The 144179-nt window shown below is 36.6% G+C and overlaps 1 protein-coding gene and 1 long non-coding RNA gene across 2 annotated transcripts; both read left to right on the plus strand.

Annotated features, from left to right (window-relative positions):
• The first annotated feature begins 18494 nt into the window (after positions 1-18494).
• LOC121358935 lies at positions 18495-29444 on the plus strand. Its single transcript, XR_005955974.1, has 5 exons — positions 18495-18630; positions 21632-21730; positions 27040-27142; positions 28660-28709; positions 29325-29444. It is a non-coding gene; the product is annotated as an uncharacterized LOC121358935 (long non-coding RNA).
• Positions 29445-51380: 21936 nt separating this feature from the next.
• Positions 51381-119590, plus strand: MEI4 (meiotic double-stranded break formation protein 4). The gene is made up of 5 exons (XM_041477335.1): positions 51381-51639; positions 60556-60804; positions 71917-72476; positions 83283-83414; positions 119339-119590. The coding sequence occupies exons 1-5, from the start codon at positions 51381-51383 to the stop codon at positions 119588-119590; spliced, it is 1452 nt and encodes a 483-aa protein (XP_041333269.1).
• Positions 119591-144179: the final 24589 nt, after the last annotated feature.

Raw genomic sequence — 144179 nt, forward strand, 5'->3', positions numbered from 1 at the left:
GAGGATATGGCTTTCCATTTATGGATGGTGCTTTATGGACAGAAATTCCCCTATTTCTGGAAAGCAGACAGATATGTTTAGTGTTGGCTCCCCAGAGAGACTGAGAGTATTATCGGCAGAACCAAATTCCCTACTAGAAAAACCAGTGGGATTGCTCCAGGAAAAAATGCAACCTAGTGTCTGTGTGGTATTTCAAAAGTTCACATTTTTGCATTCTCAGCATTTGTCCTTTCAGAAGAATACAGGGCATCTAACAAAAAACAGTCTATCAGTCTGTTGGGGCTAGTTAATGACTAGTGATGAAAGTACAAAACTTGTGATGAATCTGAGGAGTTTTATTCTTTTGTCTCTTATGGGAGCTTTTGCCTAATTGAACTGTATTGTCCTTTAACTAAAGGCAGTTATCTTAGTGGATGCCCACACCAAAACCCCACCTAACACAAAGGAGAACATTGAGTAAAGAGATAGGCTCAGTCTCCAAATCTATGTAGACTTGTTAGTGATGGCCACTCATTGTCTTGACAGTTTTGTGTGGCTTTTGTTTCTGAGCCAGCATAGCATCTCCTCAGTATCTGCCCTGTGTTTGCAGGGTAACGGGGCATATCTAAACTGTGCCTTGGGTTTAACAAGCTCCAAGCTGTGTATTTCACTAGAAATCTTCATTTTAAAAAATCTGGATTTACAGTGACAAAAAGAAGCAAAACCAAAAAATTCTTATACAGAGTTATAAATACCAGGACATTTTATTTGGAAGACAAGAAAAGATGTGCTTACCTATGTGTTCTAGATACAGAGGCATAAATGCTGAAACTTTTGCATTTGAGCATGTATCACAGCAACAAAGTGGAAATTCTGTGTGAGGAATATCAGTAGGTTTACTGTATAATAGTTTTTATTTAAAATATATCTGCAGTCCTCCACAGCACTCACAGTGATTTACAGGATTCCATTTATGTGCTTTTTACAATTTACAATATTGGTTGTAAGCACTGAAAGTTGACTGGAAACTATTAACACCTATTTATCAGAGTATTTTTTGCAGGAGTCAGATGGTAGCTAATGCTAATGCTTTTGGAAGAAATTTGTATCTATATACATAGCCATTCCTCAAGCAATATTCAGAGTTGATTCAAAAAAACAAGAGAGAGAAGTGATTTCTTCTCTTTGTCATTTACCATGAACAAAAAAGTCAATTGCATAATATGCAGCTACCAGGGCTTATTTGACCAGCAGTGGTGATAATAAATGAGCAGGGGAACAAAAAACTCAGGTTGCCATCCATCTGCAAAGGCATTTTTAAAATGGTTAAATATAAAGCAATTTAAACAATTTTGGCTTTAGAAAAAAAAGTCCTAGGGAGACAAAAAAAAAAAAAAAAAAAAAAAAAGCATGATAAAACCAGATTTTTCCTTCCCTTCAATATCTGAAAGTAACATTCCAGCCATAGATCTACACTGTCAGAGAGGAGTAAAACTTAAAAAAAAAAAAAACTCATGCAGATTCTCAAGTACATTTATTTTTTAATGCTTTTGACAAAGTGGTATTAGATTTCAGTAAGCCACATATTACAGTTTTGTCATGTCATATATACAATATAGTATTTGAGTTTTTTCTAAATAATACAATCAATTTACAATTAGAGAAACGTCTACAATTAGATGGTGAATTGACTTAGCCTATGAATGTACACTCTTGCAACAATGCTGATGGTCTTCAACTCAATAATTAGACAGATATTAGATCAGCAAATAGGGATCCATGTCCATGGAACAATGCTTTGTGTAGGTAGGTGTGTGTGCCATGCATGCATATCTTATATAATTTAGTTTATTCAAACTGTAAATTAGTTGCTGTTCTCAGAGGCACTGTATCAGACTGCCTGATTAAGGATACAAGAGGTTTTCCATTACAGAAATGATCTGTTCTCCTGCTTTCTCAGGGGGAAATCCAAACTGGTACACAATGGTACAAGCAACTACATTTTGTGCTGGCTTCTAGAACAGTCAGGGTCATACCTTTATTAAGCAGGCACTGCTTGTTCTAGAGTATAGCTGGAATATAGTCTGGTATTTAGCTGTGTGGGACCAACATCAAATTGTGCGTCCTAGGCTTACTGAAAACATACACGTAAGAAAGTTCAGTTCAACCTGATGTGATACTGTCCTCATTGCCCAGCTCTTCTCTCAGCCGTACTACTCATATCACAGTATAACAACTGTTAGTGTGGTCTGACAGAATCTGTGCCACTACTGTAAATGCTTTGTTTTTCTGGGTATTGCAAACTTGTGTATTGAGAAATTTAATGGATAATTGCATATTAGATTTTATGCCTGTCGATCATATAATTTTTTATCTCAGCTCAGTTACCAATACATTTAAAATTTTCTGCACTTTAACCACAGATTAAAATGTCACTGAACAATTCTACCATAGTCTCAATTAGATGAAAATATTTCTGTTAGTCAAATAACTCTCTTATTGTATAAATAACAATTGGCATACATTAATTCAAATTTTTAGGGAGGCATTACCATGAATAAAACACATTGGGAACACATCTCACTGCTGTTGTGTTCACAATTCTTTAATTTCAATGACTTCTTATCTCAAAATTCAGGACAAAAGAGCTTGACTGAAGACAATTTAAGCTTCTAGAAAATCTAACCAATTTCAAAATGCTTAGAACTGGCCTTGCTAGTCACTTCTAATATTGTCACAGATTCATAGAAAATCAGAGCAGGAAAGTCCTTCATAGGATCGTTTAGTCATTTAAAGAGAAGCAGGATCTGTCACTGAGCTTAGTGACAGCACATCACACATTAGGAAATGTAGTTCTTGGTGCTGAAAAATTACTCGTTATAAACAAGTTTTTAGAGGGGTTGCATTTTTTGTTCCACAGAAAGAGATATTTCTCATTTTTTATTTTTTACACTTCCTATACTACATAGTGGATACAGTGTTTTTCCAGATGCCAGGTGCTTCCAATCAAAACTATTTTTCCCTTCTAGCCAGCTGTAATCTTTCAGGGTACCCCAGGGTCACAGCAGAGCTCTGCTTCTCAGAGCATTCTGTTAACCTACCCCAAGCATAATCCAGTCTGTAAACATCCAATTTTGCTCATGTTTATGCCTGAGTGAGGAGCCCATCTACTTAACAGATGTGCTAATGAGGGAAAAAAAGTGAAACAATATTGACCAGTTGTCATGGTTTGACACTGGCCAACACCAGGCACCCACAAAAACCATTCACTCACCCTCCCCTGTTACAGCGGGGCAGAAAATTTAATGACGGGTTCACGAATTGAGATAAGGACTGGAGAAAACACTCCAAGGGGAAAACAGGCTCATCTTAGAGGTACAAAGTGAGTTTATTACTAACAGAGTCAGAGGAGAAGAATGAGAATTAAAATAAGCCCTTAAAACACCTTTTTTCCCTCAACCCCTCCCTCCTTACTGCAATAGCACAGGGAGACAGGGCGTGGGGGTTTGGTCAATTCATCACTGAGATCTTCTTCTGCTGCTCTGGGAGAGCAGTCCTTCTTCCTCTGTGAGACTGTGGGGTCCCTCCCACAGGAGCAGCTCTCTGGGATCTTCTCTGGCATGGGTCCAACCTCACAAGCAGCAATCCTCCAAAATGGGCTGCAGGTGGATCTTTGCATCCCCTGTGGATCCCCATGGGCTGCAGGGGCACCATGGTCTGTACCATGGCCTGCAGAGGAATCTTGGCTCTGGAGCCTGGAGCACCTCCTCCTCCCCTCCTTCTCCACTGACCTTGGTGTCTCCATGCTGTTTCCCTCACATGTTTTCACCTCCTCCTCTTCTCTGACTGGAATTAGAACTGCGCTACTACTTTTCTTTTGATTTCTTCTTAGCTATGTCATCACAGAGGTGTTAGCAGCCTCTCTCATTGGCCCAGCCTTGGCTGTGGGGTCCCTCCCACAGGAGCAGCTCTCTGGGATCTTCTCTGGCATGGGTCCAACCTCACAAGCAGCAATCCTCCAAAATGGGCTGCAGGTGGATCTTTGCATCCCCTGTGGATCCCCATGGGCTGCAGGGGCACCATGGTCTGTACCATGGCCTGCAGAGGAATCTTGGCTCTGGAGCCTGGAGCACCTCCTCCTCCCCTCCTTCTCCACTGACCTTGGTGTCTCCATGCTGTTTCCCTCACATGTTTTCACCTCCTCCTCTTCTCTGACTGGAATTAGAACTGCGCTACTACTTTTCTTTTGATTTCTTCTTAGCTATGTCATCACAGAGGTGTTAGCAGCCTCTCTCATTGGCCCAGCCTTGGCCAGCAGCATGTCCATCTTCAGAGCCATCAGGGATTGGCTCCACTGGACATGGTGGAAGCTCCTAGCAGCTTCTCACAGAAGCCCCCTCTGTGCCCCCCCTGCCCCCCCACCACCGAAAATCAGGCTGTGCAAAACCAACACACCAATGAAAAAAATAATGGCAGCTTTGAGTGCTTAGTGATTCCTCTTGGGCTTTTTTTCTGTGTAATTTCTTCAGAGAACAAAAATTTTGTTCTGTGCTGAATAATCTACCTTGGAGTTTAAACTTACCATAAAGCAGATTTGCTTTCAAGTGTATACTGTCACCCATTAAGGTCCCTCTTGCCATTCCACTAATATGTTTAACTGCCTCTGAAGTAACCTTGCAAACTCTCTTGAAGATTTTTGTTAAGCCTATACTCTGCTTATTGTATTGTTATTCCTTGCTCCAGGGTGCACCTGGAGCTTGTTGCTTTGAACTTCTTTGGCTTTGTAAAATTCTACCTATCCTTTCAGGGTGGGATAGAATCAAGCATTGAGACCACTCTATAGTGTGCTAGGACACCTTGTTCAGGATTGCAGAAGTCTGTGAAAATCCATATTAATACATAATTTAGAAACTTCTGGTTGCTAATCCTAAATCAAGGTGGTAAAGTGTTCCTTAATGGAACATAAACCAGAAACTCCTCCATGGAAAAAGCTCAACTCAGAGTACAAAAGACATGATATATGGCAGTGCTGCTCTCTTATGAATTTTTTTGCCCAGCATAAGTGGCAGTTCCTCTGCTTGTTCTGGATTTATTGCTAGCTGTGCTGGTAGCTGCTAATTGTACACTGGCTTCATGTTGTCGGGGTTTGATGGACATTGTACACCAAAGCCTCTTACACCTCATTTTCCAATCTGACTGAAGTCTCACAGCCAAGCCCAGATGGAATGGATTTTGTGTCCTCTGCATTAAATTTTAGAGTTTATCTGTAGAAACGTTGGATGATGTGTGATTAACTGCAGGGCTTTGATTTTGCTGCAAAGTTCGCCTTGTATGTATGACTCCCTGCATTGCCATGAGAGATGTTAACTACCATTTAGTTGCTATTTCTTCTAGCATCATTAGTTACATTTTCTGCTTACTCTTGTAATCAATCCCAGCTAATTCAGGAGTTTATCAGTACATGACATCTGCCTTAAGGAAATGTACAGTAAACACTAGTCTGCTTTTTTTTATTATTGTCTAAATGCTAAGTATGCATTGTTTGGTGATACCTCAGAAAAGACACATACAAATTTTGGCTACAGTAGTGGTCAGAGGGCTGGAGCACCTCTCCTATGCCTGGAGGAGGTAGGGCTCTAGGGAGACCTCACTGCAGCCCTCCAGTACCTAAAGGGGAACCACAAAAAAGCTGGAAAGGGACTTTTCACAAGGGCATGGAATGATAGAATAAGGAGGAATGGCTTTAAACGGAAAAGGGGCAAATTTAGATTAGCTATTAGAAAGAAATTTTACTGTGAGGGTGGTGAGGCAGCAGCACAGGTTGCCCAGAGAAATTGTGGGTGCCTCCTCCCTGGATCTGTTCAAGGTAAGGTTGGATGGGGCTTTGAGCAACATGGTCTAGTGGAAGGCATCCCCTGCATGTGGCAGGAGTTTGGAAACGAGATGATTTTTAAGGTTCCTTCCATCCCAAACCATTTTATGATTCTGTGATTCTAATTTACTGTTTCAGAGTTGTATAGCACTGAGGACAAAAATGTATATTTGGCTTGTGATAAATCTTTTGGCATAGTCATCCAGAGCTCATAGATTTTTGATTCATGCTACATTTGTTGACATTGTTCCCGGCTTCTAAATAATTTACTTTAGTTCCGAAATAAAGCCTCATTTGAAGTATATAGTTGAATGAAAATATAACTGTGTGCAGTTAGAGCCTGTTAACTGGTCACATTCCTTCAGGAAAGGATAACTAGCATTTTATTACTGAAATTTTTAAGGAAATACCTGAGTAAGCATTTAGCAGTGGAAAAATGCCACTTTCATTAGTGCATGGAGTGAAAGGATTTGGGAGGTTTGGGTTATTTATAGAGAGGGGCAAGCCAGGTGCTGCTGCATATAATGGTTGCCTGGTAACACATCTAGGATTACAAGATAGCAGGGTCATTGATGTAGGCTTATTTCATCAGTAAAAGAGGAAAGAAAGGAAAAAACCCCAAACCCACACCAGCAAACTGTTCCTTGGCAAGTAGTGTTTTTCAGCACTTTGTAAGCAATTCAGTAACGCCAGGCTTTCAGAAATATATGCTCTAGAAATGAAAGACCAGAATAGAGGCTTGTTAGTCGTTGCTTTTGTTGTATCAATAAGAAACCCAGTTTTGCCTTTAGGCTTGGATTAGGTTTATTTTCATTTGCCTTGCATGTCAGCTTACAAATACTAGAGAAGCTGTATATGATTCTGTCTATGCCGTTCTACTTTAATAAATATTTGTTGATATTTTGATTGTAATATCTTTGGAGCTGATCCTAAGAGGATAACTGAAAGCAAAAATGATTTAATAAGATCACTCATGTATTCAGCTATTACCTCTCATCATTAAGAGTGGCAGATTAGATTCTACACAGCTGTAGACAGATGAGCTTTTGTACACATGTGTTTTTAAAGCTATATTTAGGTATTCAGTCACTGAAAAAATACCATAGCTTGCATAGTCATTGAGCACTTACAATGAACATTGTCATGGGCATTTTTGATCCTCATAATGCCTTGGTTTGGGCAGCATTCAACAATTTTGGCATCAAAATATGCTTGAAATTGTTGGTTAGCAAATATAGATGTCACTGCCATACTTATTTTACCATTTTTTTTCTCTGAATATGTCCTACCTTTCTGCCAAAAACACTTTTCCAGCTCAGCTGGGAATAGCTACAGAAGTTACTTTGCAAGTGGCTTCTCAGAGGCACAAACTCTTCCTTTGAAGTCTTGCAGCTTTCCCAAAATCTTTTATTCCAGTCAGGGCTGGAAACATCCTACATCATAATTTGTTTGTTGTTTCTTTAAAGCTCTGGTATAAACAGAAATCAATAATGACTGATGATAAAACCCACTGGCTCTTGAGTTTCTTGTGCAGTAATATTAATATTCCTGGGTTTTGGATGTATGGATTCAGCCTGTGACCTCGCAGCTGTGACCTGTGCTAAAGCACAGCACATGAATCATAAAAGGACCTTGTCATAGATTTGGCGGGGGGAGGGAGGGATTCTCTTGTGCTGCCTTCTGGATTCTTTTCATAAGGAATCAAGTCAAACTGGGCAGTATTATCCTCTAGAGAAACTTACTCAAATAGCCAGAAGGCTCAGCCTGAAAAAGAAGGATATTTGGTGCCAGGCACAAGCCCTACAATTCTTCTCATTCAGGAGGGTGTAGGAGTGTGTGTGAAGAATCATATTTTTGTTTTCTGATCTATTCCCTTGTTCCGTAAATGCTTGTGTATTCATAGAAACATTTAGGTTGGTAAAGATCTCCAAGATCATCGAACACCATCATGTGAACTAAACCATAGCACCAAGTGCCATGTCCAGTTACTTCCTGAACACCTTCAGGAATGGTGACTCCACCACTTCCCTGGGCAGTCCATTCCCATGCTTGGCCACAGTTTCAGGAAAGAAATTCTTCCTAATGTTCAATCTGAACCTCCCCTAGCACAGCTTGAGGCCATTTCCTCTTGTCCTGTCACTGGTTGCCTAGAGAAGAGACCAATCCCTACGTGGCTGCAACCACCTTTCAAGGTAGCTGGAGAGAGTGATAAGGTCTCTCCTGAGCCTCCTTTCTTCCACCTTTCTTCAACCTCAGTTCCTTCAGCAGCTCCTAAAAGGATTTCTGTTCCAGACCTTTCACCAGCTCCATTGCCCTTCTCTGGACACATCCAGCATGTCAATGTCTTTCTTGAAGTCAAAGGCCCACATACAATCACTGCCCTGGTTCTGCCGGCCATCCTACTTTTTATACAATCCAGGATGCCACTGGCCTTCTTGGCCACCTGGGCACACACTGGCCCATGTTCAGTCTCTGCCAACTCCCAGGTCCTTTTCTGTCACAGGTGAGACAGCCACAATACAGAGTAACACCACGTGATTTCAGAAGGCTTCAAGCATCTACCGTACAGAGCAACACCATACCACATCAGAAGGCTTCAAGCATCTGCACTTTATTGCTCTTCAGTGCACCCTTTTACACCTTTCGTGTTCATGCATTGCACCTGTGTGCCCTCTGTGCCCTTTCATGGTCAGTGCACCTCAGCGCTGCATGTCTCATTACCTTCAACCTGTCCTGCACAGCTGTAGCCCATTAGGGGTGAGGCTCCCTCGCAGCCCCATCCCAATTACCACAAACTCCGTGGCTACACTTTTCCACCAGGCAGCTTTCCAGGCACCGCCCTCAGCCGGTAGTGCTGCTGGGGATTGTTGTGACCCAAATGCAGGAACCAAAGGGCTTCATTTTATACTACATCTCGTACTGCTGGCCTCAGGCCCATTGATCCAGCCTGTGCAGATCCCTCTGCAGGGCCTTCCTGCCCTCCAACAGATCAACACTCCCACCCAACTTGGTGTCATCTGAAAACTGACTGAGGGTGCACTCGATCCCATCATCCAGATGATTGATAATGACATTAAACAGGAATGCCCCCAGGACTGAGCCTTTGGGAATCCCAGTAGTGGCCAACCACCAACTGGATGAAACTCCTTTCATCACCATTCTCTGGGCCCAGCCATCCAGGTAGTTTTTAACCCATCAAAGAGTGCACCTGACCAAGCTGTAGGTTGCTAGCTGCTCTGGGAGAATACTGTGGGCCCCAGTGTCAAAAGCTTTACTGAAGTCCAGGTAAACAACATCCAGAGTCTTTCCCTCATCCACTAGGCTGGTCACCAGATGATAAAAGGATATCAGGTAGGTCAAATAGCACCTTCCTTTCCAGGGTTCCTTGAGTCCACTGGAAGATTTTTATATCAGTACTTTGCCATGTATGCTAGGAGCAATTTCAACATCATATATGGAATGTGTAAATACAGATTCTTGTGAAAAGTAAAAGGAATAAAATAGGAGAATCACTGATTTTGAATTGAGCTCTTTTCTAACATGCCATTCTTACTTTTCTCTTTAAGTAGTGACCTGCATTCTCCCTGAGAAGCAGAACTGACTCTTACCCACCCTTTCTTCGCAAGAAAAAACTTCATCCCTTCACACCTCTCATGTTTGTGCCATGTTTTGATCAGTATGAAATGTCAGGTTTTGATTGACAATATCTTTCCAGTATGAATACGTAAATATGAAAAATCTACCTTTGTTATAAAAATGAAGCAATTAAACCATTGCTTCATCCCAGTATTGTCATTCCATCAGTCCAGGTTTTCTCTATTGGGAGCTTTGTAGTTTGTAGTTTTGATTTCTGCTAACAAAAGTCTTTACTTTTTAAATTTGCTTTGTTGCTTTTGTTCTAACCAGCATTCTTTAAGGTCTTGTTGAAATACATTTTCATAATTAAAATTAATAGGAAAACCTCTTCCCTGCTTTCCATTTCCACAGAAAATAAAAATAAAAAGAAAGTTTTTCTCTTGAGTATTCAAATTCTTTTAATTACTGTCTCAAATTTGATTTAGGGGTTTTGTTGTTGTTGTTGTTTTCGTTGCTCAAAGTAATTTTGCTTGCCGGCAATTAGAGATAGGTGTTGTGCAATAAACACTGGGACAAACCTCAGCAAAATTGTTTCCATGGTGTTTAGTCAGATCTGCATAACTGTTGCTTAGTGAGGAAAATAAGACAAGAGTACTCAAAAGCAGAAAAAACAGGGGTTACTTGAAGTTCTGGGTTTCAAACTGGCCACACATTCAATCCAGCCTGCTGGGGTGGTGGGCCACAGTATGGATGGGGTATTTTACCAAAGTGAATTTGTTCAAAATTCTCAGTCTGAATGACAGATTATTATATTATTCTGTTTCCTTTTTACTTTGTTATTTATGAAGAATAAAATATGCTGAAAGCATGATTTATGAAGAAGTAGATCTAAAGAACTCCCTCCTTCAAAGCACACCTTTCTTCTCTCAGCTCACTGTGTCATGCAGGAGGATTTCATGCCTGAAAAAGCATCCCTGAGCCTCTTTGGTACTGATCCAAAGCTGCAGAGTCACCCAGAAGCTGGAAGCTGGGTACTGCTTGTCCTGGAGCTGCAGCTCAGGGAGTCACAGTTGAAACTAGTGAAATGTGTTGCAATTCCTTAAAGCTAGAAATACTATTTCTTGCTTCTCCTACTCAAAGGAAGAAGGTAAGAGGGAAGTCTCTCTGCAGAGTAATCTGTATGTGGGGCAGGTTAACTTATAAAACTATAAAAGAATTAAAATTTTGGGGTTTTTTGGATGAACCTGCAACCTGGATATCAAGCAGTACTTATGAAGGGTAACCTTGTATTTAGGAGTTCCCACAAAACTAAGTAGAACCTCCCTCAGAAATTAAGCCAGGACTTTCCCTCTCAAAAAAAAAACAAACAAAGAAACAACCTCACAAAGAGAAGAGAAAGCAAAATATGACAGATCAGAGGCTTTCCCCACATTTGTGTGGGGTCATATGATGCCTGATCACTGATTCCATCTGGGAGCTTTCGAAGTCTGTGGCTCACCCTTGTCCCCATGTCCCTTGCAGCTCTTGCTCACAGAGAGACAAATGCCTGCACCACACCTATGGGGCAGTTGAGTCAAAGGGCAGGGGATGGATAGCTCAATTCTGTTCTGTCCCATGCTCCAGTGGGAATAAAACATCTGTCTTTGTGGCTTTCAGCAAAGGGCTGCTTATGGGCACACTTGCCTGTTTATTCACTGTGGCTAAGCAGAGCACCTCCAGCAGCACTGCCCAAAGTGCTACACAGTCCTGGACCTCCCCAGGCTCTTCCCCATGTAGCTGTGGTTTTATCTATTTACACTTCACATTATCAGTCTCTGTTAACTCCATCTTCTGTATATACAGTCTTTCATTTCGCTGTCAAGCTAGTAAAATCCATCTTTTATGTGTTAAGCCAACTTTTGTCCACAAGCCCTCCATTAAATCCATCAAATCTATTTTGGTCTTATTTCTGCCATCAGTTCTGCCACATTTTGTGCCAGCTCAGACCAATAACTAAATTATTAAAGCTTGGAGCCCTACTCAGATAATATGGGCACATTCTGAGCGGCATAGGACAAAGGTTAACAGCAGAATGAGCAGTGGAAAATGAAGCACAGAAGGGATGTAGTATAAAGATGTTTTGTAGCCAGTCCTAGCATTAATGTATTTACTATATTTTCCATGTCATTTATACCATCTTCTTCCCAGTTAATTCTGTAATTTAAATCTGAGGATTCAGGCTGGGGAGGAGAATTGCTCTTCTGGAAAAGAGGAGGCTATTTTAAATATTTGAGAATTGATGTAGAAAGAGGTAACATGCAGAGAGGGAAGGCTTGAAAATTTGGTCTGGGGAAAGGAATGTTTTTAATTTTTATTTTCTTGCACTATAAAATGAGTGCAAAATGAACAACATTAAGCAGTATTAGTTTAGAATTATCCCAAAGTTCTACTCAAATGCAGCTGAGTTTGTTTTCAGGAGAAGTTTCATTTTCCATTGAAGAATTATATGATGCCAGAAAATAGGAACTAAAGCTTGGATTTGCTCCTCCTAAATTACGGAGTTAAGTGTCAAGATACCATACTAGAGCAAGAAAAGCACCTTTCAGCAAGTGGTGTGCCTTTCCAGCTCATGGCAGATCCAGAGCAGGGATCCTAACCCCCCATGCCTTCCCCAAGATCTCTTGTATATGATTTATTCCCCCGATGTGAGGAGTGTGACCATCTGTGCAGAAAGAATTCAGAAAGAATTCACCTTGTCCTGACCTTTGTGCTAACTGGGGAAAGAACAAACAAGAATGAGTTGAGTGAAATAAACATTGAAGGGTTTCTTTTAATGGGCAAGTGTGAGAGCAAAATGAAGTGGCTTGGAAGACATAAGCAGGTTTTAGGGAGAGAGGATAAAAAGGAAATCAGACCTGTGAGTTTCTTGGAGAGTTTGTCACCTAGTCACTCTGTATGGAATGCTGGCAGAGACACGACCCAGGGGCAGGAAATACTGTGTATGCCAGTGTTGGAAAGCTCATGGGGGTTGCAAGATCTAGCTCAAATATAAAAGATCAGCTCTGTGTAAAAAAAGTGGCAGAGTGCAACCTTTCATGATTATCTGTCAATTCCCTGCCATCATTGGTCTGAGTGGTCCAAGTTTGGTTCCTTCACCCTCTTCACCTTTAGGGAATCTCCCTATTTAATAAGGAAATCCTAATGGGGACTTGTTGTATTTCATACTTAATGCTTCTCTGCATGGTGCTTACTACTTTAGGGACAATGATTAAGTGTATACCAGAAGGCAAAATGCACCTTCTTTATAAAAAAATTCTGGTTTCCTCACGAGAATGTATTAAATATTTATAGATTGTCACATTGTTTTATTTGTTTACAAAACATATTTCTCCTCCACAATCTGTGTGAGAAGCATGAAAAAGAGAAGCACACTTATTTGTAAGATGAAATTCCTTTTATCTTCCTTGTCACCAGTCTTCATTTGGATAAGATAATGTAGGTTAGGAAGTCTCTGTAAAGCATAGAGTTCCAGTTCTCAACTTTCTTAGTGCAGAATTCTGAGTCTTTCTAATCTTTCTTATTACACCCATCTGTACCCTTAGAATAGCTATATTTTGAGATAGGCTAACCTGGGGACAGTATTCCTAGCACAGCAGACATAGACTGATTTATAATGGGCTTGCAATCTGTTTTTTCTTCATACCAGCCTTTTGTAGCCTAATACTTACTTTTTGATTCTCATCTCTGTTATGCAATGATCCTTAGAGAGCTGTGATTAGTAATTTTTGACTGCATACCGAGTTATTGTTGCATTGAATTTCTTATTGCCAGCTCACTACACTGCCTATTTCCCCATATTAGTCCTAGTTTGGCCTGGGTTTTCTTGACCTATATAATTTTGCTATCTTGCTGTTTATCACCCTCCCCAGAACTGCTACACATAGGCAACCATACAAACCTTATGAATATATTTGTTGTATCTCAGCAGTCACCTTTTTTAGACAATTTTCAGTCCATATCAACAAATTGCCTCTCACCTTGATCCTTCTGAATTTCATTATGAATGTGAGGAATATTATGAAAGGCAGTTTCAAAATCTAAATAAATAACATCAATAATTTTCCTTCTCTTATAAATATTTTCCTGGCTTTTTGAAAGACTGTTAAATATGTAAGAGGACATGATCTCCCTTCTAGCATATCTGCCCTTACTGAGCCATGTGGTCATGAAGCTTCAAAGGACATATGTTATCTCCATAACCAATTCACAAAGTACAAATTCATAGAATCATAGAAAGACTTCAGTTGGAAGGAACCTTAAAAATCATGTAGTTCGAACCCCCCACCATGGGCAGAGATGTCACCCACTAGATCAGGTGGAATTATTCTAATAGAAATATGTATTTATGAGGCACTAACATTGTATTTGAGTAAGAATAAATGCTTTTGAAAATTTAATGCTTTTTATTTATTTCTCATTAGAAAGCAGCATAAAATATAGGCATTGTGGAAACTTACTGCATTCAGAGGATAAGTTTCCCCTCTGCGAGTCATTTGTGCAGTCATTAAAAGGGATGCCACATGGTGTTTTGATGCTCTTTTAGAACAAGACAGCCATAAGGGAGAACTCAGTACTACTAATTCTTTCAGTTACAGCAACCTTGTAAGAAAAACACTTTTAACATTTAGCAAAGATTTTCTTTGGGACCCCTCAGTTGTTACATTGGCCTTTTATTTTTCTTCACTTACTGAAAAAGATGTTAAATCATAATGGCAAGTATAAAATGCCTGACTCTGCTTTAGTGTTGATTTAGAAAAAGTTTCATTAATGACTATAAACCATCGGTTTGAACAGTCTTAAAGACTGGCAGAATGGATTGTCAGACTAAACAAAAATCAAATTGCCAAGTAGGAAATTAAAACATTAGATCACACTTTGCCTAGAGTTTGCCTCTATAATACTAGGCCATTTTTATAAGGGGAAACAAATGCCCATATTCTTTGTTTTAACTGGTCAAAATGTGTCACCCCAGTATGCTGATCTCTACAGACCCCTGCTGTGTTCTTGTCCAATTAAAATTTTTCCACGTTTTGAATTGCCAGAACATCTTATTACAAAGAGCTCTACTCCATCTCATTCTAAGCAATGAATAATTTTTCTGCACATCGTTTCCTTTTCTTTCAAATGGGACAAGCTTTCCTAAGCTTTGGAAAAGTCCTAGAGGACCCAGAGCGAAGCACAGTCTTTGAGAGGATGATTCAACCCATCTTGAGATAAGCATGAACACAGATAATGTGCATTGCCTTTGGGAAGAACCTCTCTCCTCACTAACTGTGGAAAGTAAAAACATCGACATTGTGCAGTGCTGCACAGATTCCTGAGCTTGGTCTTAAAACCAGAAGCATAATGGCCATTCATTCCACCCTCATGGGACAGTCATTCTGAAAATGCACCAATGTGTCTGACTACAGGATCTCAGTTTGCACCTCTGCTTGACATTGCTATTCAGAACAGCCTGCAGAATTTTCTGTGGGTACACTGCAAAGGCTCAGGCGCATGTCAGGTGCAGATGGCAAATCCAGGCTCAGAAGCAGCCAGGAATGTGACTGTATTTTGTCTTTGACACTACCACAGAAACATGAGGGTGTCACATAAACTCTGAGATGATAAGGTAATGCTAGAAAGCCTAAAGAGAACCTTCTGACTTTATTAAAATGGAATCAAAGAGAGAATAAAATTTCTCTAGCAATGTAAGGATTTTGAGGTTTTAACTGATTATAAAGACATTTTTTAAATGTGTGGCTTCATTTCCCTCTTTTATTATTGAAATCCTTTCCATTACAATGTGTAGATTTTCTTTGTGTATATAGAAAGACAATTTAAATCAACTTTAATTTTTCATTCTAACAGAGAAAACCAGATTTGCACAGAGGAACGACACTAGAAGAAAAATCTAGTAAAGAATATGACTTTTACTAAGCTAGATTTGATACTTAATTATTAATTCTATTGTCATAATGAAATTCTTGACAGATTTAGGTGCAACAAAAGTGGAAGCTTCTCTAATCTATCTCCATGTGCCATTTTACTCAATCACAACATGCTTGCCTGGAGCACAGGTTAGCTGTTTGCTCAAGCTGATCATAGATACTGGATTTATTCTAAACATGACTAATTCTTTTAACCAGATGGCTGTACAGATAGCTCTTTTTCTTTCTTTTTCTTTTTTTTTTTTTTTTTTTTAATTTGTTTCCTGGGTCTCTTGTTTATATTTATTATGGGATTTTATCACCATATGTCCATTTTTTATATATTTTAATTACTTAGACTAGGCACACAACATTTTCTTTTATAATGACTCCACAAAACAGTGAAATAACCAAATTGTTACAACTCATTGTCATTTTCATACTCTAATGTCTTATTTCATAATCTATTTAAAGGTAATTCTGGTACCTTGTTCTACTAATGCTGCATCCTCTGAGAAATTCCAGAGATATTCTCAGAAAACACAAAAGGTTTGTCCATTCACTGAGCAAAATATTAATGAAACTGAGTTCTCCATCTATCTCATTCCTGATCTTAGATATGCAGATCTCATCATCAGATGGCAAAAGTAAGTGATCTTGTTCCCATACAGAAATACCATAATTTTCCTTTATAATGAAAAGCTGTGTGAATGAACACTAGATTTTGCAAATAATTTTGGTGACTGTACAAATATGTTCCCAGTTTGGGACTCTATTTTCGACTCAGATATTTAAATTTATTTATGTGAATAATGTCAAAGCAACTGTATTTTTTTTTTAATTTAAACATACTGCATGTAGAATGCTTCACTAAGGATGTCTATACACAGTAATACTGGCTCTAGTCTGTGCTCTGAGTAAGAGTTACAAATAATTGCTCAGTTAATCTACAATAGAAAGAAAATATTTTTAACATATGTAACCACTTTCTTCAGAAAAAAATTCAGCTTTTATTGCAATTGACTATTTGTAGTTAAATAGCCTGAACTGAACCTAGATGTTATTAATCCAAGATATCTTCCTGGATGTTGCAAGTCTTTACTGCAGGGAGACCTCTCTGTCTCTGAGTCTTTGTTTGAGTGCCTCCTTCCATGAACAGAATATTGCCACTCATCAATGCTCTCATCACCTTCAAGCTGCCAGTATGAACATCAGCTACATCTACATTATTTTTCTTGGTTCACGCAATTTTCTTTGTGCTGTTTTGGATAAAATTGAAACTGCTTCCCCTTTGGAGTGGAAAGCTCTTAAACCTTTCCCTTAATTTTTTGCTGTAGAAGTAGTACCCACCAAAAAGTCAAAATGCATTGCACTCATGTAAAAGCTGTTAAATATTAAACACAGCTTAAATAAAGTCTTCAGATTTCTAAAAGACTTTATCTGAAGAGCTTCTTAGAGGAAAAAACACTTGTATGCACCAAAAGCTAATTAATATTGGCAATGGAGTCACAAAGAGGAAACAAAATTTCTCTCTAATAGTAAAAAAAATGGTACTTTTCTACTCATTAAATCAGAAAGCTGTCATCTTGCCATGCAGTATAGTACTGTGGTCCAAATACCAGATTCTAAAGCTAAATACAAACAGACTGTGGGACATGTTCTGGACAGCTTGTTCTCAGATAGCCTGTAATGTGATGTGCCTTTCAGCTGAGTGCTGGACTCAGGTTGTCCCTCCAGAGGCTTGGGAGATGGTCACCAACCTCAGGGCAAGAAAAAAAGTGTCTCTGGGTGACAGAGACATGGCAGAAAGGGAGGAACTGTAGCCCACAGAGGTAGTACTGGGATGAGTAGAGAGACCTGGGTCACCCATAGCCCAAGCCCTGCTGTGGCAGACAGAAACACTTTAGGGATGGGAATGGGTTGGCTGTAACTCAAACCACACTGGGATCACAGCAGCCAAGCAGAGAAGCAAGAATTTGCCTGTGAGTATATGATAGATGGAACAGATTTGCTTATACACAATTTTATTTCTGTTCTGTCTGATTTAGTTATTCTTAGTATTCTCTCTTTTAAGCCTTTTAAGGCTGCTTATTTTAGTTTATATTTTAATAAATTCTGGCTTTGAGTTGAAAGAGTTTTTTGGTTTTCTGGTCTCCACCATAAGGCAAGGATCTCCGAGAAATGCATCTCACTCCACTGCACACACATCCTTTGCTTAACAGTGTGCAGCCTTTGAATTTATCATAAGTGACTGCAAATTAGTACTTACATCCTATGAAAATGCCAGTGTTTCAAAATTTGTGCTGTTAGGCAGAAGAAACATTGACACTTTTTTTTACACAGCTTCCCATTCTTTTTGTATTGTCATTCTAAGCTAAACAACATCTTGACATTTATGTACTGGGTTCACTGTGAGTTTAAGTGAAGCCTTTAGTTTCATCTTCCTCTAATTTACTCTTGATTTTGAGCTGCTGCACTGACTCCTGAAGAGCTGGTCTTTGTGCCTCCACTCCACTTTAACTCAACTGTAATAGTAAGTTTTTAAAGTGAAACGTAACTGTCTTGGTGTTGTGTAATGCAACCCCATAGTAATTATTTAATCACCCAGTAGTAAGCTGAAATATTTCAACATCTGCTTTTGGGTTTGAGTTTGTAATTTCATTGGGGTTTAGTTTTGAAAAATTCCCAATAATGTATATATGTCATTATTGAATTTGTAAAGTATTTTGTTGCAAACATGGGAATGTTATTAGGTAACTTACGAAGTCCATGCATTTCAAAATCTACACTATTAGTTTCAGTAGCCTTCTCAAACCAGAGATCTACTTGAATTTCTGGAAAAACTGTGCTGGTTTTGGACTCTGACCCCCTGCTTCTCTGTTGGAGTTTCCTACCTTATCTCCTCCTTCACAGCATTTCCTCTCTTCCGCACTAGGTTTGTGTGGCTGTTTCCACTTACTCCACAAGTACCACAAATATGAATTCTTGGGAACTGGGCAGGGTCATCCAGAAAGGCTCCTTGGTACTGTGGGAAAGGCACAGATAATTGTGGGTCATCACATTTTGTTACTTGTTTATTTATTTGTAGGTTGAGATCCTGATTATGTAGTCTGAATTGATTCAAAGTGAGCTAAAGGCCAAACTTATTTTGGCCAGGCAGTTGAGATGATTTGTAATTCATGTTTCTCCAGTTTTAGGCAGGGTCAAATACTTAAGGGAGAGATGGCTGGGATGTTAACAAGTTCCTAACCTAAGGTACATGGGAATATTTTTACTATCCCTTCCCTTCCCTTCCCTTCCCTTCCCTTCCCTTCCCTTCCCTTCCCTTCCCTTCCCTTCCCTTTTTTCCCTTTTATTTTTTAAAATGAAGAACATACAGGAAAGGTAAATGAGAACATCCTATTTCCTCATGCACACACAGAGAATCATAACTGTGTTATAACTTTGTGTGTGTACACAGGCAGATATATATATATCCATCCTAAACCTATTATGAATTATTAGCAGAGGATTTAATAACTGTTCCATGAGTACCATTCTGAATATTCTGAAAACAATTAAATAATGCATTTTTACACTGATATTATGTCAAGTAGTGATAGTATTTTTAGCATTTTCTGTTCTAAGTGTCTATAACCTATAATCACTATATAATGAAATTATCATTAGTGTATGAAATTTTGTGCATACTATGTTGCCTGCAATAACTGTGCTTAAATCTGAGGAAAGGCAAACAAATAATTTTTTAAAATTAGTTTATAATACTTTGTTTCAATGCATTGACAATTTGACTTTAGATTTTTGATGTTATCTTTTGCTTTCACAACACCAAGTCATGATAGACCCCAATTTATTGAATATAAAACTATCTTCTTGGAACCTCTGTTACCAAGGTCTCAGACTGAAAAATTTTCAATATTTTTATATTGAAGTATTTTTCAGAATGTTCATGTGGAAACCATTCTAATGCATAAAGTGCCTTTAAGTGGACAGGCATTTCAATTTAAATAATATCTATCTGCAATGTGACAGGCTTGAAGTAACTGGATTACTTGTCTGGTAGTCTAATTTGAAACCCCAGAGGTAACCACTGAAATCCACATGAAACAAAGCTTAATTTGACTATGTGTGACCTTGCGCATTGATCTAGATTAGTTGTTTGATTGTTTCCAAAACCCTTATCAGTTTAACAGCCACCCTGTAATAAGCTCCCAGTAAACAATTCTTCCTCCTCCATCTACCTATTTTTTATTTTGAAGAAGGCAAAAATTGGTGACATACAGAATGAAAACTAAAAAAGAGTGAAGCAAATATATAACTAGATAGAAAATAGCAAACTGTCACACTACACAAATCCCTTATTCTGTTTTGATTGCAACCCCTAACTGCTGGATACATCTAATTTAAATGCAGAATAAAATTGCAGAGCCTAGTATTTCTAGTTTAGAACTGTTTTCAGTTTTACATGAAAATTTTCTTCATGTTTCTTATTTTAGAATAAGAATATAGAAGAATATTCTAATATAAGAATAATAGAAATCTATTATAATAATTATTAATATATAATTATATATAATTATAATTATATTATTATATTATTATAATAATATATAATTATATTATTATTAATATATAATAGAATATAAGAATAATTCTAATATAGAAGAATATAAGAATATAATAGAAAGATCTATTAAAGAAATAGATCTTTCCTCTTGCAAACAAGTTTGGTTTGGTTGTTTTTATGTTCTTTGCCTGATCTAATGGTAAGAATTTTAAAGTACTTAATCTCCACTTGATTTATTCATCTGCTTGATTGGTTAAACAGTGATCACACATGCAGATCTTCCTAGGATGTGCTTTCTCTTCTTTTTTTTATGGACCTGGAGTCCTGTGTGCTGAATACTTATCAGTAGTCATCTTGGTTAGGTCTGTATTCAATTACAGGACTTTGTGCTTCACTTCCCTGTTTGAGTTAGGCGATTACATCCAGAAAGTTATTTAACTTGTCCATTATCATGAAAATAGTGTTTCCAAATAACTTTTTTCATTTCTTATCTATAATTTGCTTTCTCATGGCCCTTTCTGACTGCTTCAAAATTTTCTTATTCAAATTCCCATAGTCTGACTCTTCTTTCAGCATAAGAACAAGACAACCTGGACAATATAACTAAGTATTTTGAAGTTCCTGAAATTGTAGATCCTGGTTTTCTTTCCCCCAAGCTTGACTTTCCTATACCTCCTCCTGTGTCATTAATTCAGCAAACTTTTCTTTGGACATTTTTCAGAGCCAGCATCCTGTGGGTAATATGGGGTTTTGTGGTTCTTTAATGCCATTTCTCTTATCCTTTTCTTATCCTATTTCTCCACGCTGGAAGACTTCCAGTACAGCTCTGCCTCTAGCAATGCAGTTGTCAAGATGTTTAAAGAGTAGGGAAGTTACTTTTTTAGCTCTTTACACTTTTAAATGAGGTTATCTTTCTTGTACTTTTTTGTAGAATTTTTGAAATACAAGGAAACTTTTTCAGCATCTGGAAATCATTACAAAAGGAGTAAATGCTACAGAAGCCTCTGCACCATGAGTAGGTTGTCTGTATGCCAGTGAAAGGTCTGGGGACACAAAAATGCTAACTGCTGGACAGAAATCTCTGTGCTTCAGGAGCTATAATATTAGTTCTTGAACTCCCAGACCTTCTGATAGCAGCAAATAAAGATTTTGGCACTACTTCTAATATCCAGCTGTGAGAAGGGGCAATTCTCAGGAGTCCAAAGGAAAATATATATATATGGGTGGGACTGGTATGTTTCACGGTATAGAACCATCTTGTCTACTGAGCACCTGGGTATGCCTTACAGAACTGCAAAAAAAATTTTGTCCCCTCCCTGGGACAAAATCCCCAGGGAGGACAGGGCAGTGGGGTCTGACCATCTCATCTGACAACCTCAGCAACTGCAACTTAACCCCTTCACAGCAGAAGTTACCCTGAAATGGGCATGAGAAGGGAGAGCCTGAAATGCAGCCTTTTTTGCAATATGCAGGGAGCAACTAGGATTTGCATGGAAGGGCAAGGAGGAGACTTTATAGAGAGATGTATCTGGGAACTGAGCTTTAGGAACCTCTGGCACAAACCACCACAGATGGTCCAGAGAACATCTGCTGTTCTACCCAGAGAGGGAGCTCTTGGGGTTACTGCTGGCTGGTAATAGGCCTGGCACTGTAAAATTTCTGCTCCATAACATTTTTTCATTCTTTCAGAGGAAAAAGGCATCTTTATGGACCGCTGTAAACATACATCTGATTTAACTAGATTTACCTGTGAACAGAGAAGAGGAGACAGCAGAGACAGCTAATAAGGTATGTCATATTGACTAACTATACAAACCAAAAGGGAAAGCAGTATTTTTTAGATGTTAGACCTTCTACATAGTTATTTCACATCTGCAACCCTTGGGACCTGTGCAGAACAGGATTCACTTTCAGACCTCATGGTCATGGTTGCTCACTGTCTTTCATTTCTTGTATCCTCCTGCATTCTTGGAAACATGCCTAAAATACTGCTGGTCAGCCTGGATCTTTTTAAATGAACTGATTCCTTCCTGTACAACAATCAGAAGTATAATGAAAATGCAGTCATTAATGGGTAATAGGTTTGTACTCTCCAGGAAAGACAAGATTAAAGCATGGGACTGAGAATCACTGTGGTGTTAACCAACAGTGAAATAAAGATTATATGGATGAAAACAGAAAGGATTTTGGTCAGTTGTATTGCATTGCAAAAGAGATTTCACTGAGGCAATCTCTGAAATACTGCACAGGCAGGTGAATAGACATCTCTATATTTCCAGTAAATTCTTATCACTGTGATTACAATTTTTTTCTTATTACTGTGATTACATATGCTGGAGAATATGTGTAAATAATAATGATAAATAATAATGATAAATCTCATTTATTACAACATAGCCTTATGTAGAGGAACAAAAGACGATGGAATGCCAACCATAGATGGGATAGAGGTTTTTGCACTCTGATGAGCTGAGTTGATGATTTGAATTAACAGAAATGGGACAACATTCTGGCTTAAAACACAGGGCCAAGAATTAAGGAGTAGTATCTGCCATTTCTGCATCAAATCAAGTTGCCTTTTGGAACAATTAAAAAAAAGAAAAAAAAAGATATCTAGTAGAGATCCTGATGTGATGCAGCCATATGAAAATGTCTTCTCATGAATAGAAATGTAATAAACAGTATTCTAGCAAGAGTTTACCTGGAGTATAGTGTACCTTTACAGCTTCTCACACAAGAGAATTAAGCATGTTGAAAAGCAGAGTAAGGCATCTAAGATGCTTAGAGGGAAGAAACTTTTCACATGATCAGAGGCTTGGAGTACCTCTCTTATGAAGATAGGCTGAAAGAGCTGGGGTTGTTCAGCCTGGAAAAAAGAAAGCTCTAGGAAAAGCTTATTCCAGCCTTTCAGTATACAGATGGGTGGGTTATAAGAAAGGAGATACTTTTTATCAGAGTCAGTAGCAATAGGACAAGAGGGAATGGGATTAAACTAGAAGAGGAGAGATTTAGGTTAGATGTTAGGGAAGGTGTTCTTTACTGTGAGGGTCGGGAGGCACTGGCACAAGTTGCCCAGAAAAATTGTGAATGTGCCATCCATGGAAGTGTTCAAGGCCAAGTTGGATGTGGTTTAAATCAACCTGATGTTGTGAAAGACGTCTCTGCCCATGGCAAGGGGGGTTGGACTAGATGACCTTTAAAGCTCCTTTCCAACACAAAGCATTCCATCAAGCACAAATGTGATTCCATCTTCCAAAAGGAGCTTGGCTTTCACAGCCTAACAAAATGTTGCATGCCCATAATATTGCATGTTAATACACCAGAGATAAGCCATTTGAACTAACAGCCACTGCTGGCACAAGAACAAATGGATATAAACTGGCTATTTATAAATTTACCCTGAAAAGAAGGTTTCTAAGCATCAGAGGAACAACATTTTGGAACAGCTTTTCTAGTTGCAGCACAAAATTTATTGTGGTTAAACAGCATAATCACAACCTGGATTAAATTATATGATTGACCAACTAAGCAGAACTCCTCTGCTTTCCTATGGCCTTTATTCTTAGAAGGAAACATAATACAAGGTTTTGGGCAATAGAGGTATAGCTCCTATGTCCTAGATAAGGTTCTGAGTTCAGTATGCAGGAAAAATGCATTTGCTGCTGCTGATTTGTTGTGCTTCACCTAATGCTTAGTTTCTGTGTCTGTTGTTCATTAACACTTGTGAACTGGATTATGCTTTGGTTTTACTACTGTTTAGGTACTTAATTATATTTCCGTCATCAAATATGCACTAATTCTTTTAGTTGAATTTTTTTAAAATATTTTTTCAGTAGATTATATCTTTCCAATATATTGTGAATCTTGTCGTTGTAGTATTACATTTCAGCTTGTCATGCTGATGTGTAATATCCATTCCCCTCTCCTGTTAGGGTTTTATTGGTTGCTATAGTTACCGACCATTGCTCCGTTCATGTCATTTATGTAGGCTAAATTCTTAGTGACCCTAAATCTGTTATCATACACACCTTGTTGTTGCTATATTGTGAGATGTCAAGGCACCCAACATGTTATGAGGAGGACTTCCAAAGAAATTAGTAGAGTTTGTCTGCATGACAGTCTGGATTTGCAGGGCTGAATCCCTCCATAAATTGCCATACTTTTACATTCACCTTAAGAGTAAATCAGCCAGGTCTTGTACATGCTATAACACAGTCTATCTTGATATTTATTATTTAATCTATTAAAACATTTGGCTGTCTCCACACACAGTTGGGAGACCAATTAAAAGTCCAGAAAATCTATACAAAGTTTCTCATGTAATTAGACGTTTCAGGGCATGCTATTAAGGGCCATCTGTTCTCCTGGATGACTGAGTATGACTGAGAAATGAGATGTTTCCTTCTGCGCTTGAGGTTCCGTCTGTCTTGATTCTATATTTGATTAACTCTGTATGGGGGTGGGGACTGAATTTATTTATAATGGTCTTAATCTGTATAGCAGGTTAAGTATGATTAGGGTAGGATATTGAACTGTTTAGCATTTGAGATACTCTTTATTGTTTCAGGGCAAGTAACAGTCTTGAACATTTTTCTAGGAGAATTCCTACTGCTTTTCTTTTGCTTACTTTTCCCCACCGCCTGTTTTTTTCCTTTGTTATCAGTGATCCAATTTTGCCATAGAATAAATGGTTACAACTAGAGAAAAATCACTGCCATTTTATGCATTTTGAATTTGGCTAGTAAAACCAAGCAGATCTGAGCAGTGCAGCAAAACATATGCTGTAAACTTATGAGAACTGGCTTGCTTTCCCCTTGGTAACATCTGTGCAAGCTCACCAAAGGTAACGTAGAACATGCCAGACTGCCGCAAAACGTGGAGATACCCAAATTAACTTTTAATTTAGGTATTTCTGATGTTCTACCAGCTGTGATGTGCCAATACCCTTAAGAGCAGATTTCAGTTGCAGCTGGCTGCCTACACTTTTCTCTCTAAGTGACTCTAAATCCTAACAGAGCAATGACATGCAGCAATACTTTTGTTTAACATTTCTAACAACAACTGATGGCTTTAGCTAGAGTTTTGCATTATCACACACACATTTAAAACTTCAATCTGGCTCTAAATAATACTTCAGCTTCTTTGTATAAATTTTTGCAAATAAGATCAAAGATCTCTTATGTTCTGCATATAGCAAAGTGTTTACAAATCTGTGCCAAGCCAAGACATCTGGTTATTGTGTTTTAGCAACGTGGGTTTTTCTATCTACTGTGCTTTTGTTGACATTTCACCCACTTTATGTACAGCAGCAAGTACATTTATATTGATATTAAAACAACATGTTCACTTATTCACTTAAATGAAATATTGTTTGGAAAATTAAACAAGAAATAAGAGTTTATGACACCCTGTTGCATGCTTAGCACTGCTAATGTCACTGCCCTAGCATCACCCTTAGGCATGTAAACCCTGGCTTCTGGTTGATTTTAGGAATGGTTATCATAAATAGTTTAAATCTAGTATTTGATGATAATTGTAGGCACTTAGAATAGAAACATATCACCAAAATTTAGATACAGTTAGCTATCAAGGAGTGAGTTAGTTATCTTTCACTCTCTTTAGTGTCAGCAAATAATACCAAGGAATTTCCAATTTGAAGTAATTTTTCCTGACTTATAGAAGATGTGTAATTGGGTGCCTCCCTTGGAGTGAGGTATATCACCTAGGAGCCCACATTCCTCATCCCTATGAAGAGTTCAATCTTAATTTCTCTTTTAATTCCTTGAAGTTAACTTCACCACTCCCATATGTTTCCTTGGCCTGCGATGTGGTGTACTCAGTATTTTTCAGCAATTAGTATCTGACTCTAGAGACGACTTTTTCTCTCTTGAGGAGAAAGTGCATGGATCATTCTACAAACAAAATAAAAGTGCAGCTATCATGACCATGTAGCTACAGCTGCTAATGATGCACACCACAGTGAATGTGATTCATACAGTCATCTGGAATTTATTATCTACTGTGAAGGAGATGTGGACTTTTTTGTGTAATCAGAAAGAGAATATAAATTCCGTTTTAAAGAATTTTCCTGAAATGAAAAGCCTAATTTCTCTTATTATTCAAAGTGAGTAAAGTTGTTTAAAGAACACCACAAAAGCTATTAAAACTTTGACAGATGTTCTGGTGAAATGTGAAACTGTATTTTTTTACCTTCAAGAATAGCATTATTTCATTATTGTGATAATTCTACAATCAGAAAACTGGAAAAATTAACTTTGATGAATTTTCTTTTTTCCTGAAATGTTTCTTTCATAAGAAAACTGCACAAGAGATCTGGAAGCATCAAGATTTTGCAAGTAATTAAATAATTCAGAAAGTGGAATTAAAATCCTTATATGAGCTCTACTTAAAGTGTCATCTCACAAATGTGTTTTCATCTTGGGAATGGTCATGTTGGCTGTCTGCTCCCTTGACAATAATAATGTACATCTGTTCTCACAGTTTTCATAAAATGGAGGATAGTATAAATCACTGCAGATTATATAATTACTGCATAGTAAAAATATTTGGTTTATAGATGTTTTACATAATTCTCTATGTATTTTAATATGTGTATTGCTCATGTGCTACAGTAGTGGCTTTGCTGTCTCAAAATTCAATAATAATCAGAAATCCTTAACACATTCCTTATTGTTTTTCTCCATTTTCATCATAAGAATACACATTATGTTACAGAGAACTAAAAAAAAAAGATATGCACATGAAAGTCAAGGTATGAAATATATATATATATGTAATTTTCCTGCTACACTATGAAAAGGATGGAGAAAGGTGAGTTTTCTGGCCCTTTTGGCTTTTCTGGGCCCTGGTAAATGTATAGGTTTTTTAGGCTCCTCCCCTGTCTCAGCAAGAAACATGGGACATGTTTGCTTATAATTGAGACAGTAAAGTCTCTGCTATTCAGTGGTGTAATTTTCCTTTACAACACTTCACCTATAGACAGAGCAGATCCTTTTTCTCTCAGGATCTAAATTAATTACAGGTTTTTATACTGTGTAAAAAATTCCTTTGTGATAATCTGTTGTTTTGCATGCTAGAGAAGAGGTCACAGGAGATCACTACAGCCCGATCTGGCTGCAAGAACCTGTGAAAAGTTCAGAGCTGTTACCAGTGACAATCCTGTTCATGGGGGAATTGCAGGTGAAGTAATTTGTCCCCCAATGACCCTTGAAGCTTGTCTCCCATCTGCCTCAGCCTGTGGAGCCCCAAAGAGCCTGGGTGACTTGTGCCTGGTGCATTTCTCCATGAGGATGAAGCCCCAGTGGCACAAAAAGGTGTGCTCCAGCTTTGAGGAGCAGTTGTCTGAAAGATACTTGGGGAGCTTTTGGAGGGTTTAAAGCTTGTTTTTGTTGAGGCACAAATGAGAATGGATGTGTGAAAGCTCTCTGTTAGGCAGAATAATATAGACTCAGTGTTCAAGCTGTATTTTAATTAAGGGTATCAAAAATAGAGTGTCATACAGACTGAATGCTAGGGATGAGTTAACAGGCAGAAAGAATGACGAGTGAGAGCTTAGCAAACTAATATAGCCTTGGAAAACAAGATTTGATGACCTTTTAATCACTGACTATCTCAGTATGTAGAGGAAGATCATTTATTTTCCCAATGCTTCGGTTTTTTTCTGTACTGTGGGGATAATAAAACTGCTTGAAATAAGCCTTTTAGAGAGAAATGTTAAATATTGGCAATTGCTTACAGCTTTGATCGAAGAATCACACTGGCTATTTACTTTGGGCAAGTAAATGCTATGTGTAGATACAAAATTTCAAAGTATAATAGGTCATGAAATAATGATATGATAAAGCATTCCTCTCAGAGTTGTGAACTAAAAAAGCCAACTGGACATGAAAGGGCCTTTGACAATCTTCAGAGGAAAAACAAGTTAGCACCTTTAAATCTGAAATTACAGATAAATGCATTTTCCTTCCTTAAGCCCCCTGTAGTTCCAATTAGGGATTCTACTTCTCACTTCCCTCCCAAAGTGTGGCACAATGCTGCTATGCATTATTGAACATGCTGCTGTGCCTTACTTGACCCCAGAGGTGAGTGCCTCTTAGCACTGGATGAAATGAGTCAGATTCCTTGAGTACTTCACTGAGAGATTGTGACTAGTTTAATTAAAGAATGCTCAAGAATGTATTGTGAGATACTTGGATTACATGCATTATGTAAGGCCAAATTAGTTATGAGCATTAATACAATCTTGATCTAAAGAGTAATTTGATAAGGGATGAAATAATAACAACATCCCTTTGAATCCCATACAGCACACTGTTTTTCCATATAAAATATCTCCCACATAATTTAAAATGTTTTTGTGGAACAGAGCAAGGCAGTGCCACTCAGAAGGGCCAGGAAAATGCACTGCCAGATGTGAGTCATTGCTGAACTCCAGCACTCATTTCTTTATTCACCTTTCAAGCACAAGACAACCTGCTCCCTACTGCAGAGTTGCCTGCAGGTGCCCTGATAGAACATGCAGTGAGGAGCTTGCCAGACAAGGGGGGGTTGTTTGATTTTCTTCTGAAGTTTGAGGATTTATCTTCATTTCCTGTGAACACCTGGGGTGATGTGGCACAACCATCCTTGTCCTTGGGTGAAATCTTGGCATTTCTGAAGTCAAAGAAATCAAAGAAATCTTCCCTTTTATCTTTCAGTGGAACCAGGATTTCCACCGCATACATGTTTCAGTGCCATGTTCTTTCAGGTAAGGAAACAGTGAAGTGCTGGAAATGACATGAATTTCTGTAGCCATGTGGTCAATTTCCCTACAAAAGTAGAAGAATCAGACTGAATGTAACCGATCAATCACCAAATCAGTCTTGGAAGTTCGATGGCCAGAATGGGCTTCCACTGTAGTTTTTGCATGGTAAGCTTCATACATTTTGTGGATACCTAGGAAGTTTGGTAGCAGGTTTAAGTTAATGAAATCTGAACACAAGGAAATAAGATTTCTAAAGTCTAAACTTTGTATATTTCTAGGCTAGATTATTTTGATTAAATACACATATCCACAGTATATTTAAGACATCTATTCTAGGATGAATTGAGTTACTCCCTAGATAGGCATTGACTCTTAGGAGTAACTGAGTACAATCAGTCACATGAATTTCATACTTTTATACTTATTCTTTGTAAGTACTCTAGGGTTTTAATGAAACGGGGCTGGAATACTAAATTATTTAGTGTTACCGAGCTAGTTACCACAGAAACGTGAGCAGAGAATTGTATTTTAACTTTACAAGCAGGGTATCGCTGCAAAATTTTCCCTTTGATTACTACCAAATAAAATATTTCAGTTGAATAACCATTTTACTTTCAGGTATTGAACAAATATCTCTAACAAATACTCTTCACACAAGCTCCACTCACAAGACCAGAATTCTACATGCAAATTTCCTACATGCATGAAGGTAAAACCTGGGGTGACTGTCTAAAGCCAAGCCTATAAATGGCATTCTGAACATTTAGTTCTAGTCCATTTATTTTTGTTTACTTCTGTGCTTCATTATAATGAGAGACACGTTTTTGTGTATCGAGGACTATAATTACTTGTGTCCATAGAGCAGCTCAGCAGAGAGTATAATTATTGCTCACATGTCAGCTCAAGGCAAGAATTAGACTCAAAAGTCTGACACGGTCATTACTCCTACATTTTAATTTGTTCATCTCCTGGTAGCACCTAACAGATCACCTATGCCTGTCCTAATTTTTCAGTACAAAGAGATCAAACTCCTGCCTCTGTATCCTTTTTTGTGAGGGAGATGGTCATACCTGAGAATGAAGCTGGTTCTTCATTCATGTCAGAAAGACACAGAGCTGCGTCTGGGACAGGACCACAGGGCAGCACAGGGACAGCTGGCCACGTGTGCAGCATTGCCAACATCACAGACACGTCTGAGGCTGCAGAGATGTGACAGATGGTCCTGGGTGCACAGAGGTGGAGGGTATTATCTTTCTTTGGAAAAATCAAGAAAGGTCTTGGGGCAAGCTAGGCATTTGCCACAGCTGGAGAGATTTTTTTCAGTCTGCAAGTGACATAGTTATTGCTCATGAGCTACATGTAGATCAAAAACCGGTTTGATGTGGCTGCCAAAGGCCCCTTCAAGATAGGGGCAACAGCAGGGATGACCAGAGAGCCTGCACTGTATGCTCTCTGTAGATGCCCCTCATGCCCATCTACCTCCAAGTGCAACTTGCTCCAGAATCCAAAAGCATTTTTAGCACAGGAAGACACTGTACTGTTTTTTACTCAGCAAAGGAATGGGACTAGAGAAAGGCTGCTGCCCAGCACAGGTACCCATCCACTGCTGTTATACTGGCCTGTGCACTGCTGACACTTCTGGTTTCTTCTGTTTTCTGTCTGGGGTACCATTAAATTTCCTAGAACTCTCACAGTTCAGTACAACAAAAACCTTCAGGCTTTAACACAGTGTATTGGATTTGTGGTTTTTGCTATTATGTTGGGCAAAACCAAACAAGTTATAAAGCCACAAAGAACTTCAAACATCCCTCCTTCGCCTATTACCAGTGAATCCTGGGTCTCTAAATAATTTAAAAATATCTTAGACTTTTTTGGCTGGCTTTCTCTGAGTTTGTGTGAAGGCTTTCCTCCACAGCAGGAAGCCCTAATCATCTCAGTGCTATACTGCAGGCCATGTCTGCATACTTCCCATTATTTTGGGAACTACAGACATACCTACAATGCTACAGTTGGCCAAGATTTCTCTATAAGGCCCTGGTAAGGTACAGGAACCTACATAGAGATGACTACCCTGCTCTCCACCCTATGACTGAGTGCATAAAGGAACCACTTTTTCCCCTATATTCATACAACTAATTGCAAAACAATAACATTTTTTCAGAAAATTGTCTCCATTGCAGCAACGTTGGAAGTGGTAGGGTGTGAGTGAGTCAGTTGCAAAAATGAAAAATTCTGTTTTAATATCATTTAGTAATAAATGTTCACAAACAAGAACAAATTAAGTTTGTTCTCTATATTTTAAATTAATTTTTACTCTTCAGTTTATAAGACTCATGTCTCACTATATGATTTTAAGTGGTTTCACAAAATTGCTTCAAAAGAAATTATTCTGTAGAGTTTGCATATATTTGATATATATCTTTGAAATTATTTGTTCTTGTGCATGTTTTTAGTTACAGAATAAAGACTGCTTAAAGTTTTATTGAGAAAATTCAATTCCCTTATAACTAAATGAAAAGCACATAATTAAAACAAGATTTGAAGGCAAGAAAAAAAATCCTTTTATGAGAGCACAACTCTTGAATAATTACTTCAGCTCTGGCAGTGAATACTTCGTTATTTAATGAAATCTTAGTATGCAGTACTTTATCCCAAATGTGTCACGAATTTTCAGTGAGAGAAAATGAACTTTGGTCCTAATGTGTACTCTGGGAGTGAGAGGCATACGGCAAATATTATAGCAGTTCACTTTGAATGTTATTTGCTCAGGGATCTTTGCTCAGGTAGTATCTGGGGTGTCAATAAACAGCAATTTCAGGTTCTCTGTCAGACCGTGCAGGAAAAAGTGCATCACTGTCCTTTGCTTCCTCACCCACCAGCTGTGGATCTCTCATGCCGGCACACAATCCGTGCCCCCAGCACCCCTCACTGTGACTCAGCTGCAGCTCTTCACCCACCTGCAGTGTTCACCCGAGCCCTCCTGTGCCCGTTCCGTGCGATGCTCGGAGGCACCCCCACACTGCTGGCCGTGCCTGAGCCCAGAGAGCAGCACAGTGTCTGCACTGGGGCTGCAATTCCTCTCACCCAACTTCTGCTTTCCAAAGGTTAGAAATACAGATATTACTCTCGTCCCTTTCCAGCTAATGGAAGGAGACAGGAACAGCTGGCCAAGACTTCTCTGGGTGGACCTCACCGCTCTCCAAAGGTGTCTGTCCTGCACCTACAGGGACATCAGCTGGCTAACGCTAACTGCATGTGGCATTGCCAGGTCTCAAGAGTTTGCAGAGACAGAGCTTGACCTTAATGTGCACCAAAATGATTTTAACATTAACAGAACCATTTTTGGCAAGCATGTTGCTCTACCTAAGGAAAGGTCTGCACATGGTCCTCCCAGTGCTTGGGTCTGATATTTCAAATGCTGCGGATTATAAGATGCAAGAGCAATACAAACAAACAGTTTTCTCAGTGATGAAGAAACATCACTAGTGAAATACTTTTCTAAACCATTTAAAACTATTTTGCCAATAGGTCAGGTGCAAGCTAAGTTAACTCAAAAGGACTACAAATACAGATTTTTGAAAATTAATAAACTAAATAAAACAATACTAATATTACCTGAGCCAAATTCAAGTTGGAACCCAGAAAAGTACAAGCAAATTATGTATATTTCTCAAAGATAATTGCTGGAAGTATATTTATGTCTCTAAATACAAAGGGGAAATTGAAAATCACATTATTTATATCTCAGCACTTTTAATGTAATATTACATATATAATTCCAATGAGTATAAGTTCAATTAAAAGCCATATAGCATAGAACTGCTCTCATTATGTGAAGTGATTCCTAATAAGCAAGAGAACCACTGAGCAAATTCTTCTTATTCATAACCTGCACAGAGGAAGACAGGGGTAATCAGTGGGACAAAAAAATCTATCAGTGTCCAATATGAAGTTCTTGTTTAGTGCCAAATTAAACTTTTTCAGCTTTTGTCTGTCACTATTCTTTGATTTTTTATTGTTAAAGATATATTTGAATAGAAAGCCGTTTGTAAATACGAAAAAATCTAAAATTTGATTAAATCAGGATGTGATTTTAAAGACCTTGCAGTTTATTGAATAGATGTTAAGTTCTTTCTGGAGGAAAAAAAAAGTTACTTGCTTTCTTTCTAGCACTACCAGTTACTTTTTTACAAATACACTTTCTGTACTTTATTTTTTCATGATGGAGTTGTTTTGACTGATGTCACAGTTTTAAAAGTCAATGAAAAATATGTTTCACTGAAGTGGAAGCCCTGATCAGGCATTGCTTTTTCTTCTTAAACCTGAAACAAGTATAAAAGCATGTCTCTTAGAACATTTAAATCAACCTTTTTTTCCTGTTCATAAGCAAAGAACTCAGGAGTGAAGGAAAAAGACAAAGGCTTTCTCTGTGACAGAAGGCAAAGCAGGAAAAAAACCCCAAAAAACAAGACAAAACAATAAAAAAAAAGCCCCATCATTTCTCCTCAAAATCCTTAGGAGATCAACTCTCCCTCTCACTTTGTGCTTTGTGGATGGAGAGGTTTGAGCTGATTGATGACAGAGTTGGGTTAGCATAGGGACCATTTACTGAAGTGAGGAAAAGTAGCTCTTCAGTCAAATACTTCCATACCTTTTGCTTTTTCCAGTGGCTCCTTTGTACTCTTTTCTGAAACAACATGACGATGTTGATTACCACTGCAAGAAGATTATTACTGTAAAAATGTTCAACTGACAAAGATTTCAGAGTGTGTATTATCAATTTGTATGAGTCAGACCTTTGTTGGCAAAATCTCAATGGCATTGCAAAATACAGTTTTCCATCTCGGCAGACTTGTACCAGACATGTACAACTCTATGCAGAATGCCAGCTCCGTGCATCAGAGTAAAGGTTTTCAAATGTTGTAAAACAAACAAACAAACAAACACAAAAACACAAACATAAATTGTGTTAATCTCAGAAGATGCAAAACAACTGTCTGAATGTGAATAAACACACACACACACACACGTGCTCTAACTCATACATGCAATGTCAGTCAGGCTTCTAACATCTACACCCAAAATTGCAAAGAGGAACTGTTCTACACAAGATCATACAAATGCCCATACTGAACTGAAAAGCTGGAGATATATTTTTGAAACTGTTCCTCTTACACTCACCACCAATATAACTGACAGAGCTATCCTATCTCTCATCAATTAATTTTTTAATTGCTGTGGGTGAAAGCTAGATTTCAACAAAAGCCTTGGAGGCATGAAGTTTCATATAATACTTCAGTAAACAGCCAGTTTTATCAGTTTAGATTTCATTCATTTGTGAGGAAACTGTAAAAGAATCTGGACATTTTATTTGAGCTGTTTACAAGAATTTATAGATCAATGGTAAAAATCAAGTTACAATCAGATATTGCTGATTGATACAAAAAAATTAGAATTAGTGAAGAAATTTAAATTAAAATGTCCAAAACTTCAAAATTTTTAGAAGACTGGATTTCTTCTAAAAGCCTTTTTTTTTCTCAATTTAGCAGTGCTCAATAAAACTGAAAATCTATTAAGCTAAGTGAATAAACTATCAGAAGCTATTCACTTTTTGATGAATCAGCATATCCAGTTGTACCAACAGCCCTGGTGTCAGATTAGGAAAACTTGTTGATCTAGATAGGATCTTAGAGGAGAAATTTCAATGTCAAAATAACAAATGGTTTCCATGTAGCTTTAAATTTTTATTTTGCTTCTTTAAACTACATAAGGAAATGAAATTTTATTCTCTCATTTACCAAGAAGGAGTTAGGCAAGTTTAGCAAAAATATTCTGGATAGATGGTCACACATAATATACTGAGTATTGCAACAGTATGTGACATGCTGCACATTGCAAATGACATAAATCATTAAATGTTTTAATGTTGAAGGCCTTAAAGTAATTTATGCAATTTACTGGTTGGTCCACAAGTCAGTGTTTCAAGATCAATTCTATACTGCTATGGATTGTTGAACAATGTCAGTGGTCAGTTACCTTCTTCTCCCTCTGCCTTATTTTGTGGTTGTCATTAGCAATATTGCTTAATGCTTTATTGAACATCCATTTGCCTGTTTTCTCACTATGTAGATATATTTCTGTTCCCTGTAGCCAAGTACCCACAGAATAATATGAATACTGTTATCTTTAAAATGTAGAGTCATTACGAATACTTGCTTAAGCGCACAAAAATTATTTGGGTTCAGAGGCCAGTAAATAAGGAGTCAAGCCAATCTCTGGTGCTATTGTCAAAGTCTTCTTATTTTTCTACTTAGGTTTGTACATATACAGAATCATGCGATTGCATTGTTCAAAAGAATACTGGAATCACATTCACAATTTCTGTTGGTTTTGTAATAGTATACAATCCAATTTATCATATTAGAAAATTAAGAAAAGAGATTTGTGGGTTTTGTTAATCACTGTTCAGCATACAAAATGTTACTCCAATATATTTGAAATCCTATCTGAAAATTTTAGCAGTGAGTGATTATTGAAATACACACAGAACAGAAAGGAGAATCCTGTAAACTCAATTAAAATGAAAATACAAATGTCAAGCACAAAAAAATCCCACGAATTGTCAATTATTCCTTTAACATAATCCTGTTCTATAAGGGAGCTGTGAAAGTAAATTACCTCCTTGCTGGAGGAAATACCAAGCCAAATGCTATTACTCTACCCTCTGATTTTAAAAGAAGATGCACAAAGTCAAAATGTTTTATTCCCAAAATGTACCTGGCATTTTATTTTTCATCATGCCTGTTTGTATGTGTTACAAGATTTACTTTCATGAAATGAATGGAAAAAAGGACAGTAGAAATAAAAATTTAAATCAAGACAATAATAAACTATTCATATTTTATTAGTTATTATAGTATATGAGCATCTCTCTGTAAAAACATCAAATATCCCTGGCGCTGCGATAATTAGCTGCTTTTTGTGATAAAGGATATCTAGGAGGCACTACTTCACCACAAACTGTCTCATGAGGGTCCATGCAGTCTTCTCAATGTCCACCTGGAGAGAAGCTCCAGTCCCAGCTGCAGATCCACATCTCTGTGTCCCCTGACCTGGTCACTCTTGTCACATGAAATCTTCAAGGTCAGCATGAAGTAACTTGTGCTTTTCTAGAGAGGTAGGACAGGAACAGTAAGTTCTGCCTGGGGCTGGTGCAAGCAGTGTTTGTCTCATTTTTATATCATTATTTCCTTTCGTCACCCATTGATGCAAAGAATGTAATTAGACTAATACTAAATACAAAACCACTTCATATTACATCCATGAGCAGTGTTATTGTAGTGTAAATTCCTGCCAGTGAATGGAAGATGGATAAACAGAGATATTTTTCTCCTGTGCCTTTGTCTTATTAATATCAATGAGCAACATCAGTTGTCTTCTTAGGCAGGTTGAGGAACACAAGCAACTGTGGCTGTTCATTATCTCATTTATCCAAGTACATATTCTTGTATCCTCACTGCACAGAAAAGGCAAGACTGATGGAGATGAAAAAAAAAAAAAAAAGATAAACCCAGAGGGACCGCAGGTATTTATTTAATGACAGGACCATTTACCTGATTTTCATAAGGTATTTGCTCACTTGAATTGAAACCATTCATAATAAGGAATAAGCAATTCACTGAAATTTGAGAATTAGACATCAAAACAAATCTGTTTTATCTGCTGAAGTAAACTGAAAAGAAAATTTCATAGGGTCTGGCACAGTCAAAGGTAGAAATCCTTCCTCTTCATTACCCTCCCCCAGATGCTCACACCTTGTCTCCAGGAATACATCACGTGAGAAATTTGTCAACTATCAAAACTTTTAACTCTAAAACTGTGATTAGACAGAAAATATAAATATTTCAAAATTAATGCAGTAAAGAACTATAGCAGTAATAAAAGAAGCCTTATGCTTCATTTCAGTATTTCCTCATTTTAGTTATTGGTTTGCAATATCAGCATCCCATTAGAGTCTAAGCTACAAAGACTTCAGGATAATAGATCTTCCTTTAGGCACCAGCGTTTGAAGGGAAAAGGACAATTTAATATTCTGAAATCAGTGGAACTGTGTGGGCAGTAAGGAAGAGGGGCTTATCTGTAGATTTACTGTGAAACAATTACGCTCCTGCAAGCTTTAAATCCCTCTCCTACTCACAATTAAAGGCATAGATAACTTCCTAATGTACAGCAGCTGACAGATCAGATGATGGAAAGCCAATATCTATCACTCTCTGTTTACTTCTTACTTTGTATGGGGAAAATCAGCCATATGCAGAATTCATTTGGGATAAAAAGAGCTTGGGCAGCAGTGCATAGTAGGAAACGATTTCATCCATCAACTCTCCCCAGAAAGTCAGGACTGGATGTTTCATTTGCAGGGCAGAGGAGGAGATACCAAAGGAGGAAGCAATCAGTTCAATAACAAAGGGAAAACTCTCAAGCAGAATTTCAAGCTCCTAAATGACTTCCCTTGCACAGCTCCTTATTGGTTCTTTTGTTTGTCCTCAGAAAGGCAATTGCCAGAAACTTGATTTCAATTTGAAAGCTTTCACTTATAAAGAATGCAGTACCAAAGGAACCGGTGTGGCATATTTACTGGTACAGTGATTCAAATCTTGAAGACTTTTTTCAGAGTTTGTGTTTTACAGCCTATAAAAACCTCTAAACCAGACCTGGTAGAATCTTCAGCACTTCAGGAACCCCAAAATTTGGCCTGCTGGGTTTACCTGTGAAGCTCTTACCTCCAACTTTTAAACAGTTTGTATATCTAAATTCAGTTTACATCACTAGTAAAATTAATCCAATCCACCAACAAAGCTTACATTCAATGTACACTACTGTTCTCTTATGTCAGAGAAAGCTGTGAAAGTGATCCTGCTGAATCCAAAACATCCTATGACTCTTCTAAAGCTCTTTGGAGGCAGAGAGACTTGCCCACTGCAGGAGGAGAGATTTACTGCCTGCGAACTCAACATCTGTGATACTTAGATTGTCAGCTTAAGTACTTTAAAACTTTCTTCTGTGTCCTTATTTTTCCCATTAATCTCTTATCTTATGCAATATAAAAAGAAGACTGACAAAATAAATTGTGCAAGTAGGAATCCAAATGAGTAGTTTGGCTTGCCTCCAAAATATCAGTAAAAACATCCCCATTTTCACATTACTTTTCAAATTTCTGTATTCTTTCTTCTCCTCTTCTCTTAATTTCACAGGAGATTCCTGGATGATCCTTACTTGTCACAAAGATTTTGCAAATAATTTTTGAAGGGGGATTTAATTAAGATGGCCAGTAATAGCTTACTTTTGTTAACTCAAGCACAGCATCACCAGCCAGGCAAGGGAGGGGATTGTCCCACTCTGCTCTGGAGCAGCCTCACCTCAAGGGCTGGGGGCAGTTCTGAGCACCACAATGTAAGGAAAACATTAAACTATTAGAGAGTGTCCAAGGAGGGCAACAAAGATGGTGAAGGGCCTTGAGGGGAAGCTGTGAGGAGCAGCTGAGGGCACTGGGTCTGTTCAGCCTGGAGGAGACTGAGGGGAGACCTCACTGCAGTTACAGCTTCCTCATGAGGGGAAGAAGAGGGGCAGGCACTGATCTCTGCTCTGTGGTGACCAGAGACAGAACCAAGGGAATGGCCTGAGCTGTGTCAGAGGAGGTTTGGGTTGGATATCAGGAAAAGTTTATTCACCCAGAGGGTGGCTGGGCACTGCAACAGGCTCCCCAGGGAAGTGATCACAGCACCAAGTCTGAGAGAGTTCAAGAAGCATTTGGGCAGTGCTCTCAGGCACAGGGTGTGATTCTTGGGGATGGTGCTGTGCAGAACATTGATGGACTCAATAATCCTTGTGGGTCCTTTCCAACTGAGTATATTCTGTGTCTCTGTGACTGAGGAGACCTACACTGCATGAAACAACTTGCACACAGAGTCTGCTTGCTTGGCCCAGCAACTACACAGAAGCATGACAGATTCCAGCTAAGAGCTGGAAAGCAGCAGGTCCTCTGTTGACCTCAGAAGGAAACATACCAGTTTCCTGGGTGCTAATCCAAAGGCCCACTGCTCTGAGGGATATGTGAATGGAGCTGAATCAAACCAATGAGAAATCTTTCTTGAAAAAAAGTGTATTCTGCTCATCTCCTGATAACACAATCAACACCTTAACGTCCGAAACATTTACCTAAGGGGACACATTATCTCAGTCTTCAGAAAATCTGGGTACCTTTCACAGTGTCATATCTCAATGACTGAAATGAAGTCAAAACCACTTTGAAGGAGCGCCAATTGTGCTCCTTCAGATTACATTTCAATTGCAGTGAGACTGGTGGAAACAAGTAATGACCATGTCAGATACCGGTCAACTTCCAGTTGTTACTTCCTTTTATTCACTCACCCATAGCTGAAGTGACTGGAAATCACCCTCTCAGAAAATGGTATCAAAAAAGCAGGTTCAGCTGTTTTTCATCCAACTGGCTGTTTATGTTTAAGTCTTTGCAGAAGAGTTCTTATTTTTTGAAAGAAAGGATGCTTGCTTTGATCCTACAAATGTGTATCATTATTTTTTAATCAGTTCAATTGTACGTGAGTAGCATGTTTCTGTGCTTAAACATACTGTGCAGAGACTTGCATAAAGGAAAACAATAAAAGGAATTGTAACAATTCTTGTTCCAGTTTCTATAGAAGAAGCTTCTACAGTTACTTCTATCCAGTTTCAGAGTCTTGGTGTTAATTTCAGTTGTTATTATTAGTGACTATTTAAACAAGAAAACACTTTTTAATGAGGCTTTGGGGGTTTATTTAAATGTTAGACATCAGAAGACAACGACCTGTTTCAACAGATTAAAAAACATACTTTAAAATGAGATGCTACTGTATTGGATGTGTCTGAGACAGGGCTAGTTTTCCCACTGCAGCCCTCGAAGTGCTGTACATTGTAGGGGATCTAGGAAGGTGTTGATAACACAGCATCAGTGCTGTCCCTCCAAGACTCCCCTACTGCACCCAGTAGGCTTGGGGGCACAAGGTCTTGGGAAGGGACATATCCAGGACAGCTGACCCAAAGTAACCAAATGGATATCCGTACCATAGGACATCAGCTCAGCAGATGTCCTAAGCAGATTACTACAGCATTTGTCTTCCAAAAAAACAGCTATTCATACTAATGCCCTTCCTGTGAAGTGGCTGCATACCATCAGCTGATGGGAAGTACAGAAGAAATCTTTTGATCTTCCTTTGCTTCTATGTATAACCTTTGCTTTGCTTTATTAAAGTGCCTTTACCTTGAATCATGAGTTTTCCTGCTTCTTATTTTCTCCATCTGCATCCTGCTAAGGAGGGAAGAAAATAGGGTGTCTTGGAAGGCACCTGGCACCCAGCCCAGGTTAACCTTCACAACTATCAAATATTTTTAGCATCTTTCAGAATCAAAGGTGCATTTACCTTTATAATTTTTGTCACTTTTTTTTTTTGCAGTATTTATAACTAGGGCATTAAAGAACTCACTACCAAGCATGACTGTTTACTGTTTTTTCTCTCTTTGAAATATTCAGCAGATTGTTCTATGTGCTAATTGTCATGCAAGAAATTTTAGCTTCTAGGTGATCCCAGAAATCAAGACTCAAACTAGGGGAAAATAATGAAAAGGATGTGAAAATTTCCAATGCTCAAATTTACCCTGTAGGTTTTGTGGAGGCTCAAAATTATTTTATAATCTTATTATTTCTTTGTTTTAAATTGAAAATACAAATCCATGCCTTATCATTTTTTTCATTTTAGTTTAAATTGCTTTAGTCACCTAGCAATCAATCCAATGTTCATGATTTTCTGATATTAATAACACAATATTTCCTTTAAATTATTTCCTTTGAAATCTCACTGTCTAAGCCCTTATAAAAGTCCAATTTGAGTGGCATTTATGATTTTATAGTGAAGGACCTGTCAGTTTTTTAATTGTTAATTTTATTTTCAAGGAAATTTACATAATCTTTTAATTTGTTCAGAGAAAATGGAATGATTTTTTTAGAGTTTCCCATATTTGACAGGATTTTGTAAGGTTTCTGTGAGCTACTTAGATATTTCACAGGGGCTTTCTTAGCCTTGTGGTGCAAACTAACTGCATTAAAGTCAAGCAACTTTTTTTTTTTCCTCAAGTAATTTAAGCACAGAAAATCTGTATGGGATGACATTTGACGCAGTACTCAATAGCAACTCTTTCAGTTACGAATGCTAAAGTATCTTGTGAGTTCTGTTAGAAAAATATAAATCTCCTGGAAATGTGCAAAGAATTTAGGTTGGAGGAGTAATGGTTTGGACACATGTAAAAATCTATTCTATTTATTTATAACCAATTTATTTAAGCACCCAGTTTTTCAAAACTCAATTAACATCTCTGATGCATAAATATATATATTTTTGGAAAATATAAAGTGATGTTGTACATGGCTGCAGCCTGACTTACAGCTGTCATTTCACCAAAGAAGGAGGAAAAAAAAAACATTGCATAATTTCAACCCATCAAATTAATTCCTCTAGCAAAGAAGTGAAGTAAGGCTCTGTAAAATTCAGTTGATGAGCTTTGAGGGTAATATAAATGGAAAGCAGCCACTTTTGAGAAAGGCAAATTAACAGAAACCAACTGCTCTTTGATGTCTCCAAATTCTGTGTTGCTTCAAGTTCTCTGTTAGCCTTATTAACTCCTCCCTTTTGCTTTATAGAAGACAGTTTTATCGTACTATCTTTCTTACTCTTACAATCTAAATGTAAAAGAGTTTGGTATTTTCTGCTAATGGAGTGTCCAATGGCTATCAGGTGACTTATCTCCTGTAGATAATTAGCTGAAATCATCTTGACTATGATCAATAACACTTGGAAGGAGATAAGATTAAAAAACATTACTTATATTAGTAAAGGCTATGTGTATAAATTACACTTTTTCTTTGAACATAACAGACAAGAAAACCTAGTGGATGATCTTGGAAACAAATATTATCACACTGAAGAAGGCTAAATAAATGAACATCTATGAAAGCAATTAGGTTAAAAAAAAGTTGGCAAAACTTAAGTTCAAGTTAGTTGCTAATCAGTATTTTTCTTAATCACATGGGTCAAATAGGGTAACTGACCTCATTAGATAGGGTGCTAGTAGAGAAGTTGGAGACAAAAGTTTAGTTCCCTCACTCCATGCTTGATCTCCTGTCTCACCCTGTTCAATAAAATTGAAGTAATGGCACATTCTTACCAAAAAGATACAAGAAAAACAGGAGGATCATAGAATAATAAGATTATAGAATAGCTAGTGTTGGAAGGGGCCTTAAAGATCATCCAGTTCCAACCCCTCTGCCATGTGCCAAGACATAGGTTGCTCAGAGCCCCATCCAACTTGACTTTGGTGGGGCATCTTCAACTCCCCTGGACGACCTGCACCAGTGCCTCACCACCCTCACAGTAAAGAACTTCCTCCTGATATCTAATCTAAACCCACTTTCTTTTAGTTTGAATCCATTCCCCCTTGTTCAATTAACACAAGCCCTTATAAAAAGTCCCTCTCTGTATTTTGTGCAGGCTCCCTTCAGGTACTGAAAGGCTGCAATTAGGTCACCTCAAAGTGTTCTCTTTTCCAGGCTGAATAAACCCAATTCTTTCAGCCTTTCCTCATTGGAGAGGTGCTACATTCCTCTAATCATCTTTAGAGGTGTCCTCCTCTGGGCTTGCTTCAATAGGTCCACGTATTTTTAACACTGGAACCCAGAGAACCTCAGAGCTGGATGCAGTACAAGAAAAAATACTGACCAGGAATGAAGGACGATCATTTACAGCAGTAATGAAGAGCTCAACAGTATCTACAAGCTGAAACAGCACACAATGGAGAAAATACATGCCAGCAAATAAACTCTAAAAACATTCTAACAGCCTTTCCCACTGCACTATATGAGAGACAAAACTGGGCTAGACAGACCCTTGGTCTCACTTACTGAGGTGTGCATTATGTTTCCAATGTGTGCTTCCCTCTTGGTGTTACTTGCTACTTGACTTACTAGTTAGAGAGACCCAGGTGAAACGTATTGATTGACAGTCTAAGGAATGATCTGTGGGACATTGGGAGCATCTCTTTGGCTCAGTATTGACTCTAAACTGAATGAACTCCCAGAGCATTCTGGCAGTCTATCTGATCCGTTTTCCACAAATAAAATGTAAGTAGCAAGGACAAGCTCATCTTCATGAATATTGGCAGAACAACTTTTAGCCCTGAAAACAAGTGTAGAAATAATTCCTTATGAGGAAAGAGAGTTTCTTAGCATATGAAGAAATGCCAGTGGCAGCACAGGTTTCTTTAAATTTTGGCAGTACTTTAAAAAACTCTGGACAGTCTGAAGCATTTAAAAGCTGAAGCATTTTAAATGCCTGAAGACATTTAAGAGCAAGGAATAGTGTTCTGAGGGTTACATAGATGAAAATTTCAAATGAGGAAACAAAGAGGAAAACTTTTTTTGTAACAGAACCTCACTTGCAATGGCCACAATTCTGATTGAGAAGGTATTTAATTTCTATTATGACATACAGAGGTTTAAGAACATGATCTGTTGTGCTAATATTGCTCATGTTTGTTCATTACCCAACTATAAATTATTATCAAAGTGCAGTAAAAATACAGTCTGGGTAGTTCTGAGGTATGGAATACAAACAAACAGATTTCTGAATACTTTGAAAAATGTTTAGGTTGCCCTTTTATACTCCAACTCATGTAGCTTTTATCTTGACATATATCTGCCTTTGGCACGTTTGAAGAAATCTGATTTTGAAATAATCAAATAATGCATCTTAGAACTGCTTGCCCTGGTCACAAATGTGCCACATAGCATATTTATTGACAGACACATTTTCTCTTGAGAGAATGATATTCATATGTGCATGGCTCTCAATGTATTCCTGCACATTATCTGTGTGTCAGATATGGGAATAAAGCATAAATAAAATATTAGAGTTCAAGAAGAAATAAAAATTATGAAAGCTATTGGAAAACAACTCCTCTCCAAATGCAAGGTGCATGGGAATACAAGAGGATCATCTCCATAAATACATTGCTTCATTTAATTTCACCTTAGGTTCTCACAGATCAGAGAAGAGCAAAACTTCTGATTAAAATTCAATTTAATTTTCTTACAGACCTTAAGGAAATTATATATAAAGCACATATATCAAGTATCACATGCACTCCACAGAACCCATATTTCTTTATTTCAGATATGAATTATCCAAGTAACATACATAAGAATTTCACTCTGCTGAGTTGCTGCTTTCATTGTTTCCTAAATCCTTGAGACAAGAAGTTATTGAGTCAATCAGGCTTAGAGAGTAAATGAATGTCACAGCTGAAATGAAGAACTGTGCATTTATTTTACATAACTGAAAGATCAAACTGAATTACTTCAACAAAAGTCTAGAATATAGTTAGAATGAAACTCAGTAGAACTTAGCTAGAAGTGAATTTAGTTCATTTTATAAACTACACTTATACAGTAGTTTCCACCGATTTAAATGAAGTGTCCTCCCTTTAACAGGGGTTTTATGTTGTTGTAAGTCATGACAGCTATTTCTAGTCCCAAAATTACACATGTAATAAAATTTAGGTTCACTTTTATTACAGCCAATTCATTTTAATCGCTTGTTTTATTCATAATTACAGAGCTTAGCAATCCTGGTTTTGGTTTGGTTTTGTGGGTTTTTTTTTGTTTTTTTTTGGGGGGGGTGTTGTTTTGGGGTTTTTTTAATGTATTTTTTAAATGTTTTCTACTCATTCAGCAGAAACATGATTAAAGACAACACAGATATTTTAGCAGATGGGTGATTACCTCTTAAAACCTCCTATGGAATGGCTATTTGTAGCAACTTATGGGCACATGCAATTTTCTCCCCTTAAAATATGCACAGCCTAGTTCTAATGTGCAGCCTGAGTCCCACATATTGGACTTTCAGATTTCTGGACAGCTGCATGAGGACACAACTTGTACAGACTGATTTGAATTTTAAATTGTATCACTTGAGTGACATCATGCAACTTTTAAATGGCATCTTCATTTGTACCTACTGGTGCTCTCCTTTGTATATCACCACCATTTTATATTGGGCATGGGAACCATGGCAATGTGACCCTCTCATGCTGCAAGCAGATGCTCTCCTTCTCTGAAGCAACAGCCCAGCTGCTGGGAGAAAGGATTTATGTCAGTCCATGGCCCTTCCCTGATGAGTGCCTAGAGCCACAGGAAACACAGGTTAAGAATTTTGAAGCAGATACAATATTGATTACAGCTACCTCGATCTGTTAGAATTATCTACAGCCCTTCAGCTGTAAAGCTGAACAACCACTGACCCAGGATATGTGATGGGATATTTCTGAGGGAAGGAAAGTTTCATGTAAAGGAAATCCTAGGAAGCCTGTTGTTATAGTTGAAACATATTCATCAGATAAATAAAAATACTTTCTTTACCTCTTTACCACAACATGGTTACCTTGTCACCTCTGTACCTATCTATCCATCCGTCTAAAAGCAAATATATTTTTATATATATTTGTATATGGATACCTCTATAAATGACCTATTATATTTACACAGCATTTGCATTAGAAATTCCTTTTACTACTCTAAAATATTTAAGTTTTTCTGAGGAGTGTTTTTTTCTTCTCCAATCTTCTTTACACAGTTTCCAGATACAAGGAATTCTGGGCTTCAAGAATCTACATTTTTAATATTAACCTGAAGCCTACATTTTGCACTAGGAAAAATGAATGAATTAATGGTTTAAGCTTGTTAAATTCACTTGGACATATTTACAATTAAAGCAAACTGACAAAACTCATTTTAAGTGAATGAAATGGTGACAATTTGCATGGCTGAGCAGATGGCACTCCCTCTCCTCGCCTACAAGAGCAGTACAGCATGGTCGTTTCAAGGAAGGACATTAGCATAACTCTGAATACTAAACTGGACTGCACAGTCTATATGAGTAGATTTATTACACACTACTTATGTGTACACCTAGCATAACATGCTTGCACATGCCCGTGACAGTGCCACAATATAGCACAGGTTCTTAAAACAGCTTCCATGTTGCTATGTGGTGCAAAGATTGTGGATTTTTTTAGTAGGGGACTTCTCAGCACTACTGCCAAGGATCCTGGGAGGGATGAAACTGGCAAATGCAGGTGCCATGGGGGAGATTCTTGCATTGATCAAAAGTCTTACCTGTGTGCCAGACCACATACTATTTCCTCCAGTGCAGATCAGACATATGTCCATATATAGCTAACAATCTACAAAAACTCTCCTGTGATTTTACATCTGCATACTAAAATTATTACAAAATACAGACAATAGCTACGCTAACCAGTTTCTGTCCAATAACTCAGTAGTCAGAGTGCTGGCACATACAAACTCCTTTCACTTCTGTGTCAGTGTTAAAGCCCACCTCTTTCACCTTGCAACCCAGTTGACCAAGTTACAGTCAATCTTCAGGTGGGTGAGATAGAATGTCAGAGCAGAATAATGAGTTTGGTTGGGTTTAGTTTGGTTTGGCTCAGTTTGGTTTGAAAGAACTTCTAGAAGTTCTTACTTCTAGAACTTCTTAGTAGCCAAGTAAGACTATCACTAAGACAACACTGCTATCATAGCTCTTCCATCAAAGGAATGACCCTCTGGATGAGACAGCACAGGATCATAGAATCATTTGGAATAATTGGAAAGATCACTGAGTCCAACCATTCACCCAACACTGTCAAGCCCAAGACTAAATCATGTCCTGAAGTATCATATTTGCATGTCATGCGGCATCATACATAACCCCTCACATTTTACAAATTACCTCAAGGTAATTTGATTTGTTATCTGAAAATAGGGCAAATTTCAGAATATCACTGTGATTACTGGGAGCAATGCTCCTTTGGGAAACAAGGTGCAAACTACCAAAAGAAAAAAATTTGCTCTATATCCTTTAAGCTCTAAACTGGTTAGACAGGCGAGGTGCTAGAAGCAATAGCACAACCATTGTGCCTCAAGTGGGCACCTGGCCTTTCTAGTGTGTGAAGTGTGATTAAGCCAGTATGTTCCAGGAAATAAAACTCACTTCATCGAAACTTATGCCTGACCCAGCTGAGTCAACAGAAAAAAATGGACATTGTAACCCGTGATTCAGCTGACACCTCATGCTTGCACAGAGGAACACCAATCAAAATGTTCCAGGATTCAATCACAATCATGTGGATACTTCAATGCATTAAATTTTCTTATTATGAGGCAGTTAGCAAGGACTGCTCATGTGTTGTTTGGTTAAAGTTCTGCATATAGAAGTGTAACCTGTATTTTTTATATCCTAGGACAGATATATTGTAGCAATTACCTGTTTATCTCTTTGCCTTTTTGAGAACTTCATGAAGAAAATCTTGTGGAACTACAATAAAAAGTACTAAATTAAATAAAACTCTTTATACGTTCTTTAATTCTTCTTTCTTCTCAGATGTCTGTTGCTGTATAGAAGGAAAGTCTCGCAACACTGTTTTGTTACCCTTAGACAAATGATGAAATTTAAATGCAGAAAATTACCTGCTATATTGTCACATTAATTTTTAAGTATCATTCTGACTACTCGCTAGCATGCTTTTATCGTTTTTCTTACCTAGTGGAGTGAGAATCTTCCAGTACTGATTTCCAGACAGTGAAATTCTTTGAGGGAAAGGTTTTATCTTTCCTTAAGATATACTGTATAGAAAGGAATGGAATCTGTTGTCATTAATTTTATGTAAGTGATGACAAAGCAATATGAAGTATCTATTCATAATTGATGGCATGATGCCTATAAACGGTAGCAAGTTTTTTAGCTTCCCTGTTCTCCTCACATCATGTCTAACTTTTTATATTGTTTTTATAGAACAACGTTTTCATTGCATCAGACGCTGAAATGTGATCCTTTTTCCCCTGATGATAATGCTTTGTTTCTCAACAGAAAAAAAGATGTCATTGCATAACTCACTGAACATCCTGGATCAGCTGATTTGTTTAGAATTGCAGATTATGCTCAAAGGGACTGCTTGAGCCATACTGGTTCCATCAGAATTACACAGAAAATAGAGCCATCAAAAACATTATGATCTGTTTTGAAAACAGCTTGATGCTGAGTAATGAAGAATCATGATGCCAATTTTTTTTTTTTTACTTTTAATTAAATATAGCACTGAAACACATGTAAAAAAAGGGTCAAATGAGAAGATTTTGATGCTCCTGCTTCTGATTTTCACATGCTTTTAAACACACCCCCCTCAGCTAAACAAAATTGCAGCTATGATAGTTGAGACATCATGTTTCATATGTGTTTTCAGACACTTCCAGTTCTCAGGCAGAGACATGCATTAAAATATAAAGATGTCTTATAAATTCTAACAGCCTGTAGTTCTCCAAATCAAAATATATTCTTCCATGCTCAAATTGTTACTGATACTGTAACCATCCACTAAGAGTGGGGCAGGCCTGTTTGACAGTTATTTAATCCACTTACTTTTAAAACTGATTGAAGCCTGTGGTTTGTGGGTTTTTTCTTAGTTCACCACTCAGTTGTTTGAAATCATTCAGCATGTGGATTGGTTAAATACTGAGAACTCATGACCTCTACTGTGATTAAACACCTCACTGTTTTTATGTTTGATTAATAACAAAAGCAGCTAATTATTTTGTCTGACCTTTTGGCACAAAGATATTCTTTGACTTTTCTTGAGATCAAAAGACATTCACAAAAAGATCAAAATAATTTATGTGAAACTACTAGAATCAGCTTCCTTCACAAACTACAAACTGCTTATTTCAAACTGAAGCTTCATTTCACTGTTGTCTCACCTGACATTACATACCGTGCTAATCACCCCATGTTTGGATAGATTATTTTTTATTTATCGGATATAACATGAATTTGCACCATACACCAATACATGTGCACACAGACATTGTTTACTTATGAAAAAGTAAAAGTATGTTAGATTATGTTGCTTGGACGTCACAAAGAAACTCTTCACTGAAAAGTTGGTCAGGCATTGGAATGGGCTGCCTAGGGAGGTGGTGGAGTCACTGTCCCTGGAGGTGTTCAAGAAATAACTGGACGTGGCACTCAGTGCCATGATCTAATTAACAGGGTGCTGTCCAATCAGTCAAAGATTGGACTTGATGATCTTGAAGGTTTTTCCAACGTTAATGATTCTATGATTCTATGTAATCACTGGGAATACTCACTGAATAAAGTTAATGCAAGTTCTGCACATTATTTTTGAAAAGTGTTCTTCAACAGAACAGGAACACACATCTCAGTGATTCTGCAGCTGATTGTGCCCAGCTTTTGCTGCTTTCAGATGAATAAAAAAGTTGTTAGAGATGCTCTGTTAATGGTGGGCATGCACCAGCTTTTTTCCACCTTGAAAATATTGGGATGCTTCAACTTATTTTAAAAGCAAACCTAAAAACTGTAGTAAGTTGTACTTTGGTTGGTATTCTGAAAGTGGTACACAATAACTTTGCAAGTTAATTAAACTTGCAAGTTTAAGAAACATTCCTTCTAACTGCTACTAGCTTCAAATTAAAAAAATATATAAATGGGAACTGTGCATCTAAAACTGAATTTATACAGCTTTTTTTTTTTTTTTTTTTTTTTGGTTTATTTTGTTTAAGTACAAAACAATAAAGTGATAAACATCTCTCCAGGCAGCTGCCTAATGGCAGAAGGTCTCAGGATTTTTTCAGGATTTTTAGGTGGCTCTCAATAAGCCTATAATTGCAAGCAGAACTGGTACTCTCAGAAAATGCAGAGCCACTTTCTTTTTTAGGACAGTAATAATGCTGCCTCTGCCTAATTCTACTTTTTAGATTCAGCTCTGCATACAGGTGACAGGTTTGGAGGTAAAAGCACTGATGTCTCTGAATCTTTTCTTTCAGTCTCAGCTGAAAAGATTAAATGAAAACATGGATGTTCCAATCCACATAATGAGTGTCCAGTTTGCAAAGCATCTGCATCTTACATGCACAAAAGATGCACAGAAAATTACAGAGTAGCTGCTGATATGCCAGCTACAGGAGACTGGAGAATGTTTTTTTGGTTTGGTTTTTTTTTTTTTTTGCCTTGAGTTTCACTGAGAAATAAGTAGTGCTGTCAGAATGAAAATGCTCTCTAACTTATTCCATCTAATTCATTTCTATCACTTGAAGTCTAAAGTGAAAGTTCCAGCATGTTAACAGTTTTCTGTAGTTCAAAAAGTAAATCTTTCAAAATTAAAAATAAAAAAATTTTTAAAAAAAGAAAGAAAATGTGTATTAGCTCAGAAATTTTCCACTATTTATATTGGTAAAAAACAAGTTTTTTTGAAGAAAAGAGCATTATAAAAATAATGCTGCTTAGATTATCCAAGAAACGGGGATGAGGGTTATAAAAGTGTTTATTGTTTGTCACATCTAAATACTTCTATGTTCAGAAAGATTGATCACCCTCTACTTAAAAACTTGATGTACTGTGATAAGCCTAACTGCACCTAATGTGTCTGTCTTCACTACTAATTTTTTATCTCTCCTGTCCTCTGCTCAGCCTCCTCAACCAAGTATTAGTAAAAACTTCTTTGGGCTGTCAAGCATTAGAACAGGCTGCCCAGGGAAGTGGCGGAGTCACCATCCCAGAAAGTATTTAAAAGGCATGCAGATGTGGCACTGAGGGACACGACTGAGTGGTGGACTGGGAAGTACTGAGTTAATGGTAGGAATCAATGATCTTAAAGGTCTTTTCCAGCCAAAATTATTCTGATTCTATGCCTCTATAGATTCCATTTCTCGCCAAGAAGGCTTATCACAGCCTTTTCAGCAGTTTGTGTAGAGAACATAATTTTTCATACAAAGATTATTTCTTAACTGGTGAGCTTGGCTCACAGTTTCCACTAAAAGGCAGCTTCTATTTCCAATGCACTGTGAAAGAAGTTTCATGATCCCATTTCCTCTTACAATATTGTAGTGGTTTTGGCTGGGATAGAGTTAATTTTCTGCACAGTGGCTAGTATGGGGCTGTGTTTTAGGTAAGAAAAGCTTAAAGAGGCATAAGTTAATCAGCAAAACACTTTGAGAGACCTTAATGGAATGTATAGCAAGAGGAAATGTAAAAGCGTGGGGGGTGGTTTCGGGTGACCCAGGCGATGGTGAGTTCTGCCAGCCGGACCCTGAGCAGGCCCAGCGTGCGGCTGGCCTCCAGGGCCGGGACAGGCAGGCCACGCTCCCGAAAAACCTGCCCACAGCTCCGCTCCCTTCCTTCTCTGGCGGAAGCACCAGGAGCCTTCAGATGTCTCCTGCGGGGTTCCACGGCTTCCCCCTCCCTGCACATTCCCGACTGAGACGGCCTTTGCAGCCAGCTGGCCTTCGCGCTTCCTTCCCATCCTAGGCCCGGCAGCGGGAAGCGAGGCCCGCGCGTCCGCGGGCTCTGCCGGCTCCCGCAGGGAACAGCCGCGTTCGGCCCAGATAAACGCGAGTGGGAGCCACGGGCGCGCAGCGAGGAGCTGCCAGCCCTGCGCGGCGGGGCCGGGGCTGTGCCTGACCGCAGCGGGGGCGGACAGGCCGCGTTGCGGCCCCGGGCCATGGCGCTGGGGCGCGGCCCGCGCGGCGCTGCTGCAGGTGGGTCGGAGCGCGAGGCCGTCGGGGCTTCCGGGGAGGCTCTGAGGGAGCTCCGAGAGGGGAGCACCGGCCCCGGAGATGCCCCCAGCCCGCGGTGTCGGTGGCCTTTGGGGACATCCCTCATGTGCAAAGGCTGCCTCGGACAGCCCCCTGGTTCCCCTGGAACTACCACCTGGTTCCCCTGGGACACCTGCCTTGTCTGCTTGCCGGAGGCCTTATGTGGTGATTTCCTGAGTAAAGGTTGAGTTTATTTGGGAGGAAATGGGAGCCTTCTCGTGAAAGCAGAACTGCTTTGGTTATTAATAATAAAGAATCAGTTGTTAATTGCTTGTCGCTGTTAGTTACAAATTTGAAGTTTTCTCCTGTCCATTTCATCTGAGTCACAAGGAAAAACACTATTGTGAAGTTTTGTTGGATGGATACTGGGATTCAATTAATGTTGTTAGTGCTCCTGTTAAAAAAGATTGGTGTGAATATGCAGCTATAGTAGAGTATCAAAGAACTATCAAATATTTTTACCTGATTATTTCTAATGTCAGTGAATTGAAATGATAGCTTCTGATCACTCTGACTTTAGGAATTCAGAAATCATAGGGCTTAGTCACTTGCATTTTTCTCATTGATTGATGGAAGATGGTAATGATTAATTTTATATTATCACAGAATGGCCTGGAGTTAGAGGTCCTTAAAGATCATCTAGTTCTAGCCCTCCTGCCATGGGCAGGGACACCTTCCACTAGACCAGGTGTTCCAAATCCCATCCATCCTGGTCTTGAACAGTTCCAGGGATGGAGTTTAACCCCAGCTGGCAACTAAGTACCACACAGCTCCCCCCCACTGCAGCGGGGATAATCATAAAGAAAAGGTAAATCTAATGGGTTGAGATAAGAATAATCTATTAATTGAAATAAAATATTATAATTGTGATACTAAGTATGCTAATAACATGATTGATAAGAAGAATTGTCAAAAGGAAAGGAAGAGAGAGTAAACCCAAGAGAAACAAGTGATGAACATGGTTGCTCAGCTCCTGATAACCAATGCCCAGCCCATTTCTGAACAGATATCCCAATTCCAAATATTCCTTTGGCCAGTTTGGGTCACCTGTCCTGGCCTTGCTCACCTCCCAGCTTTCAGTGCAGCTCCTCAGTAGCGGAGTGTGAAACATTATAAAGTCCTTAACTTAGGGTAAACACTACATAGCATCAGCCAAAACATCAGGATGTTATCAACATCATTCTCATACTAAATCCAAAACCCACAGCATTCTACCAGCTACTAAGAAGAAAATGTCACAGCAAAAAGCAAGCTGCATTGACAGCTTCTCCAGGCAATCTGTTCCAACATCTCACCACCCCCACAGTAGAGAATTTCTTCCTAATATCTAATCTAAATCTGCCCTCTTTCAGTTTAAACTCATTCCCTCTTGTCTTGCCCTTGTAAAAGTCCCTCTCAAGCTTTCTTGTAATAGCCTTTAGGTGCTGAAAGGCACCCTGGAGCATTCTCTTTTCCAGGCTTAGTAACCTCAACTCTCTCAGCTTGCATTCAGAGGAGAGGTGCTCCAGCCTTCTGATCATCTTCAGGGTTTAGATGTTGCCTTAATTTGAATAAACTAGTAATTGAGCCAAATTAATGTGTAAAAAAGTACTTGTCTATGGACTCGGCTGTGAATCCTTGGCAAGTCTCTTCAGTGGTTTGCTGTCTTTTACAACTTCCAGTGCTTCATAAATTAATATTTAGACGCTACATATTTAAATGTTGTTATAGTTACGTTAGTATCCTTAGTATATGTAAGGATTCATTATTTATTGTATGCTGTTTAGAGTACTGGATTCCTAGCAGTATTTCCTCTTATCCTTGTCCTCTATTACAAATATTTCCTTTCTTCTGAACAATCTTGTATTTCTTTCTGCTTATATTAAATTTCTCTAAGAAGCCCAAACCCAAGGTTATTAAAGTACAGTGGGTGCATTATGGAAGGTTACCCGAATGAATCAGTATCACTGGAAGATAGTGATCTTGCAGATTCTTGTGGAAACTGAAGCGTTCAGGCTGAAAGTGTGAAACTGAAAAGGAAATTATGGTAATATTTTAGTCACTATATTTTAACATGGGAAGAGGAGGTATGCAAAATAGTTTTCATATAAAACTCCAAACTCTTGATGATTGCCTTTTTTTGAACTCTGCTTTGAAATTCTGCATTCAAAAGCTAATACAGTCATTGCAATAGGTAAAACTGGGGAGATAAGGGCTGCTTTCTTGTTGGAACTTGGCAGTACATAAAGGCTGGGATTGTTTTCCACAGTCCCTAATGCCAACTGTAAATTTACTTTATGTAATTATTATTAGCATATATGAAACTTGTAAAAGAATAAGGGTCTGAATTTCATGGTTTCATAAATTTCATCTCATAAAGCTATAATGAAAAGTACATCCTCAGTTCCCAAACCAAACGGATTTACACCCAGCTGATTAAGTGAGCACAGTTCTGGTTTGGTAGCGGAAGAAATCTGTGCTGATATAAGAATAGATAAATTTACACCAGTGAGTTATACTTTAATTTCTGAACAGCAGGTTTTATAAAATAAATTCCCTATTCTGGAAACATATTTGTGTCTTTAGTAGTCAGAATAGTAAAGAGAAAGATGGTAATGGTACTGTGTGCCAGATTCACTATATGCTGTTATGAGTGACACATAAAAAAATTTTCTTCTCCTGTTGTAGGAGAAAAAGGAGTGCAAAGGGAAGAACTTTCAGCTTGTAGAGAGAATATCTACACAATTTTAAACTACCTTAAAACTGAGGCTTAAATTACTATTTTCAGATGATCTTGTTGAAGAGTGAGGCCTAGAAACTTTGAGGATCCAATCCGATTCTTTGTGCTCATATAATTCCAGGCATACTTGATGTTTCTCATGTCTTTAATTTGCACCTGTCTGCTATTTTGTGCATTGTAATATGTTCACAAGGTTATTCTCACAACTTTTTTCTGTAACTTCTGGGGTTTTTTCTAGAAAGCTATTTTTTGGGGTTTTTTTTTTTTTTTTTTTTTTTTTTTTTTTCTGTAACTTCTGGGTTTTTTTCTAGAAAGCTATTTTTTGGTTTTTTTTTTTTTTTTTTTCCCCCAGAGGTATCAAAAAGATCTAGAATTACAAACTTCTTTAAAGGGGTGATGCTCTCAGCTTTGCAAAATTTCTCTTGTTGGTTAGGTACCTTAAAAAGGTCTTTGAAGGTCTGAACTTCAGCCGCCTGTGGTGCACCAGCTCATCTCAGTGCAGCTGGTTGTCCACAGTGCATGTGTGTGCATCTGATGTAGTCGTCTTAACACTCTTTGTAGTCTGTGGGGGAAGCAAATGTTTCTGGGTCATGACTTTACCACAAAATGTACAAATTACTTGACTTATTTTTAACATTGGAAAATTCTGTTTCTGTCCATTGATAATAAAAGAAGTCCAGACAGCTAGCACAGTTGTAGCCACCTAAACTGTAGGATTCTGTAGTTAAGAGGAGATAAATCCTATGTCAGAAATGTTACTGAAATCCTGAGGGATTATGCTTGCTTATGTTCTTAAATTCTCTGAAATGGTTATAATTAGGGAACATTAGTAAGTTCTAAATTGTTTTTTTCAACTCATTCATGTTACTTGGATTTGGAGAATTTATAAGATTTGATTTTAGAAGCTAAAATTATTTAAAAGTTAGAGTTTGAAAAAATAAATCATGCTACATCTAAGTTTCCTTGTGCTTTTGACATAAAGTATTTTAAATATTTATTATTTTCGGTATTGTTTTACCATTTTGAGTTCATTTGAAAAAAATATGCTGGAGTTATTGTTAGGCTTTTTGTAGGAAAAGCAATTTCTTCCCTCACTGAGTATGTCCACATTACATATAATTAAATACATTACATGTATTTGAGCATAGGTTGTTTAAAGATGACACCATGCAGTAGCCTTGGTTTAATACACATTTTTACAATGGAAAATGCATAATTGGAGGCATACTTCAGTTAATCTTCATTGTGTAGCTCTGTCCCATTATCCTTGTTTATAATATACACAGATGACGTTGTGTTAGGCAAACCAATTTAATCAAGTTTATTTTATTGTTGCTTCATGTTGTGGCTGTATGTCTCTGAGCTCAGCCCAGATCTGCTACAGGAATTGCAGCATTTTTTGCTCCATCATAATGGGTCAGTATCTTGGTTTCTGTGGTATAAAGCAGTTGAGGTTACAAAGATGTGGGTAATTTTTTCACCTTTATTTGCACTGTGTAATTGACAGACTAGTTAAAATAAAAACCATGTCAACAAAACAGTTTTTCTTCAAATGTTGGAACCTTTAAGGACAGACTATACTCTTAAATTTAGAAGGAAAAGCACTTTTTTTTTTTTTTTTTTTTTTAAATGTTTAGGGCTATCTGAAGATTCTTAGCTGTGTAGTAGTGGTGAATGGAAATTTGTTTCTGTCCTGACAAATTGACTTATTTTTAAATAAAAATTTCATATGTGGAGAAAACTGAGCTCTGGAATGGCCTGGAAGTTATATGAATTACCTTATATTTTGTATCTTATGTATTAATTTTTGAAATTATTTTTAAAATTCATACGATAGTGGTATGAATAACAAATGAGTGTCCTGACGTAATCAATAAGGTTTTGTCTATGACATTTGCAGCAGTTTCCTCCATTATTAGCCATGAATTTCATGGTCAAATTTGGAAATCACACCTAAGGTCTGTAATTCTTTGATATTATTGAGTATTACTCCAGTGTTAAATTATTCCAAGTGAATTTAGGTTTTGGGTTTGGTTTGAGTTACCCTATAATTTTAAATCATAGCATAACTCAGCTACCTTCCCCCCATTTCTCTGTGACTTACCTGTTTCCAAGGTCAGTGAGAACTGACCTATATGCTACTCAGAAAAGTAAATTATATTAAGTTCACCTCCTTTACCCATAAACATCTCTGAAAGACTTATTAAAACCTCTACAGCTGAGGATTCACCTTCTTATGCAAATGGCCAATTCTTTGAGTCATTAACCCTTAACATTTCAATCTCTCCTTAGGAGCTGCTGCATCAAATGCGCCTGCAAAACTGCACTGGCAGATTGGTGGATTAGGGTAGTGCTTATGAATCAGATTTATCCTGGTTCTTCCTGTTATCCTGTTTCCTGCTTATATCAAAGGGCTTCAATGGATCTTGCACCACATCTCAGTTCCCCTTGGTTATGTTACACAGACCTGTACGGGACAGTTCATCGCTTCTTTTGCAATTATTTCAGCAGGTGAATAATTGCTCAGCAGCCTTCCATGGCTAGAATCTCAGTAGATCTGTGGGTTCTCAGTACCCTCTCTCTGCATGAGAGCTGGAAGCATGGAATGTCATTCTTGTGTTGGAAATCTGTAGATTCAGCCCTGTTCAACAGTGTTGTTAATCCGTCGTGTCCTCTGAGTGGTCCTCCAGTATCAGTTTGTGGATTAAGGGGTTTGCATAGGGAACCTGTCACCAGGTGATATCTGTTGTTGGGGTGCTGAGGCCTGCTTCCAGCAGAGGGATTACTGATTCTCTCCTTAACACTGAGTAATTACAGGAATGGAGCTTTGGATAATTCTTGAACCTTTCTCTTTCTCATCTTTTTTATGTCAGACATATTTTGGCATTAGTACCTAGAATTAGATGGGGGACTCCTTTCTGCTCTTGGTCAAGTACTATTCTCAGTCAAGGAAAGTCTTTGGTCTGGTTCTAAAACTTTTTTCTGCCTAACCAGTGGTGTAATTTCTGTGCTGATAGGAGCAAAAACATTATTGATAAAACTCTGTAGCTGCCAATATGCTTTCAGTGGAATATATTTGGTGGTTCAGCACTTCCTGAGAGCAACAGATTGCTGTGCAATTTTTGCTAATGCACAGTTGGCCAGCATCCCCATATTTCTAATAGTGTTATCCGGTGTGTTTTTTTCTAGAAGACTTACATAGTAGTTTCTGAGAGAGCAGTTGTCCCTTTAGGGGAATGGTGAAAAGCCTCAATCAACTCTTAACATTTCTTCTTTTTGTTACACAAACTTATCTTTTCCTAATCAGAAAAGAAATAGAGATGGTGATAGTGTGAGTAACAGAAAGCAAGTGAAAGAGCTGTTTATTCTCCATAAAATCTTTAGGAAATCCATTCTTTCTCGAAATGCATCCAGGAATATTGCTATTTGTCATCTGTTTTTAAACAAGAGATTTTGTGATCCAGTAGAATGACTTCTCCAAAAACTGCGCTGTGACTTGTTCCTAAGAACCAGCTGTGTTCTGCTGGTGGGGTTTTTTTCTAACAGCATCTTTGCAAGTAATTTTTCCAGAAAAGTAGTGATTTTTTTTTCCTCCAAAGTAAGAATATCTCCCTAAATTTATTCAGTGTAAGGCACTCCTACTGTAGAAGTGAATCTGTGTAAGATGTTAAAGAGGAAAAGGCTTCCCTCAAACTCCAAATGGCATTAATTAAATGTATGTCTTAAGGGTTAAGGTGGAATGCTATTTAAGATTCTCAAAGCAAAATTAGGTAATGGTTTGTGTGGTTTATCTGACTTATTAGGGATACATGTACTTTAGAAAATAGCATTTTGGAATGTTGCAGTTGAAAGATCCTTTTACTTGTCTCCATTGTACTGTGACCTTGTGCACTAAGGTTTTTGTTATGCTTAAAACACGGTAGTCGCTTTCCAGATAAATGAAAAAGTGACTGTCTTTATTTTCGTAGTGGGTGGTCAAAAAATGCTACCACAGTAGCATTTCATACTGGTAGCATAGTGGTAATATGTCAGTGGTCAGACAGCAAACTTTTTATTTTCTTTGTAATAGTATGTCCTGTAAGGAGAAATAGAATGCAATAAATAATGTATTGGTGGTGACTCTCATGATAAAAGGTACCTGAGCATTCATGAAATGCTGGCATAAATAGCACTGCCCGGCCCATACTGGAATGTCGGTCATTTTGCAACTTCTGTGAATGTAATTTAAAGGGAAATACTAATACTGGCAAAGCATGTTATGAAGCAAAAAGTAAATAAGTGTTTGTCCTTGAAAGGAAGATGAATCAGAAAGCTTTGACAGAGTGGTGTCTGGAGGTACCAAAAAGTTAAACGGGCAGTGTAAGACATTTTTCTGCCTGCCCTAATTTACCGTTCTGCTCTGCACAGGGACTTTGTAAGAATGGAGTTTGACAGACCCTGTTTGAGTAACATGTGGGTAAAATTTCAATTGATGAGATAATCTGGGAAGCACCTTTCAGATTCAAAGCCAAATATTTTGGATACCTTACTGTTACTCTTTAATCTTCTTTCAGTGTGGTTCCACATATTTCATTTTATTCGCAGCTTTGAATGCAGTTCAATTACTTGCATGCTTTTGTATTTATAAACATTTCCTTTGATGCATAACGCAAGAAGAGTCTTACAGCAGTTAGCTGTCCCACAGAGATGCTAATCCTTTGAGAATGAGAGAATCAACTTCTGTTTTCACTGAAATTCTAGGTATGAATTGAAAAGTTGTTGCGAAATAGATTTTCTTTATCAGAAATCTTGCAAAAGTACCATTTAATGTATAACTGCTTCAAGTAAGGGATATATGTAGTATAGTTCAGTTTCTAAAGGCTTTCAATTTAATTAGTTTAAGAATGCACTGGTGGCTTAGATTAGGTGATTTTGCCCTGATACATGACAGAAATGGAGTGTTTCAAGTGGAGAAGAGTAGTTTGAAATATAGCTGTAGGTAAATAGATCCCCAGGAATTTTTGCACTCTTGTCCTTTGTGCTCTGTACTGCGTAAAGTGTTAACTGGCTGCTGTGTCTGAATGGACAGAGTGCAAGGAGTGCACAGGGATTGTTTGTGCATTTCAGAAGTATTTGAAAGGTGAAAGAAATGCATACAAAACAGTGCCTTCTGTAAGCGTCTCTGATGGATAAATGACTATGTGATGATTTATGACTTACGATCTAAAGTTGAGTACAACTAGAGGAAGAAATCTGCTTAGTGATAGCAGATGATCTTGTGAAAGGATGACCTGAAATACCTTTTTCAAACCTGTGCTGTGACTATTTCAGAGCTGTTGTTCAACACAACTTATTAGTGCTTAACCTGCAGCTTTGATGGATAACGAGAAAAAAACCAACATGGTGAAAAAAATTGTAGGTGTCAAGGTTAGGGCAAACGTGTAGGAAGTTTTTTTTTTTTTTTTTCTTAAATTGTTATTTTGGGAGTGATGTTTTTTGAGGAAAAGAATACATCAAACAACTGAATGAAAATGGTGTGGAATTAGGAAAAAAAAAAGTAACTTTGCTAATTAGATAGGCTGGTTAATATTAGTTGGTTTTAATTTAATTTTTTCCTTCTCTGCTCCTAGGCCCTGTGCTGTTGCATATGATGTAATCATCTATTTAAATATTTTATTTCTCTGACTCTTTTAATGCCTTTTGCCTCATTCTCACTGTTCGTAACCAAGCTTATAAAACTGTCTTCTTCACTTACCTCACTAGCCACTTGCATCCCTTTGATGCTGTCTGCTTAGCTTTCTGCAGGCTTGAGGCTTAATATAGACTTAAAACTACAAGGGCATCAATACCAGGTATCCAAAACCAGACACAACCTCAAAGTTTTATCTTTTGAGCACTGAGACCTTCTGGTACACTTTGAAAAAATAATATATATTGTATTTAAGTATAAATAACCCCAAATGAATTCTACTGTCATGGGTTCTTCTGTCATGTCAGAATTCTTTTGAGGGGGAGGGAGTCTCAGGGTGGGGTTTTTGAGGTTAGTATTTTTACTTTCTTCATCCTTGCTTTAGTGGAAATAACATTTGCATTAAAAATTTTGCTAGGATAAGCCTGTTTGAAGTGCTTACTATTTCCACAGTTATTCTCAGACACTGGATGAATTTTATTTTTATAGCTGAGTGCAGCTCATGTATGTTCTGTTCTCACATTGTGCACAGATGCTTGTATTTCTGTTCTTGATGATTTAGGAATGAGCTAGAAATTAAAGAGTTGGTCTCACTGTTGAACAGTCTTCAAAGCCAAGAAAATATTTTGTGTCATTTCTTTAATGGAGTCATAGTGAAGTAACCTTTTTGTTTTCTGTTTTTCTAATGCAATAGAAATCAAAGGCGGAAGAGAAAATCAAATTGCGTATTTGAAAATATCAAAACTAGCATTGGCTTTTGCAATTATCCACTCAAAACCACCAGGGAAGAGTTCCAAAGAATACACAGAGTACCTTGCCAGAACTGTATCCGAACAAGATTTTGGATGGAAAGGGAAAGTGGAAGTGCTGGAAGCTGAAGTTCTTCGATTACGACAGGAACTTCTTCTGAACAGGATCTCTCCAAGATTCTGCTTGGAAAATAGTAAGTTTCTCAAATAATTTCTGGCTATGTTGCAATAGCAAGGAACCAGCTTTCATCTTGCCTGTACCATTTCTTTTACCTATATGTGAGAGTCTTCAGTGTACAGCTTTTTGTTTTTTCCAAAATTCTGAGGTAGTGGAACACTTAATTCATTTGTAATGCGACTGTGCTTGAGAATTTGATGCCTATGCAGAATTTATATATTTAACCTTCAGAATCAATGTGTATTATACAAAATAATTGCAGACAAAAATTGTCAATACACAATGTTACTCTATAACCTTGGAAATACTAGTTTGTAAGAGCTAGTTTGCTTTTACAGTTGGAACATGTCTTAAAGACATATTGCATATTTTTTAACCACCCTACAGATTTTAAAATCAGAATTTAAGCCTAAAGTGTTGGAAGCTCTAATCCCTTATATATGTAACAGGAAGGTAGGGCAGGCCAAGGGACTGCATGTCTGTTGTTTCTGAGAGTGTATTGAGACTGTGGATACTGCAAATGTTTTTTATGGCATATGATAAAATATTGTGAGTCTGGTATTACTGGATTCAGGAAATCTTTTAGTCAAAGAAGAATAAAAAAAAAAGATAGTCTCAAACAGCACTGTTTCTCTGACTTGTGCATGTGTAGTAAGTCATGCTCAGTTCGAGATATCAGTGGCACTGTGTGAGCTTGGAAATCAGGCAGTGGAGGATTTCTGCAGGCTCTGGGAAGATACTTTCCTGAGAGATGAGGTCAAAATGCTGTGGGCTGAAGAAAGAAAGTTCACTGCTGAGGGCATCTCTAAAACCAAGATGTATAGCTAATTGCTTTATGACCTGAGACTTTTAAAAGCTTCCCTGGTGGAAAACTTGATGAGGCTTTACCATACTGCTTTTTTACTGAAACAGTAGCATCTTTATTGCCATGCCTAAAGATTTCTAATTTGTAATGTTGACTGATGGGGAGATCATTAGACTTCAGCTAGAAGCTCTAATGGGTTATGTATTTAATTGGTATAATAGACCTTTCTCTACAGAGAAGTGATTTAATGACTATTCTTACTTTTTTATTGTCTGTATGTCTATTTTCTTCAGCCTATTGCAAACATGACATTTAAGACTAAAAGTAACTTTTAAGATTCAGTTTTCAACAGGTGTCTCATGTTTTGAAGAACTGGCTGCATATTATCAGGAGAAATTTATAAACATCTAATGTCTGGAGAGGATATTGTAATTTTAGATTAAGCAGAACACAGAAAACACTACCAATTAGCAAAACATAGCAAACAAGATCAATTCACTTGCAACTTCTGTGTTCTAATTTTTGAAAGATTCTCTAAACTCTAAATTTTAATTGTGAGATAAGCAGAGAACACTATCCCTGGCAGATAACCCCTCTTGCAAAGGATGTTAATTTTCATTACCCTGGTCACACTGAAGTTTGCTCACAGACTTAAAATGTGATAATCTTTTCTAATTTTAGCTGTCTTACACCTGTACTGTTTCTGCTGTGTTCATTCATGATTACAGTTCCACTGAAGACAAATGCTCGGTCTTGCTTTTGAGTAAAGATATTTACTGGTAGCTGATGGAATATCTATGGAGATCTATGCACTCCTTGGGATAGCAAGTTGGTGATGTATGTTAGTAGTAGAGCATCTGACATGTATGGGAAGATGGTTGTAGAAGCAAGGCCTTTCTGAAACAGAGGCCACTACACCACTGATATCTTCTGCCCCAAGATTAAAAAAAAACACTTTTCTTGTGTGTTGTCTGCCAGTTTTGAATTTTTTCAAGCGTGCGGAGAATAGAAGCTAAAGGATGGCTACTGCTGAGATACAAAGGGACAAGGATCTTGAATCTAAGTAAGGAGAAAAAGTGGTAATAAGTGGTGTTTCATCCTTTCAAGTGAAACTACTATGGATCCATCAAGCCGTTGTTATGGTTTCCCAGGTTTACCACCTGGTAACACACCAGAGGTATGCTCTTTAGGGCTGAGGATGATTACTAGGATTGCTCTTAGCACCAAGTAATCTGCAGATCTGGATCCTTTTCTTCCTCCACTCATTTCTCCAGCCTCATTTCTGGAGTTGGCATTCTGCTTAAAATAATGCAGCCTCATAAAAATATTTCAAACCCCCAGCCTTTCTGTGGCTTTCTTCTGTTTTGATTAATAACTTTAGATGCAGGAATATTTGGGTTTCACAAAATCCACCACCAGAAAATCTCATGCAGTGAGGATAAGATTGCATTTGTTCCTGCTGGTGCCTCCTGAGAACTGAAGAGTTTGAGTTCTTCAGCCAAGGTTCGCTTTGCAGCTCTATATTCTCTTCTTTGCATCCCAAATGTGGGAGCTTTTTTTCTCCCGCCTGCTATTTGTAATGACAGTTGTAGGTCTTTCAGAGACTTCAGGAATGATTAGAAACTGCCCATGGAGTTTTATTTCCCTGATTTGAGAAATCTGAGAGCTGTTTTCCCCCTCCACATACAGTTGAACACAATACAGATGTGCTAATACATGAAGGATAAAGAACGGAGAATCCATTTTTAAAAGAAATGATGCCTAAATTTCTTTGTTTCACCTGAAGAGTTCTTTGTCCTCAGATACACTAAAAAAGTTGTGGGTTCCTGACTTAAGGGGAGAAGCATGTTTTGCTGCAGGTAAACTACTTGGTGGTATAAGTTCTTACAGATTAATGTGTTTTTTATGAAAGTGCAGTGTTGAGTATTCACTGACTGTGCTGTGTCTGGAAGGTTCCTATTTGACTTACTGTTCAGTTGTCTTTCTGGATACAAGGATTCTCTTTCTTGGTGGTGCTTTTGGCTGTACATCAATCATATGTGGAGAAGGAGAAGCAAATCTTTTTGCAATTATCTGTTATTTTTCACCTTGACAGTATTGTCCTGACAGCTAAGTCCATGGGTAGAAAATAAAGTCAAATCTCATGTTAAATCAAAGTTTCATGCCTTTCTTTGATTCAGATTAAAATTTCACGGAAAGGAGGATAGAAACTTTTTTGTGTAATTTCAAGAATAAGCATTTAAGGTATTTAAGCATTCTGTTGTCCCTTTGCTTTGGAGCAACAAGAAAAGATGAAGGTTCTTACAAAGCATTGATGAATTGATGGGTTCATGGATTGAAGCACCTGTCCTCTAAGACAAATTCCTACACTCTTATCAGTTCATAAAATCAATGATCATATTATTTCTTGGCAGACTGTGTTAAAGAGCTCTGAAAAGCCTGCAGCTGTTACTCCAGCCCAAGAAGGCATAAATGCAGTATTCTACCCTTTTTTTGCCAAGCATGTATTTTAGGAATGACAATTTAGAGGATAGATGTTTATTACCTTGGTTGCTTCCAGCTGATACTCTTGAAGGTTCCAAATCGATTATCCAGGGTTTATGTTTAGCAAAACTTGTCTCACATAATGTGTTCCCTCTTCCTTAGCTTCACCTTCAAACTTGGTTCAAGTTAGTCCCTTCTTATGCAGTGGGTAGGAATTTACTGAACTGCTTGCTCCTCTAATTAAAATAAAAACCAGATTCTCTTCACCCTGTACCTTTTTAGAATTAGGTTGGCTCTTCCTTTTATAGGTCATTTACAGTGGAGTGTCTTCTGCCATGCCCTGGAGTTCCCTCCTGTTTTTAGCTTCCACAGTAGCACATGTGCCAGCCACCCTACCACAGTGTGTCTGTGTGTTTAGGGAAATGCTGGCCTCTGAATCACACTGTGATTAACCTGAATGTCTCATTTTTAACTGTGGTTAAAAATGTGTTCCACCTTTCAGGATACTGTCCTATAAATTCTATTCCATGTCAAAGGTGCAACTTGTATCTCTTTTGGGAATAATACGCAGAGAAAACAAGAATTTTTTATCTCCTGCTTCACTTCTTAACTTAGTGTGTTTCTTGAGACATTTAGTTGTACATGTGGAAAAAGGGAGCAGCTTCCTTTGTAGATTAGTATGAATGAAGACACTTTGGTCTCATTTCTTGTCACTGGGAGCTTTATAGAACTGGAGCTCGCCAGCTCAACAGCTGAAGAAAAACTGATTATAAACATTATATAGCTACAGTTTACCAGCAGCCTTGCTTTGGGACACAGAATTCAGCGGTTTTTTTTCTTTCCACTTCCCAGTAAGTCATGGCTTGGGAATTTCTCATCAAAAGGGAGAGGCAGAAACTCTGGGTGCTCATCTTTCACCCCAGAATTTCCCTGGTAGGCAGAGACAGGATCAGGTACATCCTGCTTTGATGATGGCAGGAAAAATGATGGCCAGTCAAAATATTTTCTGAATAATTGGATTTCAAACTTATGAAAGGGCAAAGCTCTCCATCATGACTTAAGTAATATAACTTGTGATGTTTCCTCTGCCTCCTTACATTAAAAGGAGTAGTGAGAGAACATAATTGATAATAGATTTTTTAAGCTCATTTTCAAAGAGAAACCAATGAGATGAATTCAGAAAGGTCAGACCAAAACATGAAGATTTCCTCAGTGGGTATGTTATCTGCAGCCTCATAAAGGAGTGTTCCTTGTTAATGGGGTTAACAGCAGTCCACATCTGACTGAACAGTAATGATACAAATAAGGATCATTAGTCTATTAGGGGAAATTATTTCCCTCCACAGAAGGTAGATGAAATAGTGTGAAATGTTCATATATGTTGCAAATAGCACTTAGCAACAATTTTAGTTCCTATGACATGGTACTAAGGTAGAGGACTACAGACTAGAATTTCCAAGTTATGATGGTATGTTTAAGGAAAAGCTATTTTTTTCAGGTTGGCATGTTTAAATGAGCTGCTGTTACAGATTGCTGTGTCCTGTCATCACTTTCCTCCTCTGGTGTTTGGAAGGAGTACAAAAGCACAACAATTCCAGAGGAGCTGTCAGCCTCTGAGGGGTATCTTCTACTTCTTGCCTTTTCTACCTTCCTTTTTCTAAGGTCAGAGGATTCTACATTGGGCAGCAGTCAACTCTTAATTTGATGTTGCCATGGAAGACAGTTCTGATTATTTTTTCAGGTGCTTAGGGATGTGATTTTTTTGCATAAAGACATTCTACCTCCCTACTTTTTGCTTCCCCATCCCCCCAGATAAAAATAGGTGTCTTCCTCTCCATTCAGATCCATAAGGGCAGTCTAGTGTGTCATCTCAACATTTTTTCTCTAAGACTTAGGGGTGTCAGACAAACAGTACTTCAGAAATGTAATTTGACATCTTAAGTGTACTGGTGTACTCCCATGCATCTACCAGTGGTAATAATGCAAGTAGGCAGCATGGCAAGGAATTCACAACCTAAAAAGTATTTTATGTTTTTATGAGGAGAAGAAAGAAATTAAAGCAGATCTGTGAGATGGCCAAAATGAAGTTAAATTGTGTTTAGCACAGATTTATAGGAATATGGCTCTTGGAATATGATGATGAGATAAATCTGTTCTCTATAATTGTATTGACACAATGGGGAACTTTATGAAAGCTGAGGCCTTTTCAGGATAATTAAATAAGTTAATTTGCAATCTGTAAAAAGCACCAGCTGGAGTGTAATGATTCATTGAAATCTCAGAGTACTGCTCCTCCCATGGATAACAGGTCTGTTTTGGTTGTGGAAACTTTCTCCCTTTGAAAGCAGGTGCTGCATGTCTTATCTGATGGCATTGCAACAGCTGTTCTAAGCACATACTTGGGGCAAAAGGACCCAATAAACAACACTTTTTTCCCAGATTTCTGTGTAAGGAACCCATTCAGAGGCAAAATCAACTCAATTTTTCCAGCAAGAGATAGAGTTTGTTATTATTTTATTAATTCATTATAAGATGTGTAGTGATTATTAGGAATAAGATTCATAAAAGCAAGTGGGGTTCATAGTTTAGTGTAGATTATTTTCTTTTCTTCTGGGTAACAGAATGATAGTTTTGGGGAAAACTGAATGTATATAGTAAAAACAGGTTAAGAGGTGGCAATTAGGATTCTTTTGCCTTTAAGTCTGCTGTGGGAAGATAAGAATCAGTCAATTTTTTTCCTGGAAATACAGAATCACAGAATGATGGAGGTTGGAAGGGACTACTGAAGATCTGCTTGAAGATCATCCAAGCCTCTTGTCAAGCATGGTCATCTAGAGCCAGTTGTGCAGGCCTGTGTCCAGACATTTTCTAAATATCTCTGAGAATGGAGATTTCAAAACCCTTTGGACAACCTTAACCCAACTCAAACTTAAAATCTAGTTTCTCAAGCAGATCTTTGTTTTCGTCCTTCTGGATATATAGACAGAAAAGCTAAGCATTTATACCATGTTGTATTCAAGAAAAGCCATGTTTTTAGGAAGGTACACTTTAGCTGACTTCTTAAGGAGTCCACCTCATTTTAGCCTTCATCTCACTACGTTGCGTCCAGATCACTACAGTCTTCATTGGCTGCTATTTCTTGTCTGTTAGCAAAGCCCAGTTTGTTTCATAATGAGCAGCATTTTTAATAAGATATAATGCTTACAATTTAGTACTACCAGTTCAGTCAGGTAGTCTATTTAGAGATAAAATTAATTCATTTATTATTTTGAAATATCCCATCTGGCTTAGAACTCACATTTCAGTCACATCATTGAGATGATCAATATTGTAAAGCTTGTCAGATCTTTTGTTGTCAGAGCTGCTTGGTGAGCATTAACTGACCCAAATGGGTATGTTTGTCACCTGGTTATTTGCCCTTTCATATCTTTACTGCAAGTTTGCTTTGTTTGACTCGAACTACAGAAGATTTGTGCTGTCATCTACAGAGATCCCTGAAAAATAATGTTTATATCCTCAAAATCCTTCTCAGTTCTTGCTGAATTCTAAACATTTAGGTGCTTTATGTAAGCAAAATCCCTAACAAATTGAAGAATATGCTTCTAAGCCTTTAGAGAAGCACTTAAATCCTAGCATTGAACAATCTGAGAATTTTACGTAATCTGTCCTATATTAATTTCTGTGAAATTATCCCTAAATGGGATAAAATATGTCAGCATGCACCTTTAGCATTAAAACGCATTAAAAAGCACCTTGCATTCAAACAAAGGACCTTTCTTTTCCAAGCCAGTTACAAAAAACCCCCATGGAGATACAGAAGCAAAGTGTGGGATACAAGACTTCTATTCTAAGACTTCTTATTTGGAGAATTCGAATAATATCTTATAATAATATTTTGGAATTATTATTATGGAATAATGAAAATAGAAGTTTGGCTTGGTTGCAATGGGGTGCTAAACACATAAGAGCTCATGAGGAGGGGAGAGCTGTTTTTTCCTCCACCAGTCAGCTTAGTTAGTAATGAAAACAGCAGAATAGAGGCAGAGTTACACATGAAAGAAAGGCAAAGAAAACGTATGGGATTTCAAATAAGAGAATAAACTTGATACATTGTTCATGGAAAGTGCACTTCAAACAAACCGATCAATGAAAATTAAATGAAGAGTAACAGAGCTCTGAAAAATGTAGATGTGGACATAATTTCACTTATATTTTCATTTCCTTTTAGAGGTTATTGACTGAACACCTACTTGAAAAGCAGAATGCTATGAATGTCTCATTTTCAGTTGTCTCTTGTTTTTTCTTTTAGAAGTGGAACTGAGAGTATCAACTGTAACTGAGTTTTAAGAGATCTTTATATGTCTGATGTCAGTGGTTTTGATTTTCAAGTGATAATCTGTGTGTCTGCTCATGAAATGAGGGAATATAAACAATGTCTAATGCTTGAAAATGAAGTAATTTTTTCTTTGCATAATTCAGATCATGTCTTCACTTTGCTTCTCACCTCTGCCACCTTCAAGCCAGTTTTCTGTTCTGCAGTCCCTGTTGATGGTGAAACTGCAGGTAGATTAAGTTTTTCAGAAGACTTGATGATCATTTTACCATTTCACAGTAATTTCATCAGTTGAGGACCCTTCTTCCAGGTTTTAAATGTAGAACTACTTGTAGCATTTGGCCTTTCTCTTTCAAATGTTCTCCAGTCTGAGGCAGCCATCAGTACAGTGTCTTAATAAAGCATCTTCCACCACCCCAGCTCCTACTACACGGATCTTTTACAAGCTGCCTCTTCCTATCTGCACTGGGTAGTGAGAGAATGAGTGTTGGAGATGGTATTGACTTTGGTCTTTTCTAGGGCTCTGCCTCCTTAGGACTTGCCAAAGGCTCCCTATTCTCTAACCATGGGGCTGATTGGCATCTCACTGCCCTGATGAAAGGCGCTGTTTTGTGGTCCCACAGCAATATGTAAGTTCTGAGTTTTAGTGCCTGCACACCTTACTGACACGCTGTGCACTATGTAAGTCACTCCCCCATCCCTTGAGTAGCTTCTGATTTTCAGGCCATACTTTTTCTGCAGTAGTGGATATGTGTAGAGGGATGTGAGTTCTTCAGCCTTGGCACCCCAGGGCTCTTTGTGGGACCACATCTTGCTCTGCTCGGTGCTCAGGAGCTTGCTTTGTTTTTTAGCTCAGGATCTCAGTTTAGTAAGGAACTTAAGTACTAAATAGGACTTAAGAACTTAAATATATCCTGAATTCGATGTGACAAATTTAAGGAGACTGTAAAATTGTTCACGACCAGATATTTCATTACTTGTGGTATTGTAAAATTTGTGATCACTTTATCACACATACTAAATTTTCATATTTCTTGTTCCAATACACTTGGAGTCAAATGTTCTTGAAATTAGTATTTAAAGATCCTTGTTAGTCTGAGGCAGGCTTAATGCAATTTCTGGTGTTTTGTTGGTTTTTTTTACTTGATAACCACATGGTGTGAGCATCAAGACTGCTTTCTCATTTGAATAGTAGGTAAGTACAAAGTAATGAGTTTAGCTTCTTTCAAGAAAAAAATTACAAGCTATTTCTAGACATTTAGAGGGAAATAATGAGTATTTCCTGGTGCGTTTTTATTTTTTTTACAACATAACTGCCACCTCCTCCCAAAATGACTAGAACATGTAAATGGCGTAACAATTTTAAGCATTTTGTATTATTCATTTAGCTGGAAATAAACTGATATGGGGGACTTAACTGTAACAGGGTTTTCTGGAAGCTCATTGTGAAACAGGAGATATTGCAGTGGCTAGGAACCTAACCATAAATGCAATATTGTCTCCTAATAGAAGGAGTGTTTCATTGAATACCCTACCTCTTTTATTTGGGAACATCTTAAGTTTGGTTTCTATGGATATTGCTGTACTATTCTTCCCTTTTTCTTCTCATTACTTCACCTTTCTTTCACCTCTTCAGTGTTTGGCTTTTTTTTTTTTTCCTTTTACACTTCCACAAGAGAATCAGAAAACATACATATGGGGTTTTGGCGCAGTTCTTGCTTTGCTGCTTCTGACATTAAATCCTCATGAGCAATTTTCGTGTTGTCCCACGGGATTGAGAACAGGAACAAAATAACCATATAGTGGAACTCACAGTAGATGGAGTCCTTGGAAGGGCATATTTTCCTTAAATGGCACCAAAAACCACTTTTCAATTTTTTTTTCTTCTGAAATGTGTTTTGCTCAAAACCCTAGGGAGAGAAGACATGAAAGATGGATTCCTGTTCTTGTTAGTCAGACCATGGGAAGTGTGCTTTGCTTCTTTGCTTTCTTTCCAAGTTTGGTTATGCAGGACATTTAGAAACAGTGTTAATCTATAAAATGCCAGGCTGGCCTTAAAAGTCCAGTTTTTCCTACCTCCTGGAAATGGCAGTTAATTTCCCTACAGTTAGCTCTTTTATTTTAAGTCAGTTGGTGCCAATACTGTGCAATTTCAAATATGTCTGAATGTTAAAAACATGAAACTCAACTTTATAAATAAATAAACCATGTTTCTAGTTTTGATCTTGATAATAGTACTTTCATTTGTACTGGTATGTTTTCAGAGACTGAATTGATGGTCAGAATTTAATTTGAAATGGTGAATTTAATGAAGTCCATGTGAAAATTTTTGAGTAGTGTTTTATTAACATACAGAATACTGTAGGTTGCTGCTTAGGGATGTTTTCTGTGTTAAAAATGCTTTTTTTAACTTGCTATGAAATATCTATTTCCTGTGTGGCCAAACCATCTATAATTTCTTTTAATTAATTTAAGAGGAGTATGGTACTGCATGGGATCCTTGTGGAAAATGAACAGTATAGGCAAGTTTTCCAAGACTGAGAGGGGAAGTAGTTTGTGGCTCTGCCCCGGTACGTAGGGCTGGGCCAGGAGTTGGTTAGATGGGGTTCAAGCTTTGCCTCATGGCACTGAGATGTTTATGGGTGTTTGTCTTCACTTCTCTGTTTTGACTGTGATCTTTTGGCATAGATAGCATGTAGAACAGGTGTCTTTTGTCACCTAGAGCTGAGTTTATGTCAAGAGGCATAAATACTTAAATGTATTTAATATGTGAAATGGGATGAAAGAGATTCTGCAATAGCACACGGAAGTAATTTGTTGGTGTGAATGTACTGTATACTTTTGTAATGTAGTTTGTGTGTCTTTGAAGGAGGTGGTGTGAGATAGGTGATGACTGAAGAAGCTTTTGATTCTGAATTTCCTCTTTGTTAAATAATGAAAAAATCAAACCTAATGTTCTTTTCAACTGTGACTGTTAGAATTTCCTGCCTGACTGGGGAGAGAGAGTATACATAAAGAAGAATATTTTATTTGATGCAGTAATAGTAACAGACTTTCACTGCCTTTTAAAAGCAGTCTGAGATTTTGAGAATAAAAGCAGTGAAAATGTTTGGAGGACCAGAAATTTACATGCATTTTCTTCCCTGGAAATTAATGGGAGTATAGATATTCACTTAATTTTTTTGTTTTTGTTTATGTCTACTTAAATTATATCTAGGAAAACTTAAAATTTCTGATGGTTTTAAACTCAAAATTCCTGTTCATATTACTGTGAGCATAAAACATCTTGTTCACAAATAGACATTAACTTCTGAAACGTTTCACTTTAATTTAAAAATATCTTCTTCCACAGCTAAATTCTAGTCATGGGAAGTTCTTGGGGAGCCAACATACACATGTATTACATGAATTTTGCATGGAAGCAAAAAGGAGAAAGTATATATGGCACTTTCAATAAGCATGTATGTAAGCATTGCACAAATGTAATTTCCATGGTTGCATTTCAGGAAAACAGGATACCTCTGCTGAAGCTCTTCTGGGTCGAGAATCTATAAACCCTGCAAGTTACTCAAGCCAGCTAGAAGACTCTGGATGTGATGTCTGTAATGACTCTGCATTTGATTCTTTAGGCATAGCTTCAGATTTTCACCAATCTGAGCACAATGTCAACACTTCTAAACATTGGTTGGAAAGAGTTCCCCCGTTGAATCTTTGCCATACAGGCAAGGAGCAATCTCTGACTGCTCCAGTGCATTTTTTGCAACGTTTGCTTGAAATAAAAAAACTGTCAGAAGGAGGAATTCTTCAAGCAGACTTCTCAGAGCTTGAGAATGATTCTTTCACCATATGCAATTCAGTGTCTCAGTTGCTTGATGGACTGATATTTTTTTACAACAGTCCTAAATTCCCAGCTCCAAGTTTTCTTACTGAAGGAGTTTGTGTTTTGCTCAGTTTAATAACTGATACTAAATTATCGAATCATGTTTTGAAGAAATGTTTCAAGAAGATAGAAGAATTTAAGAAAAATTTAATTCAAATTATTTTAAGAAACAGGAATGTCAATAGGGTAAGTTTAAAACTTTCCTTCTTTCATATTCCACTTCCATATGCTATAATATTCTCCTGGTTTTATACACTTTTAAAATACCAGTTTATCTTATATTTTGAAGAGCACCAGAGATTTTTGTGATTGTTTTTTTCAGCAATATGGATAATAAATGCTCTGAAGCACTTGAAAAAGTTCTTGCTCATGCATGCAAGAACTTCTAGCCTATTTCCAAGTATAGGACTTCTAAATAACTGATAAAAATGCAGTTTAAAGCAACTTTATAGATAATATGCAGGAAAAACACGTTGTTTCTCTTGCTATATGGAGATATACTGTAGATATTCATTCATATGTAATGAACTTCTTTCTTGAACATCTAAATAAAATAGTTTGTTTGCTTCAGATGTCCATCATTCTCTAGCTACTTGCAAAATTGTGTTTTAAAAATATATAAGCAAATGAGTGAAGCGTTAAAAAAATAAACAAGTAGGACTGACCTGCATTTTTTTTTGTATTCATCAGTGTGTGTTGTTCCTTGTATCATCTTGTTAATTTCCTTATTCAACTGAAACATCCCTGGTCTTTCTTCACAAGATGCCCTACAGGTAGTGAATTTCATTGCCTGTTTTAGGATTTTTAGTTTTTATTCTGGATTTTAGAGTATCCTGGAACGACATGATGGTGGTATTTTTTGACACTTAGATGTACCAATTTAGTGTCCCTATGTAGGTAATAAGAGCAAATGATCTGTAATCTTTGGAGCCTAAAGAATGTTTACTGAGTACTAGGTCCCTATTCTAGGATAAATTTTAAAGTTGCCTCTCTCAAAATGAGAGCCTGGACATCTGGTATGCCTATGGATGGATGTACCCATTTGTCTTGATTTAAAATCCATCTAATTCACTGTGTATTGAGTGTTTACCCCAGAACGTGAACATCAAACAAGTACTGTCACCAAATTAAGAGGGCATTGGGTGAAAAGCATGTACCTGTATTTTGGTTAGGAAGCAATCAGATTTAAATCTTTCCAAGACTATTGTGTTTCTAGTACCAGAAACATTTCCACTTTAACGTCAGCATGGTACAAGACTCAGTTTTTAATTGGACATGTTCCTGGTCAGTGTTTTGAAAGGATATGATCATACCTTCCATTGGCATTCCATGGCATCAGGAATGGAGTTATACAGGTGTGGCTCTTTTTTTTTTTGTGTGTGTGTGTGTGTGTGTGTGTGTGTGTGTGTGTGATCACTGGGTACAAAAAAAAAAAAGTTTGAACAGTCTTTAATTGATGATGGTGTTTCCACCATTTCCCATCCTCTTCCTGAATGGAAAGTCAGTAAATAATTGAAATAAATTTAAGTGTGGAAGAGAAATCCAGAGATTATCCAGAGATGGATTTTCTCTTGATTGGAGGAATGTGGCAAAGTCTAAGTGAGAGGTGTCACATCTTAAATGGGAGAAAATACTCTGGTGGATCAGGGGTGTTCCAGGCCTGCAAAGTATTTTTATGAATCATTCAGGAGAGATGGAGTATGTCCTCATAATTTGAAAGAGGCATATTTTCTCTGAATAACTTCACTAAAACAGATGGCTTTTTATGAGATGTGTTGTATCTTGCTTCCACCAAAATATTGACGTAAGAGTCATTACTACTGGCAGCCATTACTTCAGTCAACAGATCCAAAGAGATTAAAAATTGTATAAACCAATTACTAAGGGATAATCTTGGAGGTTCCCAGATTAGAGGTTTGGTTTTCTTTAATCTGAATTCAAAATGGAAATAAACATGTAGCATTCAGAATTAGTAGTGTAAATTTTATCATGTGCTGTGTACCATATATCTCCCACTTTATGCAGGTGGTGATTGAAATATCACAATTGTAGGTTTTAAAAAAAATTTCCATTACTTACAAGGCAATCTTCTGGAAAGAATCACAAACTGTATGAATTTCAGTTCCAGGAAAATACTTAAATCCCTCCAGCATAAAAATATTAAGAATTTTGTTGTATCTAACCTTACTGTCAGAAGGCATTTGTATGGACAGCCATGCAGCAATGTAGTATTTGACACAGCTTTACCTTTATCATCCTCATCATTAAAACTGTCAGGATCTTTCAAGAAGGACAAAGGTCTGTGAGAAACACCTTCAAAAACCTCATAGAGAGAAGTGGCTGTGGATTACACTTAATTAATTAATTACATCTTCAAAAGCAAGCTCCGATTTTTTCACAGCAAGTTAAATAACTTTAAATAATCTTTGAGAACTGGGAAAGGAATCATTATCTCTACCTTAGATGTAAAGGAATAAAAACAGCAGCAGAATTACTTGCTGTAATTGTAGAGTCCTATTGTTTGAAATGTTTCTAATTATAAAGCATTGGAAGCTGTAAGAACCAGCAAAGATATGTGTTCAGAATTTTTTCCTGGATTCAACTGCCTAAAGCTGCCTAAACTCTTGGATAGAGTCTGACCTGAAACTCCAAACTGACATAGGTATCAAAAAGAAAAAACAAAAAAAAAAAAGTTGATCAATTAAGGTATGTGGCAGAAAATAAAAAATTATTTTACATAAAATATTAAATTATTTATATAAAATAATTAAAAATAGCCTTTTGAATTCCCCTTTTTAAAATTTTCTCTTTTCCCCCCATGTTTGGAGAGCAGCTTAGAAATATGCACACAGTTGTTAGACACATAATCTTTTGGAATAAACATTCTGGAAATATCCCAAAAAGGAACCTCAAGTCACATCTGCTCAGGGTGAAGCATGAAGTTTCAGAGGTTCAACAATCTGTGCAAGGCCTAACTTTGCACCTTCTGCTGGCATGATTTTGCATCCCTGTATGGCTGCCACAGAAAAGTTTTTGAGGATCCTGTGTCTACCTCTGGTACAGATGAGCTGTTGCTTTCATGCAGCAAAATGTGTGACAGTCACTGCTGATCTTTGGTGCAAGTCCTTTGTTCCGTCACCAGGTTTTGAGTCCTCAGCACTGACACCTTGGGGGTTTGTAGGGGTGTGTATTGCCTTGCAGTTTGCAAGTTGTTCATTTGTGTTCAGTCACTCCACTGACACACTCTGCTATGTCAGCAGAACCATTGTTTTATTTATGTAGGTTCCTTTCAAGTCCTGCTTTCAAGCAGACCAAAGTGTACTATAAAACTCTGTGAGATTGTACTCAGTTGGCAGAGCCACTGGCTCTGGCTTTCAAATGGACTCTACAACCTGACAAAACATGGGAAAACATTTTGCATGGAAAACTCTGGTAGGAGCAATGGTATGTAATTACAGCCCCAGTGGAGTAGAAACTTCAGAAAGGAAGCATTGAAACATTGTTTTGTGCTTAATCTACCTGCTTGGGATTTGACAATGTTTGTCTTCATCCACCTCCACAGAGACACAGCAAAATGTATATTTCTCGCTCACTCACTGGCACTGCAATGTGCCTGGCACTGCAATGTGCCTGTTGTGTTGATGTTTGTGTCTGTTGTCCAGAATGTGTTTGAACAGGGCATAATTTCTCCTGTATCAGAAGAATACAGCAGTTATATGGAGGCACTGGGGATTCCCAACTCCCTGTGCTGTTTAGTGTAGCATATGTGCTTTGTATTTCTGGTGGAGGTTTTGGACAGCTCATGGCAGTAGAGCACTTCAGAGATGACATCCTGGAGCTTGCCTGGAAGCCTCCTGTGGTGAATCTGGGCTTGCTGTAGGTTCATAATATATGGAATTAGCTTTAAAAAGTCAAAGCCGTCTAACAGAAATTAAGACGCTTTATATGTGACATATTTACATCTCTTGTCTATACAGCTGTGTGAAACTTCAAAATAGTTATTGTGAGGGAATTTAGAGTCTCATTCATTACTTTGGAGATAGAAGAAAAATAGGTGTATCTTTAGCCTCTTTCAGGGCCATTCAGTTGTGTTCCAGGCTGTCATGGCTGAGTGTGTCACAGGGTTCTGCATTACGTGGGATTTCTGTGGTGTGATCCTTAGCGGGGTCACACAAGTTTGTCAGCACTGTAGACAATTTCAGTTCAGTCGTTGTACTTCTTTTAGATGCAGTTGTTACTTTAATTCAGAGCCTGGCTAATGCATCTGTTACAGGCCAAGATCCTGGCCTTCACCCTGGGTTTTTTTACAGAGATCTGTCTGTATTTCTTGGACCTTGTGTTTTAAGGAGTTAACCTTAAAACACAAAGACACTACTTTTGGGATTCTAACGTTGAGCTGTTTTGAGCTGTTGTTCAACAAATACCTCATCTGTCTGGCCCATCTTTCTCATAATCTCTTTCAAGCAAGACCTAGAAAGAAGAGAGATGTGTTTCAGTGGTCTGTTGTTTGCTTCTTCTCATGCTATGTTTAAAACATCAGTACTGACTTTGAAGATGATGTTAAGTCATGAATTGCCACTCCAGTCATACAACACACACACACACACACAAAAAAAAGGTTATGTGATATTTCTTTCCTTTTTTTAAAACCTTTTTCTTTTTCAGAAATTGGCTACCTTTAGGATAGTTGTTTTGAAGTTACTAGCATTAACTAGTTACTAGCATCTGGAGGGACATTAAGACATCAACATAGTTTTAGGAAATTCTCTTATCCTCTTTGGGGTTTTACTACCCATTTTAATTTTTCCTCTCATGTTTCATCTAAAAGCAGTTATGTAAAATTTCGCCACTGCTCAGAATTGATTGATTGATACTATTGATAACATTTAACAGAAAAGCAATTGCAGGAGTTCTGAGTAGTATTTTACTGCCTTTACTGGGTATTTGTGTGAGAAAGAATTCACAATTCTTCATGAAAGTAACAAGTTGAAAAGTAACACATTGAAAAGCAGAAAGAGAAATGTTTAAATCTCAGTGGCAATTATATAATGAAATGTATATGTGTGCTTGTGCAGTTAAAACAGCACACATTCATCAGAGCCATGGTTTTGAATGTTTTCTTATTTAGGATACAATTTATATGATTCATTAATGACTGAATTTTCCTCTAAGAGAGTAGTCATAAATTTACTCTGATGCTTGAATACATGCAACAGTATGCATTTAATACATGCTACAGCTAGATGTGGTTGACAATAAATTTCCCCAACTGTGTATAGGTTTGCAGTATCTTTTGTCAGCCACAGCCAAGACAGGACTAAATTCATTGGTTTGTAAGAGTCTTTCCTGCTTAGGGACAAATAAGATTTAGAAATAGTTTTTCATGTCACTGGTGGTTTTCAAGTGTAAAATGAGCAGGCTTCAGTTTTCCTAATTAATTGAGTCCCAAGGGGAATGCTGTGGGTGCATTTTCATCTGCCAAAAGGTTTTGCTTTTATAGGGGAAGAGAACTTCATTTGTATGAATATTAAAACATGTTGCCTGGATTTTGAGGTCTAGTAAGAGTCAATGCTTGAATCTCTTGATTATTGAATTAAATTTTCTCAGCAATCTGTTGTCCTTATGTAGAGAGTTAAGTCAAATGGTAATCATAATCCATTGTCTTGAAAATTGCTACTGTCGAAAGCAATCACCAAACTGACTGACCCTCATTTACTTCAGTAAAGTGGATCATAGAAGTAACTAGACAAGAAAGAATGAAAGAAAATGTTGTCCATCTTCCTCTTTCAGCCAGCCTCAGCTGATACAGATCATACACTAAAGGTACAATTATGGAAGAAATACAGGACAAAATCAGCAGATACTGAGTGGGCTGAAACTCCCCATCAGACAAGAGCCTGTAGGCTTAATGCCTCTTGCAAAAAGACTTAGTCAATAGGCTTCCCTTGACTAGGGACGTGTAGTAAATCCCAGTCACAAGGTTCCCTGTGTTGCCACAGGTTTTCAAGCTGCTCATGGTTGTTCTTCTAAGGCAGCTCTCCACACTCAGTCCAGCTCTTGAGGCAGAGAGCAATCTCTCCACTTCTCCTTCCTCCCCTGTCTGTTCTGAACACTCTTTAGCCTTCAATAATCATGCTCCAGTCATGGGATTTTTCCCATTGAGCTTCAGTAATGGCAACAAGGTTGTAGCTTTCTAGCAGCACAGTGGCTTCCAGCTCCTCCAGTTTTTGTCCATGCTGTGTGCATTGGTGTAAAGGCACTTCAGCTGAGTTGTCAGCCCATATCACCTTCCTAGAGGAACACCCATGAATTCCTTTCAGACATTTGCCTCCCTGGTGTTTCCCTGTTGGCTTCTGTTACCTCAGGAGTCCCTGGCTCATCTCCTTAAGACTGCAAGTGTGCTTCAGTGTGGCTAGCAGGTTTCAGAGTCAGCAGCAGAGGATCCTCACTAGCACCCCATGGCTCTAATCTTTGCATATCACCCCACAGAGTGCCAGGGACAAGCCTGATACTGATAGCCGGCAGCAGAAAAGCCAACTGATGGTTCTACTGGAGAACATTAGGTTAAGAAGAGTGGAGAAAAGTATGAACAAGATTATGAAAGAGGATAAATTTAGCCTAGGTATTAAGAAGAAATTCTCTACTGTGAGAGCAGTAAGATGCTGAAACTTACTGTCCTTAGAAGTTGTGGGTGTGCCAGGCCTGCCGCTGTTCAAGGTCAGGCTGGATAAGGCCTTGAGCAACCTGGTCTAGTGGGAGATGTCTCTCCCCGTGACAGAGAGGGTTGGGAGTAGATGATCTTTAAGGTCCCTTCCAACCTTTACATTTCATGATTGTATGATTCTGTGAAGGGGGAATGGCTGAGTAAGGGCTGGAGATGTGGTCTATAGAGCAAAGAAGTGAAATAATATGTATCAATTTTCGAGACTGATGGAAGAAATATTGGCAAGTAAACAGGAAGAGAGAGATACATGAGAACCATCAATTAACAAAGGTAGCAATGTGAAGATAAAAGGAGTGCTAATGTTCTCTGTATAAAAGTGAGGTTTTCAACTGGCGTTGATGATTAGGAGTGGAAGTCAGGTTGGACTAAATGGGCAAGGGTAATGTGAAGTCAAAGATTAAAATAGTTTTGTTTGTAACACTTCACAATTTGAGGATTCCTGCAATAATTATTTGCCTGTCCTCTACTGCCAAATATGTAATTTTTTTATTTTTTTTGGGAAAGAGAGCTGTTACTTAGGACAAAAACTGTAAATTAGCAAAACAGAAAGTAAGGTGCAGCTGTCACAGCTGCATGGTGTAGTGAATCATGCAACTCACAAAGGAATTAAACTCAGAAATTTTAGATATCCACTATTAAATAAAATCTAACATGCTGATAAATGAGTTCTAAAAAACAAGTTCCTTAAGTTTTTTATGCTGTTTCCTGGGAAACAGGGCTTACAGTGTGTATGCTGTCTACTTTAGTTATCAGTCATTTCCTCTGCAAGTAACTTTTGGTAGTCAGCCTGAAATCACTTGGAAAGAAGTGAAAGGTCAATAATACCTTCAAGTAGGCTTTAAAATCTGTAGCTGGGTGAAGGAGAGACCAAGTTAGTAAGCCTGAGATAAGTTGAATGTTGACATTATACATTCATTTTGGCAACAGCCACGTAGACAATGCACGCATCCTTCCCAGCTGCTGTCACAGCATTGCCCTCTCTTGCTCTGCATCCTGAATAACGTGGAAGACAGCAGAACCTGAGGTGTGGGAGGAGGGCTGGGGGGAGGCGATGAAGGACCTGAACAGTGAACCAGACTCCATTATTTCCTGTTTCTAATGGTATATTTTTTACAATCTAGTTTTCTCTGACTGCTTTTACCTGACAATTTCTGAAATGCATTGGTTTTATTTCATCTACAACGTTAAACAAGCCAAAGGGATTAAAAGATTTCTGTTCCTTTTTAACATTGGATAGATTAGAGAGCTGAACATATGCTTTTATCTTTAATGAAACTATGTACTATTAGATTTTTTTTAATGTTTCCAGAGTATAATTAGCAATACATGAACATTGATGTACAACAAGGTCTTACTTTTGTTTGCTATTTGCAGATTCATTGCTTATATGCTGCATTGCTTATATGCTTATTTGTTCTACATGCATTTAATGCATACAGTCTATGAACATTATTTTAACCTTCTTTGTTGTCTCTTATTTTCTTAAAATATTCTTATAGGAATGTAAGAGATTTGCCAAGATACAATATAAAACCAACGTTTTTTAATAAATCAGTGGGATTTAAAATATCAGTGTCAATATTTATTAAATATAATTTAAAATATATTTTCATTAATGTTACTGGGAAATATTTTTATTATAAGGATACATTTAATAAGAATATTTTTAAATATTAATAAGTTCACCAGTGGCATTTTGCTGTGCCATTGATACTCATATCTCAGGTACCCTAAGTGGCATCATTACAAAATACAAAATACCTACTTCTCTTAGTAGAGGCTGAGTCTTTAAATTTCAAGATCCCTTGTTATCTAGTCTTCCAAAATTCCAAGTAGAAAATGCAAACTCTTGCCAAACCATAAAAGATTTGGAAATTTTGTGAAAGATTCTATTTTAGTTAAATCTCAGCTGCTAATACTTTTTGTAGTAATAATTACATCAAAAAAAAATCATTGCTTCATTATCTATCAAAAAATTATGTAAGCAAATAGAAAAGAGCTTAAACAGGAACAACAATATTCAAGTTTTACTGTGATCTTTGGGAGAGGTAACCTTGAAAAACTGCTCTGGATTGCCTAGTTTGCTTGCTCACCAAAGGCAAATTAGCAAGTATACTCAATGTTATTCTCTGAAAATATAGAACTGTAAAATTTGTATCCCTCTTTAATTTATTAAAAGAAATAAAAAATGAATGGTAACTTTACTGAAAAATGTGCCATTTTTTAAGCATTTTTTAAACCTTGAGTTGAAGCAGTTGTACCTTTGGGAACAGGGGTGCTGTCAAGGCAGAGCTATCCAGGTTTTTCAAACTTGTTTCTAGTAGATACTGTGGAAGACACTTTCAAAATGGTAATTTCTACCTTATTTTTAGAAAGAGGACTCATTGTTTTGTTAGGAAGGGTACATATTTCCAGTATATGAAAGTCTCATTTTAATTCATGTATCCTCAAAGCATATGTAGGTGCATGCATTACATTATCCCTTCATATCATTTCAATTGTTCAGAAACCTATTTTTATCACATCTTCATTCACATTTCATATTTATAGTCTCTTTGGTGTGTGTGTTGATGAATTATTTCAATTACACAGGTTTTCAAAGCTGTATGTGTACAATTTATAAATTGTTTTTAATTGGAGGAGTTTACTTTGTATCTCTGCATGGAGATTTGGTTCTGAACTTGAGACTTGTATGTCTTCTGTAGATTTCTCTTGGTGCTTGTTTTGGGATTACATGCAGAAGTGAGATGATTGAGAGCAAAGTTTTATTAAAGTTGGATTGTTCTGGCTGTGCATAGGAGTCTCATGTTGCACAGATGATAACCAAGCTGATCCAACTCTTTACCAGCTGGAAGAGGCTGGTAAATAGACATTGCATCAGCTGCTGATCAGGCAGTCAAGCAAGAACTGCACATGCGAAGCTTCCTAATTAATGGGTTTTACAGCAAAAGATTTCAGTCACCTCACTGTCCACTTACCCAGCCCAAAATTTGGTCAGTGACAATTTTACAGGAGACTGTTGAAAACCATAGTAAAGTCAAGGTAAATGTCTCCCCTAAATAAAATCATGTTGTCTGCTACTGGAACACCTTCCTGTCTTTCGTGTGTTTGGAAAAGTTTTCCAGCAGGATTCATCCAATGCAAACTTGTAAATGATGGGCAAGTATTTTTATTCACATATATATGTGTGTACATAGGTATATCTATATATGTATATAGATATATATATATATAGATACATAGATATTTGTCTGCATGTGTATACACATGTGAGTTGGCTGAAGGTATAATCTAGATTGTTAATAGGATGCAGTAATCTGTTTTGAGTGGTTAAGGCATCATAGTTATTTTTAGGCATACAGATTTGTGTAAGAATAGCCTTTTGTCAGTCAAAAATACTCATTTACAAAGAGTTACTGAATATTAATATTATAGGGGATACACATTTATATAAAAACACAAGTTATTTTAATTGTAATTAATGTGTCTTACTTCTTTTTCCTTTGAAATATCCCAGTATATTTACGTAGAGAAAAATCTTGTGTACTTTGTAGAGAAGTATGTTTCATTACATAATAGCTATTTATTTCAATTTCAGGGAACAAAGAAAACAGTTTGGTTTTGGGGTTTTTTTTGGTTTTTTTTTTTTTAGTAGAAGAAACTGTGGCAAAAAATTACTAACATAATTCTCATGTAAGTCTACATCACTTCTCTAGTGGTTCAGGAGAAACGCATTGTTAAAGAACAATATGAAAGTGAATTGTTTGAATTTGAAAATACTTGCAGATACATAGCGTGTCTTCTAGCAGTTTGCATTTAATCAGGTTTTTTCCTGATAACTATATTGACAGAACAGCTTAGAACAACTCTCAGCTTACATGTTTGAATTTCAAAGAATGTGTTCATTTATTTGTCAAGCTGTGAAAAGCAGAACTGTATGTGCAGGGTAGTCACCAATTTGCTATGAGAGGAGATAGGTATGATGACATCTAATCCTGAAAAGTGGTGTCCTGGGGAGTTCACACTTTTGGAGAAGTTTGTTCCTGTGACAGTTTCCTGTAGTGTTAATCTTGTGAGGATGGATATCGATTTCTCATAGATCTCATATGTCTGTAATCAATACAGTTTTAAACGCTAAAATTTTGAATTGGTCTTTATCTTTCACCATTTTAATATGTAAATCCCATTTCTACTTAAAGTGATCGTTTAAGATAAAAAAAGACTGAGATGCATTTTGAAAGATTAAATTTACTGTTATTTCTCTTTAGTTTCAGGCACTGCATTCTGTATCACAAACGCTGGGTTTGCTAGGAAGGAACAACATACTAAGAAATTCTTTAATATCCCTTCTCCTCTCAGGAGTCCGTCAGTTTGCTGAGCAGTTGTTGCAGGCCCACCAGGTACTGTCATCTTTTCTTTTCAAGAAAGCCCAAAGAGTGGTGGTGGGCAGTGTTTTGGGTGTATTTATTTGTTTCTTAAAATGTGAAAAAAAGCATCATTCTACAGAATATTCAGATTTAAGAACCCAGAAAGTGCTAGGAGCTACCTTAAACAGCAAATTCAAAAAGAGAGGCATAAAGAAAGAAAAAATTCCATACAGAAAGATAAAATTATCAGACTGGATAATAAATAGACTGTATAGGTTTTTAGATCATACTATATAATTTGCAAAATACTTGAAATAATGAGTTAGAGGACTTAGTACAATGTATAAATTGTTGACGATGCAGGCAATACAACTTTGGTATTCAGCTAAACAAACAATATAACTTTGGTATTCTCTCTCTAGCTCATGTAAAACTGGAAAGTCAACTGCTTTATTTTATTTCAGAATTAGATTTCATGTTTCACTTTATTATTATTTCAAATTATTAATTTTCATGATGCAAAAGTTATCCAGCACATAGTATTGTATTTAGTTTGTTACAATGAGTAGGAGCTAAAGAGCAGAATAAAACTTTTGGTAAAATTTATTTTTAAATTAAATTATTTCCAGTAAACTACTGAGGAAAGAGAGAGAGAATAGATGTTCCTTCAACATTTGAAAAAGAGATATATGAACTAATAAGGGTTTCATAGATTTTTTTCATACATTTGTATGTGTTGGTATGTATTTTATGCAAAATGTTCAGCTTCACTTGGGATTGCAACTTGATTTTACACTATCCTAAAAACTTTTTATTCGGTGAAAAATAAATTTATTGATACCTATCAAAAACATTCACCATAGATTGATTTTGTAGTGGTCTAATTTAACAAAAGGCTTAAGTGTTGCTCAAACAGTCTTAACTTTTTCTCTCTAGGATATGATGTAGTAGTAAGTTTGGACTGTTGGAGATGGAGTATGTAATTACCAACCCAAATTTCTAGTGTGTTTGAATCATATTCTGAAAATGCCAGTTTTGAAAGAATCAGACAATGAGCTGTGCTTTATTTTAGGTTATTGTTAGCATACAAGATTTATTGATGGAAACCAAAAGTCAACAGACTTTTGACAATTATAATGATAGGGCAGAGTGTAATTTAAAACAATAATTATTTTTTTAAGTTTAAAGCAGCTGTTCATTTTTAACATTATTAAATCTCACCTGTTCAACAGAATTAGTCATCTTTCTTTTCAGAGTTTTGCCAGTGGCAACACAGAACCTTTCAGTTGCCCACAGTGATGTCAAGCTCATACTGAGCTTGTCAAGCTCATATTGTGCTTTGCTGAGTTAGTTACTATGGAACTGCTTAACCTTGCCATACTGTAATTATTTTTAATGCTTTCATATTTGGTGAAGCCTCAGGAGCTGGGCATCTGTCAGTCTGTAGCTGACACTCAGTAGGACTTTGAAAACTGCAGTACATGTAGGGAAAGTAACTGAAGTTCTGATTTTCTTAGCTTGTGGTGGTCAGTGTTTTTAAAGTTCATGCATTCTTGCACTTAGTCCTAATAGATGTATTGTGTTCATTTACAAACACTCATATATTTTGTATGTGAGGATATTCTGGAAAGAGATCACAATAGGACTCAATTTTGATGCCCTGATTTATGGACCTGCTTCCAAATGTTTCTGAATTTGTGTAGCATGACTTCTGGTAAATATGATTCTAAAAAGGATTAAAGTATTTTTTCTTGTTTTATAATCAAATCTAATGATACGATATCTGTTTGAAATAAAAAAAAAACCCACCAGCTTTAAAAAAAAACCCTCTTAAATTAGAGTTTGGGGAAAGGTAATACTTCATATAATCAAACTTCATTAGCTGACAAGTATTCTAATTGTGTTTTGTTACTTAAGCAAAACCACTGTTAATTGCAAAGAGTATCTCCCATTTAAAGCAATCAAATTAGAGATTCTTAATTTTAGTTATGATTAGATGTGTGGAAATACATGAGGTTTGTTTTACTTCATTGTTAGTTTTATTGTTGTTGGCACATAGGAGAAACAAAAGAGTTATCTCAGGCATGTATCCAGGTTAGTTTGCAATTAATTTTTGAACATTTGATGGAAAACAAAAATTGAAAGAAATAGCTTATTCATCCAAGCAAATTTCTGTTTTATTTTTTATAGTAATAATTATTTTTAATTGAAGATAGTTTTCAACACTGACTTGGAATAAAAACAACATTCCTTTTAATTTTTCTAAATGAATCATCTAGTTAGCTCAACATTTTTAATTTCCTCATTAAGACGTGAGCTAAGTTCCAAGTAGTTTGCCAAATGCATGAATTCAAGAATATGCAACTTTATATTCCATCATGTCTTCAGTAAGAAGTGTGCTCAGCTCAACCCCTTGCAGGTTTGTGTCTACATCTTTGATAAATATTGAAAATATTTTACTTTTGAGTTCTGACTGATTTTAGAGAGTTTGTAACTGTGTCCTCTTGGAACAAGTTTATCAGTCTATGACCCACAGTTCCAAAACACTATCTGTGCCCCATGCTTTACAAATTAAAAAATTAGGTTGTCTATTGGAGAGTGTTTCTAATAAACTACAACAAAAAAGTACAAAGATTACTCTGAATATTTTTATATTATTGTCTAATTGGTTGAATCCTTTAATCTTACAATAGGCAAATTTATGTCAAATATATGAATCATAAAATTTAGTATACCATATTTCCACATAATAATACGGAAAGTAAAAGTAATTAAGGGGCATGTAAAACAGTATAGTTATCCTGATTTTCCACACAGTTAAGATGGATTTTATGTAACTAAACTCTTAAGCAAGTTAGTAGTTTGCTTTAATTCATTTAAGTATTTCATCATGGGCTCAAAGTAAAGCTCATACTTAAGTGCTTTGCTGACACCAGCATGCTGAATTCTAGGCAAAAGCATATTAATATAAACTCAATTGGATCTCTTTATTTTTACAGATGTTGTATATGGTCTTTTGAGTTTTATCTATAATAGGAAGCTTTCATGCTTCATAAATAAAATTTATAAGAATACTGTAATTGAACCTTAACTTACTATGAAATAGATATTTTCTGATCCACAATTGGATTTCTACTGCAGAATAGATATAACTGTAAGATGCTAAGATTTCAGAATCAAAGGTTTCACATACTGTGGAAGATGGATTAATTTTCAAATGTTGAGCTCCTCTCATGATAGCAGTTCTTCCTTTATGATAACTTTCAAAGACAGAAGGCCAGAAATGGAAAGCATATAGTGGTTACTGGGTTTCCTGCTCATTTCTAATCTCCTCAGTATTAATTCCAAGAATTCTGAAAAAGAAAATTAGAAACCAGAAAACAGATTTTGAAATAGGAAAGAAAGACATACTATGAGGTTTTGGAAAGCTCTGTTATTCAGCAATTGCTGATGCATAGCTTAGGTAGCATTACCCAAGTTTTATATCACAGTACTTTCTATATACCATTTTTACTTTTTTGAAAATTTAAAATACTTTTATCACAAAAGCTGTACACTGTATAGCTGTGTGTTTGGGGTTTTGTAATCAAAGCACCAAATTATATGTAATTCTCAATATTATATGTAAGCATTAAGTCCAAATTCAGATGTAGGTGCTGACTTCTCACGTGAAGTGAATGACAGAGGATATAAAGGGTGACCTCTTTAGTTTAGGTGTATGTAGTAGACCTTGCTGTCTGTTTCTTGTAAAAGTCAACCAAGCAGCTGAGGTTAGCTAAAAAATTTGCCAAGATGAAAATAGATAGTCATGCAAGGCTTTGTTGAATGTTACATAAATTCTTGAAAATTGGGCGCATTGCAACAAAACAGCTTTGACTCAAAAGAGCCAAAGGAGTTAGACATAAGGTGGGATTTGTCTCAGCTGAATTCAGATTTCTGTCATATGACTTTCTTACTTTAACTTTCCGTGGTACTCAAGGGAGGGGAAAAGTAATTTCTTGTCCAACCTATGTTCTCGTACATAATTATGATAATTGGTCCTAGAGTTGTTTGCTTCTTTCTTCTGGCTATGAGAAAGGATATTTAAGTTGATAACCTGAAATGGAGATATTTATGTTAAAAAATTCCAAAGTTAAGGGACGAAAATCCCATAATATCTCTACAAAAATGTCTTTTTTGGATGATCTGGCAAAGAGATGTTATTTGAGCAAAGACGTGATCCTGAAGAACATTGTAACAGGTAGTCTTGCAAAGCATACTTCTGTCTGTACACTGACCAACTTATGTGAGTAACATTATTAGATGTTTGGAACAAGTTACATTTTAGTTACTGTAATTAATAAGTTAAGTTAACTTAGTTATCATATATTCGAATTCTGTTCATGTCCACAAGAGGCTGGAGAGTGATGATGATGATGGATTGTACAGAATATGTGGATTGGAGCTTCTTGTAAGATGCGTTCAGCTATGGTGTGTCTGATGCATGTGCCTCTAAATAGGCAGACCTGTAAAACCAGCAGTCTATGCAGGCAGTGTATTGAGGCAGAAAAAGAACCAAGGGAAGCACAGAAGCACTATGATTTTGAGTATTTCCCAAGATTTTCATTGCTATTCAGCACTGTGTAGCTAACAGGCATGTCAGTGGAATGTCAAAAAGGAACAGCTCTATATGGAAGCAAATGAAGGGTTGAAATATTCCTGTCGCTGGAGAGCCTTTTTTTTTTCCTAGCTGGCCTGCAAATTAGAGACTTTGTGAATGTCAGGTTGGACAAGCTCAGTTGGTAATCAGTTCATCAGGAAAAATGGAGTTTTCCTGTAGCTGGGTTCAGCTAGATGATCGAAAGGTTTAAAGTGCTGAGAACTGAGCCTTTACTGTCAGAGCTGATCTTCATAAGCCTTTCTCCATGTATCCATTCTGTATCCAGTGGTTGCTCTAGGGCAGGTGTGGTACACACCACATGCTTTATTCCAAAGGCAAGTGTGTCTCATGTGATGTAGAGAGTTCCTCAGACAAGCTCCTCTTTCCAAGAAGTTTACTTTGTTTATGCAGTATGTCTAATCTCTTCAAACATAAGTTTATATACACTGCAATAAAGGTTTCCTATGGGTTCGAAAAGAAAGCTATACTATTTTTTTTATACTATTATTTCTCAACTGTGATGGAAAATTACTAAAATAGTTAATAAGAAAAAAATGACTGAGAAGATTATGCAGCTAGAGAAGCTAAATACCTTTTGCAGTCTGCTGTTGTTTGAGGTACTAAAATGGCTATCAAGTATATTTGGCTTTTTATAATTTCTACTGTTGACTTTTGCTGATGCATCAGATTAATAATACTTCACCTAGGTAAAAAACAAGAGATTGGTGTTATGTAGACCTTATGAAAATAATTTAACTTGAATCTGGACATCTGTTCATCCTTTCTAAGATGTAATGTCTTTCCTCATTATGCTTGTAAGCAGAGATTGTACTGTATTTCAAATTGTGACTTGTTAAAGATGCTGCAAAATAGTGCTCTGAGTAAATGCAATGTAGTTTTTATTCCATGCAACTGCTGATGCTACTGATAGCAAAGGAAATAATGGATGGATATAATAATTAGTATATCTGCATTTTTTTCTTATAAACCTAGTGTGGAGATACAGTTTTGGGAATACGTAAATCTCTTCCCTGAAAGGAGGGATGAGAGAATCAGTCAAGACTTGGTATATGCCAAAAGAGTCCCATACAACTTTGAAGTGTATACCTGCTTTTGCTGCATATGTCATCCCCTATTACAGATTAGATTTTAAGATGCTTACATGTCAGACAGAACTGGAAAATGACAAATGGTTCATGCAGTGTTCTCTTCCCTATCATATTATCTTGAAATGATACCATTAAGGAGAAAGGAGTTTAGAAGTGCTCCGACAGAACTAAAAGGTAGCAGGGCTTTGACTACACTCAGGTGCTTGGCAAAATTGAGGATGACATGTAATCAGAAAATCTCAGATGTGTTTGGGAACAGAAATAGCAAATATTGATTACATGAGGAGAACTGTTGACTAGGGTCTTATTATTCTTAATATTGGTGAATCATGTCATTCATGGAAAGATAATACTGGAAAAGGAAAAATGCTTAATTAAAGATACCAAAATATATTATATCTCAAAAAGCTGCTAAGTAATATTTCTGGAAATCTTGTTTCAAACTGTGCACAAAATTCAGGCTTAAAAAAAAACCAAAACCAAACAAAACTAAAAAAAAAATCCCATAAGCCAAAACCCAACAAAACCAAAAATAACATGATTATAAATTAAATTAAATTGCCTATTTGAATTTCTGATGCAGTTAAGCTTTCATTACACCTTTTTAAAATGTGGGTTGATGCTGCTTTTGCGTCCTTATTCTCAGTGTTAATACTATTCATTTTTCTATTGCTTTCTTTACAGCTCGTTTAGTTCTTTTGCATGCCTGAAAGCAGAACATGAATAAGGACAAAGCGTCAGATTTTTGTGGCATGTGTGGTATACCTGCTAGTCTGGAAGACCATTTGATTTTTACTTAAACCTGTATCTTCAAATAGATAGTTTTAATGTTCCTGTTAGGCTCCCTTCCTCATTGAGCATTCCTGCTTACAGATAATGATTTGCAAAATGGAATGATGTTACAGAAAATTAAGCACTGCTTCCTTAATGCTTTTTGAGTATTGCAGTTGTCTATGTGAATAGCATATATAGATATTATATGTGCTCTTAAAAGTTCAATTTCCAGGAAAGGTAACAGATTTTGTTACAGATTTACCTTTGGCTTTTGATTTTGGAGAATTGTTTCATGCCTTCATTATGCATGCTTTTAACACAGTTTCACTAAGTGCTTTTTTGGGATACATTATAAATGCGCAGTTCCTGTGTCAGTGGCTTTGCAGTCTGTTTGCTGCTTTAGTATTCCACATCTTCATAAAATGGAAAAATAAAGAGTTGTAGTCCTAGAATTTCTAACTGGGAATTGCTGATAAAATTATTTTTTGTTTAAAGAGTAACTACAGCTTATAATTAAAACTCTTTTTAAGACCTTAGATAAATATAGTAAAATGTAGGTGGAAACTATAGAATTACAGAGGATATTAGTGTAAACTTATAACTCCATCTTTCTTTCAAAACATTCTTTTCATTTTACAGGGCACATCAATATCTTGGATGTCTTAGCTTTGCACTCACTTGTCTTTCTAAACATGTGTGACAGATCTGTACATAATGACTTAGAACATCAGAACCTCCTTTGTTTGTTTCATTTGGTTTTGCTAAAAATACATTTAAAGCAGTGTTTATCTACCTATAGAGTTTATGCATAGCCATCACTATTTTAAAGACCAAGAAGATTTACTGATGTTTGTGTGGTGCTTTCTAAAATGTTCAGGTGCTGCCACCACAGTTGGAAGGAGCTGCTGTCCCAAGTTTGGTTCTGAAAAAAGCAGAATTTGTCTCTCATGGATTTAACTGATGCAGAAGTTATTAACAGAGTAGGTTTATATCAGGAATGAAAGATATTAGCTGCATAGAGTTTGCTTTGTAGCTAAGTTGAAATTACGGTTTGCATGGCTGAGACATGGAAGATGAAATTTGGTTTCATAGCATATTTTAAACTTAGTATATATTTTGTGTGACAGAACTCTGCCTGGCTGGTTAAGTCTTGATCTGGCAAGACAGCAAAGCACTATTAATTCTGTGCCCAGAGGGGAAAGTGGGCTCCACAAGTGGTGTCAACTCCTATTCATTGTTACATTGACAGCATTTCTGGTGTAGATTTAATTTAGGGAGATAGGTTGGGATGATCTAAAGCTGAACATCTTTACAGAAGGTATCGGAGATAGATTTAAGGTTGTTGCGCTGAGGACTTACGGATCTGAGGGTTCAGTTTTAGGTAGGCATTGATGATGTAGCCTCAGTCTGCAACTGATTCAGTGCAGCTAATGTATTGGTGGACCTGAGTAAGTGTCAGAGTAAGAGTGAGTTTATTAGGAGTCATAGGGACTTGGAAGATACGGGAATGGGATACTGGACTAGGTTTGTGGTGAGGGAGAAAGAGAGTAGCAGCTAAGTGTGTTTAGATCTGCATGTTAATTATGTGAGTTGCTGGATTTTTGTAAGGCTTGGATGTCCAGGATTTGTGCAGCAGAGGATGTTTTGTTGAAGTTGGAGGTGTGCCTGAAAGAGAAGCTGAAGTGTTCTCAGGCAGGATATATTATTTATATGGCTTGATTAGATTGAGATTAAGACATTGCTGGTTGTAGTCTTGAACTTGTATGAAAGGCAGACAACCAGATACCTGTGCTGAGTTGAACCATAATTGTCAATGCACACTTGCACACATATACTATTACAGAAGAATTTATGGCAGCACAATTTGTGTTGCATGTCCTGTAGAATTATTTCTTTTCTGCTAAAGTATACATTTGAAATGCATGTAGCACCAACATTACAGAATTAAAAGTAGTTTTAGAAAATAAACTTCTTCAATCCCCTCCAGTTTAGCTTCCTATTATATAAGAAGGTATTATTTTCACTTGATTGCAATAGCAATTCACACAGGGAGAAGTCAAATGCATAGAGCAGAAAAATAAGAAAAATAGAAGAACAATATATGTTTATTTCTCCTCTGTCATAGACAATGACACCCCAGGTTGCATGATTATAGTGCAGACTTTGAAGATGTAACTTGCACGTTTTGATTTTCTTGGCATCTGTCATTCCTGGAATTGAGTTGGCAAAGCCCAATTAAACCTCTGGGTGTATTGTCTTGAAACAAGGTCATTTGGTTTCTGTTTCATCTTTATAATTAATTCTTTCATTAAAAGTTAGTACTAGTGCCTCTTGAGTTTTCAGATTATTAAACTTCTAGCTGAACTTGCAGTTTTCAAGAATGCTTTATGGAGCCTTATCATTTAATCAAAGATCTTTTACTAAGCCTAGCTACAACATTTTATACAGAACACTATTGCAAATTGTGTATGATAAATATGAGAGAGTGGAGTAATAGAGTTAAAAATTTAAGTAGTATTTCTGCCTACTACTATTATTGGCATAAGTTATAAAAAAACGTAGTTTAGAGTAACTGAATAAGTTAACCATTTTGAGTTTTTCCTACACAATTTGATTATTTTAACTATGATTCAGTCCTGTTGATTAACTTAAACAGAGTAAATTCATTGAATGATTGTCAAAGTATGGAATGGAAAAGGTTGGAAACAACATCTGGAAATTATCTAGTATAACAACCTGCTCAAAGCATTTTTTGCACTTGTATTTGCAGCAGCTCAGGATTTATTTTGCCCAGTTTCTTCAGCCGTTTTAGATCATTCTGAATAGTAGCACAATCCTCTGGTGTGTCCATCACTTCTGCTGTTGTGTCATCTCTAAACCTACTGTTTTTGATAAATTTCTAGAAGTGAGATTATAGTTGCAAATTAATTGAGTTCATAAAAGAAATGTTAAGTCATGTAGAAACAAGTCATTTTTCTACCTACTAAGGAGTAATACTGTTCAGGAAAGCTTATAGGAGCTTCAGTAACACTCTAGAAGTTACAAACTAGTGAAGGTATAATTATCAGTTTATGTAAACATAAGGTGAATATTGACACGTGCACTGAAACTCCTAATTTTTCTCGAACATCCTGTGGAAAACCCTTCATACACCTAAGAAACCTGGAGGATAGCACTTAACCCACTAAATTAGCCCTTAGCCTCCCAGGGCTGAAAGATATTTCAGAGGGACCTTGAATAACAGGTAGAACTAATTATATTTAAGTATGTTCCATATCTTTTCTCTAGTTATTTTTAAATTATTTTAATGAAGGAAGTTTCAAGGAAAGCAACACATTAGCTTCTCTCTCTGTTTAATTTAGAACTTGCCTGATTTAAGAAGGGTCTTGAATAACTTCAGCAAGCTAGCAAAATTATTTATCTAGAAACTGTAGTACTAGGATCTTTTAGGAGTTGTTTTGTTTTTCACTGGATGTGTAGTTTAGTTGGGAAGTGTGCAGCTTGTGTGAAAAACTTGATGAACTTTTCTTTGTGTCCACTCATGTCAGAGAACATAATTTTTTTTTTTTGCTTCTGTTGGGAGGTAAAGCCCTGCTCTTTATGCCATGCAGAGGGAGCAGGTAAATGACCAAAGATTACTGAGAACTCAAATTACATCTAGAGTAGTGCTTGCCAGGAGCAGGAGTCATCAACATGGTGATCCTTCACTGTGATTAATCTCCCTTCTGTTTCCATCTAGATATTCTCATTGTCTGCTACTCTCGTGCTACTGCTAGGTTTTTGATGTTATCACACCTCCCTTCCAGCCACCTAAACCCCATCACAATTACCTTCCTTTTACTTCTCTAACCTGATTACATACCAAACCTTGTATGTCTTTTACAGACTCTTAGCTCCAGAGTAGCCAGGACAAGGTAACACCAGAAGTTTGGGGCTGAAGAGGGCAAGGCACTTTTAAGCTTGAAAACTCTTTCTCACTGAAAATAAGAAGTAATTCTAGGTAATTGGTATGTTTTTCTCAAAAGTAAATGGTATATAATTCCAGTTAGTATTTCCAATATTGATAGCAAAATTAGACTAGTGGGTTGTGCTTCTGTCAGATAAATGCTGTATTGTTGAAAGACATTATTGTACCATCAGAAAACGGAATGAATTTTCACGTATAATATGAAAAGAATACTTTTCTCTCTCAGAAGCAAGAGAAAATAATCAATTCTCACACAGTAAAATTCGCCCACATTGTAGATCAGGTAAATGATAGTGTTTTCTGTCATTAGAGTTTTTTTCAGTTTGTAAATTTTGGAAAATGTTTACCATTCAGACTGAAACTTTTTTTTTTTCTGTAGATTTCTTTCTCAGACCATTTTTGTATGTGAAGAGGAAGACATAAGTATCCACTGTTTTCACAGAAGCCAGCATGGGCTTTGCTTTGAATTTATGCATTTCTGTATAATAGCAGGCATTGTAAAATCATGTTCTAGACAGCCATGAATGCATTAGCAGCTACATTGAAAAGATTCTTTCTTAAAAGTAGGAAAGTATTACCTCACTCTAAAAGCATTTATGAAGTTAAAGTAATATTTGTGGTATGTGTGGGATTATAGCAATGGTTGTCATAAAAAAAAAGAAAGTATTAATTCTGAATTCAGAGCAGAGACTGAATACTACACATTTCATGCCCATGCATATAACAAGAACAGAAAAAATACTGAATAATATTTCTTCTAATTGAGCACCATCGATTTGCTATAGTAAAAGATGCAAGAATCCTTTTCAAAAAGAAAAACAAACCAAAAAAACCAAATCACAAACAAGTAGGCATAAAAGAAACAAATTAGGATTGTATTGCCATTATATGGATTCAAAATTGCTACTCCTAGTAAAAGCAGAGAGGTAGTAGTACATTAAGACACTATACAAAATAAATAAGATCATTATTTGCAATATTAAAGAACATAGTCTGAATCATAGACCTTAATTTCCTCTACGTTTCATGATTCTGCTAGTGAATGCTTTGGCCAACTTTTGGAATGTGTCCCACTACTTTATTCTGCATGTTGGTTGCTCAAGAACTGCTCAACTCTGCTTAGCTTGGAAGAAGAATGTACTTAAATTTTAGTGTCTGAATTTAATTAATTAGAAGTTCGTACCTATGTTTTGTAAGGTAGGAGCCAATTCCAGTCTGTGGGTTATTCAAGATAGTCTTTCATGGTCAAGGGCTCTTAAAAATTAATTATCATGCAAAAGACAGCTCTCTCTAAACCCATCTGTTTCTCTAGAGTGTAGATACCACTGTAGAAAAAGCAGAGGAAATTAACTTTCAGGAAAAGCATAAAGCTGCAGAGATTCTCCTTATACATGATTTAAGATTAACAAAAAGGACGACCGTTTCTGCTCCTCTAATGAATTTAGAGAGTCACATGGGAATTATACTGCTTACAGAATTGTCTTTTTTATGGAATAATATTTTGTTATTTGCTATACAGCATAACAAATCACCTTTAAAGTGTAACTTTTGAAATAATGGAAAAATTGTTAATATATTTCTCAAAATTAATTTGTTTTCTACAGATACTGTTGCTAAATAGGCCAAGCAGTAAAAGGTGTTTTGTGATGAGGACTGTGAAATCTTGCCCAATAGTCATTATAATTGTAATATAGTATTCTTTATAATTGTGCTAGTATATAACTAGGCAACATATGACATGATCAAAATATCAAAAATTAATTATCATTACTAAAAACAATTATTATTGGTTAGTTTGTGGTTTGGGTTTGTTTTTAAAGTTTTGCATCTATTTAAAGATACAATAAATCATAGAATAGGGCATTTCCATTTTTTATAAGTAATCTTCATGGGATTCTTTGTGTGCATGTTTGATGTGTTTAGAGATATTTTTGACAAAATGTTAGTTTCCATAAAATAATCTGGAAAAAGAGAGGACTGAGGGGGAAGAGAAGTTGTAATTTCCTCCCAGAATATGAAAAGTTGTTAAACAAGGAGTAATCCTTTTGTGTACTGGTGTGAACAAGAAGAAACTTACTTGGCAATTAAGGTTAGATGTCAAACTTATTGAAGTACTGGAATACATTCATGATGAGCATCTTTTTGGAGGTGACATAAGTATACTTGAACCTATCTCAGGGTGAGGGGGGGATTAAACACTTCAACACCCTTTCAGCCATATATCTGAGCTCTTAAATGCCTTTTTATATATTATATTAACATTAGTAATTACGGTCAAAATTTTCACAAAGGGGGAAAAAGGAGGCAGAACTACACTGCAGATTTCTCCTGCTTCTTAGTTCTAGAAGAAAATGAAATACTGTTCTTACTGAGTGTGAATGCTAGTTTTGGGGAGATTGGTATAATAAGGATGTAATAATTAATGCCAGCACATCAGGAAAGATTTAGAAAATTAGAAAATTTGACTCATTTTAGAAAACTACTAACACATTCCACAGTCAGGATTTCAAATTGCAGGAGGTTAAAACTTTCTTCTTCAGGCAGTAATAAAAATTCAGGCTGTAGATTAGATATGTCCTTGCAGGCATGTTAAACAGGTAATTTTTGCACAAAAGTGACTGGTTTGCATCAGAGGAAGCCTTTTGGGGATTTCATATTTGGAGCCCTGTGAATTCTGTGTTTCTCAGACAGATTACTTCTGATGTCCCTGCTTATATTCAGTATTCATTGTAACACGTGTGTATAATATAATTTATCTCTAAAGATGGAGGAACTAGTAATCTTAAGAGAGGGCTTGGAAACTGGGGGAAAAAAGGGAGCTGAAGACTGGCCTGCACCACTGATCGAGACCTTAGAGAGTTGTGCACAGTTACACGCAAGGATCTGAGTAATGAGTAGATTACAGCTGTGTTCACTAGAATAGCATTTCAAAGAATTTCAGCTGTTCTGGGTTGTTTGATGCTAATGACAAAATAATACTCAAGAACTTTTTTTCTCATGTTTGAATATGTGTATTTATCATAAGAGCTGTTCTTCAAAATGTATTTTAGCATACATTTCAATTTCAGGACCTACTTTTTAACTTCCTTGCAAAATATTTTAAATTAATTTGAAAGTTAAATTATATTATTGATTCATGGATTCTGAGGTCAGAGGGAGTCACTTAGTCCAAACACCTTTCTACAGAGATTTTTCCAGATGCTGAATTTAAGAATGTGTTAATACATCAAATCTGAAAGCTGTTATTGATTCTGTTTATCATTTACAATTATTATTTGCCTCATTTTTTAATAATAGGTTATGAGTTTTGGCTTTCTCTATCTGATTTTTATTGCCTAAAATTAAGCAACAGCTAATAAAAAACCAAAACAAAGCAAAACCCAAGAAAAATCCCTAATCAAGATTGATAGAATATGCTGAAATAGTATTACAGCTGCATAAAGTTATATAGGGCAATATATAAAATATAATTGTATAGTAAATTAGAGAAATTATGAATGAACTGTAAGCAATTGTCCAACAGGTTTATGTTGAATCAACTCAAATCAGTAGTACTGACTAAATATTGTTTTGTTTTGCTATGTATTTTCTATTTATTAAAATATTTGTTTGAGGAAGAAATCCATCTACGAGAAACAAAATCTTTCCTAGAACTCATGGTCCAATAGTAATTCTGAATAGTACTAAACTGAAAATTTAAAAACCAGATCTAGAGCCTGTGGCAATCACTAGAAAAGTCAATTTTTCAGTCAAATTACATTAAATGTTTGTATTTATACTATGCTAACATATGTAGTTGCTCAGTTTGGGTACTCTTGAAATAATAGAATTAACTTAGAATTAATAATATTTAAGACAAGAATTGAGAATTTGTTTGTGTAAGTATAATTGAGTTTCCTTTTCTTGTATTTAGAATCTATATAGAATCCTTCTATATAGAAGGATTCTATAAATCCTTCCTAGTGATTTATAATTCTTGCTTCTTCTTTCTTCTTCTTTCTTCTTCTTTCTTCTTCTTTCTTCTTCTTCTTTCTTCTTCTTCTTATGATTTATAATTCTTGCTTCATCTTCTTCTTCTTCTTCTTCTTCTTCTTCTTCTTCTTCTTCACATAGCCCTTAATTTGTATCACTAATTTTTCTTATGGCTCTATGTAAGGCATGGCTTCATCATTTTTTCTTGTTTATGGAACAAACTCTTACCTAATGCTACCTGTACTTATCAGTGATGTCTGCCCTGGTTGTCTCTTCTACCTGGTTCTCTGAAACACGATTCTCTCCTCTGTCTCCTCATTCACAAAGTGTACCACATGTAGAAAACCTGAAGTATTCTAACTGCATTTTCAAACTTTTATCCTCCACTTTTGTTATGATTCCTCTAAGAAAGCTTCAGTTACAGTAATATGTATTCAGTATCAAACACTAATGTGTGGTTTAAAGAGAAAATAGATCTTAGTAGTTAAGATATCTGTACTACTTTATGATTGTTTTCATGCCATCCACAATTTCCTTCTCTTGCTGCTCTTGTTTGAACAGTTTTAAAATGCAGTGTAATATATTCAAAGAAGAAATTAAGTAGAGATTTTGAGGGGCTACCAGGATACAAGGAAAAGAGAAAGAAAAGTATTTGAGATTGCTCCACTGTTGGAATGGGGAAGAAATCTTTTTTGTTTTAGCCCAACCCCCAGAAAGATATATCCAAAACAAGACGTACTAAACATAGAAGAGTTCATAGCACAGTTGCCATGGCAAAGCTGTTCTTTATGTGGCAGGGGAAGTAACTGGGAGGGCTCCTGCTTTTCCATGTGACCCTGGTAGTCCGTCAGTCTCCAGTCCTGTGGGACAGCACCCCGGAGAGCTGCTGCCAAGCCAGAGAGCAGCAGTTCTGCCTTTAGAGCCAAAGGATCATTTGCTGACTTGGGCCCCTGGCACATCTTCCTGAGCTGCTTCCTGGTTGATTCTTTTGCCTGAAAAGTGAAGGCAGAGGAACCAATGCTGGGCATTTTAAATATCTTTGCTGGCATCTTTAGACACTTCACTGTGACTGTTGCAGGTATGAGAAATTCTGTCAGAATAGCAGCATGCAACATTGCTTTTAACACTACATGTAGCACCACCACCTCTCCAGCCAAAAGATCTCAATTTTTTGCTGGTTGTATTGTCTTGAAAAATGCATTCCTCATAACCACTATTTCTTCAAATAAGCAGTTCAGTGCTAGGATATAGTGTGACTTTATTCTTCCACCTTAATCAGTGTCCATTTGCAGATTTCAGTTCTCTGTGAGCAACTGAGTGCAGTTCATGTCTGCAGAAGTGATGGCTCCCAATGAATTTCTGCACATACAGGAATTGGAATAAAATAAACATGGCAAAATTTGTTGAAATCTGTGCACAAGGTACCATTTTTTTTTCTTTTTATTGCAATTACTCAGCAGGAGACAGACTTCTGGAATATCACTGACAAAGATAACATGCCTGTAGCCATTTGATCAGTAATATCTTACTTGTAAATTACCTCCCTATGCTAAGTTCCACATTCCAAAGAAGACTTTAAAAAAGTAATAAAAAATCTAAAGCCAAGAGTCTAAAATACCAACTTATTCCTAAGAAACCTGTTTCTCCAGTAGGAATTTAAAAGACACAGGATTTCCAGTCAAATGCATCATGTGAAATACAAAGAATTTCAGAAATTTTGTAGCTATCAGTGTAGTTATGAAACTAAGTTGACAGCACAGCCTGTGAATTTTTTATGGATTTAATTATGTTGAAATTGAGGCATATTGATTTACTTGCCCTTATGGTATATTGAGGGTGTGCAGGAGCAGCAATGGATGATTCTCTTATCCAATCATAATTGTTTCTATCATTGGCAAAAGATATTTTTTTCCCCCCCAAGGTCTGAATACTTAAGTGGAAAAACATTTGCATGCAAAAAACAAACTCAGAAACAGACCTCCACTTTTAGTTGACATATTTCTAACAAGGCCTTCAGGGCTTTGTTGCTATAGGGAAATATTACCAATTAATGTGAAATTCAGTAAGTGCACATTTGTCTGCTAAGCTAATAAATAAAACATAGATGGGTTATATTAGTTGCCAATTGTAACCAGGAGCATAAGCAGTGAACTGTGATACTTAAAATAAATTGGTATCTTACAAATACTGTTTGAGAAATAATTATGGTCCCTGATATGATTAGCCATAATAATAAATTTTATTTTTCCATTTCTTCATGCTATTCTAAAATTAATTAACTATGTAGAAGTAAAAACATGGTTTTGTAATTTAATCAAATATCAGTTAGTGCCAATAACTTTCTGGGGTTGAAGAAAGGTCTGCTTCCTTTGATATTCTTTATTTGCAGTCCAAACTATGGAATACTATGTTTGCATTGAACATAACACTTTTTACACTAGAAAATTTGTATTTTCATAACATTCAGTGTTAACATGGAGCCAGAATTGTGTTCCAGTCAATTTATAAGTGTAATAGAATAAAGGAAATTCCCTAGCAAACAGGCCCCACTGCCTTTTTGGCAAATGCATTATTCTGTTGGAACAGATCTTCCAAGCAGTTATCTAGAATTAATGTGGGTTTTGACATATATTCATTGTGAGAAATACTGCAAAGGTGCTGTGGGAGGAATTTGAGAGCATCTCCTAATAAAGTCTTGGGTTGTTGCAGACGATTTTTCATATCTGCAGTTTTTTTAGTTCCATCCACACTATCATATGGAATAGAAATATCCTTTTCTTCTTCCACTTCAGGATTGGAGAATAGATACCATTCTGGACTATTTCTGGTTTGGATTTTTTTCATAACTACTTACTTTCCTACTTACATTTAGTAGGGTATCTTTCTTTTTATCTGTGGCTTCACTTTTACTCCTCATATTTTTTGAAGTTCTTTCTTTTGGGTTTTTTGTAGTGGGGTTGTTTGTTTTGGGGCTTTTTTTGTTTGGTTTGGTTTTTCTGTTTTGTGATTGCTTTGTTTGTTTGGTTGTTCAGTTGGACCGGGTTTTTTACTCTAGCACTTAATGATAGTCTATGATTCTTTTAGCTTCTCTCATCAATTACTTGCATGACAATATTTAGCTTATGTTCAGTTCCATTCATTGCTACCTGTTCTGCTTCCTACATATAGATTATTTAATGTTTTATCAGTGCTTTCACGTTTTCTTTTAATAATTCACTTTTACATGAGCATACTTTTCCATTTCCAGTGTTGGTTGTTGGAAAATTCAGCTGTTGTAGCAGCAACTTACATGGAAAAACAGTGACTTCTGTAGTTTGTCAACTTTAAAATAAAGTTGTGTATATTTCTGAAAGACAAATTCACTTTCTGGGAACTTTCAGATCAAGCAGTGTGGTCTTTTTGGTCCTTCTTTGACTTAAAATTCAGGCTATATAAAAACTTCATAAACATTAATACTTCATATGCTTTATGGTTCTTTCTTTCATTAAGAACTTGGAATTCTTTTTTAATACAAGCAGAATTACTTTGCTGTAAGAACTTTAAATCTTTATTTCGAAAAATCTGAATTTGTTCATTTAGTTTGGTTTCACCTACTCTTTCCAACCCTTCAAGGGCAGTTGTGCTGTAGATATACCAATGAATGGGTATTAATTTCAAATTAGGAAGACTATGTCTTATGTCATAAGATATAGTACAGCAAAAAGAAAGCCTTTGAGAATTGATTTCTAAGTAAACAAGGATTTTTTTTTTTAATTTTATGGACTGTGTAAAATTTTGGCCTTCTGCAGTCTCATACAAACAAAAACAGGAGCAGTAACGCATGTCACAAACTTAAGGAGATGCTACACATAATACACAACCAAGGTCTGTGTGTTATAAATTCTAAAAGTAACTGATTCCTTACCACCTAACTGTTTCTGGTTCTTAATTTCTGGGCCTGCTTGTACACAATATTTGAGACTGAGCAGTAGATGTGCTTTCCTAGTTAGGGTGCACTGCTCAAAGTGGGCTTGTGAGTCTCTGTCATTGTTTGGCTTTTTGCTGTCAGCCAGTTTTTGCTGTCTTTCTCAAGTCTTTTTGCAACTCTGTCAGCTTTGGATTATTAATAATTTTCCCTACTATTTCACTATATTGTTTGCTTTAAGATTGTTAATTTTTCTAGTTTTAGAACTTCATACCTTTGATTGACTACTTTTGGAAGCTAAACTGCTATTCATTTAATTTTTAGTAAATATTCATATTTGTGTCTTGATTTAAAAACCCCAACAGGTATTCTTTGAACTGTTAGTTAAAGAAAAGGGTGCATCTTAGATTTTGTTTTTCTGTACATCTCACCTGCAGTATTGCAGTTTGCAAACCCTAAATGGTTTCCATAGTGAAGTACCTAAACCATTCATTTCAAGTTGGAAGTGGGAAGGAAATTTGTATATGTCCTTTTAAATGAAATCAGTACATAAAATAGCTCTGGATGTCTCGTTTTCTTATAAAGAATTACTTTTTTGCAAAGAGATAGATTTGTACAGCCTACTTGCTGACTTAGACTAACAGATTGTGCTGTTCTTCACAGCTTGCTATATTCTTTACCATACCACTTGACATACCACTTACATAACATACACATTTGATAAATAAGAACAGTAAAACCAGTCTGGGAATAAACAGGAAAAGCACTTGTGTTGTTGCGTCACCTTCCACAGCACTTGGACAACATGAAAGGGTTAGCAGTGCAGGATGTCTCCTGTTAGACACATTACATTTTCTCAGTGTCCTGATCCCAGCCACGACAGGATTAATTTTTACAGTAGCCAGGACGGGGCATGGCCAGGGGTAGTAGGAGGTTGTTCTATCACCAGCTCACATCATTGCCAGGGGCAAGAGGAAGGGAGTCTCTTCTGAGGAGAAAAGGGTTCCTTCCTATAGCCAAGATGTGGGGAGGGAGCAGTTATGTGGTGGTGTTTTTGTGTGAATCATTCCCCTCTTTCTTGTCCACTCTGTCATTAGTATTGTTGCTGTTACTATTCATTTTCTTATCTCCTTGCTATTTCCAGTAAACTTATCTTATCTCAACCCATGATCTTTAGCTTTTGTGCCTCCAGTTCTCTCCAGCCCCCCAAAGGGGAGGGGTAGAGGGGGAGCAAGTGGCAGCATGGTTTCAGTGGGAGCTCTAAATTGGAGAATACCATTCTAAACCAGGACACCCAGTCTTGCTATCTCACAGTTTCTCACCAAAACTATCCTTAAGTATTGTGTTATGCTAATTTTCTTATAGATCATTTGTATTTGTATTGCATTTTCTCCTCTTTCATTTGCCTTTGAACAAATGTTAACATCCAGAGTTCATTCTTAAAAGAGATTATGAATTTGCTTGAGTCTCTTAATCATCTGTGTCAGTATGTTCTAATCATGTTATTATCATGCTATATCTTTCTAAAACAATTTTGAGCTTCATTGTCTCTGCAGTGAATACTGCAGTTACTGGAGTAATCACTGTACATGAAATAGTTAACGTCTCTTTAAAAACAAATAGCAAAGAAATACTTTCAGACATGCACAAAGTCAAAGTAAATCTAAAAAATGTTCCTGTGTTCCTACAAAATTATTCCCACCACTCAATGGCTGTCTTCTCAAGTGCTTTTAATATAAATGCAAGGAGAGCATTTCAAAACATGACTATTATAAAAGCAGAAGAAGGGCAATTACAGTCTGTGTGGAATACTAATGTGCTACTTAGTGTGAAGTAGGCCTGTGTTACAAGTTCAATTTATAGGTGAGCCAATGTAGATTGTTTTCAATATGAAGTATGGCAGGCAGTGATATTAATAAAAACTTGTTGCACATATTGCCATCACTTATTATGCAATTAAGTTTTAAATCCTAAGATAAATCATACTGTATGCAAGAACAGCAAATTAAAAACCACTCCAAGTATTTTGTCATTATTCTTAAATCAATTAAGGTAGCAAGGTGGTGCTAGCTATTGTAAATTTAAATTTTGCACATTGTGGTTACTGTAATTTTTATTCATTAATGTAATGAATGATTATTTTGTATAATCCTCATGAGTTAGTTCTTTAATGTCATGAACTGAGTACAGAAAATAGGGTTATAGCTATTGTTCCAATGCAAAGCAATTGTTCTGCAATATTTATTAAGGTTGTAAGAGAAACAAGTAAAGATATAAATGATGAGTGGCAGCAGAATTGGTCATATGATAATGTCTTCTCAGAAACTATATAACAGACTAGAGAGAGTTTTGGATAAACACAACATATTTAGAGACTTGTAAAATCCTTGATTCTGAGAGAACAAAAGATTATGACTTGAAGAGGAAACAAATGAGAGTTACAACAGAAGTATATAAACCAGTGTATGATATAAAGAACAGAAACTGAGTACTTTTTCCTGCCCTTCATCATTGTGCAAGAACTAAATTGAAATTTGAAGGTAAAAAAAATCCTTGCATCTGAGAGAGACACCTTTGTTCAAAGATAATATCTAATATATTTTCTTTCCTGATCTTCAGATCCTGCACAAGAACATTCTAGCTACATTCTCTGTGTGAATATTCCATAAAAATTCTTGTCATATGAGCTAATTCTCTGTAATCTTTCTTCCTAATTCACCTCTTATCTGTTGATAAAAGCCATCTTTTGGCTGTTGATATCACTGCAGATGTGCTTCTCTCTAAGGCAGAATTTTCAGCCAATACTTTGTGCTTCTCTGAGGATCCACATCTAATGGATCCTAAAGGCTGAATTAGAAGAGTAAATTCTGGAAGTACTGAGATTCTAGCGTGCATGTTGTTCTCATAGAATTAGATGAGTAAATTCTGGAAGTACTGAGATTCTAGCGTGCATGTTGTTCTCAGAAACTGTTAGAGGATGCTGCATTTTAGAAAAGTAGCCCTACTAAAGTATTAAAAAACTGGAATTTTTTTTTGAAAAAAAAAATTGGTGCTTCTGCATGTTTCCAAAACGGTTTTGGTTTTTCAGAGGGAGAATGGGGCACCCCTTGGCAAGGATGAGGTGATCAGATAATTTCCATCATCACAATAGTCTCCCACCTTTGAAAGAAGCAGTGTATGTGGATTGCCTATCTGATCTGTTAAGCTTTTTTTTTTTTTTTTGGTACAGATGTGATGAGAAAACATTGGTTTAAGAAGGATGTTCTGTTGACTGTCTCAATCTCCCAATTCTTACAGTCCTGCTAATCATCAAATATAGTTTACCTTTTTTGCTGTTGTGCACTTTTGCTTGACAAAAAGGCAGTGTCTTAAGTCAGGCAGTATGAACTTAATGTTCAAATAGAGCTGTGAAATGAAAGATGCTTGTCCCAAACAACGATGATTTCCAACTGATGAGTGAAGGCAGAAAGCTGACTTTTCAGGCTCTACTACTTTTTTTCAGTGTTAAGGAAAAAAAATTGTGAAGCTTTGCACAATTTCTGCTGTTAGTAGCAACTCTGTCATTCACCTGCAATGAAGGCAAAGAAAGGCAGCAAAAGGCACTGACTTTATCCAGAAGGAGGTCTTCAGTTTCATGTTTCAACACCAGCAGTAGATGCATATACTGTGTCTGGCATCACTTCATTATTACTATTTAAAGGTCATGGTATATCAGCAGAGCTACCTTTGGAATTGCTTGAATTCTTTCAGACAACCTCAGGCTAGACCAGCTGGCTTGGGAATTTGGTAGTGTTTCGAAGCTCCCATGTCTTCAGACTTGTTATGTTCCTATTGATAACACAACTGACTTCCTTTTGTGAGCTCTGACTTCCCACAAGCATGGGATTCTGCCTCCTTCCTTTTTTCAGCTGCTTACTAAGTGAGAGCATAGGAGACACAACAAAATCCTTCTAGAAAATTACTTGTCATCCTCATGAAGTCATGAGGGGGTATTGTACTGTTCAGCACATGTATACCCTGTATGCTTTTGGGATGAGCCTATGTGTTATTTCCCAGGTTGATCCCTGAGGCCTTTCAGCCTGCCATTCATTCTGATTTAATCATAAGATCACTGTACATCCATGTCTAGAATGCTTAATTTTTCACCAGATGTTGGCCAGAATATCTCTCTGTTTACAAGGCTATTTTAAATCTGGCACAGTCATAAAAATCTCAGTTTCAACCTGTGTAATCAATAGATAAATTAAATGAGAACAAAGCAAAACCAACAAAAAACCCCAAACCAACCAACCAGCCAAAACCAAAAAAATCAACATAGGTTGATTTACTTTTCATTTCATTTGGATGAAGAAGGTTTGTTGATATTTCTGTGGCTGCATAGGAACAAGTGGAATATAAATAGGAATGAAATTTAAGTTCTAGGCATAAGACCAGAAACATGACATTGGAATTGGGTAGAAGTTGCAGTGACTTGCATCATCACCTTCTCCAGCTAGTTATTAAGGTACTTATGCAAATTTAAAGTTCTGCCTAAACTGCCCTCCCTCAATGGGCAGACCAATGTTTTTGTAATGTCAAGAGTTTTTCTTCCAAGATTTATTCATTCATCATATGGATGTTATAGGCAGCAGTGGTTGTGTTGATATGCCTTGTCAAGCAAGGTGTTGTACAGTTTTCATAAGGAGTACCTTCAATTTTGAGTCTCTATGCTTACCTAGAAAAATGCCTTTCCCTGTGGTCATCTACCTGTAGGTAATTCATTCTTTCAAGTAGATAGAGTAGATGAGGAATTTCTTTTCACTGAAGATTTTAGAACCATAATAAGATCCCGATCCCTTGACTTAGTTACTTCTTAGAGGAATCCAGTTCTGTGGATCATACTTAGTGGGGCTATACTTCTTCACTGTCCCACACATACAGCCAGAGTTGGGTCCACTTAAATAATGGTGTTACCATCACCCACATGACTGCCTAATTTGAGAAAAGTTCTATAAGATACCTACTCTCACATTGTAGTAGACTCAAGAGGCCTAATACATTCCTGTTATTATTTATTACTTTTTTCAGTTTTGACTATAATCCCTTATTTCAAGAATTGCATTTACTCTATATCTTTGTGTGTACATTTGTATTATCACAGCCAGAAGTGGTTGCATTTCATTTTTCATATTGTCACCTGGAATTGTTGTTAACTTTTGCCCTTTCAAGGAATGATGCTCATTAATATCTTTCACAATAGGTTAAATTTTCTTCTGATCCTAAAAACAAGTGCAAGTTCCTATAAATAGAAAGAAGGTTCTGCAGCTAAGATTTTTGCCTTTTTTTTTCCTAAAAGACAGTGGAATTAAAATTAAGATACTAAGTTCCTTCATGTGCACATGAGTGTTTGTATCTGAGATACAAACACTTGACGTTCAAAAATTGGGTTGGAAAAAAACCCCAAAATTGATTTCCTTCTTGTTGCTAAATCCTGTGTCACTTGGGGACAGAAGTGTTTGGAACAAATGATAGATCATATTTTATTCTGGAAAGAGAATATAGCAGTTGAGAAAGTTTCATGGGAAAGTAACATGACAGAGTAGTAATGGTTCAGTGTTGACCTTGCTGAACATTAGACTAAGATCCAGTGAGGAAACAGTAGGTGGAAGGAGCCTAATTAACCCTTTAAGGTGAAGAAAGTAAAAGTCTTTAAATTTTTATTGTCCAGAGGATTAAGAACCAAAAAGAACATTTAATAAGCTATAGTTCTATATGGTGATAATCCTATTTCCTCCCTCTCCAGTAGGGAATATAAAATACAGAGTATTAAGGAAGAGAGATGGAACTGGGACAAAACCAAATGAGAAATTTTTACATTTCAGACTGGAAAGCTTAAAAGCTTTACTAAATAAATGACTGTGTGCCCATATGGCATAGAAGAACCTTAATTCAATTTAAATGAGTTAAATTCGGTAGCAGAAACAGTCGGAGCATGAGTTCCCTCTTGGCTAATTCGCTGTCATCAGGGAATCTTGAAGGAATTAATTGCATGGCTACCTTAGAGCCATAAAAATGAAGAAGTATTCTCTTTCTTATTTGTTCACTCTACAAGTTGCTGTATTATTCCAGAAGTTTTCCCTGTGCATAAATATTCTTCACAAAAGCACAAGAATAGTGATTTTTTTTTTTAATAAAAGAAGTTTGAGCATGAAAATAGGAGGGTTTCTTTATACTGCAGCTGATGTCTTTCACTCATTTGTAATGCTACAATTGCTATGCCAGATAGTCCAGACCTTCTAAAACCTAGAAATTTGCTAGGAGTCAGTTACAGCATACCAAAGATGATCTATGTACCTCAATTCTGACAGGATTTGATTTTGTTTCTTCTCTCCTCTTTAAATGAGTCAGTCTCTAATGATTTTCTGTCATGTTTTTGTTAATGTATTCCTGCAGTCATCTGAAATAATTTTGAAGTGCTAGGTGGCCTGTGTGTTTAGTATGACTTGTTAATATGATCTTTTATTATCTTTCACAGTGATTTAAATATTTTTTGATAAATTAAGCAATTATGTTAAAAAGAGGAAAGAATTGTATTCCTAAAGACACTTAAAAAGCTTTGCTAAATTCTTGTATGTATTGCCTACTGGTAATTATTATCTGATTGTAAATAATGTGGTACATAAAATAACTAGAGGTCATTTGAATTCTTCTCTCTGGTCCACAGTTAGGAACATGCTTTATTTCTTGTTCCACATAATTTAATTAAAAAAACCCAAACCTCTCCCAAACTGAAGCTTAGCTATCTTTTTGAAAGGTTAGTCATCTTCTGAAGTGTTAAATTTTTTCTGATCTTTTCAGGCCAATTTTTTAATAAATACCATGCTATATCTAACATTGCATTCTGATGCACAGTAAACCTGACAAGTGTGTTGGCAGCTGCAGAAAGACCAGAGTCCTCTCTGAGAATCTTTACTAAATGTAGATTATCTTAACTGTGGTAGGATGATGCTATTTTTTGTTTTACACAAAAGGTCATGTGCTGTCTTAATGGTGGTGAGGATTAGGGGCTGTTTTCTGTAACCTTCTTGAGACTTGATTAAGCCTTGAAATTGTTCAGGTAAATATCATATCCTAATTGCATTTTAAAACTCAGCTTTCGAAAGAAGCAGCTTGCAGAGTTTTACATAGTGCCAATTATTTTGCTCATCCAGTCCACTTCAAAACATCAATGGTTTTGTAGTGAATGTAGAGAGATCTGTATCTTTTTCTTCAGGTTGAATATTTGCTTATTTTTCACTCTTCCATTTTTCCCCCCAATACCATGTTCTTGGGAAGTTCAAATTTAAAAAAAAATTGTATTTTGTTCAGATTTCAAAATCAGAGACATGGCCCAGACTCGGGGTCATGCCAGTGGGACATTTGTCTTTTATTTGCTAGAGATGGGGGATGGAAAAAATAGAGAAGTACAGCACGGAAAGGAATGGGAGAGAGGTTTGTAACTGCTAAGGAAAACAGGAGAGGTTTTCAGATGCAAGTCATGTAATGTTATCATTGGTTCAGGCCATCAGAGGAAATCACAGGCTTAGCTGAAAGGTGGATTTCAACTCTTTTTTTCTTTAGTACTATGACATTTCTTTTATGCAACTGTCATACCACATTCACGTGAGTGACTGTGTGTTTCTGGAAACTTTAGCTTACTAACTGTAATCAGGGTCCCAAAAGGGCCTCTACACGTACATTTATGTCAGCTTTCTGTAAAAGATCCACCAGACACCTCAGTCATTTATGTAAAACACTATCTTCTAGGTTTCTCAAGTCAAGTGTTGTTTCAGTGGGTTTCGTTCAGATCCTTTTTGACTTTGAAAGTACTTTGAGTTCTAGTTGGGTTGGTTTTCCTCTGGTTGTGATTTTTTCCAGAATTATTGCTTCTGATTCAAATTTAATTGCTTTAAATGTCTATAATATTTCTGTAGTTTGGTTGTAATAGCCTCCTTTTGGGTGACTCAGTGCAAAAGAGTGCTCTTCTGATCATTTTTAGCTTTTTTTTTTCTTAAATATTTGTCTTAGCAATGTCATTTGATAAAATCATCTGTATTTTTGCTAGGGTATTCAGCTCTAATGTATCCAATTCAATCTCAGAACATTATCCTTCAAACAGGTTCTGTGAATAATAAAAAAGTCTGTAGTTCCCCACTACTTTTCAGTTCTCGTTAGTTTTACTGAGCTGTGTTAAGCTTTGGCATAAGAAATTATACCAGAGTGAAAAATCACATGCTTCTCTAGCCATGTAAATCTTCCTGAATTTTCTTTTACTGTCCTCTAGGTCAGTAAAAGCCTTCCATTCCCAGATTCCTTTCTTGATAGTATTCTTCTAGCACAAGGAATGAGACCTGCTATAAACAATTCTGTGCTTGCTGAAAATAGTGGTGTTGTACATACAAATTTTGGACTCCCTACTCTTGAAGACATTTTGCTTTAGTCAAGGCAAAGCAAATACTCTTGTCAGCCTACATATTTGAGATTTACAGAATTATCCAGGTGACAGGTTTGCCATGTAGAAGCTCTTACTTACATAGCAGACAACTTTCCCCAGACAACTTCAAATGGGCATCTAACTATTCTGGTTTTATGAAAAGGAAGCCCTTGGACTTGTTATGACATAGTAAATTTCACTATATAATAGAACTCAGAGCACGGACCTTTCTTCCATAATTCTTTCATTTTTTGTTTCATCCGATATCATAAATTTTAGAATTATAACCATTTTCCTGTAGATAATCATTCCTGTGCATTTCTTACATTTTCTTCTTCAAAGCTAGAAAAACTAGTTGGCTTCTGACGGTCAATTTAGAATTTAATCCCTTTCAAGTTTACTCTGCTTTTTTTGTATTCTGTCAGGATGCTGCAATTTTCACACAAGTTACAGAAGATTTTCTGTTTCAAAAGGATCTTCCTAAGTGTAACTGTCTTTAGAGTTACTGCTGGCGTGCTGAACTTTACAAGGCCAATCTTGCACTGCATATCACTGCATTCCAGCACCATGAGACACATTCTAAACTGCTGCTCTGGAGCTCTTAAAAACCTGTCTTTTTACACTACTGTGCTGCTAAAGCAGCTGAAACAAACAAACAAACAAATTTTAAAAAGTAAAGTTGTCTAGACAACTTCTCTTTTTGGATCTTTCCAGAAGAGTCTACCAGAAAATTAAAGGAAAAGTAAAATGTGAAAGCAAAGCCATATTTGCTTACAGTCATACCCATCTGGTTTCTGTAAAACCTAAAAAGATTGTAGATAGCAATCTGTTCCATTTTCCATTTTGTTATGTTTTTCATCAAAAGGTCTAATTCCTTCCAAAATTAAGTTTTGATGCATGTATGCAAACTTCTAGATATATGTTGGTGTTCTCATGATTTCATTACATTTTATATTTTATATGATTTTCAATTAAATATGTTGAATCTGTAATTTCTCACATCTTTAAGCTGAATAAGCAATATTTTCATGTTGTTAACCCACTCAAGATTTATTCTACATACATATTCTACATAAATACAATAAATAAGAAAAATAGCACTGCTTGCCAACCCTGTCAAATGTTTATGAAATTATATCTTGAGTCTTCCATGTCTCCTATGTCTCTTGAGTTTACAGTTAAAGTTTGGAAGACTCTCATGGCATTGTTTGAAAATTCAGAGATTGTTATGTGATTTGTTGACATAATTGTAGTGGAATATGGGTGTTTAAGACAGATGATAGAATCACTGAAAAACCATTGTTGTCTTGTTTCAGTTTTATCTATATTTCAGTATTTATCTATTATATCTATTAATCCATTTTAGGAGAATAGTTTGGGAAAACATATATATGTGAAATATAAACACTTTCCTAAAGACTTTTTATCTATACAATAAATACAGGATTTTTTTCTAAAACCAGAGGAAATATAAATAGATAGCTAAAACACTTCTTCCTAAATCAAAGTTTAGTTTAATATTAAGTTAAATATTGCCTTGAACAGTTATAGAATATTAAGTCTCTAATGATGGAAGATGAAAAATAACTGCATAATGAAAAGGAAACCTGTCTTCTTTAGCAGTATCATTTTTTATCTTTTCAAGTTATACAGAGGCTTAGATTCCTTGTAAGAAAGGGATGCAGAAAGCAGATGTCAACTTTTTTTTCTTACAAACATTAAGGTTTGTCTTTTTCCTCGCACAGGGTAATGCCTGGGATGACTCCTCTTGCTCTTTAAGTGTTTTGTTTTGTCTTGTTTTGTTCCTGGATTTTATGCTTTCTTCTGCAGCAGATAACTACAAGCATCAAACACACATTTGTTCTCAGTTAGTCTGAAACCACCTAGGTTTGCTTATGTTTGGGCTGTTTTTCTTTACGATTTTGATCCTGGATGGTGGATTCTGTCTCTGGCTTTAGAGCAAGGACTGATCTCATTGAAAATCAAGGTGGATGCATGTAGAGCTACTGGTTGTAAGCTTTCAGAGCTGCAAACTAAAAAAGGGAAGATTTTCTTCTCTGAAGTAACTTACCATTGGTAGAGGGTAGGGCAGTAAATTAAACTGAGAGAAAGAAAAACATGGGAATGGCCATTCTGCCTCTGACAGCGCTTACAGTAAATGTTCAGAGGAGTTTGGAGATGTTTTCAAGAACATTCTCCCAGTATCCATCTGTTTGTGCTGTTCCAGGTGAAGAGCAATTGATTGATTGATTGAATGATTGATTATGTGTATCTGTGGATTTCACTGTCATACAACTGTTTACTTTTCCTTCACCCCATACAAGCTTTCAGCTTTCACAGTGTCTTGTGGCAAGTTAAGGGCGCGTTCTGTGACAGCCTTCTGCCTTCGCTTGTTCTTGGACCGACCATCTGCCGCTTGATAGGCTCAGTTGATTCTTTCCATCCCTAGCATTGGAAGAGATAATTTTAGGAAGTCAAGCTCTATGTGAGGCAAAGTTATCATGCTTTTAGGAAAAAAAGCCTTATGAGATGAAAAACATGCCGGAAAACTTCTTTTCAAAAATTAATTGTACTGAATTTTGATTCAGTACAAATAAATGTGTATCTTGCATTACTGTCAGGGTTGCCTGCCCAGTCCTAGAGTCACTAAAGCAAAGTGATTGCTATTTATTTTCAGAGCTTCTTGTGCATTTTCTAAAATAGGTAAACTATCAAATCTTTTGAAACTAATGTAGCTGTATTTTTCAGCAATCCATTGCTTTCTGATGTGATTTTAATTAATGGAGGAATTTTTATTATTTCTATCATTCAAGACTTAATCTTATTATCTTAATGTCCTATTACCTTTAAAAATGTTATATATATGATGTTTCTTTTCAAGACCTGCTTCAAGCACTGGCCTTGCTCTACTTAACAACACTTCTTGCAGGACAGAACTTAATTTCTTATACCAACAAACAGCATCTATTATTTCAAATATGGTTATTTCATGTAGTAATCTTTACACTTGTAAGTAGGCAAGTCCCCCAAAACCACAAACCAGCTCTTTCTCTAATACTGAAGTTCATAACTGAGAAATTTTATTAGATGGTTTTGTTGATTGCTTCTCCTGATAGAGACTTTACATGGGATAGTCTGACCTATAATTTCATTTTCAAGTTAGAAATATTCTTAAGTAGCTCATTTGATTTGGAAGAACCCACACAATAACAAGATATATTCACAATCTTTATTTCGGTTTCTTTTCTAAAAAAAAATAGAAAACCAAAATCAAACCAACACATTTCACATGCTTCAATTTGTGAAGAATTAATGTTTATAATTTTAGAATAAATTTCAAAAATAACATATGTGAGAAGTCAGATTTGAAGTATATGCCTTGTAGATTGGAATAAAATGTGTTTATAAGTTCCCATTATCCTAAGAAGGTTCACAGATTCATACTTTTTGGCTGTTTTTTCCGAATGAGATAGTTTTGTGACTTATATTTTAGCTTTCTTTAATTTGATAAAGGGGATTAAAACTTGGTTTTAAAGCTTTCTGTCTCTTTGTTATGTTACTTGTGAGGCAGTTGTGTTTCTTACTCCAAAATGGAAACGTCAGTGCTCTGCTGCTGACATATTTAATTTTTTACAATATGTTGTTGAAATTGTATTACTAGATAAGAATAATATTGCTTAAGGTGTCTTGGGAATTTCTTGTAACTCAGTGTGTCGCACTAAGGGCTAGTAACAGATGACCCTGCTAAGTGATATGTGGAAGAGGCACAATGGACCGATGCCTCAGGGATATAAGTATCTTCCCCTTGGGAGATAGCAAAGAGAATAAACATTTTAAATTCTATCAAACGTATTTTCCAGGGTACGCCAAATAATTATGTCTGGACAGATACTATTTTTGCAAGATTGTTACTTTTTCTTCTGAAACCTCTCTAGCATGAGGCTGTCCAGGACTTGTAAAATGTTGTTGGCACTGTCTTACTCAGGACTAGTGACTGCACATGCTGTAGATTGTTCTGAGTTTAGCTGATGGGCTCTCCTCCGGAATTTAACTCTTACAAGTGGTGGCAATTCCTTGACCCTTTCTGCAGTCACATTTGATCTTGATCTGCAAGCAGAATAGTTGAAACTTAGGTGTCTACTTGAGAATTCAGTCTACTTGTGTACTTGCCTGTAGTAGCCACCTGCAAGGAAGCAAGGGGCATTGGGCTGTTTGCTGAGATGGTGTTCATTGGTATAAGCTGTGTCAAGAGAAATGTATGCTCTTTGTTTCTACCTTCTCTGGAAAATTTCTAGGAGCTTTGGCTACATTTTCTTGCCAGAGAAGGGGACAGACAGGCCATAGGAGATTTTTTCCTGGAAATGGCTTGATGGTCTATTTGGTTCTGTTCTATCCTTCATGCTCCTTAACTAAGTAGTCACAGCCCATGAGCTGATGCTGCTGCAATTCCTGCTGCCTGTGCTTCCATTGGAAGGCAAAACTAGCCAAGCTGTAGCAGTTCTTATTGTGTATTTTGGTCTACTCTTTGTGCTTCTCTGAAAAATACGCATGTAAAAGAGGAGAAATACTACCTTTTACCATTTGATGTTTCGGTGAAATTTTACTTGGAATTTCTTGGAACATAAAAAGACACTTTGCTAGCATGAAAAGTTATATCCCTTGAGAACAGTAGAGGTTTGCCAAGAAATGGAAGAGGCAAAACTTGCAAGAAAAAAATTACAAGAAGCAAAACTGCAAGGATAGGATGGATTGGGGAGATCTGGAGAGAATGCTGTTCTGCTAAAATAACTATCTAGAAGTGTCAATTTTATGACTTTCTAAATAAACACCCATCTTTCCAGTTTGATTAAAGTTTATATTGGTATGTCAGTGTTTTATGTAGCATTTTGTTGTGTAGAACTACTTGTTGAAACATATTTAAACTCGGTATTGCCATGGGACTTAAAAAGTCTAAACAGATGTTAGTTAATTACAGAGATCGAAAAGGAGGGAAGCTTTTTGTCCTTAATCAAAATAATGGTGATTCAAAATTAATTTTAATTGTTTACATTTTGTCAGAAGTTTTAGCATTTAAATCTTCTGTTCTAAACCAAAAAAAAAGAAAAAAAAGAAGTTTTCCCAAGTTAGTACCATTCCTCCTATATTCCAGAGAGTATGCAGGTATTGCTGACACTTCTCCATAAGCATCTGAGCTGCATGCACAGAAGCAGCTGCCATGAAAATACTCTCTTTTATCTAACTTTTGTATGCACTGGTATTGTCTCTGTTCTGTACATACTTTGAGATGTAAAAGGACTAAATCTTACTTCCCTCTGTTCAGAAAGTGTCATCAGCCTTCTGCAGGTGAAAATCCCAGGCCCATCATTGGAAATATGACTTGTGGCTGGTTATAGGGCTTAAGAATTATAGAAAATTCCTTCAATTACTTTTCTTGTTTTATACTGCTGTTACTAATTGCATTTGAATAAATTATATAAATGCACATAAACCATTAAGACAAAAACCCCAAACATATTATAAGTACAATTAGGAAACTATTTCTTAATCTGTTTACCAAGACTCCACATCTGTCCAGTAAGACAGCAGCAGCTTGGAATTTGATCAGGGGCCCCCGATTTGTTTTTTGGGGTTTTTTTTTGGTTTTTTGGTTTTTTTTTTTTTTTTGGGTTTTTTTTAGGTTTTTTTTTTGTTTGTTTGTTTGGTTTTTTTTGCAAAGAGGAAGTATAATAAAGGGCCAGGGACCTGGAACACAGCAGTTTCTTTTAACATAGTAGTACTGACTGTGATAGCATTACTATGAAGACAGGTAAGAGAACTTCTCCCCTGCTTTCAAATTATGTAGTAAATATGTGTCCATTTCCAGTGGCCATCATGTAATGTAGAAGAAGCTTGGAGAATTAATTTCAACCAAACGTTTTGATACTTCTTGCATTCTGAACTTGGTGATGTGAATACTATTAATTTTGATTAGCAGATCATCAGATCCAGCTGGGAGATCTTTGTAACCCTTGTTTCCATCTTATGTAAAGCTCAATTTTATATAAATAATATTTTTAAAAATTATTTAACTCTAAAATGTTTGTTTATATAAATTGATGAGGACTGATCTCATAAAGTATAGTGTCCAAAATCCATATTGCTTACCTGTCTGATTATCTTAAAGTGATTCTGAAAAACAGAGTTAGTGTTAAAGTTACTTAAAATTAGTATTAATATATTCTGGAATAGCAGCATATATGAGACTTGCTTTATAGATACACCCTCTGAACTTTCTGCTGTGTACACATATGTGCACAGCTACCCACTCACAAACATTGGTGGGCAAGATTAATTGGTCTGTTATCTGACTCTGCACCATTAGGGAACAATAAAGGTATCCCTTTACCAATTATGCAGCATAAATTTGTATTGGTAGTAGTTGCATCAATCAGTGCTACAGAAGGCATCTAACAAAAGAAATAGAGACACATTTTGTTCAGATTATTAAATGGATTGGAAAGGTTAATAATAAGCCTTGAGCCAGAAAATGTTATAGACTGGTTTTTTTTTTCCTCCTTTAGTTATATAATGCAATATTTCAAAGTGTATTTGTCTCCAGAAAAATAATTCTCTCAAAAAAAATACTTTCTCCCTGCCATTATACTTACCCTTTCTCTTCAATGTCAGTTTTGTGTGATTAAAGCAATTTTCCTTTAATGCAGTAGTATTTGTAGAGGAAGCTAATTAGTTAACTTGTGGATTCTATTATCCATAATCAGATAGTTTACTAAGCTGCAATTAGTTGCACCTTTTAAAACCCACTGAAAGTAACACAATTGCTTAACTGCTTGGAAGAGCCTGAGGTTATGGGAGTAAGTGAAGTGACATAATTTGCCTTTCTAAAACATTTTATATTGATTACTCATGTAAAAGGAGTGAATTTTCAAGGCCAATACTTGAGAGTCAAATAAAGAATTTTTGCTTGTAGTTTTGTATGTCTAATTTCCAAATCATAGGAACTAAGAGCATAGAACTTCCATTTATGTTTCTATGCAGTCATTTTTTTCTGGGTACAGTCACACTTTATCACTGTAAAGACTTCCAGGACATGGTATATCAGTGGTTCTCGTTCGGAGTGGAATGAATTATACGCTGAAGGACCCTGGCAACTACTCAGTTGCAAAAACTCAGGCATCTAGTAGCATACCTAAGGTACTCCTCCTGGCTTACAGCTGCTACCCTGGGCCATGTGAAATGGCAATAGACATCTATATTCAAACAACTGCGGGCCACCCCTTGCTTCCCTCCATCAGCTGAAACAGGAACAAGGGGTAACTATCTCAGCTTGTTGATGCCTGTGTTTGGTCAGATGACCCCTACACTGAAAGTCTTAGGAGCTGACTTTGTAGGTCTTTAGAATCATCTATTTCCTAGAAATTTGGTAAATCATTAATAATGCCTACTTTCACAATTTTGAAAGCTGTAGTTTAGTCTAAGCAAAGTAAATATATTTGGTTCCTCACTATTATTTAACAGTCAAAACAATCAGTGTAAAGTCATGATTGTCCTAGAGCTGGATGTTTGATATTTCAAGAAACCGACTGTCATATTACCTTTTATTTGGATAGGGGTTTTCACAAATTAGGCAGTTTGATAGGCAGAACTGAACTTTAGAAATATGCAAATACTTAATATATTTTTATTAAATAATGTAGTACTTTTTCATTTTTTGCTCTCTGTTCTAATAAGAATGTCAATACTGAATTCTTAGCAGCAGCCTCTGAACTGTACATTTTTCTTACCAGGGTCCAGAGAGAGAATAGGAGTATGCAAGGCTAGGGATGATATGTTTTGGTAATGAACCTATATTTCAAGGTTTCTAGAAAACTCAGCAAAATTCTTTTGCTACATTGAGGCTTTGCAACAGGATGGCTGTGGTGTCTTAATTTTGTCTCTGAGGTGGGAGGCTGAAAACCATTACCCCAGAGTGCTTCAACACAGATTTTAGGTTTAATAACTGCTATCTCAGAAAGCAAAATGAGCAATCTCTGAGCCAATATCTTCCTCAGTTTTACCTGAAGAAGGTAAGGTGCTGTTTTTTTCTTAGAATCTAGTGGAATCAAAAACAACTAACATTTTTTGTGAAACCAATGACTGTATAATAGATTTCACATTTTGGAAAGTCTTACAGTATGTAATCTAGACTTAGGAAAATGATGTGATGTGTTTTCATAGACCCATGTTGAAGACATGACCTATCTGGCTTTGTACTACAGGTCTAAAGAGTTCTTGAGATTTGCTAGAGCTATTGGTCCTTTTTCTAAAATGTATAATTAACTTTCTAGCAGCTATGATTTTGCCTTTCAGTTCTGATCATCTACTTACTGTAATTGCAGCCTTTTTCAGAACAAGGTCATCTCATATTATTGGTAGATTTTGCTGTTAAGGACACAAAATTTCATTCCAGAGAGACAATTCTTCAAGATTTAAGTTTGTATCTTACCAGTTATTTCCTATGTACAGAAAGCTTCTGTGTAAAATTCCAGTTTCTAGATACAGGACAAGTAAATTTATATTGGACAAAGCTGTAAGAGTTCTAAAAAATTTTTAATTTGGTCAGTGTCCTTGTTCCAGCTTATTTGACAAACTGAATATTCCACTTTAATTGGCTCAGAATGGGCTTGTGTATTTTCTGTTGAGATTGAGAATTTGGACTTTTAAATTTTTTTTGCAGGTGTCACTTGAATAGATGAGTGTCTATATTTAGGAGTAAATTTTTTTTTGCTTGTTATTTTATTTCTCAGAAATCCACCAATTCTAATTATATGCCCAAAACAAACAAAGCTGTTATTGTAGTTGTTTTTCTGTACATCACTATGGTATGTCACAGCCTGTGGATAATTAGGTAAAGCAAATTCTCTCATGAAGAGGAGGTTATGTTGACTTTTTGTTTGGTAGTGTCATGCAGTCTTAGTTGTTTGGCTGTTACCACAAAAGGGAAAACATCTTTTAGAAGTAATCATACTGTGAATGTATAGGTGTACTGATTATATAAATAACACTGCAAATTTTAACAGTATTCCTTAAACTGTCATCTGAGATATTAGGCTGCAGAAATGTTTTCACATTCTACTTATGAACTGATTTTTCTTTATTCCCAGGTCCAGTCTGTGTATGACATCACCCAGTATGAGAATATTTTTCTTTTGTGCATGATTCTGGAACAACTTCTTCAAAATGAGACAGAAGAAAATAACATTTCAAGCTCAGACTATGGAGGAGAAGAAAAAATCAAATTTTTGAAGAACCTTGATCAAGTTATTCTTCATCTCTCAGATGAATTTCCTTTGTTTTCTTTATATTTGTGGAGAGTGAGTGTTCTTTTGAATGCAGGTCAAATGCAAATTGATTAAAACAAGCAGCCTACTTTTTAACCATGCATTTCTTGTGGGATTGCATTGGAAAAATTTCGAGCCAGACAGTGATATTGTCCTTATTGAAAAACATTTACTTTAAACTACTACTCTATACAGCAGTTTCAGAGATAATGTGATTTATTTCCAATTCTGAATATAGAAAAAATGTAATAATCCAGGTGCCATTTTCAATAAATGCTGTTTCTTGTAATAGAAAACAGTGTGTTGGTGTTTGTCCACACAGTGAAAATGGAACAAAGAAAGTTGTTTCAGGTGCTGTTTAAAATAAACACTATGAATTTTAAAGTACAGTCATAATATGTGTGTAGAGCTTCCAAGATAGGAGACTAATGCCTCTTCTTTAAGAGTTGTGTAGCTTCTCTATGATTTAGAGACAGTGTCTGGTTGGTTGAAATAAAAAAGTTAATTTTAAACTTGATAACTTAACAGTAAAAAATCTTACAGGACAGACTTTGTTAGTGATAATCAAATGAGTCATTACTTGAGTAAAAGTCTGGTGCTCAGTTTCACAAATTTCTTACATTCATTGTATACTGCTTGGCTTTACTTTGTGTGCACAGGTTTAGGTACAATAGGCCTAATTCACTCTGAGTTGAGTAATGATTTCAGAGATCTAATCTGAAGAAGTGTAACTCATTTAATAGTTATTTTAAACCTTTCTCTTCAAGATTAATGAATATTGCTAAAATCCCCTTTGGTATATTTACATATTATCTGATATTTGGTGTTGGGGTTTTTTTCTGTGTGATGATATTCTATTCATAGTAATAATTAAAGTAACATATTTTAACAGAAATTGTCTTAAAAGATCTTCCAAGTGTGAGCTCAACAATATCTTAACTGAACCATAGTCTTTGATAAATCTGAAGGATAACCATTATGAATTGCTCTTTTCTTCTGTTAGATAAAAAAGATTTTAGTTTTATGATGTCTCCTAGAAATGTATATTCACTATAAAGGCAAAACATATTGAGCATTAGTCCTTGTCCTTCCCCTTGAACTTGTCAGGAAAATTCTCTGAAACACCAGTATCTTGTTAATTTGAATGCATTTATTTTGTAATAAACCTCTGCTTTATAGATATGTGAAATACATTGGGATTTAAAAAGTGTGTGGCTTTGATGGTGAATTGGCTCCCCAGAGAGTGTTTCTTAGTTAAGACTCTGGCCCCTGTTCTGTTTCTTAAACTTGCTATTTGATATGTCATATGGTAATCTTTGTTTAAACTTTCTTCTAGCTGACTTTCTTCCAACAGAAATGCTTGATTTGCAAAACAAGCATTTCTGACTAGTCACGTGAGAAAATCAGATCATTTTAGTCAAACTAAAGAGAATAAGTCAGTGTGTAAGTTTGGTAGCCACTCAGGAACTATGCCCTTTTGTTGCTACTTTACTTGTTTGTTTTTTTTTGTTTCATTCTGGTGGAGGATCGGTTCTTCCTTTTCCCTCCACAGCACTGAAAGCATGATTGCAAAAACAGAAAGGAAAGGAATAAACAAAATGAACAATTATCTAATTGAAATAATAATTTTAATTTTAATTCTTTCAAAAAAGCTTCATTCAAATATAGTAAGTAACCAAAAGACATAAAATGCAGAAGGATACTGTCATCTTTATGATGGCAAAATGTGTACTGTTTCAAGCCTATTATTTGAAAGAAAAATTTCAGCACTAGATTGCATTCCATATTTGCTCATTGATTGGCAAAAAGTATTTTTGTTGGTAGTAAAGCAACTCAGGCAAAAAGGGACACATTTTCTTCCTCTAGCATTTTCTCACCAGTAAGCTCTCTAGGCCACTGAAAAAGCAATGGATATTTTGGGAAATAGATTCATCCTTGGTGAATTTTGAAGTAACTGCTCACTTAAGACATGATTTTTGAAATATGTTTTTTCACAGCATACAGAAAGACAAGGTTTTGTATTCAGAGATGGCACAACTACATGGCATTTATGCTCTGACAGGAATTTGGAACCGTCACGCCGCTTTGAAAGTGTTGAGGCAGAGTGAGAGTTCCCCTTGCAATGCCATTGCAGAAATCTAGGCACACACTCACCTCTCTGCAAAAGTGCTGTTAACTGGTCAGCTGGGCTCTCCTTATCTGCTTAGTGCAGAACTAAATAGGGCAGTGAACCACATTAATGAGCACCTCAGCTTTGGTGTGGGCAATAACCCCTGTGATCAGATTACTTACTAGATTGTTGTCTCTTGTTTCTTGGAGATTTTTCACTAAGACGGGACTTGCCTCAAGATGAAAATGCACAAAGGTAGACTTGCACATTGAGATCTTTCCATGTGGTTGAGATATCTAATCCATGAAACCAAGAGTTTTGGTCTGGGTATCTAGCTGCTCCCCCAAAGGACTGCAGATCTTCTCTAAGGCTTGTGTCACATTTCCTCTTTTTCATGTAGATGCCTCTGATACCCTGAAGCATCTTTAGTGGCCCTGTCACTTGAAAGTGTCTGCTTGGACAACCAAACAGTGATGATAGCATGAGCGTAGGTCTGTAACTCACCACCACAAACATGCATTCAAGGTGTCTTAACCTGAAAACTAAAGTCCATTTGTGATACCTTATACGTTTTAGAGCAGGAAATCCTAAGTTTAAATCCCTGCTCTTCGGACAATTTCTGCTCTTATCCAATGACTATTAGATGTAATTTGAGTAAACACCACTGTCTTTAGTTTTGAAATTACCAGGATGACTGAGATAGTCCCTGGAGGATTTGCAACCAGGTTACAAGAAACCTGCCTGCTAAGTAGGTTTAACCATGTCCAAGTTTTACCTGTCTGGCCTCCAGAGAGGAATACCAAATCCAGAGAAAATGCTCTTTGCTGAGTGCAGACTATTGGATGTCTCAAAAGAACAATCTTAAGGTCTGATGTGCTGAGCATAACATCTCATAGACTTAAATAGGGAACACTGAAAGTAATTTGGTCTGACCTGTCATTGTTCTCTGGAGTGTTTTACATGAGTTACCCTTAGAGTTTTAAAATGAACAGTTCAAGGATATTTATTTTGTCTTGCACATCTCTTTTTCTGTAAATACATGTACTTCGATGTTGGCAAAATGCTATTGTTCTGCAAATGCAAATTGTTCAGCCTTATAAAAACAAATGTATATATAAGCACACACAGTTAAATTATATATTTATATGGTTGAATTACCAATGCTGATTTATTAGTATCCTAATAACAGTTTATGATTTTATAATTTGTTGTTCTGCCACATTCGTAGCTTTCTGTATGACTAACTTTCATGCCTGTCTCTATCTGTTTTAAAAAGAATTTTGTGGTAGAGTGTCTTGTTTTATGAAAATAGAAAAATTATGAGACGAAGAAAATAAATTTTTATTCTAGTGCTGCTTCATTGACTGTTCTATTCCCTGAAGAGTTTTGTATGCCTACTAAATGGCAGCAGTGGGTGGGATTTTGAAGTGGACTGTCTCAGAATGTTTTTGTAAACTTAGTTTGGAATTTTTTCGTAATCTGTTTATAATTTATTGATTTTACAAGTTATTGCTTATATATGTTGGTAGCAGTGAAAATGAAGTAGTAGTTTATTTGAATCCTGTAATAATTTTTTTTCATTTAGTTATCTATGCATTACTGATACAGTATGTAGGATACTGTGATGCAACATTAGTTGGTGTTCACAGGATCATAGGAAAATTTGGGTTGGAGGAGACTTCAAGGTCTCTAGTCTAACTTCCAGCTTCAATCAACATTAGCTGTGGGATCAAATCAATGTTGGTTAAATCAATGTTGTCTGTTGCTATTTCAGTATTCAGTCAGGTATTGAAAATTCTCCGCTAGGAGACGGAGCCTGGATCTGCTCTTTTGCTTGTCTGTCTTCATGGTGAAAAAATGTTCCCTTGTGTACAGTCTGAACCAGTATGCAGTTACTTCATTTATGATCAGTGTCTTTAAGTCTTTTCACCACCCAGAGCCTGGATATCCCCTTGATATCATTCCCATAGGCACTGGAGGCTGCTGTTGGGTCCCCCTGCAACCATCTCTTTCCCAGGTGATCGGGCCCAGCTCCCTTAATCCCCCTGGCAGCACAGGCGTTTCAGTAGCCCTGTGCTGAATAGCTTCAGTTTATCCACATCTCTTTACTGGGGACCCAACATGGGCAGCAGTATAGCTGCAGATTAACAGGTGCTGATTAGAGGGAGTTAATCCCTTCCCTTAAACGGTGTTCCTGCTGGCACAGCCCAGGATGCCCTGGCCTCTCATCACTGCCACGTGCACTGCAGGCTCACAATCAGTTCACTGCCCACCAGGGCCCCCGAGAGCTTTGCCTGCACAAATGCTGTCCAGCCAGGCACTCCCAACCTGTATCACTGGAAAGAAGACTTCCTTCCCAGGCTGGGCACTTTGCATTGGTCCTTCCTGAAGTGCAAGTCTCAGTGATCAGCTTGAGAGAGAAGTAGTTAAAAACTACAGTCACATAAAATCAGAGGACTACATTAACATTAGCATCTTACTCTGTTTCAGTTTAATAATGAAGGGCGAGTTTTAAAGTATTTTTAATTATTTATAATGCTAAGCACAAATACAGGAAAAGCAAAGGATGTTTGTTGAGTTTTTCATTCCCTGAGCAGCTGTCCATATGTGTATGTTTCCCTTTAGAACTCAAAGAAATTTTATTGATTTTTTGCATCTGTAGCTGTACACTTCTAGCTTTCCTGGATTGTGCTTTTTTGTCTGTCACATGCCAGTAAGGGTTTTTTTCTGTTCTGCAGTTCTTAATTGCCTTGATTTGCGACAATTTCTGCAAATTCATCCAGATGGTCTGTTTCACTTAGGCCTTTATTAAATCAGCTCCCCCTTATGTAAATTTTTTATTTGTCACCTTCTTTATCTTTTAGTTTTTCCTATTTTGCATATAAGTAAATTTACTTAGTCTGCACCTGCTTCTTTAATTGAACAAACAAAGTTAGTTTACAGCCTTGCTTTAATTAAGCCATTCTTTCAGTATGGTTTCTTCTAAACTTGCTGATTTCAAATTCATCTTGAATTTTTAGGGGTTATGCCACTCTTAAAATAGTTGTACTGAAGAGAGGCTCATCCTTGAGAAGAGCGCTGTTTGCATATCACCTGCTTACGAGGCTTGAGTTCATGTTTGAGACAATCTTTCAAATTATACTTAAGGAAACATTCCCTGCAAAGCAGTAACATCCCCCAGTGAACAGAAATTGTTTCAAGACAAGATCTTTGTTTCAGGTTGTTTAAAATGGAACAACCCTTTTTCTTTGCTTATTCTCATAAATGCCAGTGATTCATGTGACTTAGGCCGATTCTGGCACCTTACAGAATTCAGCTGTTCAGTACATGCAGCTTAAAAAACAACACCCACGCATTCATTAACGATTTCTCCGGCACATACAGGAGAAACTGTATGCTACAGATTTTAGCAGTGATGTTGGTTACTCCTCTAAGATGTCCCATCAATTTCTTGCTTTCTTCTGTTAGCTGCTGTTTCTGGTTTTTTCTATTAAAGTGCAGGGAATTTTTTTTTTTTTTCAGTTATAATTACTGAATTAGGTTATATTCTTTGAAGACTTTCTTTCCAGCCTGGCGAGACTGAAATTCATTTCTGTCCTCCAGAGTAGCTGATCTCCCCTAACCCCAGCATGATGACACCTACGAATTTCATAAGTGTACTCTCTGATGTATTCAGTTGAGCTAGTACAGACAGAGGAATATTATGAAGTAAAATCTCTGGAGAAAACAACAGAAATTCAAACTCCTGTAAATGACTACTGTGTTCTGAAAGAAGATAAAACATTGAAAGCAAAGGTACTATTACAAGGCAAATACAAAGCCTAATCTGTTTTCTTGCAACATAAATGTGCTCCATTGATTTAGTGAAGCATTTACTTTATGTTTCTGCTGAATGTAAGAAAAAATTGTGTCAGCCTAATTTTTTATTATCTTTTTGACATAAAGAATTGAAAAGAAGGAGAGTTGTAAACAACCAGAGAAGGCTGTGAACACACTTCTGTACTACACCTTTTTTTACCTGATGAAGATACCAGGTCATTTCTGACCTTTACAGCTCTTCATTCTGTCTTCCTCTGCAAAGTTGTTACTTTTGGCCATTGTGTATTCTGAGCTTTGTCTTGTGAACCAGAGATCAGGAAATACATCTTGAGCCAGAAAAGGAAAGAATGGAAGATTAATCTTGTAGCTTACTATTTTTCTTAGAGAGTGACTCCCTTGAACTCTTTTTCTTTTGGAGGGATAGGATGAGGGTAGAAAGAAGACAGCAAACAGGAATTCTAAATACCTGTTTTCAGGACTTTAACATGATTTCAAGATGCCTCACTGGTACCTCAGTGGTACCTCACTGGTACTCCTTATTCATGTGGTAATGAGTCCTATCAAGATCAAGGTTCTTGAGGCCTTAAAAACAACTGAGTGTTTTTCAGCTGATCTTTCCATTTATCTTAGTAGCCATCCACAAAAACAATTCTAAGGGCTGAGATAATTCCACATTAACTTTGCTCTGAGGCTGTCTTATCCTCCCAATACGTGGAAACAAGACAGATGAGAAAAAAAAAATATAAACTTCGATGAGACCTCCCAGAAAGTGCAAGCTCTAGTGAAATTTTTTAAAATCCTTCAGCAGTGTGTCATCCTTCTATGGGTCCAAGCAGCATGAAAAAATCATGCCTTTCAGGGTCCTTGCTATTAGGCTGGAGGGAACACGGTCACTAAGAAAAATGGGTCACTAAGAAAAATGTTTCCCCCAGCTGGTTTGCATCACCAGGCAGGCACCTGGACACTTAGCAGGTAATTCACTACAGGTCTTCTTTATAAAACTAAGCATAGTCTGCTTCCTAAATAAAGAGTCAGTTGAAGGTTTTTCGTGTGTGTTTTGTTAAAACAAAAAACCAAAAAAAAAAAAAAAAAAGGTCAAGATCCCCTCATAACTAGGCAATATAAATTGCTAATGTCCCATTTGATATTTTTTTCCTGTTAGCCAACTATTTCAAAGGAGACTGTTTTTCTCTTTTTGTTTTTATATAAAATGCTCTTGTGACTAGAGAGAATTTATAAGAAACTATGCAACACTTTAAATGTTAGGCCACCACCATTAGAATGTAATAGATTTTTTGGTAGGTTTTTAGTGCAGCAATTTGTTCTACTTTTCAGAAAACAGATTGTACTCTTTGAGCTGTCAAAAGTCTACTCATATATTAGAAGCTAATAGAAGCACAAAGGAAGCCTGTTCCACATGGATACTACTACAAATTCCTTGTTGGACTAAGGTATGACTGCAAACACCAGTGTGTGAAATTAATATATATTCTTGAGCAGCATACTCAACTTCACTTTTTTCTTCCTAATCATTACATAAACCAAAATTGACATCCCAAACTGTAAGAAGTAAACAGACTAAAACTTTAGGATTCTGTTTGGCATTTCTAGTTTTTGCTCCAAACGAGAAAGAAAATCTACTTAACATTGTTTATGCTGTAGTATTAAAATCACTTCAGGCAGTAAATGAAACAAATAAGTTAAAGAAATATGTGCCAGTCGTGTATCTCACCGGAATTATTTTTGACACTTTCTGGTTTTTCCACTCATTAGTTTTTAGTAAAGTTGAAAAAGGTACTGGAGGCAGGTTGTACTCAAATCATTTCACTGCTAAGTTAATGATCCTGTTCCACACAAAGTTCACTTATGGCTATTTTGAAATAAACTAAGGGTTTTCATTTTTAACAAGGGAAAATATTGATGGCTGAAAGGTTTTGTTGTGTTCTGTGTCTAGACTGCTCACCAATACCACATCTGCCCCTACTGTTAACACCTTCCCTCATGTCTTCAGCCTTGCTTAGGCAGCCCATACAGTGGCAGCTAACTGTACATGTTTGGCAGTTAATGAGAAGCAAGAAATTCTGAAATTGTGTAATCACCTTTAAAATGAAACAATTCCAAGGTCTTCTTATGTGTTTTATATTTGCAGGATCTTTCACCTCTGTTTCGGTGGCTGCAGGCACATAGACCTAACTAAGGGTTAGATTCTACATTCTTTACTCAGGGTAACTTAGAGTGGGGGTTTTTGTTCCTGTTCCTGGTTTATTAATTTTAACTTCAGGATGCACCCATGATGCAGGGATTTATAGAAAAGCAGAAACATGAATCCTAAGCTCCCATAGCATTCTTGTCCCAAAGAGCAGAAAAGACAAAAACCTTATAAATTATGCTGATGAAGAAGGCTGTGTAGTTTTTAGGGGGGGCTTTATGTAGTTCTTCTGGATGGATTATTTTCAAAAACATTTTGAAGAAAAGGACTTATCATAACCAAAATATCAAATCCACTTTCTAGCTTAGTGACTGAATTCACATCAGTAGCACTTTAAAGGAAAATGAGAAATTATAAGTGAAAAAATATCTTACTGATTTCCAGACTGATAAATATATCAGAACATTTTACATGTTGTCTTGGCAATGTGCTACGAAGTGTTGATAAACAGGAATACATCCATTTAATATTCCATGTCCCTGACAGATCTTATATTCTTCACTGGCTTTCATTTAACTCTCTATGCTCTCCCCTATGATTCAGTTTTTCCAGGCAGCAATATTTGTGTTGATATCCTGAGCTGATTTGATAATAACTTTCTGATAACATTATTCTGCTTGGAGAGTAGTAATTCTAGCTGAAGCTGTACTTGGTCTGCTTTGTGTGAGTGCAATCTTCTTTGAGCATGTTGCAGCTGCTTGTACAAAAACAGGGTGCATTGTACTAGATGCATTAGACACTTAAGTGCACTAACACTACTGCACAGGTTTGTGCATTAAGATTTAGATATGGAGGTTTTTATTTTATTTTCAGTAGAAGAAGTGGCAAAGGTCTTCTAACCAGTCTCTGATCACACTGGTATAGGTGCTTGGTTAGGATGGCTCAGTCTGGCACAAATGTGATTCATTTCAACTGAGATGGATTTGATGTATGAAGAAGAGCAGTTCAGTAGACTGTCATGATCCCAGGCAACTGCAGTCTAGAAGTAATTTTGGGAAGTGTCCTTTTCAATTCAGATGCAGTCAGGAAAAAGTCAGTGTGTCTGCAACCTTACTGATTCCTGGGCTCTCCTTTTCTCTTTGCACACTTAACAGTTTTCTCTTTCTGCCTTCCTCTTTTTAATTTTCTTATTGTGATAGATCCTGCACAATTTGCATCACACACCACACAGATTTATCAAAGAATTATCTTAAGTCAATATGACCTGCAGGGCTTCTTACAAATGCATTTGCAGTCTCCTGGTTCAAAAGGTGGCCCCAGAAGGCAGTATTAAAGATATTTGTTTGTTCTTCTTATGTGGTATCCAGGTGGGTCACCCATCCAAGTGTGGAAAATCAGTGATCCCTGTTTAGTCTGACATTTCAGCAATAGGTGATTTAACCTCTCTGTCCTGACACTCTCTAATTCACCAGTACAGACAAAGTCCTCAGATTTCAAAGGTCATGCAGAAACTGAAATATGTTTTTTGCGCAGATGTGATTGTTGCCAGAAATTTGTGTAGATGTGTTGTGCTTTGCGTAATATTTACTTATGTGTGTTTACCAATTCCACTGTAGGGTTTGTGCCCTTTGCTTTAAATGTCAATTTACCCCGAAGGAAATGTCACTCAGCTCTGCAGAGGGTGTCAGGAAAAGTCCTGGAAGAAGCAGGGGAGCAGAGCATTAGATGGGTAACAAGCCATGGGGTCTGAACTTCCAGGAAGGAGAACAAAGGGAAGTCAGAGTAAAATGATTTCTGAAAAGTAGAGAAGTAGAGCTAGTGCCTGTGCTTCTGAAGCAGGTGGCATGTGACAGCTAGATCATAAATCAGCAGCTGGAGACAAGATACTGTCATGGGCTGAAATCGCTAGTGTATATGAGATTATTTTCTTCCTGGGGACATTATTTTTTTTCTGTTAATTGAAATTTTCTGTGTTTTATTTATTCATCTGATCAATTTTGCCAGTTAATTTCTGCCACATTTGTGATTTGCAAGGTCCCTCCTTATGCCCTCCCTATGTTTGAGTGTCACTAATACAATCTCTGTTCCTTCCTGCAGATCACTTCTGACTTATCAGGCACTGTCAGTCCTGTCACCATCCTCCACAATACACTCCAGGATAGCTCTCTGCAGTCATTCACCAAAATTTAGCATTATCTTTTCATAATGCTGCTTCTGTCATTTTTTTTTTTTTTTTTGGTCAAGTAGCAGCATGTCTGAGCCATGGGCAAACTTCCAAGGGGAAATTTAAATGACGGTCCACATAAGGTCCCCAAGGTAGAGGAGAACAAGCCAGGCTTAAAGGGGGGATCATCATCGCTAAGAGTCCTGTTGTATATTCAGATTCCATCTCCAGCAGCTGTTTAAATCTTTGATAACACCACTGATCTTACCCATTTATCAACTCCAGTGTTTATCATCCTGAAGTAAATAGTAACTGTAAGGGGGAGCAGCTGACAGTAAAGAAATTAAGACTCAGGGGAGGGTAAATCACTCAGAAAATAAGAGTATCTTGGTTTGACCTTCAAAAAGACAGCTTTAGTGGGAATAGAGCCTCAAAGCATATGATGGAAAAAAGAAACTTTTATAAAAATCTGTAACAATTCAAAAAGTTACAATAGGAGATACCTGTTTTTCAATAAAGGCTGTCTCCTGAAATAGCTGCAGCTGGATTATTACAGAAGAGAGAAGCTGAAAGTGAAGATGAATTCAGTAGTGTGTGAGGAATTAAGAAGGTAAATAAACAATAAAAAATAAAAACTGTGTTAGTGCAAGTAATATTGACTTCTTCAGCTTTAACAAGTTCATTAGGGGTTGTGATAAAATTGTGATTGTGATTGTTGTGAATTTATGTTAGTGTAGATTTCTCTTCACGTCGCTTTCAAGATTAACCTTTACAGTGCTGATATCATAAAATCAGGAGGGGCAAGTTTTCATTTACAGATATTGAGATTAAGGAGATACATTAGAGTTAGTAATGTATTTCTTGTAATGAAACTAATGTATTCTGGACTTTTATTTGAATTATCAAGCATTCTGTTTCTATTTTTATCTGGTTTTATAGAAAAAACCTTTTAGCTTCATAAGATTAATACATGGAAGAAAGCAGATTTTGAAAATTTCATTTTAAGTTCTAAAAATTGAAGCCGGCTACACCCACTAACAACTTTCACATATTGAAGTCTTCAGATTGCCCAAAATTTTTGTAGATAATCCTCTTCTATCACAGAAACTCTGTAATTTACCAAGACAAAAATTGTGAACACACTAACTTGACTTGGGAATGATTTCCAAGAAAAGAAGTTAAGCATAAGATGGATCTGGAATGAATTGAAAGTGCTGATATAAAAATTTATTCAGAGTTGTAAACTTGAGTGCTTGCTGTGTTTAGTTCTGGGTCCCTCAGTTTGGGAAGGATGTTGAGATGCTTCAGCGCATCCAAAGGAGGGCAACAAGGCTGGTGAGGGGCTTGGAACACAAACCCTGTGAGGAATGGCTGAGGGAGCTGGGGGTGTTTATCCTGGAGAAAAGGAGACTCAGAGGTGACCTTATCACTCTCTACAACTCCCTGAAAGGTGGCTGTAGTCAGGTGGGGGTTGGTCTCCGTCTCTCCAGGCAGCACCTGACAGAAGGAGAGGTCACAGTCTCAAGCAGCGCCAGGGGAAATATGGGTTGGATATTAGGAAAAAGTTTTTTACAAAAAGAGTGCTAAAGTATTGGAATGTTCTGCCCAGGGAGGCGGTGGAGTCACCATCCCTGGATGTGTCTAAAAAAGATTGGCTGTGGCACTCAGTGCTGTGGTTTAGTTGAGGAGTTAAGACTTGGATTGGACTCGATGATCTTGAAGGTCTCTTCCAACCTAGTGATTCTGTGATAATTTCTGCAACTCCCCAGTTTCTCTTTTTTTTTTTTTTTTTGTCTTGGAATCTTAGCTTTGAAATTCTCTTTTTAATTATAGACTGGGTTTATTTCTGTGTTTGAATGTATATGCATGTATACTTATGCTTTATATATACCTTACTTGTATATTTAATTCTATTTTAGACTTACTACTTTTATGTGCTGTAATTTTGTAATAAATTATGCAAACTTATTAATGGGCATTGACATGCCATAGCAACTGAAACTTCTGTGGAGTGTTGCTTCATCTTTGGTTTAAATCTTATAAGCAGCTGTTTCTCAGTTCTTGAAATATGTTTGTCATTTTGTCTTTGGCGCCTCCAGTTTGAAACTTGAGATGTTTCTGCAGTCATTGTCTCCTAAGACAGGTCTGGGGCACAAAGGAAAAGTATCTGTCTCTAAGTTTGTATTTTTTTTCAGTAGCATTTGCTAGAGATCTGCTATCCATAAGTCTTTCTTCTCCCGTAGAGTTTATGCTCACAAAGTTTGCACAGCTTGGATTTCTAGATTGTCTGTTACCTATTACCTTTCAGGATTGTTTTGTTTTAGCATTTTTATATAATTCCAGCTTAAACTCTGTAGGTGTGTTTCACTGTCGATTTGTCTCATTCAGAGAATAATTATATCCAACATACGTATACAGCAAGATTGTTCCAGTACTTTGTGTTTGAAATGTTTTAGAATGCAAGTGGCTCAATAAAGTGCTAATAATTAAGGATTTCATTCAGCATATCAGATTGCATTAAGTTCAGCTCAAAGTTGTTTAGACATGTCAACAATTAATTCTATAGAAACAAACATTTTTCATTAATGAGCTGGAACCCACTAATATACAGCTCTTTGAACACATAAACTGCAATTATAGCAGTATGTAGTCCTCTGATGGAACAGTTAGAAAGTTTGTCTCTTTCTAAAAGCTTTCCTAATGCCTCACTGATTTCTATTTCCTACTCATTAAATTATGGCCTAATTAGTGTAGAGCTCTGTTGTAGAGAAACAGTTTTCACTTTTTAAAATGTTGATCTTTTCATAGTTCTTCTTTCAGCAGTATTTTCTGTCTAAAAATGATGCAGCTTTGCATCAAAGTTGCCACTTCATTTACTGTTATAAAATGCTGAGGTGATGAGAACTGTGGAAATTGCTGTAATTATGCAAGTATTTGTGGTTTTTTATTGTCTCACAGCTGCCTAAGTGTTATTTGAAGATAGGGCTCATCAGCAAACAAAAACTTGATTTACTGAATTTTTTCCGTCTTTCACATTAAATTCCTTCCAGTGCAGTAGAAAAGACAAACCTTCAACCAAGAGAAATCCCTCACGTAGACCCAATTTCAAGCTTTTTTCTTCTCTGCAGTCTGGTTGAATAAAGATCTTGAATCTGTTTCTATCATTTTGTCTGCCTTAGTTTACAAATTGTCCATCTCTCTGTCGCTCACATCTTGGATGTTCTTGGTGTGATTAAAATCTCATTTACCTCTTATTTTTAAATCTGATTAAAAATTCTACTTAAATTTAAGAAAACTTACTCAGCAAAACTTATTTTTTTTAATTAAAACTGCCCTGAAAAACAGGTTTATCTGGTGGGCATTTTTTTACCAAAAAAAAAGTTTTCTTGAAAGTTTCCAGTCAGCTCTATTTAGCTGCTGCAAAGGGGAACGTTTTGCTTTTATAAATCATGTACAGCACTTAAAGATAATTTGTGGAGCAATTAAAGAAGCTGCTAAGGTTTTATGGTGTGCAATTATGTTTCTTCCATCAGAACATCATTAGGAGAATACTTGTTTGCCCTTGCAAGTGAGTTTGTTAAAATGTAAAGAAAAATGCAACTAGCAAGCAATAAAGGGCAGATTAAGGGACAAATAAGATGTCCAAAGAGTTCTTTATGAGTAGGGCTTTTTTTGTTTACTCGTCTCTTGTTTTTTAGCCTTTCCTGGAACAAAAAGAAGAGCTCAGAAAACCCATTTCATTCCATATAGTTGGCTGACAATTTAAATGCAACTTCATGCATCAATGGTAAATATACTGGGTTATAGTTAAGTAAAAAAGCAGAACGTGCTAAACTTGTGAACATCACAAAATAGCATCAGATGCACCTGGTTTTTTCAGAGTTTTAGTGACTCCCCAAAAGGTAAGAGTCACTTGTGATTTTAGGACTGTAGGAAAATTGGGGTTGGAAAGGATCTCAAAATGTCCACCCTTGCCTCCTGCTCAAAGCAGCATCAACTAGAAGGACAAACCAGGTTGGTTAGTGATTTATCCAGTTGAGTTTTGAAAAATTCCAAGGATGCTTAGTTGGAAGCGTGACCAGTTCATAGTCTGCATGACCACTCTGGTCAGCATATTCTGCTATTTGTTTGGCCTCATGTTTCTCTTTATTCAGTCTTAGTGCCTTTTATTTCTATTCTTCTTATTTATTTCGATTATTTCTTTTATTCTTGTTATCGCACTTCTTTTCATGACTCACTGTGAAAAACCTGGCTTTGGCCCCTTGATAATCTCTCTGTAGGCAAAGAATTGCTGGTGAGGTTGTTGGTTTTTTACAATTCTTCCTGCTTAGACATCTACCATGATGTTTGTTGGAACACTGGAAAAGTAGATTTCTTTAGCCTAATAAAGAGAAAACTTAGGGGAGCAATTAATAGAAGCTTTCAAGTACATAAAAGGTATTTAAATATTACATCTGATTCTGAATTTCTGGTTCATATGCACACTGAAGCTTATAAAGTGACTTGCAGGAATCAGCATGGCAGAAGAGAGTTGTCTGAACTCCAGCTTAAAAAGGATTGGTTTGAGTACAGACAGAACTAAGCCATGCTTTACTCTCTGTCAGGAGCTTGATCTTTCAGCTGAAATTAAAAAAAGAAGAAAGCAGAAAGTAGTTTGAGGTATTTTTTCTGTTTAATCCATAGTTTTAAGAAGAGATAAAAATGGAATGAGAATAAGGTCTGTTCAGAGAAAATATCCAAATTTCTTATTCATATTTGGCATCCTCATGTTTTAGGGAGAAAGTGAAGGCCAGAAAAGAAGACCTCTCTGTCTACCGAACAGGCTATTCAAGAGTGGTAGCATGCGTGTCATTCTTTTTTCTTGCTGCACTCCTGAGAGAAACAGAAGTAATTAATCTCTTAGCAGTACACTCGATTCCCAGATGTCCACGTTGAAAGTGTATTTAATTTCTCATTTCAGACTTCGACTGAATAGTCTAATATTTTGGCTGACACTGTTTTCCTATAGGTGTGAAAAGCACCACTTCTTCTTTTAACCTCTGCAGTAAAAATAGAAGTAAAATATGAAAAACCCCAGGTCAGCAGACACTTAATAACTTGAGTAATAGATTTCTACACAACTTCGCTCAGAATTTCCATTTCTTTTTCTCAATTGCATCACCATATCTTAATAGACTTCACTACAAGTTAACATTGAATTTACATAAAAATAAAAACACACATTTCTGCCATAAGTAATTCTGAATTTAAATTGAATTTAACAAAGCAGTATGCCAAAGCTAGAAGACCAGTGATAACAGCAGATGACATAATAAAAATGGAGGGTTTTTTCAGATTTTTAGAATTAAAAATTGTTTGAATTTGGAAGTTAATGTCCAGAGGGAAGATATGATGTACTATGTACATGTTCAGAATAAAAAAACCCACTATTTTTGTGGTATTAAAATTACTTAAAGTGACATTTTAAATTCTGCAGGGTAGACCTTCTACTCTCATTAAATTTCTGGATAATGCATATGTTAAACCATGCCTGACTGAAGGATTGTTGACTTTTGTGATATTTTAGGTTATTTCTCAAACATTCCTTTCTCTGATGCTCTGTGTAATACTGCCATTCAAAAACTGTGTGGTATTCTCAATTCCTTTTGTCAGCAGTGGCTCAAGACAGATGTAGCATTTCCTATGCAGCACTTCTGTTCTTTTCAATACAGTTTCTGCTTCTACACTTACTGGGTTGTCTTGGCCATGAAAGTTTCATTAATTATCTTTTTTTGTTGTGTCGTGTTGTCATCAACCACCAACCTCCATCTACAGTGGCTGAACATAGCCACTGTGTTATGCATGTTTCACCAAAAAACATCTCAGGAAAATGAGACTAAACTCAAAAAAGTGCAGCACAAGCAGCTTTTGGAGTTTTTCTCTGACAGAAAAGGGCTAGAGGCCATGAGTCTACAGCTCCTTGTCTGTAATGTGTCATACTTTTGAGCACCAGCCAAGCTCCAAGTCCTGAGAGACCCTGAGAGGCCACTTGCTTCATAACTTTGCATCAGGTCCCCCTTCAGTTTCTCTGAGTAACCCTCTAGCCAGAGCTTTTTCAGCACAGTCCCATGAATTCACAAATCCCATGGCCTGAGGATGTATTATCTATAATGTTCTTTTGCTGTCTGGCAGCCTTCCCCTTTCTGAGGAGTCTTTCAAGACACAGGGGACTCTGAGAACCCATTTTTCCATCCCTTGGCAAGGTTAACATTGCATCTGATTTTTAAGTGTCTTTCTATTTTTAGTAGTATCATCAGGTAGGAGAAAAGGTTTGAATTCTGTTGTTCATCCTCTCTCTGCAAATCCATGGGTTCCTGCAGTTTCTGAGATTTATCTAATTCAGAGGGCTAGTCTACCTGTATTCTATTGAGAACTTCTTATCACAAAAGTGGATTCATTCTTCAGCACCTCCTCTGTAAAAAACATATTGCTTTTGACCACAGAAATCAGTCCCCAGGATTGTTTCTGCTGGTAATTGGGAAAACTAAATGTAGGATTATCTCCTGCTAGAGGTTCTTAAACTAGATAAATGAGTTGTGTCAAGGTCCAATATAAGACTAGCAGGATGAGGGCTATCCTCAGCACTCCCTGGAAGTCAATAAAAGCTCTGTTTCCATTAAGAGATAGCCATGGGTATTTATGATATAGGTGTACTACTGACACATACCAAGATGCCGCACCCACCCAAGTGCAGTTTATCAGGCATTATAATCCCTCAGGACCTTGGGTGATCTACTTTGTGGCTTTCTTTTTGTTCAACTCTGAGCCTGACACGTCTGGGAAGAGTTGTCTACAAGCAATGGCTCCAAGGTACAACAAAAAGGTTATTTGGCACATTCATGGCTTATATGCCCTTCTGTGCTTTTCCTTACAGACTTTTAAAAAACTGAATTGTGCTTGAGTGCATATTAGAGCATTCACAGTGGGGCCACAGTTGTGTGAGTCTCTATGGACTGCTCCAGTAGTAATATGTTTCTCAAGTCTGATTTACAGGGGCAACAGTTTTGATAGACAATAAGAAGGCAGTCTGAGTGAGGTTATATTTTGCAGTGTAAATTCCTAAGCAATATTTGCAGTAAATTTCCTATCAACATCTATGAAGTCTGATGCTTTTTTAGACAGTGTATCTCTGGGTTCTGTTCCATTAATCATGTCTGGATTTTGGCCCACACTCTTTCCCAGTAGAATTTCAACTGGTAAAAAGTTGGCCAGTCTTCATCTTAGAGCCTCTGGATCCTCTCTTGCCTTAGTCTTTAGGCTAGTGCCTTCTTTTCTCACTTTCTTGGTCTAGGCTCATGCTTGGCCACACATCTCCTATGTTCTTTGCCTCTTCTGGCTCCACTCTCATCTTGTCCTCAAGGTCTTCCTCCTATTTGTACCTAACAGCTCCCATGGAACACTGTTCCAGCAGGATCTCAGATCTTAAACATCTATTTGTCCTGTTCTTTTATTGGTTTGAGGTTTTTTATAATTTTATGCTGGCTATTATCTAAATTCATGTACTTAAGATGAAAGAATTGTGCTGGAGTTGTTAATTTTTCAGTAGTTACTTCTATTTTTTAAGACTTCTGTTAATTTCTGTGAAGGAAGCAGGCGAAAACACTCCTTTTAGCTGAAGTGAGATTTTATCATTTGAATGAAGAGGAAGTACTTAAATCTCATTATTTCTCTGCAATTAGCTGCCCTTTTGGGTGAACTCCCTGAGTAAAAGAGCTACATTTATAATGAACGTTCAAGTTTTTCTACTATTAAGTCAAGCTCATAGTAGCTGACAGGGTATTAGTTATTGGGCAGAAAGGAGACAGACGGACAGGTTTTTAGCTTTCATGTTTTCTGAAGCAAGGGATGTAATACATCTTCCAGCAGTATCTCTATGCATGAATTGTTGAGGTTTTTAAAAAGACATTTTTTCCTTATGTCAGCTTCATGAGTTATTCTCTGTTTTAATTCAGTGACTTGATAATTTCAAAATTCAGGAGCAAATTATTATTGATTCATTGGTTGATTCACTCAATCATTGATTTGATATATTCACTGTTTATTTTTAGTTAGCAGAACAATTTACAGTAATTTAGCCCCAGCCATTGTTATTGTTATTCACTTATTCCTTTAATCATAATCCCTACACAGAGAGGAGAATTGATCTTTCAAATTGCATCGTTAACTCCAAGTTTGTCAATAAGTTGGCAAATAATTTCAGTTACTTAGCCCATTTTTTTCTAAATTAATACTTCTGTGTCCCCCACAAATGAACTATAAAGTCAGAAATTAAACCCAAATAAGGAATATGTTTTGAGGGAAAGATATACTGTAGGTGAATACAAAGCTGAGAGACCATGGCTCTGTGTCAGTCAGAGCTTGTCGGTGCCTGCTGAGTGGTGTGAGGTGTCTTGAGGAAGTTGTGGAAGCAAGATACTCCACATTTGGGCCAAATCAAGTCACCATGAATTAATGTCTGGGGCTCCTCTGTGGTTTCCAGCTGGTTAAGCTGAATTTCAGCACACTATTTCAAGTGTAAGGCTGCCTCTGTTCCTCTAATTTTGGTACATTCCTCTGTTGAGACAAAGCTTCCCAACATTGCTGTTGACTTATTTCACCTTTCATTATCTACAAAAAAAGACTTCTATTCTTAAATAATCATAGAATAGTTTGGGTTGAAAGGGACTTTTAACAAATCCTTTAGCATCTAGTCTAGCCCTCAAGTAAAATTTGTCCAGAAAGCAACCTTCAGAGGAAATCCTCATCTGTCCTTTTAGTCCAACTGCAATGATTTTCTTCTATGCAACCGTTGATGGCTTATTTGGATTGCACACAACTGTACTTGTTTTACTACACGTGATTCAAGAACTATAACATTTTTCCTAGTTCTCATTTTTCAACAGTGATAACTGGGGAAGAGCAGTGGTCAATAGATGTGGCTTTACTTTAAAGAAATACCACGGGAACCCAACTTGATTAATACATTAAGTACTGTTTTACTGTTATTATGCAAGGACATTTACTTGTTTATGATTTCTGAGAAATGCTGAATTGCTTTTTTTTCTTTCCCTCTGAGAAAATAAATAAATCTGGAGATCTGGCCTGACTCAAAACTGAGCACTGAAACAATTGTATGATGTTCTCTAGGCATATTATTCCTGACTTTATATGACAAGTTTGTTGGAAACATTCGGGTGAAATATTTTGACTTATGGCCTTTCCATGGTAGATTTACTGAATGCATAAAAATTCAGTGAAATTGAATAGGATTTTCATTAAATTATGCATGCAAAAGCATTTTGGTATGAGTGAGAGATCGCAATTTTAATTTTATTTTAATGTGTTCTTTTATTCTTTACTATTGTATCAGTTGTACAGCCTTTTTCACCCCTGATATCTTTTTGTTAATATTTCAATCACACTTCAATGTGTTTGAAAAAACAGGGGAATTTTAAGCACTGAGATTTTTTGTGTTACATTTAGTGGATTGTAAACCTGTTATAGGAAGGTATGCACCTAAAATTAACAATATATTTCACATTCTGCATGAAATAAGAAATGAGAAGTACATCTTTTCTCCTCTTAACATTATCTGAGGTATTTTAAGGAAAGCTCTGATCATTAACGTGAAGAAGGGCCAAACCTGTCCTTCTCATTACCAGTCAGCATGATGTGCCTACAGAGAAAATGAGACACTGCAACTCCTCAAGAGCTTCAGAAAATTAAAAAATAATAATAATAATACTAAACACCACAAATGCCCATATGATTGAAGAATAAGATCTCCAATAGGCTGAAATCAAAAATCTTGCCTTGAGAAAGGAAGGGATGCTCTGGTGCAGGGTGCTCTGTAAGGATTGGTGTGGTTATTTACCTGGAGGGAATAAGGAAATGTTTTCTGGAGACATTGTAGGGCATTAAGTTTCTCTATTAGTGTGATGGTTGAGGGATTTGGAATGTATTTTACATAAATATACACTTGTGTTTCAAAAGCTTGTAATAGATTATACGGTTTAAACTGTATTTAAATAGCATAAATTTGCTCCTGCTAGGCTGGGTTTGAAATAACTTTACATGGTTCAACTCACGTAGCAAAGATAACTTTAATTTTTTTTTTCAGATCCCAAAACTAACATCTGAATTTAAAAAACTGGATCTAAATTTAAGTTTTAATGGTTTTTGGTTTAGAAGTGGTAATCAAGCCATGTGTTCATTTATAAATCCTAATTCCTCTGGGCATTGCTGGGAAACACTAGTTAAGCAGTGATTTTCTTTTTTCTTGATAATATTGAAATAGGTTCTTGGTAAAATTGAAATAGATTACTTCTGTCTGAAGTAAGAAAAAGTTTCTTTCTCTCAAAAACTTTCTTTCCTTCCAGTCTTAGAAAAATACACCTGTCAATATCAACTTATTTCTTAATCTTTTATGTGGCAAACCTAGGGCAAATAGTAATTTTCAAAAGGTTTGGAAAATTTTTGGTTCTAAGCATTTCCAGCATGTTCCACCTGGGATATGTTGTGATTATTGGAGCAAAACTTATTTGTGTTGGAACACTGACATATTTTATTTAGCAGACTTTGATAGGAGCAATTTTAATGGCAGAAATCACAAAAGCTTAACCAATTTCCCCTTCTTTCTGCAGTAAAAAGGTTTTGTAGTAGAACAAATAGGCTTTTCTAAGTGTTCTATACAATGTTACGCATGAAGTGCTTTAGAATGGTTGCCAAACTGGTGTTAGTATTTTACAGGGAAGCCATTCTGTTCATGAAAGGCATTGAATTAAGAGACAAAAAGAACAAAACCCTTAAATTATGCTTCATGTAAATGTGCACATTAGGAAACATTGCAAAACAAAGCTATTGTTATTTGCGTCCCTTGCAAGAGCCACGTGGATTTTGTGACTGACGTCAGAAACTGCAGTGACGCAGGAATTCAGAATTGGATAGACTGGTATCTGATGAGTAGCTTAATAAGCTCTATTACTTCACAAATTAATTCACAATTAATGATACAACTATATGCACTCTTCTAGGGAATGGCATCTGGTATGCTTGTCACCTGGAAAACTGTATTGTTGCTGAATCAATAGGTTGAATACCATGGGAAGAGGGGGAAAAACTCAAAACACACCCAACCCCCAAACCTTTCTATATAATGCAGAATTTCAGCATGTATTTCTGCCTTTGTTACATTCCAACAGTATATATATATATATATATATATATATATATATATATGTACTTTTTTTTTAAACCACAATATTCTTAATTATTTCGACTAAGTTAATTATGGGATTTTCAATAGGGAAACTCATTTATTCATTTAACTTCATTTACCCTTACTTCATCATCACAGGAAATTGTATAATTTTGCCTTTTTGATGTAAGATGAGACATGATCAGGCTTACAAAGGAAAGCAAATAAACTTTATGTCTTTGTTTCAAAACTTTTAGTAGAATTGCTTCAGACTGTAGACCTACTTTATTAGTTTTAGCTTTCTAGTGACTGCATTTGCAAATTTAAAATGCTGTCTTTTAACTAAGTCTGTGTTTTGTCAGTGACTTAGTGGCATGTAGCAATAGATATTTCCTTTTTTGTTTGTCTGTTATCATTAATGCCTGTGTGGAAGCTGTTGTTTTAAAATGGAGAAGAGATAATTTTTGGAGACAGTGGAGATGATAGTACCGCAACAAATTTGTTGGAAAATTAAAATGGATGTGGCTTTGGCCTATAATGAACTTGTGGAGGCAGCAGCACCTGCATCTAACTGCAAACTTCTCTTCCAGACCTTTTCAAGCCCCAGAAGCCACAGCACATCATAGAATCATTTAGACTGGAAAAGACCTTTAAGATCTAGACCAGCCATAAGTCTGACACTGCCAAGTCTACCACTAAACCATTCCCTGAGCACCATGGTCTACACGTCTTCTAAATACCTACAGGGATGGCGCTCAACCACTCCCCTGGGCAGGCTGTTGCAGTGCTTGACATCACACCTAGTTACCATCTTCTGAGCCAAGAAAAAGATGTAAAGAACCAACTGTTGATGGATGGTGGAGAAAAAGAGGTCAGAGGCTGTCGTGTACTGATTTACCATGCACCCTTCTGCTGCTCTTGCTGCTGGCTCCTTGCCCCTGGCAGGGAGGGCAGTGGGAATCTCAGCCCACCAGTCCTCCCTGGAACCCCTGCTGCTGCTCTGCCAGGACTTGCCCTACGTGGCATCGGATGGGGAGAAAGGGGAAATAGATTTTTCTAAGCTGTGATTATACAGGCTTTGCAATGGATCTGAACAGACTTCTGTAAAGTATCTCCAGAGCCCACTAGTGAGTCACAGGAGGGAGTTCAATTGTACATGGCTTAAATGAGTCCAGTGTTTCCCTAAGCTGGGGCATTTTGTCCTTATGTGACACATCAATGAATCAATGAATCATTTCTCTCTTCAGAGAGAGAAACACAACCAGGCAATAATTCCACACAGGCAGAGCTATTGTTCAGTAATTATCTCTCACCATTCCTATTTTATCCTTTAAACAAAATCAAAGGAACAACCAAAAAAATAACTTTCCTCTCCCACAGGATAAACAAATGTGCTTTTAACAATGTTACTAAAATCTATTTGTCCTCTTAAAATATGGAGTAAAACTGCAATACTTTCACCAAGAGGGTTGTTTTACAACTCAGTTTCCTTGGATAGTATTTTTTCTTCTTTTTATTCTAATTGTGTCTGCACAGAAGCAAATCTATGCATGTGATGCTTATTTTGTTTTCTAAATAATAAAAAGTCATTGTTTAGTTACAGAAATACTGTCCTATGTGGCAACGGAAACTGAGATCCAATATGAAGCATGCATGCAAATTACAGTGAACTGTGCATGCACAAGAGCTCACCTAGTTATATTTGAGAGCTACTGCCAAATTTTGTAGGTAAAAAAATCACTGCGCTTTAGAAGACCCACTTTATGTTTATGGTGTGTTCCAAATTCTCACTAAAACTCTCAATAAAGGGGCAAATTGGTTAAGAAATGACCATCGGACCCCAGGGACTTTTGCACTGGCTCTCTGGTGGGTTTTGAAATAATTCTGGATACACTACCATGTAGTGTATCATGAAAGTCTAGTAGGGTGAAGAGAGCTTGCATTTCTGTAAAATTGAAGAGCTGCTACAGAAAAATAGATTTTCCTGAGCTGAAAAAGCTAGTGCTTTTTTTTGTTTGTTTCATTTTGTTTGGTTTGGTTGGGGTTTTTTTGTTTGTTTTTGTCTGCAGAAGTTTGTAGAATTCATACAGGTTTTCTATGTGAATGTCACTTGTTCCAGCATAATTATTTATTAATATCATTATGGTAGCCATAGTGAGAGGATTTACTATCCCATGCTATGATTTTTCACTCTGGTTAATGAGGAAGAGAAAATCAGACAAAATTATCTGAGTAATGAGAAGAAAATATGTGTTGTGTTAGTGGCATATTACCTTTGTGTTGTCTGTGTAGAGCAGGACACATTGTGTGTTGAAATGTGTGCTGTGTAGGAGCCCTATGCCAGCAGAAAGGTTCTGGCAGTATAGGGACACAGCAAGGAGCAGAACAGTAAGATGGAATTTAAGAGTTTCTGAGTCAGTGGTGGAAACTTTCAGGAATGAGCTAGTGAGAGTGGACTTGCATGATGAGAAACAAAAGGGAAAGTAAAAAGTGCTTCAGAATCAAAGGCTACATTGTAAAGCAGGCTTTAATACAAAACAGAGGTTCAGATAAGGAGAAAAATCTTCAGGATATACAGGATGGTGCAAATAGAGAAGAGGGAAGGGAGGGCAAGATCAGAGGTGTAGAATAAGCATGGAGGAGAGAGTAAAAGGGAGATCAGAAAGTCTACTGGAGATTCTTAAGAGAAGGGGGAAAAGTTTTAATTTGATTTTAAAATACGACAAAGACTAAGGAAAATGATTGATGAAGTGCAGCTTCTAGAATATAAAATATACACCACCTGACATGTGGGGTGTACTTACTGCAAATACTCAGAGAGATGAAGAGCAACAGTCAAGGCAAGAGGACTTCAAATCTGAAAGTGTTCAGGAGATGGTTAAAGCAGACAATGGGGATGCAGGAATGAATTGTAGTAAGGTTTCAAGGATGAAGACAGGCTTTCTCATAGCAAAAATCACAAGAAGAAAAAGCATATATTAGCTATGAAAGCCTCTCAACATTTTCCTAATAATTGGGTTCTAAGAAAGCCAGAGTCTGAAATTCAGTACCTAATCAAGGTGCCCAGCAAAGAAAAGTTTATAATAATATTCTGTGACTGACTAGCCCTCTAGTTTATCTGGTTGAGATGCGTAAACAAGAACAAAGTTTAGTTGGGAATGAGATACAACAGAAAAAAATCAGCCTATAGATCATAAAATTAAAGCT

The sequence above is a fragment of the Pyrgilauda ruficollis genome, unplaced genomic scaffold (genome assembly GCF_017590135.1).
Source record: "Pyrgilauda ruficollis isolate IOZ18807 unplaced genomic scaffold, ASM1759013v1 scaffold40, whole genome shotgun sequence".
Lineage (NCBI taxonomy): Eukaryota > Metazoa > Chordata > Aves > Passeriformes > Passeridae > Pyrgilauda > Pyrgilauda ruficollis.

What these genes read in the sequence shown, in the direction of transcription:
- MEI4 (XM_041477335.1), top strand. Translation starts at nt 51,381, where the DNA reads ATGGCGCTGGGGCGCGGCCCGCGCGGCGCTGCTGCAGGTGGGTCGGAG. An exon ending in AAGATTCTGCTTGGAAAATA is followed by an intron (nt 60,805 to 71,916) that starts GTAAGTTTCTCA and finishes GTTGCATTTCAG; the next exon opens with GAAAACAGGATACCTCTGCT. An exon ending in AGTTGTTGCAGGCCCACCAG is followed by an intron (nt 83,415 to 119,338) that starts GTACTGTCATCT and finishes CTTTATTCCCAG; the next exon opens with GTCCAGTCTGTGTATGACAT.